The sequence below is a fragment of the Candoia aspera genome, chromosome 8, assembly GCF_035149785.1.
Source record: "Candoia aspera isolate rCanAsp1 chromosome 8, rCanAsp1.hap2, whole genome shotgun sequence".
Taxonomy (NCBI): domain Eukaryota; kingdom Metazoa; phylum Chordata; class Lepidosauria; order Squamata; family Boidae; genus Candoia; species Candoia aspera.
Window position 1 is genome coordinate 58160786 of NC_086160.1, and position 144179 is coordinate 58304964.

General features: G+C 40.2%; 1 protein-coding gene across 1 annotated transcript; it reads left to right on the forward strand.

Annotated features, from left to right (window-relative positions):
• The first annotated feature begins 29898 nt into the window (after positions 1-29898).
• Positions 29899-87598, forward strand: EMCN (endomucin). The gene is made up of 14 exons (XM_063309611.1): positions 29899-30120; positions 55885-55917; positions 58275-58310; positions 59958-59999; positions 70790-70867; positions 72497-72571; positions 74103-74180; positions 77032-77082; positions 79231-79326; positions 80789-80813; positions 83670-83731; positions 85701-85779; positions 86217-86290; positions 87178-87598. The coding sequence occupies exons 1-13, from the start codon at positions 30054-30056 to the stop codon at positions 86242-86244; spliced, it is 750 nt and encodes a 249-aa protein (XP_063165681.1). The 5' UTR covers positions 29899-30053; the 3' UTR covers positions 86245-86290; positions 87178-87598.
• Positions 87599-144179: the final 56581 nt, after the last annotated feature.

Consider the following 144179-nt stretch of genomic DNA (forward strand, 5'->3'; position numbering starts at 1 on the left):
TAGAAGCTCCCATGTTGCAAAACAATTTTATTTATTTTGTTTTTATTTATTTCATTAAATTTATAACAGCCACCCACTCCAAGAGACTCTAGGCAGCTTTTAAAATCAAAGACAGATAGTCCTCATTTAGCAATTGCCTCATTTAGTGACCATTCACAGTTATGACCATGATGAAAAAGTAACTTTGCAACCAATGTCCTATTTATTTATCTATCAGATTTGTATAGCTGCCCATCTCACAGAAAAGCCAACTCTGAACAGTTTACAACAGATTACATAAATGGAGTTACATTTTACAGATTACATAGATGGAGCTTCAAGCCTTTGTCTTCTCCAAACATTTCAGAATTCTGATTACAGTCCCAATACCAGTAGATGTGTTCTACCTACTTTTAGTTTGTGATCTTAAACCATAATGGGAACATCATTTCTAAAGACTAAAGAAGAAACAAATGATCAATCAACAGCCATTCTATAGCCATTCTCCACTATATTTGGACCAGAAAATGACTAGCATTTTCTAAATACAAGAATAATGTAGCTTTCCTAAAGCAGTATAGGATCAGGACTTCTCCTTATTACAAAGCAGAATACTAACAGCTGAGTTGGTCAACATATAACAATTCCATCTAGTAGATGCATAACTCCTGTTCCTCCTAGCCAGCATGATCAGTTGTGAGGGATTATGGGAACTGCAGTCCACCAAAATTAGGATGGCTGTATGATGCCCAACTTATTTTTCTTCACACTCTCAGGTAATATTCTTATTCAGTATTTGATTGACAGTGCCTGTATGGTATACAGAATTCAACAGCAGAACTTTCTATAGGATGCAAAATTCTTTCCTTAGTAATTTTCCTGCACCTTATGCTGATTTTAGAAGTTAGAAACCATGCCAAAAGGACAGTTACTAGTTCCATTCCTGTTACATTTGACTTTCCTACTAAAGACATTGCTTCTCACTCATTAATTTACTGATTCTAGGTCATATTCCAAGTATTTCATTCTCCAGAGTGGTGAGCAATCACAAACTCAAAACACTGGATAAACATATCAATATTTTAATATCCCATTGCTATTAGATGCATGGCTGATCTAAAAATAAATGTCCTTAATATTATAGAGATATAATATCTCTATAATATTAAGGACATTTAAATTGGTTGGCCTATACAACCAATTTAAATGAAACTATTACAATAACCACTATGATTTTTTTTTTAATATTCTCACTTGAGGAACCATTTTTTAAAGCCATTAAACCATTTTGCTCTTTTCAGAATTTCAATTAGGAAAAAAAAATGGGATTCCTGTCTATAGGAAACAAATCACCACTAAAAGCCACTCCTAATCTTCAGCTTTCTGACAAGAATTGAAGTTGAAGCTAGCACTTTTCACAAAACTTTTGAAGGGTTGATAGGTTACTTAAATCTTAAGGAGGCTGACAAAACTCCCCCAGAGAGACTCAGAATCAAACTAAAGCGGCCCTTAGAAACTTGCACTCAAGGGAGTCTCTGTTCTAACAGAGCCAAACATCTTTTTCTACCAGTTCTCTTATTCAAACTAACAAAAAGGATTTTTAAAAAACTTTCAAAGAATTCAAAGGAATTCTTAGAAATTCGCAGAGCGTGGTGTAATTTTCTAAAGCATGAATGAAGTTCCTGACTTTTATACAATTGTCTCTCCAGCTGATTGCGGCCTCCCTGGATTCCGATATATCAATTAAATCTCAAGGGAGCCTCCTAAATAAAATAAATAAAAATTGAGCACAACATAAATTCCCTACTTCCATGCTCTTCCCAAAGTTTAAATTTCTATCAAATTGCAGTAGCATTTGGGGAACAGCTTGCTCTCAGTCACTGAATATGCTATGTAATGTGTGCTTTGCCTTAAAACAGGAAGAAAAATAACTCTGTGATAAATGAAATAAGTCACATTCATCTCTTTGGGGGACCAACTTTAAGTCAACAGAAATGCCACTGTTTATCATTGTCATTCTTTTCTCCATGTTTTGTCTTCAGGTATGTGCAGCTGATTATTTTCTCCTTCCTTAGTCTCATCTTAGTTTTCTGACCATCTACTTGTCTACTCTTGGGTAGTTTTTCCAAGATGGACAATCCTTCTGCTTCTTCTGCTTTTTATTATTTATCTTTTCTCAATTAAATACTCTTGTTCAATTGATTATGATTATCATAATCATAACTGAAGCTATTTAGAATTTTTAAAAATTTACTTCTCTTGCTCATCTTTCATTTGATTATTTTTTCTTTTTGTTGATTATTCTCTGAGTTAAATCTTTCAGACTGGGATTCTTCTATTTTCTCCAGATTTTTCTTCTGTTGCTTAATGGTTTCCTTTGGTTCCATCAGTTAGTATTGTTACTGTTTCCCCCTCTTCTCAAATTCTAGAAATTTGTATTTTCCTTTATGTGAACTTCTCATGTACCTATGGGTACTGCATATGCTGAAAAAATCCCTCTCAGAAAGCAGAAGTATGATTAAGAATGTTATGTATTGTTTTGGAAAAGGTGATGTTTTCTACTAATCAAAGAATGCAGTAACATGCAGTTCTATGGCTGAGATTTGGTGATATTTTACAATAATGTTTTGTGCTGATTATTATTATATATATGTAAACTAGTGACAACTGATAAGTATAAAATATAACCTATCTTTTTTTTCTTTTTTTCTTTCCTGGTTTGTATTTTTAGTTTGTAAGGGGTGGTCTCTTTTCCAATTTTTTATTTTTTTTTCTTTAAGTTTAACGATTGTTTTGTTAATTATGTATGTTAAGAATGTTAAATCAAAAACCAGTAAAAACAAAAAGAATATTATGTCTATTCCTATGTCTTTAGGCTGGAGTCCTCAACATGATTCCTATAGGTGCCTATGTACCTTCACAGTATTTGCCAGGCTGGCTGTCCTACTCTACTTTTTAAAGGTTTTGAAATTTTATCTTAACTTTCAACAAAATTTTAAAGGAAACTGACATGCTGCAAAGGACCAACTTCCATTTCTTGCATTTCTTGTAGGCCACAACACAATACAACATAAGGTGAATTTTTGTAGCCCATTGGGATTTTTTGTAACTGTGCCTATCTGACAAGAAAAAAAAAAGATAAGATGAATTGTTGATAGTAAGTATTTGGGGGATGATTAGAAGCGACCTCACTAATTTACATTTCCTTAAATGGTGTGTGTGATTGGTGACCGCCATTTTCTTTGAGTGCCCACAATATGCTTCAAAGTGTCAGATGTACCCATTGGATCCCAAAAGGTTGGGGACCTTGCTCTAAGGAAATCTGGGTAGCATTCACCTTCCCTCACAAGAACAATGTGACATAATTCAAAGCAAGATATGCTGACTGTCCTAAGGCCCCACAGGAAATGCCGTGGTTGAAGGTCATATTGCATGTTATATTAATCATGAAGGATGCAGCTGATTATGTTGCTGTTAACTTTAACCTTAAATGGGACCTTATTCTTTTGTTTTGCCTTTGAACTGTAGCAATTTATTTTCTCCTAGTTTGCTAGTTTCATTCATTCTCCATATGGCTATTTCATTATCTTATTGCTGTCCAATATTTTGGTAGGAAAGTTGATTTAAAAGGTTTATATTTATATATGTAATCTTATGAAGAAATTCAAATCCTAACTTACTGGGAGAACTCTGACTGAGCTTCCTATAGAACTAACTGGAGACATATAAGCAAAGTTGGGCCAGGCCAAAGGCATGAACCAAATTATAAAACCTACAGAGCTCAGATGTGGGCTAACTGGTTTAGGAAATCATAACTTCCCCAAGGGCAGACAAACCAGAGCAGGGTACTTACTCTCTCACTAAAAGAACCGTTATTATCTTCTTCTCTTACTACTTGTGCTGCAACCGTATTTTCTAAATGGGTGAGAGGAGAGCAGGAGAAAGTTGGCAAAATAGGTAGCCTTCAGTTTGGACTTGAAATAGCCAGTGATTTCGCTCCCCCCACCCCATTTTTCTGTATTCCCATTTGCCCCATTAACGCTTCCATCTCCCTGCCACCCATGCATTAATTAAGGAAGGGAACCCAGAACAGCTCCATGCTTTTTATTCATAGTACTGGATACCTTTTGATTTTGTGCCTTTGAGAATAAACACAGGGCTGCTCTTATATTATCTTGGCTTTCAATAGTTTTAAATAGATTTAAGACACATATGTTTCACAGAATTACTTGAAACAAATCGTTCAGTAAGAATTGCTTAATACCAATATACCCATGGCACTTGTCTTAATATTTAAATGTTGTGAACAGAACTGAAGCTTACAAGGTCAGGCATTCAGATATAGGCAGCAGAGCAGGATTTTAGCTTCAAAAACAGAATTTATCAAACTCCGTCTCTCCAGACCATTTTGAAGCCAGCCAAAATATTGTTTGCATTCCTGCAAGACTTGGAATTCAGAAAAAAAATATGCCCATGAGCTAGTCTCTCTTGCTAACTGATAACAGAGCTCCCAAATTGCTATTTAGTTGGTGCCCCTTACCTGCAGTAGTATAGTTCCCAAAATGTCAAAATATCTCCTAAAGTAGGAAATTCTAAAATTCCCTAAAGTAGGAAATTCTAAAAACTTGGGAAGTTATAGAAAAGTAAGTGTTTTCAAAAGAGAAGAGAAAGAAAAGATAAGAGGAAATGTTCATGATGCTTGATTGTAAGCCTCTGAAGAACACATATTAAAAATGATCCCTGTAATGCAAATTAAGTACAAATTAAAATCATCATCATCATCATCACAATTTTAAAAATTGCTCAATAGGCAATTCTCAGAACCATGTGCTTCAATGGACATCCATATCTTGGTCAATCCTTTCAGGGGCATTTTGTCTATGTTTGTACCATGTTAAGATGTTCACCAGTGACTTGGTGTTAAATGCCCAATTGCATTATCAGGAAATGATCCTTCAGCCAATGTGATCCTTCAGCCAATGGAAACATGTGTTTCCAAGTATAACATTCCTAAGCAAATATGAAAACAAAGATGATTGTTTATGATCCACCTCTTCACACAGCAGAGTGAATATGCCCCATAATGTCCTAAATGTTGGGACATTTCCACATGTTTAGTTACCAAAATGCTCTCTTTCCAGGAAAGGAAAAAAAAAATCAAGTTTTCCCCCAAATCCTACCATGCAGAGAAAGGGGAAAAAATAATATACCATCTAGGACTGAATGCTTGTCATCTCAGGGTTGTTACACAGAGACAGACCAAACACACAGATACACACACACACATTTATGTGTCTAAAAGGAACAAAGAGTTCCCAGTATCTTTCAACTAAACACCCTTATTGACTGTTTCACTGTTATTTCCTGAAAAGGAATTTGTAGGTTAATCTAATGCAGCACCGTGAGTAAAACGTCAGCTTTCAAGCAGCACAAACTCTTTTTTCAGGATTTATAGATTTCACCACCACAAGATGTGCTGTTTTTACATAAGGTGGTGAGAGGCAGACGTGGGCTAGGCTCCTGCAGTTTTTGTAGTTGTGGAGAAGAAAAATTCCAACCGATGCACAAGCCCAGTCCTGTTTCTGTATCCAACCCTCCCACTCTAAATATACAATTTAACCAGACTGAAAATCTTTCTCAATGAATGGCTGGCACCATATTTTGTAAATAAGTTCTGCCTTGTATACTGTCCAAAGGGTGTCCTGAGGAAAAAGAGAGCAGTATTCTTGCACAAAATGGCTGTGTAGAAGAGGAGAATAGTGGGTGCCATACAAAATTACTCACCCCTGCTAAACCATGTGATCAAGAACAGAGCTTCACTTAAGCAGCACACCAAACAAGAACCAGTCGTGGCCACACCTGTCCCTTCGGCAGATAAGACTGAAAGGCTTTAATGCCTATCTCTTCCACAATCAGTGTTTTTAAGTGAGTTATTTCTCTAAATTTAGATAAAATCGTGGCTAGGTTAACAAAGATAGTGTTTAGCTCTTTACTTCCAACTGCAGTTTCATCTTGTTCAACGCAGTTACAAGTGCAGAAGTCCTGCTCTCTTTTGTAGAAGGCTTTTTTGAAAGAAGCCCCCTGTCCATCTGCTTTGTTTTACACTAACAAGCAGAGCTTTGTAAGCCATCCAGTTCTCAATCTGGCCCAAGAAGAAGCCCATCAGACAGCCTAACACACCTGATGAAGATGAAAGGAGAAGTAGAGATAGGTAAAATCTGCATATGAGCTGCATTGGTTGCCAGTTTGCTTCCAGATCCAATTCAAGGTGCTGGTTTTGACCTTTAAAGTCCTACATGGCATGGGGCCAAGTTATTTGAGGGACCTCCTCTTCCTGATTACATCTGTCCATCCCATCAGATCCAGCAGAAGAGGTATATTGCGGTTCTCATCCGCTAAAGTGCTACATCTGGCGGGACCCTGGAGATGGAACTTTTCTGCCATGGTGCCTGCCTTTTGGAACATCATCCCCAACCCCACCCCGCCGGAGGTCAGGCTGACTCCATCCCTGTTAACTATTTGCAAATCCCTCAAGACTTGGCTATGTCATCAGGCTTGAGAGTCCCAAGAGAATGGTGAGTTGTTGAGGTGGCTCTACTGTTGTTAATACTTGTCGCTCTCTCCTTCCTATTTTTAATTGTAATATTAATTTTTAATTGTTGATTGTTTTTTATATTATATTTTTTTATTGTGCGCTGCCCAGAGTTACATTCTGTGAGATGGTCAGCTATATAAATACTATGAATAAATAAATAAATTCAAAATCATGAGGCATCATGTGGCACACTGCAACTCAAAGGCTGCTGAAGGGAGCAGTAGTCCCCCATGATTATCTTCTGGATCCAACCATCCAGATTAGAGCAGAACCATGACAACTATGCCCCCAACATCCAACACCATAAGTCAATCCAAAAGGATACCATGCTAAATGGTATAAAAAGCCACCAATAAATCCAGGAGCACAAGCAGAAACACACCTCTTTATTGTACACTTGCAACAGGTCATCCATCAGGGTGATCAGTGCTGTCTTCATGCCATGTCCTAGACTCCATGCCAATTGGACTGAAATGGACCTCAAAACCAGTTTCATCCATAAGAGCCTTGAGTTGCCTTCCTTACCCAGGAATGGTAAATTGATGGAAAGGATGTATAAGAGGGGAGGAGTTACTGAGAAAAACATTGTGTCCCTAGGCTTTCCAGAAGACTTCTTTAAAGCTATGTATGTCATAATGCGCAATAATGGATGTTGGTTGCATCAACCTATCTCACATGCCATTTCTATGTTGGTTTCATGTGTACCAGAAACATGGCTCTAACACATATCCATAGTTGAAGGAGAACTTTTAGATACATGAAAACCATGGTGGTTTTAGGCTATCCAAATGCATGGAGGAACTTGAAAATGATTTAGGTTTCCAACCTGACAGTATGTATGCAACTGTATGTTCAATGAACTAGGAATGATCTGAGTAGGTGGGAATAAAGGAAACATGTTAATCAGAGGAGGGTCTGTGTCCTGAACATTCCTGTCTGCTTTCATAAATGTTTTACAATCCTTTCTACCTAGTAATTGATGAGCAGAATCAAAAGCTTTGAAAAGCCCTCTAGCATTTTTTGGGTAGACCTGAAGCTCTATTTTTAAACCTCTCACCATGTACAGTGATTGAAAACAAATGCTATTTCACAATTTTTGTGTGACATTTGATTTTGTTTAGCATTTCACCCAAATCTGAGTTTGCTATTCGAAGTCTTCTGAACATGTTTATCCAGTGTTCTCAGATCTTATTTTTCTGCCCAACCTACTTGAGATATCTGAAATCACTGAGGCCTCTCATTTACAAAATAGTGGCATATACCAACAAAGCAACAAAAATTATCACTGAAAGAAACACAACTTGTTTGGTCTATTAATTAGAAAAGGGTTTTTTTTAAAAAATAACCTTTTAATCACTTTCCAAACTTCCTGTTTGCTGAGAAATTGTCTCTCACCATCCAACTGAAAGCAAATGTGGGAATGAGGTTCTGAAGCCCGTTAGGCTGGGTTCCTAGTAGAAATAGATACATATTAGAAAGAGAAATATAATACAGATATAGAACTAGCATGAACATCTGCAAGTGTGATAAATGACAACACATGTGTCATGTCATCATGCAACTGACACAACTTACATACTTACATCAGACGTCTGTATAATTACATCATTTGCAATTACATCAAAATGGCATTTTGACATTTTCTTGGCTTGTTATGGATGCCACTGAGATCTAGTATTTATTACATTTTATTTCCCACATTTCTTCCAAATAAGCTACAGATATATTGGGAACACAAATTCAAGAATTCTAAAGCCATTTGGGAATAGCTACTGCAGATTATTCTCCTTCCTTCCTTTCAACTACACAATGTATGTTTGACAGATAGCAGCTGAAAGATAACTGAGCTTCAAGCCTGTATGAGGATTTGATTCTAGATTTCCCACGCCTAGACCAACACTCCAAAAGCTCATCACTACAAACCTTTCTAGGAGTAAGTCCCATTGAACTTAGTGGGGCTAACTTCTGAATTGACATATACAGGATAAAATTGTGACGCATGCTTCATATGATGGAATGTATAGCTTTTGGGCAAATATTATGTCATTGTTCTTGCATGGGCATGTCAGTTAAGGCCTAAAGTCCCAAGATGATGATGATGACGATGACATTATTATTATTATTATTATTATTATTATTATTATTATTATTATTTCAGGAATTGTTTGCTTTTCTGTAGATGAAGGAGATTTAAAGAAGCAGCAGCTACACATCCTGAAATTATCTTTCTAAAGAAAATGTCACTTGTTTCTCATCTGTAAAGTGTGCTTTCTATTGACAGGAAATTGCTTTATTTCACTGTGGCAGCCCCCACTTTATAGAACTCTTTTCCCTGGAGGTACATGCAGCCCATACCTTGTTAATTTACCATAAGCAAGCCAAGCTGAATTGTTTCAGCAAGTCTTTGGCCCTTCGTGATCCAGTGTGGAGGCACTGATCCCATATATTTAATTTTTAGACGTTATTGTTATGTGCTTTTGTGTCTGGCTGTATGCTGCTTAGAGTCCTCTGGAACTGTGTTTGATTATAAATAATACTACAAAATAAATTGATTGATTGCTTCTATATAGAATCTCCATGTTTAGAGACAGAAATCCATTGAATTCCATTTCTGCAAGAGAGAGAAACAGGATAGTGTTTTCTTTGTTCTCTGTTTGGGAACTTCCTCTGACATTTGAACAGACCTCGTAAAGAACAGAATGCATGAGTATGCAGACTTCTGGATCTTCCATGTTATGAACTAGTAGACATTTTTCAGTTGTTTACTTGGGCCCAGGTCCTAACTATTCATTTGTTTTATCTATTGCCCCATCTATTGGGAAGTGTATTTATTAAGCCTGAAGTTCTGCACCAGGCACTCGTATTTTGAGTGGGCTGTGCATGAAGTTTGCTACTGGCTTGAAAACTGCTTGGCCTTTTTCTAGGAGTGAACAATAGGGGTTTAGAAGAGACAGACTGCATTAGCAGATCATATTTTCACAGCAGCCACAAGTACTGACACTGGCCAGAGATCAAGTTGGAACACAAAGACTCATAATCACTGGGATTCCCACTCCCCCTGCTTTTAAAGGAATGTGTTATTCTTCCTGTTTTTGGTCAGGAGATGGACGGATGACTCACTGGAATACTTTCGTTTCCAAGCTACATAATTCTTGGGGGGGAAAAGCTTCCTCGCAATAGGATCCACAATTCGCAGGGAAATAAATGAAATATTATTTAGAAAGTAAATAATGCATAGGGTAGGGCTGTGGAAATCCTATGAGGAGATGCACTGCAACACATATGAGGTCATAGGAAGCAACTCTCTCTGAATCAGGAAAGCAGCTGCTTCTTTTTTTCAGGCACAGCTGCCCTGGAAGTTCTTCCTGAGTGTCTCCACATATGCTTTGAAGGAGAGTGACTGTGCATGCACACCCATGCAAATATAGCTATGAGCAGCTTATGAAGCAGCTGCGCAAACAGGGGAGAAGAGGAGGCTGTTTTACTGATTCAAAGGGACGTGCTTTGTATATGCTCCTATGTATTGCAAAGCACGTCCTGCAAAGGATTTCCAATGCTCTAGTAGACAGTAGACAGTACTACATTCAATAAAGTACCTTTGACTTCCTTCTAATCCATTGTTTTGCATACTTTATATCTGTAGTCCTATAAAGTATTATTTGCATGCAGAGAAGATATTTAGTCCAAAATGAATCAAAATGTTGATTCATTTTGTCAATACGTTACCTCCCTCTATATAAAATATAACAATGTGATCTGGGACAAAGCCATTCTGCTGAGCTATATCAGAGCTCCAAATAATTTTGCTGAAAACATATAAACTCTACAATAGAACTATCAGAAGAATCTAACCATTCTCCATTGTCCCAGAATAATACCTTTATTATTAGTTATCCATCTGTCCCAAACCCACCTTGATATATGAGCAGTTCTATACTAGATTCAAAGCTTAAAGGTGTTCAGGTTGGGACCACAGGCAGACCTAGAATAAAAACTAAACTTACGTCCAAAAGCCACAAATCAGAAACTTGCAATAGGCATAGCTATTAGAGTAGATAAGAAATTGAATGAGCTAATCATATTTAGTCTTGAGAAGAGAAAAATGAGGGAGGGGTATGATAGCACCCTTCAGATACCTAAGAGGATGTACAGTAATACAGACGAAGTCAAGATCCGTTCCCTATTGTTCCATAGTGCATTCCACCGGCAAACCAATAATTCAGAGAGGCAGTGAGGTTCCTTTCACTGGATGCATCCAAATGGAGGCTGAGTGCCAAATGTTGGGATATTTTCATTTAGACTGAGCAGTGGGGAGGAGTTAATGGTTAAAACAGCCATGTCCAGCATTCACTCACTTTCTCTCCATATAAATACACTGCTAGTCTAATCTAAAAACTTTGATTATTCTTCTGAGTTTGAAAGAAGCAGCTGCTGGTTCTTAGGAAATTTTATCACCAGGAAGTTCTCCAGCATATGACCTTTCTCCCTCAAGACAGAAATACCTTAATTTGTGTACTCACAATTCTTGCAGTAGCAATAGATCTGCATGGGGATGGTTGCTATAGACCACTCCTCCCACACTTGGACTGTTTTAGATTCTTCACCACCTGGATTCTTTATTTTTACCTTTATTTATATTATTTATTATTGTATTTTATTCTGTGTATTTTATGATTATTGTTTTTAATCAATTGTTGTAAACGGCCCAGAGTCCCCCGATGGGAGGAGATGGGCAGGGACAAATCGGATAAATAAATAAATAAATTTCTGTTTATTTTTGTTGTTGTTGTTCAATCATGTCCGATTCTCAGAGACTGCCTGGACAAGTCCCTATAGTTTTCTTGGCAAGGTTTTTCAGAAGTGGTTTGCCATTGCCTCCTTCTTAGGGCTGAGAAAGAGTGACTGGCCCAAGATCACACAGCTGGCTTTGTGCCTAAGGCAGGACTAGAACTCAGGGTCTTCCAGTTTCTAGCCTGATGACTTAACCACTACACCAGACTGGCTCTCTGCTTAGCAGAGTGCAAAAATATCCAGACTTTCTTTTTATGAGAATAATTATATCAGCACTGAAAGCTTTACAGAACCACCAATACAGCAACTGGCAACATTAACTACAAATTTGGACTCCAAAATTAACTACAATTAATGTACATCTTATTTTTTTAAAAATGCTAAAATTGTGTGAAATCATCCAATTTTACAGGATTTTGGTATTTCCACTTGCAAGAATGCCAAAAATGCCCATCGATTACAAGCAAGAATTTGATGATTTGGATCACTTAAAAAATTTGAAATTTGAAATAAAATTACAAAGTGATGGAGGAATAGGACAAATCAAACCTAAGGTTAGAAAAAGAAGAAGCTGAAGAAAGATTTGCTTTATGTATCCCAGAGGAGAGCTTGCCTGGGTCAACCTAAAATATAAAATTGATTTTTTTTTCTTTTTTAGAACTTTGAAGTCAGGTGAACAATCAGGCAACAAACAACAATCATAGATTCAACAAGAGCACTCATGAAATAAAGGAGCATTCTTAAAAATATTTTTTGCATATTATTAGTCTATAATTTAAAGTGAAAACTGCCCTATTAAAATTGATTGTATTTGTTGGCTAAATAAAGTATCTTGCTAGGATCTTTATACACTATTTTATTCCTGTCCATCATTTTTATTAGGAAAAAGACTAAAGACATTTCAGAGTATTTAATATTTTTTTCTCCCGAATAGTTTGTTTATTTGTTTGTTTAATTTTTATCCCACCTTTATTATTTTTATAAATAACTCAAGGTGAACATACCTAATACTCCTTCCTCCAATCAAAGTGAATATTTGTAGCTCAGCCTGGACTGTGGAGTCCTTGGTGCTCTCTGAGCCTTGTTGTTTTCTTGCAGGCATTTCATTGCCAGACTAGGCAACTTCTTCAGTGCAAAGAGGGAGTGGGCCTTGCTCTCAGTGTATATACTGTGGCTTGCCCTGTTTGTGTTGGTGGGGGTGTTGTTCTCTCCTTGGGAGTTCTTTGATTGGGCTGTTGTTTGCTGCTTGGTTGATTGCCTGAGTTAATAGTTCCTTGATTAGGGTGTCTTGTGCTGTTTGATGGTTCATCTGGTGTTAATCCTAAATCCTAGTGTTGATTTTAGCATATCTGGGTGTTGATTGCTGGCAAGGGAGTGTACTGGTCTTCTGGCTTTTCTATTGTCTCTTTTGAATGGTATATAAATGTTGTTTGCCCCTATGTGTCTGTTGATGGCTACTTTGTCTGAGTGCCAGGCTTCCAGGAATTCTCTGGCGTTTTTGGATTTGGCTTGGTTTAGGATGCTTACAATTTCCCAGTTGAAACTAGGAAAGCCTAGTTTCTGCCTGTCTGTCCTACATAGTGGCTGTTACTGTAATGATTGCCTATTCCAATAAAAGGAGTCTCATCAGTAATTACTAGAGAAAACTAATTTATTGAATGAATAGTATGCAAAGTACGAAGAAAGCTGAGAATGAGCAAAAGCGCGCCAATTACAAACTTAAAAAGCCTTGCTCCCATTGCAAACCCTCCCCTCAGGCTAGCATAGCAACCACCCACCCCAGATGCTAGCAACCGTTAGAATCGGCCTGAGAAAGTAACCTTGAACAGCAGAGATAACCCAAACATACATTCCAGAAGATCACAAGTCAGCACAAAGGAAATTTACCAGCGTGGCCAGGCAGGCACGCAACTGCAGATATGACATGTGAAACGTTACGAGGAACCATAAACATCGGAACGGGAACATGACATACCGCCCCCCCACAAAGAAAAAAACTTAATTGTTAAGGCGCAGGTTTATCAGGGTAAGCAGCATGAAACTGAGCAACCAAGTGGGGAGAGCGCACATGTTGTGCAGGGACCCACTCTGGATGAGAGAAATGCTTCCAGCGAATCAGATATTGCAGAGTGGAATGGAAACGTCTAGAGTCTAGTATTTCCTTGACTTCAAAATGTTGTTGACCATCAATCATTATGGGGGGAGGTGCAGGCGGCTCAGGATGCCAATGGGTAGACTCCACGAATGGTTTAAGCAAACTGCAATGAAAAACAGGGTGTAAGCGCTTGAGATTGTGAGGTAAGTCCAACTTAAAGGTAACAGGATTAATCTGAGCAACAATAGGAAATGGACCTATGAACTTGGGCGCCAGTTTTTTGGATGGTTGAGGGGATTTTATGTATTTGGTGGAAAGATATACTCTATCCCCTATTTGAAAAAGAGGTTGTGGTGCCCTTTTTTCGTTGGCATGTCGTTGATAAGTGGCTTGAGCATCGGCTAAAGCTTGCTGTAGTTTTGGCCAGGAATCTGCCAGTTGTGAGGCCCAATCGGTCGGGGAGGTGGGCGAAGTAGACGGTGGAGGCAATTCAGGAATAGGGACAAAGTCATGGCCAAATACAGTACGAAAGGGCACCGCCCCAGTACTTTGATGCACAGCATTATTGTAAGCAACTTCAGCAAATGGCAGGAGGTCTACCCAGTTGTCTTGTTGATAATTAACAAAAGCACGTAAATATTGCTCCAACGTGGCATTAACCGCCTCAGTATTCCCATCTGTTTGGGGATGAAAAGCCGTGGATAGCGCCTGTTTAGTGCCCAATAGTTTCATAAATTCCCGCCAAAAGCGTGAAGTAAATTGTGTTCCTCTGTCGGTCACCAAGCGGGCGGGGCTACCGTGTAATCTGTACACGTGAACTAGAAAGAGGCGTGCCAGCTGTTGTGCAGATGGTAGAGACGCACAAGGGACGAAATGAGCTTGCTTCGAGAAAAAATCCTTAACAACCCAAATGACAGTCTTTCTCTGGCTAGGAGGTAGATCCACAATAAAATCCATAGAGATTTCCTCCCAGGGGTGGGAGGGATTGGCCACTGGCTGCACAAAGCCCTGGGGTTTCCCCCCTTTTCGTTTTGCAGTAGCACAGACAGGGCAAGACTTGACATAGGCTTTTACATCTCGCCGGAGGGTTGGCCACCAGAACTGTCGACGCACTAGATGAATAGTTTTTGTAAAGCCAAAATGCCCAGCTGTTTTATCGTCATGAGACCTGAATAGCACGGTTTTGCGCAAGGTTACAGGCACATAGAGGCGATCATCTTTCCATGCCAAACCTTGCTTCAAAGTAACCGCGCTCTGATTGTTTTGCAACCAAGTATCCGATTTCAACTCTGCCAGAAACCTTTGTTGCAAATCTGCAGGAACGGATACATGTATCGCGCTAGGACCGGCAGGGGTGTCAGGTTGCTGCGCTCGCGTCTGACTGCGAGTGACTGCTGCTAGTGCCATTTGGGAATCTGTCCAGAGGGTTCCCACCACATCTGGTGCTGTTCCTGAATCCTGGGGTTGGCGCGACAGTGCATCAGCTAAAAAGTTTTTCTTTCCCGGAATGAATCTGAGTTTAAAATCAAAGCGGCTGAAGTACTGAGCCCATCGCACTTGCTTAGGGCTGAGCTTACGAGAGGCAGTAAGGGACTCCAAGTTTTTATGATCAGTCCACACTTCAAAAGGGTGTGCCGCCCCCTCCAATAGATGCCTCCAATTCTCCAAAGCGGCTTTCACCGCAAAAGCCTCCTTCTCCCAAACATGCCAGTGTCTCTCTGTCTCAGAGAATTTACGTGACAGATAAGCACAAGGCTTTAATTGTCCTTGCTCATTGCCTTGCAATAAGAGGGCACCAATAGAAAAGTCTGAGGCATCGACTTGCACCACAAATGGTTTGTCAGGATCAGGGTGTTGCAAGATTGGTTCAGAGGTAAACAGTCGCTTGAGTTGGTCAAACGCCTGTTGACAAGCAGGCGTCCATTTTAGGAGTGCCCCTGGATTCTTTGATTTGCGGGTGTCTCCCACACCCTTTGTTTTGAGTAATTCGGTTAGGGGTAAGGCAATCTCAGCAAATTTTTCCAAAAATGAACGATAAAAATTCGCAAATCCGAGAAACGATTGCAGCTGTTTGCGTGTGCGTGGGGGCTCCCATACTAAAATAGCCTCAATTTTGGCAGGATCCATTTCAATGCCTTTATCTGAAATCCTATACCCCAAATAATCAATTTGTGTTTGATGAAATGCACATTTGGATAGCTTGGCATACAAGTCAGCCTTTCTCAATTTGGTTAACACTTGCCTAACCAATTGCACATGTTCCCTCATGGTTTTTGAATATATTAACACATCATCTAAATAAACCAAAACCCCATTGAACAAGTGGTCGTGCAAGACCTCATTTATCAACTGCATAAAAACCCCAGGTGCCCCAGCCAATCCAAACGGTAACACTTTATACTGAAAAGCCCCAAATGCACAATTAAAAGCTGTTTTCCATTCATCCCCCTCCCGAATGCGAATGCGATAATACGCCTCCCTTAAGTCCAATTTAGAGAAGATTTTCCCCCCCGCCAAGTGGGCTAACATTTCCTTGATGACCGGGAGGGGAGATTTGTTTAATAGGGAGACTGCATTTAACCCACGGAAATCCGTGCATAGTCTTAAAGTTCCGTCTAAACATTGGAACGGGAACATGACAGTTACAGTCTTTGCACTGTATATTGTAAATAACTCCTGTTTTTTTTTTGTTGGGTTGTTGGGTCTTTTGGGTTGCTTAATATGTTTTGAAGAGTTTTAGTTGATTTATGTGCTACCACATACCACAAATCAGAAGGAGGTGGAAACAGAACCAACTAGAAGGAGAGGACAGAGCAGCCCTCAAACACCTAAAGATGGACCAAACCATCATCATCCTCCCAGCAGACAAAGGTCGCACCACCATCATTATGGACAGATCACAGTATATACAAAAGGCCAAAGAATTACTTGAGGCCAAAGAAACTTACACCCCAGTGAACACCAATCCCATACAGAAACTGGACAACCAGGTAAAAAGAATTCTCAACAACCTCACCAAGAAAGGTCAAATTACAGAAGAAGAACAGAGGCAGATGAAAAGCAGTGGACCCTTCCTCCCATGTTTCTATGGACACCCCAAGATACACAAGCTGGACATACCACTTTGGCCCATTGTATCATTACCAGGGACTCCCACATATAACAGAGCTAAAGAGCTTACAAAGAAACTCAGACACCTCACAGAGGAGAGTGAACATTCGATCAACTCCCCACTACAGTGCCTCCAGAAAATCAAAAACATAAAAATAGAAGACGATGAGATCATGGTATCATTCGACGTTCTTCACATCCATAGACCCAGCACTAGCAAAAGAATCTATGGCTACAGTTCTGCGCAACACGCCAGACCTAGCCAAATACACCAAAATAGAAATACCCAGGATAATGGACCTCATCAACCTCTGCCTTACAACCTACTTTCAGTTTGATGGAGAAATATACCAACAGATCAAAGGAACACCCATGGGATCACTGATTTCAGGACTTATAGCAGAGATCGTAATGCAGCATCTGGAAAGGATAGCACTCCCACACATACAACCCAAAGTATGGATCCAGTACATAGATGACACTTTTGTCATAATACAAAAGAAACAACTGGAAGAAACCCAAAAAACCATCAATAACATCTTTAATGGAATAAAATTCACAAGGGAGGAAGAAAACAACTCACTACCATTCCTGGACATCCTCATCAGTAGAGGAAATGATGGTAAATTAGAAACACAGAGGCACGCGGTGGCGCTGCGGGTTAAACCGCTGAGCTGCCGATCGGAAGGTCGGCGGTTCGAAACCGCACGGCAGGGTGAGCTCCCGTTGCTAGTCCCAGCTCCTTCACACCTAGCAGTTCGAAAACATGCAAATGTGAGTAGATCAATAGGTACCGCTTCGGCAGGAAGGTAACAGCGTTCCGTGTCGTCATGCTGGCCACATGACCCGGAAGTGTCTACGGACAACGCTGGCTCTAAGGCTTAGAAACGGAGATGAGCACCGCCCCCTAGAGTCGGACACAACTGGACTTTAGGTGAAGGGAAACCTTTACCTTTACCTTAGAAACACAAGTCTACAGGAAAGCTACCCACACCAACCAAGTGCTCCACTACCAAAGTAACAATCCAACCTCCCACAAGAGAAGCTGTGCAAGAACATTATTCAGACGAGCACTTACACACTGCAGCAACCCATAACACCAGAAAAAAAGAAAAAGAACATTTGTACAGCATCTTCCAACAAAATGGATACCCGCTCAACTTTATCAAAAAGTGCCTTACCACCCAACCCACTACAACCCAACCAATGGAAACTATGAAAAGGAAACACTGCCATACATCAGAAACATCTCAGAAACCACCAACAGACTGTTACAACCACATGGCATCACAGTAGCACATAAACCAACTAAAACTCTTCAAAACATATTAAGCAACCCAAAAGATCCAATAGCCCAAGAAGAAAAAACAGGAGTTATTTACAACATACAGTGCAAAGACTGTAACAGCCACTATGTAGGACAGACAGGCAGAAGACTAGCAGAGCGCATCCACAAACACCAACTAGCAGTCAGAAGACATGATGAGAACTCCTTAATCTCACAGCACATGGACAGACTCAACCATAGTTTCAACTGGGAAACTGTAAGTATCCTAAACCAAGCCAAATCCAAAAACGCCAGAGAATTCCTGGAAGCCTGGCACTCAGACAAAGTAGCCATCAACAGACACATAGGGGCAAACAACATTTATATACCATTCAAAAGAGACAATAGAAAAGCCAGAAGACCAGTACACTCCCTTGCCAGCAATCAACACCCAGATATGCTAAAATCAACACTAGGATTTAGGATTAACACCAGATGAACCATCAAACAGCACAAGACACCCTAATCAAGGAACTATTAACTCAGGCAATCAACCAAGCAGCAAACAACAGCCCAATCAAAGAACTCCCAAGGAGAGAACAACACCTCCACCAACACAAGCTGGACAAACTACCGTATATAAACAGAGAGCAAGGCCCACTCCCTCTTTGCACTGAAGATGTTGCCTAGTCTGGCAATGAAATGCCTGCAAGAGAACGACAAGGCTCAGAGAGCACCAGGGACTCCACACTCCTTCCTCCTCCTCCTTTCTTCACAATAATCACCCTGTGAGGTGAGTTGGGCTGAGAGAGAGTGACTGGCCCAAGGTCACCCAGCCATATAGTAGCATTTTTTGAGTTTAGCAAATAATTTATCTATTTGGTCTAGGTATAAAACTTTACTGTGTATGCTAGGAAATTCACAGGAATGTTTTTTTTAAAAAAAAAAAATCACACTAGGCCAATGGAAAATGAATTCATAAATGGTAGCTAGTATCAGATTCAATTATTTTTACTGTACTTCAGTCTCTTTCATATTGATTTATCAATATGACGTACAGTAAGTGAGAAATTTTCCTGCCCTTTTCTGAATTCCAGTTTGTTGCTAGAATTTGTTCTGCAGTTGAAGAAACAACTACTAACTCAGTTTTTTGGGAGACAGTGAGGGTAAAATAGATGATTTATGGACATTTTTTAATTTAAAAAAATACATGTATATGTTTCATATTTAGTGGAGCAGTGCTGAAGAAAATATTGTTTTCTCCTTCTACTCCCACAAACCTTACCTGGTTTAAATTGCCCTCACTAAAAGCAAGTCAGTTGGGATAAAGTGCAAAAAGAAATTATTCAAGTAATATTTTTATCAACTTTGCTTGAAAGTCAATAGCATAGTAGGAGACTAGGAATTTATATTGGGAAAATGGCCCAGGGAAAAAGCACACTTGCCAACATACACACATATATTCACACAGCAACCACCACCCTAAGGTAAAGGTAAAGGTTTCCCTTGACATTAAGTCCAGTCGTGTCCGACTCTAGGGGGTGGTGCTCATCTCCGTTTCAAAGCCGAAGAGCCGGCGTTTGTCCATAGACACTTCCGTGGTCATGTGGCCGGCATGACTACATGGAACGCCATTACCTGCCCACCAAAGTGGTACCTATTAATCTACTCACATTTGCATGTTTTCAAACTGCTAGGTCGGCAGGAGCTGGGACTAGCAACGGGAGCTCACCCTAAACCAGTGCAAAGTTTCAGTGACAAAGTATCTGCCAGTGCTGCTGTAAAATTAAGGAGGGCAAGTACCAGTGAACACTTTATTAATATTATTATTTTGGCTCCCTTCTATTTTGGAAATTTTATTCACTCTGAACAAGAGTGTTTAAATCAGTTAATGTAATACAGAGGAACACAAATGTGGCTCTTAGGCTACATGAACCCCACTGGGTACAGTTTCCAGAGGGCTTCCTAAAGCTGCCACTAAATTGTAACGTGACAGGGAGCAATAATTTTAGGTGCATTTAAACTATTTAATTTTAATTCCATTGAAATTGAACTTTTTTTTGTCCTAGCCACTTTTAGGGAGTTGATTTTTGTCACACCAGAGATGCAGCCCTCAGCTTAGAATGGGTTATACACTCCTGCCATAGTGGAATAACAATTCAGCAGAAAGAAAACTAAATTAAAATCAGAAGGAAGCAAAGTTAATTAAAAAAATATTGAAAATGTCTAGCAGGGAGACATGTGTTCCATGCATAAATAAAATAATAAACAAGTGTAATAAATAAATAACTGAAGGAAAACCAGCAAGAATCCTTCAGTATATGCCAATATGATTGCAGTCTTATAAATGTGGGGATATCCCACAGTTGTATAGCAATGGCGGTGGACCCTGCCATTAATTCAATTCTTTTTAAAATTGATTGCAACAGGAGAAATAGAATAGGTGACTCAGTTAATTCATTTAACATCAAGTCACTTATTTGCCAGCTTAGCCTTTTAGCTGCATTAAAACTCTCTTTGGGGCATTCATCCATCTTTTTTTAACTCATAAGCTTAACATACTCTGTAGAGGAAGCTATTATGGAAACTTCCTCAGCTCTTATAATGACACGTGATAGGCCTAGGTCTATAATGTACTGTTATTAAATTCACCTGAATGGATTAAATTATCTGACTTTCAAAGCAGAAAATACCCAGAGTCTAAAAATGTACTGTAAGAATTGTCACATATTGCAGAGAAAAATGTTGTCTCTTGTTAAAAATAATGGATGCCAAGTTCATGGCAGTTATGGTTATTGCATTTTGATGCGATTAAAGCTTCTGTACCTCCAATTTCCCCATCATAAGGATAAGAGCTCACCCACCACTCATACTGATTTGCCATAAATTGTGCTCTTAGAGTTGGACTACAGGCTCAAACACTGGGTCCACTGCACAGGGAAGTGAGCAAATAACCAATCATCTACCTTGGAAATGATGTGAAAATCTGGTGGGTGTGGCTGCAGTCTCATGCATTCCATCTAAAAATCATTGTATTCCCTAACCTGACAAAGCATAGAACCCATAGAACTCATCAGCAGCTGATGAAGACACTAGGTAACTGGATAGGGCCTCACTGCTAACCTAGAAAATTTTGAATGTAATTTTAATTTGTTACCATCAGAGACAGCTTAAGAGAAAAAAGGCAGGGTCATCTGCAAGATGGATCAAAAAGTCAAGATGGTGGGCAGGGCCATATGACTGAAGTCCCGCCCCTTTTTAACTTGCTTGGATGCATGTGATACTTTTTAAAAAGAGGTAGGGCTTCAATTATGTGCAAGATTGCACCTGCTATCTTGATATGTTTTTTAAATCACTCCTCCCCATGGACACCCTGAAAAAAATCTTCTGAAAATAAAAATATAAACATCTTAAATACAAATAAATAATATTGTTAAATAATACAATAGAGTATAAAGTCTTCCCCAAAAAACTAAGAAAGCATCAAAGCAATTAACAATATCATGAACTTACCCAGGGATCAAGCATGAGAATTAGCTTATGCTAAAAAGCAAAATGACAAATTCACACATGGGCTTCAAGGAAAGCATGTCTTAGATTCCAGGCACAGTGACGCATTAGAGATGCATTAAGAAAGCCAGGACACAACTCTTAGAAATGTTGACTGGATGGCTCCATGCAGTCTGTTATCTTAATAAACAGGGGGGCTTTTCCGCTCAGCAGCCTTAAGCTCTTTGTCTTCCATGTGTGAACCAGCTGCAAATTAAGCCAGTTTGACAATCCCTTCCCATATTTCAACCTCTTCTTCCATTCTGGCCATGGAGATGGTCTGTCTGAATTACATTTTGCACATCCCTAAATGATTGGTTTCCCGGCTTCCTTATCCACCCTGGACTGGTAAAGAAAGCAGAGGGGAGAGGAGGGGAGGGGATGGAATGTGTTCATCAATATTGGGCCAGACTGGAAGATATTACACGCTTTAAAATGGTATACCAACCAGCTGCCTTAGAAAGCATACTTCCTTGCCACTATGTGCCAGCACTCATAGAAAACACACTTTCTAAGAGTACTGGCACCCAGTGGCAGGGAAGAAGAGGGGGGAAAGGATGATGACAAGATAAAAAGAATAGGTGATTGCTGCCACCACACTTTCGTTTTAAAGATGGCCATTGTGGTTCTGTTATAAATGAAGACTCAACAGGAGTCTAATCCACATTTTTCCCTTAACTCAGCATGAGAATTAAAGTCCAACACATTTAGATGGCACCAGGTGAAGGAAGGCTGGACTAGGCCAAAACTAACCTAAACGATTATTTATTTATTTTCCCTCAAAATATGTTCTCACTTCAAAACAGAGTGAAAAACGTGGCATTGATATAAAAATCTCCACTAACATTTTTGGGAATGTAAATGGATTTAATGGAAAACATACATTGGAAAACATACATTGGAAAACATACATTGGAAAACATAACCAGGAACAGATCAATAGTTTATGTATAACCAATTCCCACTTCCAGATGAAATAATTATTTGTTTTTTGGGGGGGGACCTTATATTTTATCCTATAACTCAATTTTAAAAATATTCTTCTAACCCCAGTAGTTACAAATACTTCAAAAAGAGATGAATGATTGCTGGAACCTACTGTTATGATGAAACGCCCAACACTATAATAAATTACTAGAAATGTGCATGTATGAAAAATCATCTATACCTTCAGCCTTTCCAGGGGTAATTTAAAATATTGGCTTTCAGCAAGTCACTCTGAACACTTTTGATTTTCAGCTGGTTATTTTACTGCTACAGTTGATAGCTTTCTTTGTGGTGGAAAGTATTTCATTCCTCTTTATATGTCTGATATAAATTGGAAAGTGGAAATTCTGGCAGGGGGCACTGCCATCTGGAAAGAAATAGACTCAGTTCACCAAGTTGCCACAGTAAGAGCTGGCGGTATATTTTTTAACACTGAAAATATTTTAGCCAATTATTATTATATACCTGGGGTTAAATGGTGTAGCCAGTAATCTGGCACAGAAAACCGCTGGTGATTAGTGGAATCATCTCAAATGTTAATTAGGTGTAATAAATTAAAATTTTTCTCTCTCCAACTCAAGGGTGCCATGGGATGGGGGGGGACAAAAAGTCAAGATAGTACTGGTTGTGACTGTGTGATCAAAGTCCTACTCCTTTTTATACAGTATGCACAAAAAAAGGGTGCAGCTCAGTCACCATCTTGATTTTTTTTTAAAAAAACCCCGCTCCAAGTGCCCTTGCTTTCTCTCCCCCAACTTTCAGGTCATTCTTAGAGATCCAATAAAAATCTTGGTGAACTAATCCATCTTATTAAAGGGTTTTTTCCTGAAAATAAGCTATAGGGAAGAAACAGTAGAAAACATAGGAGCATTAGAAATGGAAAATTATGAATGAACCCCTCCTAAAATTCCATGAAAGAGGCCCCCACCCTTCCTTCTCTGTCTGATGGTGAAAGAGAGATATTTTCAATTCATAAGATTCAAATACTATAAATTTGATGCTGATGTGTCCCTGATGTGTCCCTGCATGTAATAAAAAACTGCAAATAACAGCATTTAGAGGGCCAGCTGACAATAATCTGGCATAGAGAAAAGATTAACATTTATCATCATTACCTGAAGAAAAAACATATTCTGGGACTCCTGGCAGTCCCTTGGAGCCTCTCTGGCTAAGGAGAGAACAGGAGATTGTCCGCATGTACTTTGGACAACTGCTCCTTGTGAAGAGACTGCAGGACAGCAGTTTTCCATGGGTCTGAGTGCCAGGAGATGAAGGGATTAGCCATCTTGCTTGCAACTGTGATAGGGTTTTAAAGGACACTAAGTTTGCAAACCTCACTTTCTAATCAGTTCCGGAAATTGCTCATTAACTACTTCTAAGTAAAGACAAGTTTGAAAAGGCCAGGTGACTTTGCCTTCAATATGGAAAAAAAGAAATTTTGAATCATAAGCTTAAGAATTTAAAGAATCTGAAATAAATAGCAAAAAGCTAAATAAGTTTTTGAGCTTAGAAAGTTATAAATGGACTAGGGTCCAATTAAAATTGGAATATTGAAATGTTTACGATAATATTTTGGAATTAATTATAAAGTACAAACAGCTTTTCATGGGAAATAGATGCTGTTTGGGTTTTTATAAGACACAATATAGATAAGTACTTTCATGATTTCAAAAACTGGACACTAGAGGGGACTAAAGATTTTAGGCAGAGGAAAGATATACAGGCTGGTAAGATGATGCAAAACATTTTGACAATAAAAATACTGAAGGAGACTTTGGAAGAAAAGAATCAGAATCAGAACCACTATATCAACAATGTCAGTAATAATGTCTGCTTCTATGGATAAACCATGTCCAAAAGATGTTATTGAAGAAATGTCAAATGTAGAACAAGTTTTATCTGACAAGATAGAGATGGTATCAAAAGTGGATTTACAACTGACAGGCCAAGAGAATGACTTAGAAAAGGATGTTTCACTGGATCTAAAAAAGAAACTGGCTGTAGTTTTAAAATTTAAAAGGGAAATACAAATGACAAACCAAGAGAGCGACCTGGATAACTTTTTCCTTTTGGATTTACAAAAGAGGCTTGTTAAAGCCTTAAAGAAGTCTGTGATTGGACAAAGAAGAAATGAAGAGAAATCAAATTGTACGACAATATTTAATGAACTAAAGATTACTACTGTTAGAAGGAAAAGGAAAGAGTATGAAGGTGGTTTATTTGATCATGGTTAAAGCAAGGTATGTTGTTACTTCTGGCTACTCTTTATGGACTTCCTGCTGATACGAGGACTGAAAAGTTGTTGTTTTATAGATTTGTTTATAGATAAGAGATGAAGAAATAAATGTTTGTAACTTTAGAGAGGATGAAGAGTTACTAAATTGGTTTATACTTGTGATGAATGTTGGAAGTCACTTTATATATTTCTTTTCTCTTTATTATATTCTTACTTTTCTTTCCTTTTTATCTTTTTCCTTGCACTTTTTACTCCTCCTCCCTATTCTCCCTCCTTTCTTTAAGTTTAGTTTGTATTAGATTTTACTATTATAATCAAAATTCTTAATAAAAATTATGTATGTATGTATGTATGTATGTATGTATGTATGTATAAAACATATTCCAAATCTGGTTGGGGGAAAATTTCTACTTCAAAGGAACTGCCAAACAGCTAGAAAACAGGAACTAACTCTTATTCCATGGCCCTTGTTTATCTAACTGCTTCTTCTGTCAGGCCAGCATTTGCTTGAGCACCTCACAAACAGAATCGTTATTTTTAAACTGCACCATTCAAATTTTGGCAAGCAATGGCTGTCCCACTTGGAATTCAGCATGATACCATGATGGGCCCCTATAGGTATCTTATGGAAAGTAGTCAATAGTTCCAGCTATTTTAAGGGTTTGTGATGCTACCAGAAGGCAAGGTTTTGCCCATTGCTTCTCATTGGTTGGGTTCACATAACTCAATTCCTGGATTCAAATAAGTGTGCTCAAACAAATAAACCATATTATGGCAACATGATGGCTTCACTCACACAGAATATTAAAATAGTGAGTGGTTTCTCACAGACTCTGAACCACAAACTAGCCAAGTTCATTTTAGCCAAGACTAATGCATTATAAGAGCCCAACCATAACATATCAAGATACAAAAGGTAAGAATTAGCATAATTACTATTTTCTTAGATGAAGGGAATGGCAAGTTAAACATGGAAGTGATTTGGTGATATAAAATTATAGCTCTAGAAAGTTAATACAAATCATTATCAATGTAAATTTGGTACATCCATTAAAATAAAGGAAAATGTCAACTGATATGCACAATTAGCAATAGCAAATATGAGGAAGTTGTAACTTCTTTTAAGATACTGATCAGCCATTACTCTATGACAGAAACTTGACCTAGACGTTTTTACAGAATAGCATCATTTCCTGAGAATTTCTGCTCCCTAACATAGAAGTCTACACTCAATTAATTTAATAATTAATTGAATAAATGAGCAGGAGGAATTCTCCCTGTAACACTAAAATATCATTGGCAGAGACACAACTGAATAGTGGAATAATATGATACCACAGAGCCATAGAATTAGGCCAAACAACTGCAAAAAAAGCAGGTGACTTTCTGCCTCAAACAAAGAAAAGCTCACCGCTACTCTCAGATATTAACCCTTATAACAAATTGAAATTACCTTCAAGAAGTTTATAAAACCTCTCTTAAAGCAGAAGAACATGTCTTTGACCAACCTTCAGATATCTGGAGAGTGCTGTGATATTATTTGGGGATCTGCAAACATTCATTATATGAGCCAGTTTAGGATAGTGGTTAAGGCACCAGGTTAGAAACAGGGAGACTGTGAGTTCTAGTCCTGCCTTAGGCACAAAGCCAGCTGGGTGACCTTGGGCCAGTCACTTTCTATCAGCCTGAGGAAGGAGGCAATGGCAAACCACTTCTGAAAAACCTTGCCAAGAAAACTGCAAGGACTTGTCCAGGCAGTTTCCAAGAATTGAACATAATTGAACAGGGGAGAAATAATCATTAATTTTTCTTTCACTTTTAGAAGTTTCTTCTCATTTTCATTGGGCTTATCATACTTCCCAGTTGACTCTTCACCAGAATGTTCCAGCGACCATTTTTGGAGGGCAAGAACAGCATCATCACTCTATATTCACCCCTCATCAAATATGACCTCCAGACATACTTTTGGCTGCGGTTTTTCCTTTTCCCCTTATGTTGCTTGAGTTCTCCTGTCCAATTTGGCTTGTGTATTTTACTTTGTTACAAGCTAACTCCAACGGTTCTTTGGCAACTTCACAGAGGCAGGAATTCCTCCTCAGCTGAGTCAACTGTTACCATGGTTTCTAATGACTTCTAGAGCTACCTTGGCTTGTAGATAAAAGATTGCTGTTAAATACAGAGATTTTCTTTTTTAAAAAATGCTGTTTTTCTTTCTCTGAACTAGCTATTTTCCCTGGGCTTTTTAAAAATAAGTCCAGCAGTGCACCATTTCATCACTGTTCTAGTCACCCCCAGCTCCCACATGCCAGGAACCTTCTATTTTCAAGGCAAGTGTTAAAACCCTTGTGCTATTACAACATTCCTGATAAAGGCAGTTCTAGAAGACATTGAAAGCAGCCTTGTGTGGTGCAGAGTGGTAGGTGGCAGTATTGCAACTGAAGCTGTTCCCACACCCCAAGTTCGATCCCAGCGGAAGCTGGATTCTCGGTAGCTGGCTCAGGTCAACTCAGCCTTCCATCCTTCTGAGCTTGGTAAAATGAGCACCCAGCTTGCTGGGGAAGGAGACGACTGGGGAAGGCAATGGCAAACCACCCCACTATAGTCTGCCAAGAAAATGTCATGAAAGTGGCATCCCCCAAAGGGTCAGACATGACTCGGTGCTTGCACAGGGGACCTTCCACATCACAGAACACATTAGAGACCAACAGGGCAGCATGAAAGAAATTTTAATTTTAAAGGTGTGTTGGACCTTCATGTATGTATGTATGTATTTAGTTTAAGTGTGTAGTGTGTGTGTGTGTCTGTGTGTCCAGTAAGATCCACCATAGGAATAAAAGCAATTGGCAATTGCTGTCTAGGAATAGAAAGATGGGAAGGCAAAGCAGCATCCAAAGGGAGCATCTGGTTACCTGCTCTGTGGGCTGAGTATGTTGTGAGCTGTTGCTAAAGTATCCAGACAGGATTTTCTTAGATGAGTCTAGAGTCAAGCTAGCATGAGCATAGGATAGAAGGAGCTTAAACGTTCAGTGCCCATTGTCTCACTATTAATATCCGCATATAGCTTAGTCCAGCTTTCCACCTCCTGCTGCTCTTCAGAAGGATTGTCCTTACAGTTTCCAGAATAATTCACCACTGATTGGGTAATTTTGTGTGTATCATTATCAGTTGTTATCAGTTTCATTCCTTCCTTTCTATCTCAGAAACCAAAAACATCTCTCTCAACCAAAGTAGGGGTAGAAGTCAGATGTCTCAAAATCTTTCGGACAACATCTCCAGTAATCTTCGTTAGCATAGGCAATAGTCAAGGCTTATGGAAATATAGTCCAAAATATCTGGAAGCCACTTGGTTGTCTATTCCTCCTCCAGTGATTATACTGTGTGTGTTTCATGCTTCGTATTTATTAATTGCTTCCATCCATAAATATTCACCTTGATCCTCTCCGCTTTGATATACCCAAGGGATTTGGCATTAGCAGTCTTTGGATATGATGGTAATAAATAATCCCAGGATACTTGCTTTTCCCAGAAGCTACAATACTGTTACACAGGTCATTGCACAATTACAAGGGCTAAATATATATATTTTGGCAGATACTGAATTACTACTTCTTCCAATCCAACTTCAGCTTCTCTCTTCATTTTCATTTATGTCATTTCACCTGACATAAAATTTGGATCAAGATGTGATTAGTGCTTCAAGAAGTTGAGCTTGCAGTCTTTTTTGGAAAATGAAGCCTTACATATGGCTTCTATTTTGCTTCCAGTCAAAAAAATATAATCAATATTTGCATTTAAAAAACAACAACAGCAACATGTTGAGGATATTGATTCATTGTTTACCTTTTAGGTAGGCTGAAATACAATATGGAGCTCATTGAAAAGTAGTGGGGGACTTTGACAGTTACTCACAAAAGCCTCAATTTCAGCATAACCTTTCCCTAAATTGCCAATATAGTAACATTTTCATCAATGGCTCTAATGCCATAAATGCCTATGGGCAGGGCCTATTTTTGTCATCTAGTGGATACTCTACACCAGGAAATGGGCACAGGAGTTGGCTCCTGTTGAGGCTTTGGTACCACTTGGATCCCACAGACTAGAAGTGTAGAATTTCTGTCAGCTTGATGGTTATACCAGACTTCATGCAACACATTGAACTCCAAAAATGAATAGAACTAGTACCTATTTTGGAAGGGTTTCAGAAGATTTTAGAGGTGAAATAGGTGCCTTAAGTCACTGCAAAGCCAAATACCAACTTACCCATTAAACCTCTCCAAAACTTCAAAAAAGAGATTAAAGTTTTTTAATCTAGCAACCCTGGGCTTCATATCTTACATTCCTACCATACATTATGGTATTATTTTTAACTTACTATCTAGTGGTGGCAATATTTTATGGCAGAGCTGATACCTTTAGAGGAACTGTTTAGAAGGTGATGATTACAACTCAGGCAGGATATCACAACTCAGCAAGATCAGACCAAGGGATTTTGTTGTCTGAGGCAAAGTACAAGAAGTCTTCTCCATTCCATGCCCAAATATTCTAGATACAGAAGTGGACATGGAAACCTAATCTTCAAGATGCAAAGCAAGCAGCGTACTCCATTGTTAGCTTAGGACGCACAGGCATCAATTTTCCCCAAGGTATGCTGCCTGGAGAAACTGACTCACTGTGCCTAATGATAGAACCAGCCCTTAGATTCAGCCTTTCTTGGAAACAGGATGTCTGCCGGTAGAATTAAAAAGATGGTGGCCACAATTGCATAATCCAAGTCTTTCCCCAATTTTACATGTGTCACACACATGATGCATAATAGGTAAACCTTTATTTATTTGTTTGTTTATTTTACACCACCTTTATTGTTATTTTTTTATAAATAACTCAAGGCGGGGAACATACCTAACACTCTTTCCTCCTCCTGTTTTCCCCACAACAACAACCCTGTGAGTTGGGTTGGGCTGAGAGAGAGTGACTGGCCCAAGGTCACTCAGCCAGCTTTCATGCCTGAGGCAGGACTAGAACTCTCAGCCTCCTGGATTCTAGCCCAGCACCCACTGCTTAAAGTTGCCAGGGTTGAGAAACACTGTTCTAGAGAGAGATCTGTTCCCTTAAACAACCTTCCCTGACCTCTGCAGCTAAAGAACAAAATAACGTAGTAACAAAAACACGGACGCCTGCCAAAGAAGAAGGAGTTCCTGTGAACGGCCTGAAACAATAAATCTACTCCATGCTGAATTCCCGGAGGAAGGCTGTCGTGTTTCCTCCTGTTCTTTATCAAGGTCCCCCAAATAAGCAGGATGGGCAGTGGCTCTCCACAGCCAGCCTTATTCCCTCTTTCTCCCTGCTGCCTGCCTTTCCCACTGGCTAATTTTGGCCAGGTCGAGTGAGGGAGCTTTGTGCCTGCTGCTGCCTTCGGAAAGAGAGACCTGGGGGACCCCGAAGGATGGCCATGAAGCTGTGGGGCACAGTCCTCCTCTCCCTGGCTTTGTCCAGCTTCTGCTGTGATGGGGGTAAGGCCACAGACCGCTTTGCCACTCTTTCAGCTTTCTCAGAGCAGTGGAGCTGGTGAAAGGGCTGCCCGTTGCATTGCCATTTTCTCACCGGATTGCAATAACGTTTGCTTGGGTCTCAGAAGCTGTGCATCTACAGCAGAAGAAAAGACATGATTCTTTCTAAAATTAACAAGTAAAAAGAACTACGTATCTTATTGGTAAACTTTTCTAGAGTACTAGCTTCTTGTAAGCTAGCAGTTGAGGGTAGCCAATTATTATAATGAATAATATTCGTATTGTCATAGAGGTACCCAAAGATGATTGTTAGAAGAATTCCCCACCTGTGATAGAACATCATAATCCTGCTAAAAACTAAGTACTGATATCACCTTAGAAATATTGCATTTAAAGAACGAGGCTCTTTTCTAAGCACAGTTGTTGGGAAGAAACCTCCTCTGAACACAAGGATTTACTCTGCAGCAGATGTGCATAGGATTGCATTCGGGCACTCCTTTGGTGCAACCCCCCTTGTACTTAATGAACTCAGTGCCAGAAAGTAAAGATGTTGCTATTGTGTGGCCATTTTCTATCTGTATTTCTAATTTAATTCTAATAAAAAGAATGAGGTGGGGAATAAAGCAATGCCCAGGCAAGAATAGAACATTGTGATCTCTGAGAGTTTGGAGAACAAGATGCAAATGGGACTAGAGAGACTGAGGATTCATTTTTTAATATTTATTCTGGATTCCAGTGTTGATGCACTCTGCAGTAATCTTCAGAGTGCTTCTCATTGATCAAGGAAAAGGTGATTCAAAACAACAATCAGAAAGCAATTAGTACTGTTCCTTTCCAAATGCCCTGAAAGAGCTGGAGGCCAGAAATTTCATTTTGAAAGGAAGGAAAATTGTGCTTTTGTTGTTTATACTAGTCATGTCTTCTATGTAGATGCATAGATTGTATCCTCGTACCTTTTCACAGATATTTGAATAGACCAATTGACTAAATGGCTAGTAACTATCTAGCAGAATCCTTGTGGTTAAATAATTATGCAATCCTAGGTACTGAATTAAAGCCTTCTCCTTGGGTTGCAAAAGAGGAGATGGGAATTAACTGAGTTCTCACTGCAAATTCTGTTTTCAGCTCAAAATTCTGTTGCATCTGTCAGTGCTGAGGTCTAAAAATCCTTGATATATCTTTGTCTCACATACCTACCTGTACATTAACAGACTTAACATGGGGAGACATTACTACTGATAAATACTGAATAATCAACGTGCTTTTAAAGAGCAAACTAAAAAGGTATTGAGCTAGGGACAGTGCAAAAATTGTAGCTCATAAGAGTAAAAGTGTGTGGATACATGTATATTTTGTTCAGGGTTTGAATTGAACAGATGAATCAATACTTTTTTATTCAAGACAACAAACCTTTTTCTTTTCCTGAACTCTGGATTTATCCACATACTCCTTTTATTGGTCATTATCTACTGTTCTGAAGCCTGCCAAAGTACAGGATATGGAATCATGGATTTAAGTTACAGGAAGACAGATTCCTGTTGAATGTTAGGAAACAGTAAGAACAGTTCAGCAGTACATAATGAGGAGATAAGATCTCCTTTGTTGGATATGTTACTGGCTGGATAATCATGCTTTAATCTGGCTTCCTACCTGGAGCAATGAGTTTGCTTTAATGGCCTAATATGTGACAATATATGGACAAAAAAAAAAAGGAGAAAAAATGCCACTGGCATGGGATGAAATGATGGAAGAGGCACAGCTGGATGTTCTGTCCCCAGGAGTCTCACGAATCTTAAAGAGTTCCTAGTATGTGAGTACTGTATATACTAAGGCAGTGGTCACAGGGCAGCTGCAGAAGGAAAAGATGGAGGTGCTTTAAAAAGAGTTGCAGACTGGGGCCATGTTTGCACCCACATACACTCTAAAGCACCTTCTTAGAATGAAATCGAAAACACTGTGCAAACCTAGTAGATTCCCACAAAATAATCATAGAATTCGAATTGGCAACTTAGGCCATTAAATTCAGTGTGTACCCACCACTTTATTTTTAAAAATATCAGCTTAGATCATTGTTTATTCATTTAGTCGCTTCCAACTCTTCGTGACTTCATGGACCAGCCCACGCCAGAGCTTCCTGTCGGTCGTCAACACCCCCAGCTCCCCCAGGGACGAGTCCGTCACCTCTAGAATATCATCCATCCACCTTGCCCTTGGTCGGCCCCTCTTCCTTTTGCCCTCCACTCTCCCTAGCATCAGCATCTTCTCCAGGCTGTCCTGTCTTCTCCTTATGTAGCCAAAGTATTTCAGTTTTGCCTTTAATATCATTCCTTCAAGTGAGCAGTCTGGCTTTATTTCCTGGAGGATGGACTGGTTTGATCTTCTTGCAGTCCAAGGCACTCTCAGAATTTTCTTCCAACACCACAGTTCCAAAGCATCTATCTTCCTTCTCTCAGCCTTCCTTATGGTTCAGCTCTCGCAGCCATATGTTACTATGGGGAACACCATTGCTTTAACTATGCGGACCTTTGTTGTCAGTGTGCTGTCTCTGCTCTTAACTATTTTATCGAGATTTGTCATTGCTCTTCTCCCAAGGATTAAGCGTCTTCTGATTTCCTGACTGCAGTCAGCATCTGCAGTAATCTTCGCACCTAGAAATACAAAGTCTTTCACTGCTTCTACATTTTCTCCCTCTATTTGCCAGTTATCAATCAAGCTGGTTGCCATAATCTTAGTTTTTTTCAGGTTTAGCTGCAAGCCAGCTTTTGCACTTTCTTCTTTCACCTTCATCATAAGGCTCCTCAGTTCCTCTTCGCTTTCAGCCATCAAAGTGGTATCATCTGCATATCTCAGATTGCTAATGTTTCTTCCAGAGATTTTAACTCCAGCCTTGGATTCCTCAAGCCCAGCTTGTCGCATGATGTGTTCTGCGTACAAGTTGAATAGGTAGGGTGAGAGTATACAGCCCTGTCGTACTCCTTTCCCAATCTTAAACCAGTCCGTTGTTCCGTGGTCTGTTCTTACTGTTGCTACTTGGTCGTTATACAGATTCTTCAGGAGGCAGACAAGATGACTTGGTATCCCCATACCACTAAGAACTTGCCACAATTTGTTATGGTCCACACAGTCAAAGGCTTTAGAATAGTCAATAAAACAGAAAGAGATGTTTTTCTGAAACTCCCTGGCTTTTTCCATTATCCATCGGATATTGGCAATTTGGTCCCTAGTTCCTCTGCCTTTTCTAAACCCAGCTTGTACATCTGGCAATTCTCGCTCCATGAATTGCTGAAGTCTACCTTGCAGATCTTGAGCATTACCTTACTGGCATGTGAAATGAGTGCCACTGTTCGATAGTTTGAACATTCTTTTGTGTTTCCCTTTTTTGGTATGGGGATATAAGTTGATTTTTTCCAGTCTGATGGCCATTCTTGTGTTTTCCAAATTTGCTGGCATATAGCATGCATTACCTTGACAGCATCATCTTGCAAGATTTTGAACAGTTCAGCTGGGATGCCGTCGTCTCCTGCTGCCTTGTTATTAGCAATGCTTCTTAAGGCCCAATCAACGTCACTCTTCAGGATGTCTGGCTCTAGCTCACTGACCACACCGTCAAAGCTATCCCCGATATTGTTATCCTTCCTATACAGGTCTTCTGTATATTCTTGCCACGTTTTCTTGATCTCTTCTTCTTCTGTTAGGTCCTTGCCATCTTTGTTTTTGATCGTACCCATTTTGGCCTGAAATTTACCTCCGATGTTTCTAACTTTCTGGAAGAGGTCTCTTGTCCTTCCTATTCTATTGTCTTCTTCCACTTCCACGCATTGCTTGTTTAAAAATAATTCCTTATCTCTTCTGGCTAACCTCTGGAATTTTGCATTTAATTGGGCATATCTCTCCCTATCACTGTTGCCTTTTGCTTTCCTTCTTTCTTGGGCTACTTCTAGTGTCTCAGCAGACAGCCATTTTGCCTTCTTGGTTTTCTCTTTCTTTGGGATGTACTTTGTTGCCGCCTCCTGAACAATGTTGCGGACTTCTGTCCATAGTTCTTCCAGGACCCTATCTACTAAGTCCAGTCCCTTAAATCGATTCTTCACCTCCACTGCATATTCCTTAGGAATATTAGTGAGCTCATATCTAGCTGATCTGTGGGTCTTCCCTAATCTCTTGAGTCTGATCCTAAATTGTGCAAGAAGTTGTTCGTGATCTGAACTACAGTCAGCTCCAGGTCTTGTTTCTACCGACTGTATAGATGTCCACCACCTTTGGCTGCAAAGGATGTAGTCAATCTGATTTCAGTGTTGTCCATCTGGTGAAGTCCATGTATAAAGCCGTCTCTTAGGTTGTTGGAAGAGAGTGTTTGTTATGCAGAGTGAGTTGTCTTGGCAAAATTCTATCAGCCTATGTCCTGCTTCATTTTGTTCTCTCAGGCCATGCTTACCTGTAATTCCAAGTGTCATTTGACTGCCCACCTTAGCATTCCAGTCTCCTGTGATGAAAATAACATCTCTTTTAGGCATGTTGTCCAGTAGGTGCTGCAGATCCTCATAGAACTGCTCTACTTCAGCTTCTTCAGCATTTGTGGTTGGGGCGTATATTTGGATCACTGTGATGTTAGATGGCTTGCCCTGAATTCGAATTGAGATCATTCTGTCGTTTTTTGGATTGTATCCAAGCACTGCTTTAGCCACTTTACTATTAATTATGAAGGCTACTCCATTTCTTCTGTGGTCCTCTTGTCCACAGTAGTAGATCTGGTGGTCATTTGATGTGAAGTGGCCCATTCCAGTCCATTTCAGTTCACTGACGCCCAGAATGTCTATCTTTAATCTTGACATCTCACCAATAACCACATCCAATTTGCCCTGGCTCATAGATCTTACATTCCAGGTTCCAATGGTGTGTTGATCCTTAGAACATCAGATTCGCTGTTCACCACCAGCACCGTCGGCTGCTAGCCGTCCTTTCGGCTTTGAGCTAGCTGCGTCATCACGTCTGGGGCTAGTTGAACTCATCCTCTGTTCCTCCCCAGTAGCATTTTGACCATCTTCTGACCTGGGAGTCTCATCTTCCAATGGTATTCCGACATATCTCTGGTTGTGCTGATCCATTTAGTTTTCACAGCAAGGATACTGGGGTGGGTTGCCATTACCTTCCCCAGGGATCGCATTTAGTCTGACCTCTCTGTCATGACCTTCCCGTCTTGGGTGGCCCTTCATGGTTTAGCTCATGGCATCATTGAGGTGCTCAAGCTCCAGCACCACGACAAGGGAACGATCCTTTGCTGAAGATCAGCTTAGATAGTTCCTTGCAAATCACTGATCCCTAGAGAGAAAGTAGCTTAAAGAGCATTATATGATGAAAAGTCCACTGAAAGCTATGAAGAACACAGGGCTCTTGGTTTCCGTATTTGCTAAATGGAATATACATAGAGTTGGCATCTAGTTTGTGAGTGCGCTGCTAATATATGAATGGACATAGGCCATGACATGATTCACAGCCATTATTTTTGTAAATAATTTCCACTGTCAATGTATTTAGCCGTATAGATACATAGCTGGCACCAAGCTTGCAAATCGATATCCAGATGCGAAATATCACAGAGATATCACAGATAAGTGGCCTATCCTCATTAAGAGGGCTATGCAACACTTCAGATTTGAAGGGGAAAGGATGCTTTGGAGCATATAAGAACACAAAGATAGACCTTTCAGCAATCCCTTAAGCATGTTGTTTCCTAGGATTAAGTGGCAATAGCATCCATGGGGTGATGGGTGGAGGCCATGTCAATGTGATCCTTGACCCACTCCCTTTTACATATATCAGTTATCACATGGTCATAACCACCATCTTTTAACCCATCACTCAAATGTCCCTACTCTATTTCAAAAATCGCAGGATCTCAAAAAATCTGCCCCCCCCCTTCCCAAGGGACTTAACATTTTCCCCTCAAAGGCCTTTCTTTTCTTTCTTTTGTTTTTTAAGTTTTAACCCTGGGCTGAAAAATGTTTCCCACTCTGGTGCAAATTCATAGCATCTGCAATCCCTCAGTCAGGATAGAGGTTTTTCCATTAATTCCTATATATACTCCTGACTTTTAATAAAATTTTAACATCTTAAATGTTATTTGTAGTAAGAATGAATCAATCCCCAGTTGTTGGGAGAACAGTACCCGCTAAGGTCCTCTCCTGACTGAAGTGTTTACACTTCAAGAATGTTGAATACCACATCTAACTGTTCTTTTAATATTTCCTACAATGACCCCAGAAATCTGGGGCGGCAATGGGAAATAACAAAAATTAACCAAATTCTCACACATTCACTCATCTTTTTTAGGTATAAGAACCTGCTGTAGTTTTGGAACCTACACTTGCATTTGTCCAAGAGTACTTGGTCTTGATGTTGACTCTTCTCCTGCTATCTTTTTTGGTAAAAAAAATGGTACTTCAGTTTCAGTTGTGGGGAAGAAAGGAAAGCAAAACCAATCAAGTAAATGGAAGAAGATAGGCATATTTCAATTGAAAAGTGAGGTAGGAACAAACCCGAGGACACACTGCTTTAGTTGATACATTCTGTCTCCCTAATAAGAACCAAGGAAGGCTATTGATTATAGGCAGCAGTGTCTGCAGAGGGTGTCAAAACCTGGCAGATGGTGGGCATGGTGTCATGATCAAAGCCCCAACCCTTTCGCACATGTGGATGTCATCACTGCATGGACAAAAAGGGAAGGGTTTTGATCATGCTGCTGTGCTGGCCATCTTGCAGATGTTGACACTCTCTGGTGGATGATCATGATCATAAGGGATAGAACCTGTCAAATTATAGGATGTACCCATGGTGAAGCTTAGGAAGTAAATTGTTACTAACTGGCCTTATTATAGGATTGCTAGTTCAAGATAGCATAAGGGCATGTTGCACAACCTTTGCCTCTTACAAAATAATCCTATTGGATTAAGGTCTATAGAGTCTCACTTTTGTTCCTGGAGGAATAAATCAAATATCTGTGCAAAACCTCAAGGAGGACATGCATAGAATAACAGTTCCTTACTTATGTTCTACAACAACTGACATCTAGAAGCCAGTTTTCTCTTTAGGGAGACAATGTCCATAGCCTTTATGCATTAATGGGCATTAATAACATTCTCCATGAGTTTGTCTATTCTTCCTTTACTTGGTAACCATTCGTGCAAAGGGTTGGTAATGTTTTCAAGCATGATGGGGGCCATTCAGCAACATCACACAAAGGCACAAGCCCTCAGAGAAAAACTTTAAATGGATGAGGTTTCACCAGTACACTCAGCCTGGTGAAATCACCCTTGATACAAGAACATTATCTCACAAATTGGACAATCATCAGATTTTGAGTATTTATTTCATTTTCTAACAGCATGAGCACCATTTAGAGGGACAAAGGGGCACTACAATGTTCATCCCAGCATTATGAGCTGTATGAAATATTTCTTTTTTCTTTCCTGTCTCTCCTACAATTAAGACCCTTGATTCAGAACTGGGAATGGTGAACAGAAAGCTGAGGTGTTCTCTCTCTCTCTCAAGTTTCAATGCAACCATTCACAATTTTTTTATATTTTTGTCATGTCTTCCAAACGTGCAACCTTAAACTTTGTAACATGACCTCAGCATTTTGACCTGGGTAACTTTACATTGGGAAAGAGTCTTAAGGTTTTCTTCGTGGTTGTTCCTTCCTCACAAAACTTCATAATAATCTTGCATAGAGTGAGCTTCAAGTGAAAAAATCTAACATTTTGGGTTGGGACTGGAAAGCATGATGTTTCATTCCCTTTTTACCTAGTGATTTTCTTAGCCAATGTACTTTCTATATATCAATGGAAATCAGCTGAATAAACTTTTTATTTGATTTTTTAAATCTCCCAGGAGCTGGTAAAAAGCAATATGCTAATTTTTCTGGAGCACTCTCCTTCCTTTGATACAACACTGTCCTGATGTGCAGGCTCCAGCAAGTGATGGAAGCCTTATATATAAGGTTATTTGTCATCTTTGAAGTGTTGAGATGAAGTCTTTGTGAATCTGGTCTCAATTCCAGCTCAGTTTTAATTCTTTTCTTTATTAATCAAATGTCTCTCATGCAAAAAGGAAGATTTGTACAGTACAGTGCAAGAGTGAGATTAAAGAGAGGGGTGCAAGAATGGCAACCCTTGTAGATGTGAAAGTTCTGCTTTGAACCCATTTATCTGGACTCTCTCTTTAATAAATAAAGTAAGTAATCCCTGGCATCTCTTGGTAAATCCATGATGACTCTTGACTAGTATGGCCAGATGAAAAAGAGAAAAAAGAAAAGGGATCCACTCCCTATAATAGCTGCACTGAAGAAGGTATTTCAACAGCTATGAGGCTAAACCGTCTGCAATTCCTTCTTCTCACAGTATTAAAACTGGGAGAGAACTGTCATCATTTTCCATCTCTTGTCTTGGCTCCAAAGCTAAATGTGATTAGGACAGATTAGCATTTAAATGGAGGACCACCAAGGAATTGCAGAGGTATAGGCTAGACTTCAAAGTAAAATATTGTCATGTTCCCATTTCAATGTGTTGTTAACATTGTAACGTTTCACATGTCATCTTCTGTTCCGTGTTCCTTCACCCGGGGTTTTCCATTCCTTCCCCCTCCGTTGTTTTGAGGGCTTGGAATGTATGTTTGGGTTTGCGCTCCTGCTCAAGGTTACTTTCCCAGGCACGTCTAACGGCTTCTAGCACCTGGGAGGGGGAGCGCCCTGACGAGGGATGGGGCGGAACTTGCGTACAGGCAAGGCTTTTAAGTTTGTATTTGGCGCGCTTTTGCTCATTCTCAGCTTTCTCTGTATTTGCATACTATTCCTTTAATAAATCAGTTATCTTTAAGCCCGAGCTTGTGAGACTGAGTATTTGGGATTAGGCAACCGTTACATAAAGCTGAGAATCATTGCATCCATTTTCCGCTAGCCCCATCCAATCGTTGGATAAGAGGGAACGCTAGCGATGACCGAACATCAGCTTCGCGCAAGTGATGGAAGCGAGGAGGAGCAGGAGGCGGCAAGGATCCGGCCAGCTCTAACCTCGAGAGCGCAAAGAGCAGCACGTCGGGAGTTGCGGGATATCCAACTAGATGAGCTGCTGATATCCATGCAGGAGAGCCTCAGGAGTGAACATAAAACTGTTATGGAAAGAGCACCGGGGAGGGGGTCTCCACAATTATCCTGGGAGCCCGAAGTCCCCTTGTCACCGAGGGTGGTGGTAACCAACCAACCCCTGGAAGAGCCGGTCACTCCAGCTTGTATGAGGGCATTAGAGGATAAAATGGATCTAATAGTGACAATCCTTAAGGATCTACCCAGAGATGCAGAGCCCACCCCGGAGGATTGGGAGGAAGAGCCGTCACAGTACCCCAGGCACAGTACCCTACCAACCAGGGGGAGAAGCAAAACTCGATCAGCCCGTCAGGCGGGGGGGCGAGAGGCAAGACCCCCTAGGGATCGGCCACCCATGGGAGCTCGGCGTACGCTGACATTCGCGGAACCGCCACAGCCAGCTGAGCCGGCAAGAAACTTCCCACCATTTGGGGTAAAGTTTGATGGGGATCCCACTACACTCTCCTTCTTTATCACTAATGCCAAGCATTATATGGAAGATTGGGGCCGGAACTTTCGGTCAGAACATGGCAAAATCAATTTCATTGCCAACAAACTGAGAGGAAGGGCAGCTGATTGGTATGTGCAACTGTGCCAGGCTGAGGCAACTGAGTTAGAGGACTTCGAGGACTTTTTGTGGGCACTTAAACAGCATTTCGAAGACCCTCTAGCCCAAGAAACAGCGAAAAATGCCCTGAGGAAACTCTACCAAGGGTCCCTCTCAGTTGCCAATTATGCGTTGGAATTTAAAGCCTTGTCGGGGAAAGTGGAAGACTGGTCTGAGCCAACCTTAATTGAAATGTTTAAGCAGGGGCTAGAACCAGAAATCCTTCGCTGGGCACTAGGAAGAGATGATCCTAAAACGCTGTATGGGTGGATTCAGTTGGCGGGCAGCGCAGAAAATGCCCTGCAAACCTATGCCCATACCAAAGAGCTTAGACAATCGCGTCTTGCTAGAGGAGCGCGCACATCTGGACTTGCCAGCCGCCCCAAACCGAAAACCTGGGAAGAAGAAAGGGAACGACGATTCTCCAAAGGTCAGTGCCTGAGATGTGGGAAAGAAGGGCATCGAGCCACATCGTGCCCGAGACGCCGTCCAGAGGAACGACAGACGAAACCTACAGTAAAGTCGCCTGCTCCTGCCCCACCGCGGAAACTGAAAGCGGCCGTCGCAGAACTGGACCCCCCAGAACTACCCTTCGGAGAAGAGGAAGAAGAGTTGCAATTCGAGCAGCCGGCAGGAAAAGCCTACCACCTGCCCTGAAGGGCGCCCTAGGGCAGGTGGAAGAAACCGGGCGTAACCACGATTCGGTGAGTGGAAATTTCCCCACACTGACTGTTAAAGTTAAACTGAGCTCAAAAACCAAAACTGTGGAAGTTTGGGCCATGCTAGACTCGGGCTGCTCTCGTTCCCTTATGCACCCTGATGTCGTAGCGGCTCTGGAACTGCCCACGTTTCCTTTGCCAAGACCTATGATCTTCACCCAATTGGATGGAACTATGGCGGGAGGGAAAGCAGTCAATCATTCCACGGGACTGGTCGCCTTGCAGATGGGCTCCCATCAGGAAAAGCTGCCATTTGTGGTAGCTCCAGTGGGGGGTCCTCTGGTTATCCTGGGGATGCCTTGGTTTGTGCAACAAAACCCTTTTATCAACTGGCTACATAGAACTGTGACTTTTGCAGATGGATTTTACAAAGTACCCGAAAAAGACCTATTGGAAGACATGGAGGGTGGAGGGGTAGCGTATACTACTGTGCAAACACTTCAACCTCTTGAGGGACTACCCAATCAGTATCAGGATTTTGCTGAGGTATTTGGGGAAAAGGAAGCAGATCGCTTGCCACCCCACCGAAAAACGGACTGTGCCATTGAATTTTTACCAAATGTAAAATTGCCTCACCCAAAAATATACCCCATGTCTCCCAAAGAGCTCACTACGCTAAGGGAGTTCATTGACAAAAACCTGGCTAGGGGTTTCATTGAGCCTGCTAATTCTCCGGTAGGAGCCCCTGTCCTATTCAGGCCAAAAAAGGATGGGTCATTAAGGCTTTGTACCGATTTCCGCGGGCTCAATGCGGTCTCAATATTAAATAAATATCCTTTGCCCCTGATCAAAGATATGTTATCACATCTGGCCAGAGGCAAAATCTTCTCAAAACTGGATTTGAGAGAAGCCTATTTTCGTATTCGCATAAGGGAAGGGGATGAGTGGAAAACAGCCTTTAACTGTCCTCTTGGGGCTTTCCAATACAAAGTCTTACCCTTTGGTTTATCCGGAGCACCTGGGGTCTTTATGCAACTAATCAATGAGGTCTTGCATGACCACCTATTTAAGGGGGTACTGGTATACTTGGATGATGTATTGATTTATACTGAAACCATGTCAGAACATATCCACTTGGTGCGTCAGGTACTGGCTAAATTGAAAAAAGCTGAGTTGTACGCGAAACTGTCAAAATGTGCCTTTCATCAGTCACAAATTGATTACCTCGGCTATCGAATTTCAGCTAAGGGCATTGAAATGGACCCTGCAAAAGTAGAAGCTATTGTGGCATGGGAGCCTCCCCGTACCAGGAGACAATTACAAAGTTTCCTTGGATTCGCTAATTTTTATCGGGCATTCGCCCAAAATTTTGCTGAAATTGCCCTCCCCCTTACTGAACTGTTAAAAACCAAAGGACAGGGGGATACGCGATGTTCAAAGAACCCAGGCGCGCTCCTTAAATGGACTCCTGCCTGTCAGCAAGCGTTCGAAGCGCTCAAACAAATCTTTACCACAGAGCCAATTTTACAGCATCCAGACCCCTCTAAACCCTTCGTTGTACAAGTCGATGCTTCTGATTTCTCCATAGGAGCAATCTTGTTACAATCTGACCACTCTGGCGCCTTGAAACCCTGTGCTTACCTCTCTCGCAAATTCACTGAAACTGAGAGGAGATGGCACGTTTGGGAAAAAGAGGCTTTTGCTGTAAAAACGGCTTTAGAAACATGGCGACACCTATTGGAAGGCACTTCCAACCCTTTTGAAGTCTGGACTGACCATAAAAACCTGGAAGCTCTAAGCACCAGTCGAAAACTCAGTCCCAAACAGCTGCGCTGGGCTGAGTTCTTCAGCCGCTTCGACTTCACCCTTAAGTTCATACCAGGCAAGAAAAACTTTTTAGCTGATGCACTCTCCCGCAGACCCCAAGATGCTGACCCAGGGCCAACGGTCCAAGGCACCGTCTGGACCGACAAACAATTAAGTTTGGCAGCGGTGACTCGCAGCCAAACCCGAGCGCAATCAACGCAACCTCCAGCCGCTCTGCCTTCCAGCCGCTCACCGTGCTTGTCAATTCCATCCGATTTGCAACAACAGTTGCTTTTCCACCTTAAAACAGATACTTGGTTACAAACCAATAGAAACAGTTTAACCTTCACTGACGATCTTGCCTGGCACAACGATCGCCTCTATGTACCCGATGCTATGCGGAAAACCATACTCCAGCGTTGCCACGATGACAAGCTGGCTGGACATTTTGGCTATGTAAAAACTCTGCACCTTGTTCGCCGGCAATTCTGGTGGCCAACTTTACTCAAAGACCTGAAGGCATATGTTACTGCTTGCCCTGTGTGTGCAGCGATAAAGCGCAAAACAGGCAAACCCCAAGGTCTCCTTCAACCAGTTGCCACCCCATCTGTCCCCTGGCAGGACATTTCCATGGACTTTATCGTTGATCTACCCCCTAGTCAACGCAAAACTGTCATTTGGGTGGTCAAAGACTTTTTCTCCAAACAAGCCCACTTCATCCCATGCACTTTTATCCCCACCGCACAACAGCTGGCACGCCTCTTCCTCATCCACGTGTACCGCCTCCACGGTATCCCCGCCCGTTTGGTGAGTGACAGAGGCACACAATTTACGTCACAATTCTGGCGGGCATTTTTAAAACTTTTGGGCACCAAACAGTCACTTTCCACCGCGTGGCATCCGGAAACGGACGGATCTACAGAGGCGGTTAATTCTACACTGGAACAATATCTCAGGGCTTTTGTTAACTACCAACAGGACAATTGGGTCGAGCTACTCCCATTTGCAGAGGTCGCCTACAACAATGCCGTTCATCAAACCACTGGTCAAGTTCCTTTTAAAACAGTTTTTGGACGTGAGTTTGTTCCTATTCCTGAACTTCCTCATCCACAACCGCTGCCAGCTTCCCTTACTGACTGGGCGGACTCTCTCAAGCACTCATGGATTAATATTCAACAAGCTCTCCTCCATGCCCAGGCTACTTATAAATGCCATGCCGATGCAAAGCGTTCCCCAGAACCATCTTTTACTGTCGGAGATAAAGTCTACTTGTCAACTAAGTTTATCAAATCCCCACAACCCTCCAAAAAACTTGGCCCTAAATTTGTCGGACCTTTCCCAATTGTCGCCCAAATTAACCCTGTTACGTTTAAACTTGATTTGCCTCACAACCTTAAACGTTTACATCCTGTTTTCCATTGTAGTTTACTCAAGCCCTACCTGCCGTCGGACCGCTGGCATCCCCAACCCATTCCACCACCTCCGCTCATGATCGACAACCAGCAACACTTCGAGGTGACATCCATCCTCGACTCCCGACGCCAGCGCTCCGCTTTACAGTACCTCGTCCGCTGGAAACATTTCCCTCATCCTGAATGGGTTGCTGCTCCAGACGTGCTTTCCCCTCGTCTGGTAGCCCAATTTCACTCTGCCTATCCTGACAAACCTGCTCCATAGTTTTTTTTTGGGGGGGGGCAATATGTCATGTTCCCATTTCAATGTGTTGTTAACATTGTAACGTTTCACATGTCATCTTCTGTTCCGTGTTCCTTCACCCGGGGTTTTCCATTCCTTCCCCCTCCGTTGTTTTGAGGGCTTGGAATGTATGTTTGGGTTTGCACTCCTGCTCAAGGTTACTTTCCCAGGCGCGTCTAACGGCTTCTAGCACCTGGGAGGGGGAGCGCCCTGACGAGGGATGGGGCGGAACTTGCGTACAGGCAAGGCTTTTAAGTCTGTATTTGGCGCGCTTTTGCTCATTCTCAGCTTTCTCTGTATTTGCATACTATTCCTTTAATAAATCAGTTATCTTTAAGCCCGAGCTTGTGAGACTGAGTATTTGGGATTAGGCAACCGTTACAAATATGTATGTATGTATGTATGTATGTACGTACGTACGTACGTACATGTTCTGGAAAAAGGCAATGGCAAACCATTTTCATACTGCCAAGACAACTTCATGGTTACTTTTGAAAAATATAACCTTATTAAGAATTTTAATTACAACAGTAAAAACTAATACAAAATAAACTTACAGAAAGAGAAGAGAATGGAAAGAATAGAAAGTGCAGGGAAAAAGAAAAACAAAGAGAGAAGAAAAGAGAGAATATAATAAAGAAAAAGAAAAGAAATATATAAAGAAGTGACTTCCAACCTTCATCACAACAAGTATAAACAAATTTAATAACTTTCCACCCCCTATAAGGTTAAATAGATATCTCTTCATCCCATAACTCATCCCTTACCTGTAAGCAAATCCATAAAACAACAACTTTTCAATCCTGGTGTCTGCAAAAGTCCATAAAGGTTCCCAGAACTTTGCAAAAAAAAGTCTTATTTTAACCTTGATCAAATAAACAAACTTTATATTCCTTCCTTTTACTTCTAACAGTCTTAATCTTTAATTTAATCAAATATTGTCGTAGGATTTGATTTCTCTTCAATTCTTCTTTATGCCATCGCACAGATTTCTTCAAGGCTTTAACAAGCATCTTTTGTAGATCCAATAAGAAAACATTTTCCAGGTCATTTTCTTGGTTTATCATTTGTATTTACCTTTTAATTTTTAAAACTTCAGCCAGTTTCTTTTGTATATCCAGTAAAGTATCCTTTTCCAAATCATTCTCTTGGCCTGTCATTTGTAGTTCCACTTTCTGTATTTTCTCTGTCTTGTCACATAAGATTTGCTCCACATCTGTCATTCCTTTATTAACATCTTTTAGACATACTCTATCCTTAAAAGCAGATATAATTACTGACAGTGTTGATATTGTAGTTACTAACTTCTGGCTCTATTCTTCAAAGATCTCCTTTAATATTTCCAGTGTTATAACATTTTGTATCATTCCGTAAGTCCCAGTATTAATTGACATCAGGTTTGTAATTCTTTTCTTCTGCTTAAAATCTTTAGTCCCCTCTAGTGTCCAGTTTCTAATATCATCACTTATCTTTTGCTATGACTTGCAATTGCCAGGATAATCAAAATAAGTCTGTTTCCCATGAAAAGTTGTTTATTTTTTATAGTTAATTCCAAAATCTTATAGTAAAAGTCAATATTCAAAATTTATCTGGACGCTTAACTCATTTATAACTTTCTTAGATCAAAATCTTATTTAGCTTTTTGCTGTTTATTTCAAATACTTTAAGTTCTTAAGTTTGTAATTAATTCTTCTTTTATTCAGAGTTGAAGATAAACTCACCCGATAAAGATTTTCCCAACCTGTCATTCCGAAGGTTTCCAATAGCTTCAGAATAGTTAATAGGCAATTTCTGAAAGTGATTAGAACGTGAAGTTTGCGAACTCAGTGTGCTTTAAAAGACTCCTCTGCAGTTGCAAGCAGGATGGTCAATCCCGTCGTCTCTGGTGCTCAAACCCATGGAAAACCACTGTCCTGTGGTCTCCTCGCAAGGAGCAGCCATTGGAGCACATGTGGGTGATCTCCCATCCTCTCCTTATCTGGAGAGGTTCCACAGAACTGGTCTACTCACCAGTTCCTTGGTCTTTGCAGTGGTCATCAGCTCTGCTTTCTCAGAGCTGTCTTCAGTTCGCCATCCCTCCCCGGAAGCCTCAAAACTGTATGATTGCTTCAAAAGACTAAGCAGGAGTTGAGCTCAGCTTCAGGACAACTATCTTTTTTTTAATTTGTTTTTACTGAAATTTTAAATACATAATTAAAAGTTAGAAATAGAAAAGGCAATAGAAATACAAAATTAAGAAAAAGAAAAGAAAAAGTGTAGTAAAGTAATAGACCAAAAAAAGTATGAAAGATAAATAACTTCCAATCTATCTCTGGTCATAAGAACATAAGAATCTATCCTAGGTACTAGTTTTTCATACAATATATAGAAATAATTCTTTGTCTAATATATCCAATCATATTTACAATCTAATCTTCAAATCCCCATGTAAGCTTTGCCCCTCCTGCATTTCGTAAATAATCCAGTAATGGTTTCCACTCTTTGAGATAATAACAACTTAAGTTTTCTTTCAACAAACAAGTCAATTTGTCATTTTCTGCCATGTCCATCAATTTTAACAACCATTCTTGTATCGGTCAAGTCTGAGTTTTCCAAAATTGTGCATAAAGAAGTCTTGCTGCGGTTATCATATATTGTATAATTCTGACAAGGTGCTTTTCTATTTGTAGATCCAATATCCCCAACAAAAATAATTCTGGCTTCAATGGTACCTCTATCTTTAATATACTCTGCATCAGCATACGTATTTGGGAACAAAATTTCTTTGCAACCTCGCACGTCCACCACATATGGTAAAATGACCCTTCTTGTTTATTACATTTCCAGCAAACATTGGAAACATTCCCATACATTTTAGAGAGTTTTGGGGGGGTCATATACCAATGGAACATCATCTTATAAAAGTTTTCCTTAAGATTATAACAGAGGGTAAATTTCAACCCTTTAGACCACATATGTTCCCATTGCTGCATAGATATATTATGACCAAGGTTTTTCGCCCATTAAATCATGCATTCTTCCACCATTTCCCCTCTCAACAATAATTTATACATTTTAGCAATTAAATGTTCATCCGTTTCACAAAGTTGTACTTCAAATTCCGATTTATTCAAATCCAAAGTCTTTTTTATCTAACTTAAATTTCTCTGTAAGTTGTATATAAGAAAACCATTGAAAGGTATATCCTTCTAAAGCAAGTTGTTCTTTCAATTTGATTTTGTATTCTCCTTGTTCTTTTTCTAATAAATCCTGGTAACTCAACCATTTATCTTTATCTCTTGTTTCCATTCTATAAAATGCTTCTTGTGGAGAGATCCACAAGGGCATCCTAGGACATAGAATTTGTCTATATTTGTTCCAAATCCTTAGCAAAGATAGTCTAACATAGTGGTTTTTAAAGTCCACATTAACTTTGACTTTATCATACCATAAATATCCGTGCCATCCGAATCTTAAATTATGGCTTTCTAAGTTCAATAATTTGTCATTCTTCAAAACTATCCATTCCTTAAGCCATACTAAACAACAAGCAGCATAATACAACCTGAGATCCGGAAGGCCCAGGACAACTATCTTTTAACATAACCAGGCCTCAGCAGCTATCAACAGCCAGCCAAACCTGGTTGACCTTGGAAATCTAAGACAAGACAGGCTTACTTAGTACTAGCATAAGAGACCATCTGAATATTCCATGACTCTTGCCTAGGCTGATAAACAGTGGCAACACTGCCAAGAAAACTGCAGGAGTTTACCTTGATTTAAGGGCATTTTTACCTTTTACCTTAAGCTGAAACCAGGAGAACTTTCTTCTTGTCAAAATAGACCAACCATCTTCAACTTCCCTAGATATTTAGGAGTAAAGCTTTAATCATCCCTGACTCTGTTGGCTATGTAAATACTTGTTGTGATAATAGATCAATATCATGACACAGCCAAAGATGCTTTAAGGCCCCCTTATCTTGCAAAGTAGAGGTGAACAGGTGGAATGGAAAGCAAGCCTCATTTTCAGACCAGTCAAGAATGTATGCATTTGGACTGGATTCAAAGTGGGTTATAAATATTTGAGCAGAGAGGTTTGTATTTTCAAACATCTTCCACTTAGCAGGTGCATATTTGTTCATATATATAATGTCCAGAGCCATTAAAAATTATTGCACCAAGCCTACTTCTTATTTGGATAAGTTATACTGACACTAAAGCTATTTAAATATAAATCCAGTTCTTGAGACTTGCTGCTAGTAATCCAAAGTGCTCCCATAATTACCCTAATCTCATTTGTGTTGACCCAATAGCATCTCTAATATTTTTCATAAATTAGAGATGAGAGTGACCTTATCAACTTAAGCAAATTATCCGGCTATATCCCACAGCTTTGTACAGACTAGGTTTTAATTTAAGTATCTTGAATAACCAGTGATTTAGCTGGTCCTCTTTTTTTTCTTCCGAGCTGATGTAGTAAGTGCCTGCATATTTTTGGTGATATGCAATTTGAATAAGAAGCTTTGCTGTTGTTTACAAAATGTCACTCGCTTTTCTAAACAATAGACTTGATCTTGATACTCCTTATATATTTTCTCCTTCTTGACTTATTTTTCTGATTTTTTGGATGCAAAGGGTTGGAGTCTAACGCTTGCAAATGAATGGCAGTCTTGTCATTCTTGAAAAGAACAAGTCCCATTAGTTAGTTGTAGTTCAGTCATTAAGTTGTGTCTGACTCTTCATGACCATAGCACGCCAGGCCTTCCTGTCCTCCACTGTCTCCCGGAGTTTACTCAAATTCATGTTCATTGCATCGGTGATGCTATCTAACCATCTCATCCTCTGCCATCCCCTTCTCCTTTTGCCTTCAGTCTTTCCTAGCATCAGGGTCTTTTCCAGTGAGTCCTCTCTTCACATTAGGTGGCCAAAGAATTTGAGCTTCAGCTTCAGTATCTGTCCTTCCAATGAACAGTCAGGGTTGATTTCCTGTGGGATTGACTGATTTGACCTCCTTGCAGTCCAAGGGACTCTTAAGATTCTTCTCCAGCACCACAGTTCGAAAGCATCAGTTCTTCAGTGCTCAGCCTTCCTTATGGTCCAACTCTCACAGCCATACTGTACATTACTGCTGGGAAAACCATAGCTTTGATTATACGGACCTTTGTTGGCAAGGTGATGTCTCTGCTTTTTAATATGCTGTCTAGGTTTGCCATAGCTTTCCTCCCAAGGAGCAAGCATCTTTTAATTTCATAACTGCAGTCACTGTCTGCAGTGATCTTGGAGCCCAAGAAAATAAAATCTGTCACTGCTTCCATTTCTTCCCCTTCTATTTGCCAGGAAGTAATGGGACCAGATGCCATGATCTTAGTTTTTTTAATGTTGAGTTTTAAGCCAGCTTTTGCATTCTCCTCTGTCACCCTCATCAAGAGGCTCTTTAGTTCCTCTTCACTTTCTGCTATTAGGGTGGTATCGTCTGCATATCTGAGGTTGTTGATATTTATCCCTGCAATCTTAATTCCAGCTTGTGATTAATCCAGCCCAGCATTTCTCATGATGCCCTCTGCATATAAGTTAAATAAGCAGGGTGACAAAATACAGCTTTGTCATACTCCTTCTCCAATTTTGAACCAATTGGTTGTTCCATGTCCAGTTCTAACTGTTGCTTCCTGACCTGCATACAGGTTTCTCAGGAGACAGGTAAGGTGGTCTGGTACTCCCATCTCTTTAAGAATTTGCCACAGTTTGTTGCGATCCACACAATCAAAGGTTTTAGCATAGTCAATGAAGCAGAAGTAGATGTTTTTCTGGAACTCTCTTGCTTTCTCCATGATCCAGCAAATGTTGGCAACCTGATCTCTAGTTCCTCTGCCTCTTCGAAACCCAGTTTGTACTTCTGGTAGTTCTCAGTTCACATATTGCTGAAGCCTAGCTTGTAGGATTTTGAGCATAACCTTGCTAGCATGTGAATGAGAGCAATTGTGCTGTAGTTTGAACATTCTTTGGTATTGCCCTTCTTTGGAATTGGAACGTAAACTGACCTTTTCCAGTCCTGTGGCCACTGTTGAGTTTTCCAAATTTGTTGGCGTATTGAGTGAAGCACTTTGGCAGCATCATCTTTTAAGATTTTAAATAGCTCAGCTGGAATACTGTCAACTCCGCTAGCTTCATTGTTAGTAATGCTTCCTAAGGCCCACTTGACTTTACTCTCTAGGATGTCTGGCTCAAGGTCAGTGACCACACCATCATGGTTATCATTAGTTAGTATTCACTCAAAATTGAGGCCTTTAGCAATAGTTTATTTCAATCACTGTGGGGGGAAAAAAACATTGCAATGTCTAGTACTATTGCTCTCTCTGTCACCTGTCTGGAAATCAAAGCATCTACCATGAATGAGGGAAGAGGCAGGTGGTCACTTTTGTTCCATTCAAAGACAGGTAATCTCCACAAACTGTAATATAAACCTTAAAATAGAATTAATGTTAAAGGAAAAAAAGAAAAAGAACTCACCCCCCGCCACCACTTGCCCACTCCTTATCCACTACAAAAGCTAAAGGAACCCAGTGTCTTCCAAAAGGCTCTCCACCAGCTATAGAAAGGCTGCTGGATAGCTTGTTCATAGATGCCTTCCCATTTCTGGATGTAGGAAGAATTGCTCCTGATTTAATTTACCCTTCAATGATTCATACTTTTTGAGGGATGATAACCTTTCAGAGCATAGCACCATTGTCTAATGCATCTTGGTCATCAGCCGTTTCATTTTTTTATGTGTTTGGGAAAGGACTCTCTTGGATGTCATTCACTGTGGGTTTCCATTCAGGGTGGAAGTAATTATCAACATTCTCACTGAAAAGCTGCATGTGGGAATCTAATGCTGCTCAGTGATTCTAACACACTAATTTTCTTCCAGGAACATGTCAGGAACAAAGAACCGTGGGTGTGGCAGCAGTGAGCATATAAAAGATAACAGGATATTCTAAAAATAACTGCATTGTGGGAGCATTTGCAATGACCCTCTTTAGGCAATACACAACTTAATCACGTTCTTCTGGTAGAAGTTAGATGTTAAGGCCAAGCCAGTTACACACTAAAGTAGGACTGAAAAACAACCCCAGACCTCATTTGTCATACAGAAGAGCTGTTTGCCTGGAATGATAAATATTCTTTTGATTTTTCTCATCTATACAAGGACTGGATCATACTTGCCAAATTTCTCAACACAGTCAGGTCCACATGATCACAGGCATGGAAATGTATCTCCACTTGGAGATGCATAGGCCACCTTTGGGGCTGAGGGATTGTGTGAAATGCATGAAGCCAAGTCTGAGCTCTGAGCTTGGTGGGTGACTTTGATCAGGCATCGTCTCTCGGCCCATTCTATTGCACAGGGTTCTTGGGGGGATAAAATGATAGGCGACTGTCTTAAGCATTTGGGAAAAGGGCAGAATTTATATGCAATAATTAATGAATATGTAAATGAGGCTAGCTTTTCTGCTGGAAGAATTGATGGAGCGGAGGAAAGAAGAAGAGAGGTAGGAATGAGCCATTCTAGCTATGAGGCGAAAGTCAGGGAAGGGGGCTCCAAACATCCTTTTTTTGGGATGAGGGGGTGCCCGAGAGTCAGTGTTGACTCCTAGCAACTGCCTGGACAAGTCCCTGCAGTTTTCTTGGCAAGATTTTTTGGAAGTGGTTTGCCTTTGCCTCCTTCCTAGTGCTGAGAGAGAGAGACTGACCCAAGGTCCCCCAACTTGTTTTGTGCCCACAGCGGGACTAGAATGCACAGTTTCCTGGTTTCTAGCCGGATGCCTTAACCACTACACCAAACATCTTACAAAGAATATTGCATATTTCATTCCAGAGTAGAATACTGGACTAGATGGACACAAGATGCTTCCAGAAGAAAAATGGGGGGGGCTGTACCAAGGATGGGGTTGTGAACTTCAAATGGGAATGGAGAAAAGATTTAAACTTCTCTTGGTGCATGATAGCTGTGGCTCAACATACTTCCTTGTAGGTGATTAAACAGAGCGGCAGCTACATTCTCCATCTTCAAGAAAGCATAGTTGTTTGCTTAAATTATTGTAGTGAACTCAAACTCCTGACAGCATAATCTCCCCATCTTAAAATCTGGCTGCTTATATTTACTTGATGCACAGTTAGTATCTTCTTTTCTTAATGAAACTCATTGAAATATAAATTGTAATTCCAGAGCAGAAAGATCCTGATAGCCCTGTTGAAGGATTAGAAGTGGCATTTTAATCAGATCTCATTGGGGGGAGGGAAAAAACCTCTAGGGACATTAGGGCTCCCATAAAATAATTAGTATATGAGGGCTATTGTTCTAAGTGAGCAGATGTTGGCTTTCTAAGAGGCTAATGCAAAGCATTTCAAAACTGTAGAGTTCTGTTTTTGTGATTTCACAGAGATACTGTAGGTTGTTGTTAAAAAAGCAAACCTGCCAGATCCCCAAATACAGAATGCAGCATACTAGCATTTTTCAAATACTCAAAAATTGTGTGGTAGCTAATGAATCAGTTTGTTGGCTGCAAGTCTAGTTCTGACTTCAGTGTGTGTGTGTGTGTGTGTGTGTGTGTTCCATACCATCCATTTTTCATGGAGAAATGTATGCCTATAGTAAAAGAATGTTTAGGCAAATGCTGGGCCTTTTATATCGTTTTCCTTCAACTTCATTGAAAATAAAGTCCTTTTGACTCTCCCGACAAAGGAATTCTCGTAGACAGATGCAGGTTTTTTATCCTTACCTTTGTTTTAAGGTGGGTGAGTTCTGTGAATGTCCTGAGTTTTATTTCAGTTACATAAGTTGTCCACAGTCTTCCTGGCTTCCCAGGCTTCAATTAAATCCCCAAGAAATCCCCGTTATACGAGAACAATCCCAAAGGCCTTTTTCACATTAGGATGTGCAGGCAACTAGGGAGGCTGCAAAATGATGCCCTAACCCCTAAAAGATGAAGACTCAACAACATCTTCCACGGCTTGCAACAATAGAGTAAACCAAAAGCACTATCATAAAAAAAAGTTATGAAGAAATTCAGGACTATCTTGAAAAGATACAAAATAAGAAGGAACCAATCTTTCAAGAAATTGGGAGGATGGCTGTTAGGATAGAATGGGTTTAGACATCACCCTGAGTATAGAGAACACATGTAGAATTCTTATTCCATTTCCAACTTGATCATAACTCATTTGGAAGCCAAACTTCAGATGCTGAGGACAGGGAATACATTGCAGCTGTCAGTTCTCCCTCCAGTTGACCAATGGGAGAGCCCAAAATCAGGATTCAGAAAGGGTCTCATTCTCTGACACAGCTCCCGGACTTTCCAGCCCATGTTTTTATAAGATGTATGCATTCATCTTTGCAAAGAGAGACATGGGAGGTTGGTGGGGGACTCCTTTTGTTTCTGCTAAAAAGCCTCAACTAGCTCTGTTGCAGAAAGATAGTACGGCAGCATCTTTGCAAGCAGGCATTTTTCACAATAGCTCTAATCATGGTTGTAGGTTACATTTTAGAGCTATTATATGTGTATAGGGAGGAAGGTAATGGCTCAGTTGAGAACACAGGCTAGGAAGTCTAGAATTCAATCCATAGTGCTTATATAAGCAGAGAAAATTAACTCAGGCTCAGTTCTTTATAAAGAGATTACTAAAATGACTAGAAACTTGAGTGGGAGGCTCAAGATTGGGTTTGCTGATTTGGTTGTCAGTATTCCTTCTCTAGCATAGTTTGTCTGCAACACTCTCTGAGCAAGGACTTACTTGCACCCGGTGTTGGGAAGCACATTAAAGCAAGAGCAAAGCCAGTAGAAAATGACTAGCATAACACTGGGGGGAAAAAACACTCTCTACCTTTGCTTTAATTTCAGAAAAAAACACTGCAGGGGCCTGGGTTAATGCATAGAGATACAAAAAACACTGCTGAGAACTCAAGTGGCTCCTTTGCTCCCTTGCCACTTCTCAACACAATGTGCCACCTAACTGGCTGAAGAAGCAACCAGGCTTTTGAGCACAAACCCCATGTATTGAGAATCTATAGGAAAACAGACAGGAACCTACTGAGATGAATAAGTGAGATGAACTTTAGAAATTGGAGAAGTCCTATGCACTTGAGTGCAGAATGAACCCAGTCTGATTTAGCTCACAGTAAATGTGCATAAGATTGCTGCACAGATTAGTTAATCAGAGTGATTAATCATCTAAAGCTTGAATTGCAAATTAAAATTGCCTCTCAATTTATTGACAATAAACAAAGACTCTGGGATGAGAAACACTTAAAGGGCCTTCCATCACAGCAGGCAGGCAACTTGGCTGCTGAAATCCCATTAATTCCACTTGCTTCTACAGGTATACCCCACCCTTTCTATTCTGTAAGCAGCAAGGCATTTCTGCAGGGACATAATCACTTCTGCCTGCTCTGGATTCTTAAACATCTCCTTTGGTGTCATAATACACATTCTGAAGTAAAGACAGCAATTTACATGGCACTGAAATTTTCCAATCTTTCTTAACTGCCAATAGACTTTTCCTGTGCCTGGGTTCTCTACTATAATTTGCTTTTCACACTACAATATCTGCCATATAATTAAGCTTTTCACAGCAGATTGACCCAGTCAAGATGTCAAGCACAGGGCCATTTAAGTATATTTACTGAAAAGAAATTATGCTAAACTCAAGTATATATCCCAGCTGGTTGCAGTTGTACAGTCATGTTACCTACTGCTACTTACAGATGCAGGTTTAGGAATAAGTACATACTTAGCACAACATCCCTTTTTCTTATTTCTATTTTAAAAGTACTGCGTTTATAATGAGCAAACAAATTATCCCTCTTCTTGGAAACTGAAATCTTTCTACTGTAGGTATAATAGGCTTAAAAAAGGTAAAGGTTTCCCTTGATGTAAAGTCCAGTCGTGTCCGACTCTAGGGGGCGGTGCTCATCTCCGTTTCAAAGCCTTGGAGCCGGCGTTGTCATAGACACTTCCGGGTCATGTGGCCAGTATGACTCACGGAACGCCGTTAATAATAGGCTTAGCCCAAACCAAAAGAATTAATACAATTTTCCCTTTTATATGCAATGGAAGTAAAAATGCCCACAAGTACAGCTCAGTTCCTGGTGATTACCTGGACATAAACTTGCAGTTTTCCTGGCAACACTGTAGAGGTGTTTTGACATTACTTTGTTCTGTTTTTCGGACTTTCTAGTCTAGTATATAGCATTGAATTTCCAAGTATTAACTAGGTCCAACCCTCATTAATGTCGGATGTCAGACAAGAGAGGCAGTTGAAGTCAGTTTTTCTTCACGTTTTAGAGTTGTGTAAAAAAAGTGGGGGGGGGAATATCAGCTGGTCCGGCTTTTCATGATGCTACTCCTGCTGAAATATTTTGAAGTACTAGACTCTAATGAAACAAAATGCCAGAACACTCTGACAGATAAATGGAATGCTTCACATAGCTCATAGTCTGTGCAATTATATAAAGACAGTCATCCACCTGGCTAACTTTACCACAGTTTGAACAAATACATGAAGGAAAAGACTATGAAGGGCTAATATCATATTAGGATCAAGATCAGTCAGGATCAGAAACAGGTGGGTGGGTGGAACAGGAAAGTATAATGAATTTAATAATTATTTCAGTTGTTTTGTTCATGATATAAATGACTAGGAATGCTTCTTCTTGTTTAATTTTACATTACTTTGTTCCATATCTATACCTATGAATCATTAAATCATTAATAGCATTACTGACTATTAAGATACCACTTAGCAGAATGGTTCTGTTTTCATCCTGTGTCTTCTGCTTAATTGCTAAGTCTTTGACAGAAGTAGTTCAGACTTATGATTTACGCTCATATTATTTTTGTCTTCAACAGTTACAATATCCACGAGTACTCAAGAAACTTCTGGTAAGCAACAACATGTAACCACATCATGAAAACAATGGCATCAATTGGGGTGGCTTCGTATTCCTTATTTTGGAATAGTTACCTCTAGTTACTATAATACAGTTACTTGGAGGGGGGAAGGGTCTTTGGGTGAATCTGAATATCACAAGAATGATTTAATTAATAACTGAAGCTGTGGAGCAACAAAACATCAGCAAATAAGGAACATCAAAATAAGGACTACAACAAAAATTTGAAATCTGTAAAATAAACATCACAGGACTTGAATATTGTCCTATTAATCTAGATAATAAAATGGACTAGATCCTCACATCTGAAGCTCTAAGCCTCTATAAGATTTAATAGAGAGAAATGGTACCTTACTTGGATCTCAAAAAGCATAGTATAGCTAATTGTAGAATAAGCAAATATTATTAATATCCATATTATCAGTGTTGCTATCCAACATGCTTGTATGGTTAACTGATGCACTACCATCCACTAGGCTCTGCATTTACATCTTAGTGCCCAGGATTCCCTTTAGTTACCTTCTATTCATAACTAATGTCTTTGCATAGAGGGAGTTCCTACTTAACCATGTGGAAGTTTTCCAAGAGACAAAGCACTTTCAGGACCTTGGAAAGCACATTGCAAAAAGCTACACCTAAAAGGCAGACCCAGCACCTGTTACCAACTGAGAAATTCAGAAGACTGGCAAAGCCAAGAAATCCCTTTTAGCCCCACCCAGCTTGTTGTTGTCTTTAAACCTAAAGAGCCCCCACAGTAACTCTTTCTGAAGCCTTAAACTCCTGTATGGCTGATAAGCTCATTCAGAGTTATGGGAGAATCATCTGAATCTGAATTATCTTCAAGCTGAGATGGCACAAGCAGGGGTGATGTTGGCTTCCCCAAAATTGATATGACCTTGGATTTGTCATATGCAGAGTTCTTTACAGACTTGTATTGAGCTTCTGATTATGTTGACATGACATCCAGAAGTTTTACTATGCCAACCATTTCATTGGCTGGTACTCAGTTACTACATGAAACTAAACAGCTAAGATGGTCAATACAGTCACAAGACTGTTGGACCAGATCCATAGCTTTCTGGTAAAAATTTACCTTCAAACATGCAGGTTTCACACCATCTCTCACATTTATCTTCTCCTACATACAGTAAAGTCTATCCTACATGCTAGAGTTTAATGTCCATGTTCTCCACCCAGCATAGTTAAAATCCAATACATTAGAGAGCACCAAGCTGGGGAAAACTGTCTCATCCCAGTTCACCTCAAATGATCCTTATGAGCTTAAATGGGGTAGTAGTAAGAATGTTTTACATTACAAAATGCAAATAATAAGGCTATGAATGAATCTTTAGATGGCTATTTTGCTGCAACATTAGTTTACACATCAAGATTTTTTAAAATTTTAAATATTTTAACTTAAAACCATACAGTACAAGAGCAGACTGTATACCCAAATAAAATATAAGGCATATACTCATCAATATAAGTCTATAAGGAAATCGGGGTCATATTACATTCTCCAGACTCTTAAATATACTTCTGGATGTTTATTATTATTATTATTATTATTATTATTATTATTATTATTATTATTATTATTATCCATCTGGTTTATAAACACATCCCCAAACTAATGTTAATTGATTTTGTAATGCCTCTATTTTGTGACAATGTAATTTGCAAACCAATTTGCCTAACATAGCAATATTCCATATTTGCTGTACCAATTTCTATTGAACTATTTTCTAATGATTTCACAAATCCAGCAACAACCGCTCTTGCAGCAGATAATAAACAGGGTAATAAAATTACGTGTTTTATTATTTTATCCCTGTTTAAAACAGATGTAATAAGCCAATGCGAGGATTTGAAGATATTTTTGTTATAACATTTCTATAAATACTTCATCCAAAATGTTGCTGCCTGTATAAATATGCAATACTAGAGTTTTTATAAATTCAAGAGAGCAACTTGGGGACAGTTCTAGTTGTGGATCAAAGTTAAGGTAATTTGAACAGAAATAGTTCTAAGTTATTTAGTTACACATATTTGATTCCTGTCATGTTCCCCTATATTTATTCCATAATCTTTTTCCTAGAAAACTCTGTCATCTTTATTGAAATCTGCATCTAGCAATAGTGTGCATACATTATATTAATGTTTTCCTGAGATTCCATGTATATTATTATTTGTTCAAACTGTGTCATAGTTTGGATTCCTAACATAACCATATTGCTATTATTAAGGAAGTAAGTCAGCCAAAAAAAAGCATGCTATATTTCAAACTATTTATTCAGTTTGGTTGGTAGTTTAAAACCAAAATTGTAATATTGAATATACTTTCTATAGGGACTCCCATGATTCATGCCACTTCAGCAACAAAAAGTAAGTTCTTGAATGAACAACTACTTGAAATTCTACAGTAACTATATATGTTGCATAAATGAAGATATTTTTAAAAGATTTTATTGGTGTCTTGATCACTCACTGATTGCATTAAAGGCTTCTCTACTATGTTTGTATAATATTCTGTTGCATGGATACTGTTTCAAGTATAAATTAATCTTCTACTTAAAAGAGAGATGCAATCATTTGCAGCTGGGGAAAGCTTCTTTTAAAATTAATATTATTTTGTCATTTTGTGGCGATGATGTTATCAGAATGGGCAGACCCCATGCTGTTGTTGTTGGCTGTTCCCTTTTATGAAAAGATTGGAAATCATTGCTAAAATCCTTAAACTCTGCCCTCCCACATCCGATTCCAGTGTCCTATTTTGGGGAGGAGGACCATGTTTTTATAGCTCATTCACAACTATAGATGTCTGCAGGGGAGCAAGGAGGACAAATGTCCAAACATGAATTGTGACATCACAACTCAAACCCTATGACTTACATACTCAAGCCTGACATAGGGATGCAAGCATGAATGCGAATTATGATATTAGACACCCATTTTGTAATTTTTTTTCTTGATCACATTTAGTAGAAGATGCCTATGTTTACAAGGCATTTTTTATAGCAGCCCCATGCAATTAGTGGTTGTCATAATGAATGAAAGAGGCGGGAAATACAGCAGTAGGCTGAATGGGAGTGCTGCCTCAGACAGCAGAAATTTGAGTTGCCGTGGGATGTGGGAGTACAGGATTGTGTGTTATATTCCCCCTCAAATATGATGAAAGATGCTGAAAGGTGAAAGATCAGGGATGTCTGTGGGGAGCTGGTGTAAAGAAAAAGTCAAGATGGCCACAACACCTGATCAAAGCCCTGCCCTTTTGACATGCATCACAAGAAGGCTTTAATTTTTTTAAGCCTTCCACACTGCAGACATCCCTGCTAGGATTGGAATGAGACTCATCTGGCAGTCTGGCTGAAATCTGTAAATGGAGTTTGCTGTGTTTCAGAAACAAGAAATAGATGGAGTACATAAACTCTCTCACGCTGCCTGTATATTATGGGTACTCCTTTCAGCTCACCATTTTTCTATTCGAAATTATGCACCCAATGCATATGAACAGGCAATGTTTAATGTCATTTCTCAGATGCAAAACCCACTGGATTCAATGGAAATTACTGGGTTGCTGCCTAACTTTTGTCAATTCCCATCTGGAATTTTATCAGGCAGGGGAACTGGCATAAAGCAATGGGGAATATGTGATGTCTTCAGTCCTGCTTCTCCCTCCTCTGCTCAGAACTGCAGCCTGCTAAGGCTGCTTTGCACTGAACAGAACTGTAACTCAAACGAGCAATAAAAGAATCCTTTTGAAGGAAAAGGGGACAGTTTGTTTTGCAGAGGGGAGAAAAGGGTGCATGTTAAAATAATAAAGCTAGAGAAGTTTCATGTACTGGTGCAACAACACAAGAAGGAACAGTCAGCATGGCAAGATGGAAACGCAGAATAATAAATCTAAAATTTGCTTTCAGGTATGCTTAATTTAAAATACGTAATTTATTGCCATATTTCAAAAAGATATGATCATTTTATCTAGCAAGCATAAAACTCACGGTGTGCTTTTTCTGACTTACCCTTTCAAAGCTACTACTTCGTTGAACATGGTTGCAACTACTACCATTAAAGGTAATGTCTTAGATATAAGAATTATTTAGACATGTTGTGATGAATGATCTACTTCTCCCTTAATTCATATCTAAACATTTTCTGGACAGGCAAAGGCCCAGTTAAAAAAGGAACTTGTGCTCTTGAGTTACAAAGAAGGGAATGCTGTATGTAACACCCAAATCTCATGCATGACTACGCAAAAATAATGCTGCTTTCTTGAATCGGATTTACTTCTAGCAAAATGTCTGAAGGAAAGGTGCATAACTTTTTGGACCGAGAGCTACATTTTCCCTTCAAGTGGCAGATTGAGACCACTCTCTAAAATAGGGGGACCAAAAGAAAAACTAAACTGATTGAACGAATAAATGCAATAAGTTCAGTTAATATGATTACTCCCAAATATGTAATAATTTTTCCCTTGTATTAATTAAAAATTACTTTGGGAAGTGCTCTGGGGACAGAGACAGGGCTACAGATATCTACAGTATATGCTGCTTGGAGGCTGCAGAAGCTCTCTGGTCTATAAAATGAGATTGCAGTCTTAAACTGCTAGTAGCCAGTGCTTGGGCATATAAAATGCCAATGCTATAAGAAAAAGAAAATGATTTGGTGCTAGAAGTATCAAAGAATGGATAGGTGCTTCATGTCAAATTAGCCCCATTATGTTGTATGGGGAAGAGAGAGAAAGAGTTCCAGGAGCATTAATGCCTTTCTTAAATTGAGTTACAGACTGCAGCCATTTGCTTTTCCCCTTGGAATTCCTTGGGAGCCCCTGAGAAGAATCTCATCTGATAGCACATAATAATACGGTTTTGTATTCATCTAAGGATGGATGAGTCTGTTTCGTTTTCTACAACATTTTCATTTTTAAGAACAACTTTTCTACTTTGGCCCGTACGGTGAGATTGCACCCAACAGTAATTGTTTTTGCTTGGTCTGTAAGTGCTTTTTAAGACTCTGAAAACCCTTTGTATAAATTCTCATATACCTCAAAACTTTATATATATACTTTGGAATGTGATAAACAATTGAAAGCTATTTCCTTAACAGATGACTTCTATATTACTTTTTTGTCATGTGCACACTTTTCTATGCCATTTTTCCCATTTTTTGTAGCCATTGTTTAAGCCAGGGATTTCCATTTGGTTATAATTCTAAAGAATAATTAAGCTACAATTCATCTATTACTTTGTGAAGTAAAAATTAGGTTGCATTATTTTAAAATTACAAATCAAATTATTTCTCTTCCATATTTCACTATAGCTGACAGTCAGGATATAAATGAAATCTATGAAATGAAATATTTACTTAGTTAAGATAATTTTTGTACCACTCTTTATAGTATCAGATTTCAGGATATAACATAAAACAAAGTCAAAAACAAGAAAACACCATATATTATTTTAAAACCAGACAAAACCTGCACAATCAAGGCTCCAATCCTATTCACATATCTGGGGAAAAGACCCATTAAATGAACAGGGTTGAACTGTGAATCAGGAAAATCCATGAAATGTCTACATGTCTATTTTTTACCTTTATGCACGCTATCTTTTACCTAAATGATGGCAAAGTTAGTAATGTGTTTTTCTAAAGGAAGGCATCCTATAATGGGGTATAAGATGAAAACCAATCTATTGAGAAACCCTTCTATCTTGTGGCTAATACTGTAAATCATCCCTATCATTTTAATTCTTATTTTCTTTAGAGCAATAATTCTCAAACTTTCTAGGGATCTGAAAAATACTAAACCAGCCATTCACAAAATGGCAGCAAATGCAAGTAAAACCAGAGTACAGAACAATTACAGCTGAAAAATCATCATCTTCATCATCATTTTTTTTCTCAACGAGAAAAATGCTTAACCTTTTTGTTAAACAAAAAACCCTTTCTATTCCTCTGTTACCCTTTCACATCTTCTGTATTCTGCATACAATTCTTTTCTCAAATCCAAAGGGAGCGACGGGGTTCTGAAAGACACCTGTCACAATGCTGAGAAGTTCATCAGTCCTCTGGAGTTAACTTGAGTTGCATTTTCCTATGTTTTTAAAAAAGTATCTTCTCTTAACAAAAAGAAGGTAATGGTAACAGAGCAAACTATGTTTGCAATTATTTCCTTTGAGTGCTATTTACTTTTCTCAGAGTGATGCATGATGTGTTCCTGCCTACAATTGAAGTTGGATTATCCCTAGGAAATTCCTGACTCTAATGAAGGAAACAGTTTTTCATTTCTGAATATGATACAGGCGCACTTGCTAATTCATTTTTACAATACTTCTGAAATGGAAGTAGATAATAATACCAAGATTCCTGCTTTCTACAGAGTTAGAGAAGTCTGAAGCTGTTACAAGAGCCATTGACGGAGAAATCAGTATAGGGTTGATAGCTCTGACCTCAAAAATTTGGGCGGCAACTAAGCTCACTTTTTTATTAGAGAAAAATCAGTATGGTGATGTTCACATGATTGATTCAGACAGGTCTTCAAGTAACCCTGGGTAAGTATTTACACTGATGTGCCGGAGGCAGAAAACTGATGAAAAGCAGGATACGCTAATCACCACCCCATCTTCTTTGTGCTAAATCAAAAGAAAGAGTTAATCCAGTGTTAATGCTCTATTCCTTATTCACTTAATATAAAATAACTCCAGGGTTAAATTTCTAATTCAAATGCTGTCTGGGTCAGTTCGTGTATCCAACAAGCTAACTCCCTTCTTAGTCTACTTAAACCTACTGAGCAAACACAGCCTATGAGCTGGAGCCTGAAATACTTATTTTAGAGCAAGATAACATCATGTTCCAAAATAGACACATGGATTGCAATAACACAGAGAGTCCACTTTGTATCCGTTATTCTTAAACTCAGCAACTGCACAGAATAAAGTATGTGCAGGAAGTTCATGCCCAAAGCATCTAAAATTAGTAGTTATATTAAAAACAACCAAAAGAATATGGAAAGCTGCGTACAAATATACATACATACATATATACATATACATATACATATATTAGGGATAGTCGAGTTTTTAAAAAAGGATATATTTGGAGGAAGCTGATCATCAAATTGAACTTAGAAAAAATTGCATGTGACAATACATGCAGATTTTTTGTAATTTAAGTAAGTTTTTTGTAATTTTTGTAGTATTTTGTAATAAAAGGCCTTTATATAATCAATGAAGTACATATTGATTTTGTTGTTGTTGTTGCTGTATTTTTTGCCTTTCTCAATTATCCAGCATGCATCAGCAATAATGTCTGTTATTCCTCAGCCTTTTCTAAAGCCATCTGGCATGTTCCTTTCCATGTGGGATTTTAGTTTGTGTTGGATGATTCTAAGCATTATTTTGGTAACATGTGAAGTTAAGGATATTGTAAAATAATTTTGTGCAATCTATTAAGACTCCTTTGTTTGGCATTGGTATTTGGACTGATCTCTTCCAATATGTTGGTAGCCACTGTGTCCTTATCTAGATTTCTTAGATAGTTTGATCAGAACTTTTTCAGATCCTTCTCCTGTTGCTTGCCACCTTTTTAGAATATGGTAAATCACCTGGTGGTAAATTCATCAAGCACTTGCAGATGCAAAAATAACTTGGAAATGTATAACAGTCAGATCAAAGGTCAACATTGCATATTTGAATGTCTCTATATGAAAATGAACTTTTGTTGTGGACTAACTTATTAAACTGTAGGGTTGTACTACAGATATTGTTCAGAATTAGTACTTTTTGGACTGTCTCTTCCATGGCCATCTATATCCTGAACATATGGACTATTCATATATTATTTTATCTAACAATTCCAACCTGTTTCTGCAATGTTGACAGTGACTCACATTACACTACTGAATATCTAGAAGAATTGTCCACAAGTTAAGTTTCCAACAGGATATGTCTAAGGTGAGTTTCTGTCATGCGCTGCCTACCTCTGAATAACGTTCAGACACTGGGTTGCAAAGCAGGCTCTGGTTTATTTCAGGATAGGTACAACGTTGTTAGAAAAAAGCTGAGAGTGACAGGAGCGCGCCGGTGCGGGGTTTAAATACCCCGCGCCGGTCAGCGCCCCCTCGCTCTCGGTCACGTCACCCCCCTTTGTCCCATGCGTTGCCCTGCCATTGGTTGAGGGTTTCCAGGATCGCCCATCCTCAGGTTTTCATTCTTCTGCTGATTGCTTTCAGCTGGGCGATCCCCGTGGTATTGCTGCTGATGGCTTGGGTGGCTCCGTGATCCGTTTATCTATTGTTTGTTAGCCGTTAGTCGTTGTGGGTTGATGGCTACTTAACTTGTACCCCTTCACCTATTTCCTTGTCATTGTCATGAGTGCCATTGCGCTGATTACTTTAGCTCAACGGCACTCATGACATACTGCCCCCTTTCCGAATAGTGTTCTCCCCCGGGTTTCTGGGTTTTCCCCATGGAGCTGTCAAAACGCCATTTTTTTTTTTTTTTTTTTTTTTTTCAAAGTTCCCGCCGGAGTAGTTGTCGCCCCTCCCTTTGCTCCTCCCTCTACCACGTGCCTTCCCAGGGTGTGTCCATGGTGCGCATGCTCGGGTTCTGACCTGGCGTGCGCATGCTCCAACCACACCCTGTTTGTTTGGCTCAGTTCGGCGAGGCGAGAGGCGTGGCTGGTCGGGTGCTGCTCAGCTCCAGGTAGGGCCCTTTTTTGCTTATTTGGAGTGCGTCGCCTTTGTTGTGTCTCCTGGGCGTTGCCCCCAGGTTGCCCTGTTGACTTGCTTGCCACTCCCCCGCGGCCAGGGGGCGGGGGGAGGGTGCTGGCGATCGTTTGTCACCACCCCGTGGGCCCGGGGCGGGGGGAGTGAGTCCCGGGGGGGGGGAGGTCCACCCAAGTCGCGGGCTTGGGGGGGGCCCCTTCCCTTGGGGCACGGGAGGCGGGGGGAGGCCTGCGGGGGGGGGGGTTGGTTTTGCTGACCTTGATTGCGGTTTGTCGGGGTATGCCCGGTGGAATGCTCTGGTCAGGTCAGGCGCTTTAACGTTGTGCGCCGCCACCCATTCCGGGTGGGGGAAGTGTTTCCACCTGACCAGATAGTGTAGGGTTCCTCGTTGCTTGCGTGAGTCGAGGATGTCCCTTATCTCGAAGTGTTGTTGCCCGTCGATCATAAGCGGTGCGGGCTGAGGCGTGCTTGGGTGCCATCGGGAGGTGGTTGCCGGTTTTAGGAGGCTGGTGTGGAACACCGGGTGGAGCCTCCGGAGGTTGTGTGGCAGGTCCAGGCGTATTGCTACCGGGTTCACTATTTGCGTGACTCGGAACGGCCCGATGTACTTAGGCCCCAGTTTTTTCGAGGGTTGGGTTGACTTTAGGAACTTGGTGGAGAGATAGGCCATATCCCCCGCCTGGAACGTCGGTTGTTGGCGCCGGTGCTTGTCGGCCTGCTCTTTGTAAGCAGCCTGTGCCTCCTTCAGCGCCGCCGTGATTACTGGCCACGCTTCCGCGATCTTCCGTCCCCAGTCGCTGGCGTCCACCTGGGGTTCCGGGGGTTGAGGTAGCTCCGGTATGGGGACGAAGTCGCGCCCCGAGACTACTTCGAACGGGGTTTTTCCCGTGCTCGTGTGGACGGCGTTGTTGTATGCGACTTCGGCGAACGGGAGCAGTTCAGCCCAGTCGTCCTGGTGGTAGTTCGTATAGGATCGTATAAATTGCTCTAAGGTGGCATTAAGAACCTCAGTGGCTCCGTCCGTCTGCGGATGCCAAGCCGTAGACAGGGCCTGTTGGGTCCCCGTCAGCTTCAAGAAGGCCCGCCAGAATTTGGAGGTGAACTGTGTGCCCCTGTCGGTCACCACACGTGCGGGACATCCGTGTAGCCTGTACACGTGGATGAGGAAGAGTTTGGCTAGTTGTTGTGAGGATGGGACTGACGTGCAGGGGATGAAGTGGGCCTGCTTTGAGAAGTAGTCCTTCACCACCCAAATGGCCGTTTTCTTCTGGCTGGGTGGGAGGTCCACTATAAAATCCATAGAGATTTCCTCCCATGGGCGGGAGGGTTCTGCCACCCGTTGCAATAGCCCCGCGGGTTTGCCTGGTGCCCGTTTGGCCCTAGCGCACGTTGGGCAGGACGCCACGTAGGTTTTTACGTCTCGCCTGAGCGCGGGCCACCAGAATTGCCGCCGTGTTAGGTGTAGGGTCTTGAGGAACCCAAAGTGTCCCGCTTGCTTGGCGTCGTGTGACCTATGCAAGATCGCCTGGCGTTGCGAGTCCGGGACGTAGATTCTGCCTTCCCCCCATGCTAGGTCTTGCGCCATCGTTACCTTGTTGGGGTTTGCCAGGAACCAGGGGTCGGTTTTGAGGGCGGCGGCGAGGTCCGTGCGCATTCCCCCTGGTAGTTGCGGTTGCCTTCTTTCCGTCGCCGGTTGTCCCGCCGTCGGCTGCGCCGTAGCGTCGAGCTGCCTTCGTGCGCCGCTTCGGGTGGTCACGGCCATCCCCAGTTGCGAGGCGGATAGGACCGTCCCAATGGTGTCTGGGGCGGGCTCTTCGTCTTGGGGCAGTCGGGAGAGGGCGTCGGCCAGGAAGTTCTTCTTGCCCGGCATGAACTTCAACTGGAAATCAAAGCGGCTGAAGAATTGTGCCCATCGGACCTGTTTTGGGCTAAGGCGTCTAGGCGTTCGTAGGGCCTCGAGGTTCCGGTGGTCCGTCCAGACCTCGAATGGTTGGGTGGCTCCCTCGAGTAGGTGACGCCATGTTTCTAGTGCCGATTTCACCGCAAAGGCTTCTTTCTCCCAGACGTGCCATCGCCTCTCTGTCTCGGAGAACTTCCTTGACAGGTAGGCGCATGGTTTCAGGAGCCCCGTGGAGTCTTTTTGTAGGAGGATGGCTCCCAGGGAGAAGTCTGAGGCGTCGGCTTGGACCACGAACGGCCGTTCTGGGTCCGGGTGCGCGAGGATTGGCTCCGTCGTGAACAGCGCTTTCAGCTTGTCGAATGCGGTCTGGCACGCGGGAGTCCAATTCAGCACTGTGCCTGGGTTCTTGGCGCGTCTGGTGTCCCCCACCCCTTTGGTTTTGAGGAGGTCCGTTAAGGGGAGGGCTATCTCAGCGAACCCCCGGGCGAAGGACCTGTAGAAATTCGCGAATCCCAGGAAGCTCTGTAGTTGCCGTCTGTTGTGGGGCCGCTCCCAGTTTAGTACCGCTTCGACTTTTGCGGGGTCCATTTCGATGCCGTCCCCGGAGATTCGATACCCCAAATAGTCTAGGCGGTCTTTGTGAAACTCGCACTTTGCGGGCTTTGCATAGAGCTGCGCCCTTCTGAGCTTGTCGAGGACTTGCCTGACTAAGGTTACGTGTTCCTCGTATGTTTTTGTGTAAATAAGGACGTCGTCGATGTAGACCAGGACCCCTTTAAACAGATGTTCATGCAGTACCTCATTGATGAGCTGCATGAACACCCCAGGGGCCCCCGCGAGTCCGAAGGGCAGTACCTTGTACTGGAAAGCGCCTAGGGGGCAGTTGAACGCCGTCTTCCATTCGTCCCCCTCCCTGATTCGGATGCGATAGTACGCCTCGCGCAGGTCCAATTTGGAAAAGACTTTGCCCGTGGACAGGTGGGCGAGCATGTCCTTCACCAGGGGTAAGGGGTATTTGTTGGACAGGGAAGCCGCGTTTAGGCCCCGGTAGTCGGTACAGAGCCGTAGGGTCCCGTCTTTCTTCTCCCGGAATAGGACGGGGGCTCCGACCGGAGAGCATGCTGGCTCTATAAATCCCCTGTCTAGGTTTTTATCGATGAACTCCCGGAGGGTTGCCATCTCCTTCGGGGTCATCGAATAGATCTTTGGTCTAGGTAGGGGGACGTCGGGCAGTAGGTCGATTCGGCAATCCGTCTTGCGGTGGGGGGGTAGTTGGTCTGCCTCTGCTTCTCCGAAGACCTCGGAGAAGTCGGCGTATTGTTCCGGTAGGTCTGCAGTGGTAGCGGCGTTGTCTTGTGTGGTCGCCTCCGCTCGTCCTACCGTGGGGTTGCTTTTGCCAGCTGGTACTGGTGCTCGATACTCGCCGTCGCCGAATGTGAAGGTGCGGGTCGCCCAGTTGATCCGCGGGTTGTTTTTCGCGAGCCATGGCATCCCCAGGACTGCAATGGGCCGTCCGATGGGCGTGACTACGAACGATGTGCGCTCGGTGTGAGTGCCCATTTGCAGGGTGACCGGCTCGGTTTGTAGCGTGGCTGGTTTCCCCCCCGCTGTGGAGCCGTCCAGCTGGTGGAATGCCAGCGGCGTGGGGAGGGGGAAGCAGCGGAGTTCGAGTTTGGCGACTAGGTCGGGGTGGATAAGGTTTTTTGAGCACCCCGAGTCCACTAGTGCCGCGGCCGTGGTGGCTCCGTTGCCGGCAGAGAGTTGAATTGCTGCCAATATTACGGAGCTTTTGTCGTTTTGTTGAGGTGGTTCGCGTTGCTGTCCCGCCGCCTGCCTCGCCACGCGTTTCAGGGCAAGCGGGGAGCATTTCCCGCCGGCTGGTCGGGGTCGGTATTGTCCTCTTCTCCCCAGTAAGCGTCCCAGCCCTCTTCCGGTGTCGCTGTGGCCACGGTCATTCGGCGGTGAGGGGGCGGCCCCGGGTTGGGTGGTTTGGGGCTAATTTTCGGGGCGGGCTTGGGCGCGCTGGTCGGCGGTCGGTTGGCGAAGCAGTCCGCCGTCTTGTGCCCTAATTTGCCACACCTCCCGCAGGGCTCCCGGTTGAACTTCTTTTTTGGGTATATGGGGCCGGCCATCCCCCCGTGTGGTGCGGGTACCTTTTTCCCGACGTAGTTTGTGTCTTCCGTGGTTGTCATAAGGAAGGTGCGGTGCGCGTGTTCGGCTTTCCCCGCGAGGTGGATCCACCCGTGTAACGTTTCTGGGTCGTCGCGGTAGAGGGCCCATTGGAGAACGTCGCGGTTGAGCCCCTTTTTGAAGATTTCCAGCAGGGTGGTCTCAGACCAGTCGCAGACCTTTCCCGCGAGGGCTTTGAACTCCAGGGCGTAGTCAGGGACCGTGCGTGCGCCCTGTTTAAGTCTCTGGAGTGCGCTTTTCGCCCGTACTTTAGCTAGGGGGTCTTCGAAATAGTTTTTCATCTCGTTGATGAAAGCAGGGAAGGTGGCGAGGGCGGGGGAGCTGGACTCGTACAGTTGGACGTACCAGTCCGCCGCCCTGTCTTGGAGTTTGATCGCCACGGCGCCGATCTTGTCGGCCTCGGAGTCATAGGAGTGTCCGTGCCTCCCCATGAACTCCCTAGCGTTGGTGACGAAAAACGAGAGTTTTGAGGGGGTCCCATCGAAGAAGATGGGGAAGTCCTTTGGGGCCCGGGCGTTTTGCGCGGCCCCGCCTCTCGCTTCCCGGGATGTGGTGTCGGCCGCCTGTGCCGTCTGCTGGCTCTCCGCTGGCTCGTGTGGGTTCGGTGCTTCGCTCGGGGTGTAGGCTTGTGCGGGGACGTCATTGGGTGGCGCGGGGGGCATAAGCGCCTGGAGCATGGTCCGGAGTTCCGTCAGCTGAGCCCGCATGGCCGCGAGTTCAGCTCGTGCCTCCTCGTCCACAGCCCGCACCGCCGCTGGGGCCGGTTCCGTTGGCGCGTCCTCGGGGGGGGGGGGTTCATCGTCCCTCCGCCGCGGGTCCGCTTCCTCCTCCGTCTGATGGGTGTCTCCGTCGTCCTCCTCCGTGTCGAGCACCGTGGGGCTGTCGCTCCACGCCCGTTGCTGGGGTGCGATGTGGGGCGCGGGGTCCTCCGCTGGTTTCGGAAGTCGTGCTGCTCCCTCCCGCGGTCGGGTTGCCTCCGTCGCCATCTCCCCTTGGGGTTGGAGCTGAGGCTCGGGTCGGGTGGGGTGGGCGTCCATGGCTCCGGGAGTCCGCGGTGCCTCTGGCCTCGGTCGGTCCTCCTCTGTCTCTTGCCGCGCGGCTCGCCCTCCTTGCCCGCGCCGTTCCGGCCTCATCTTGCTGGTCTTCTCGCCGTCTACTCCTCCCGCGGCTCGTTGTCGTCCGGTGGGGCTCGGCGAGGCTGAGTTTATGACTCTCAGCTTTATGTCATGCGCTGCCTACCTCTGAATAACGTTCAGACACTGGGTTGCAAAGCAGGCTCTGGTTTATTTCAGGATAGGTACAACGTTGTTAGAAAAAAGCTGAGAGTGACAGGAGCGCGCCGGTGCGGGGTTTAAATACCCCGCGCCGGTCAGCGCCCCCTCGCTCTCGGTCACGTCACCCCCCTTTGTCCCATGCGTTGCCCTGCCATTGGTTGAGGGTTTCCAGGATCGCCCATCCTCAGGTTTTCATTCTTCTGCTGATTGCTTTCAGCTGGGCGATCCCCGTGGTATTGCTGCTGATGGCTTGGGTGGCTCCGTGATCCGTTTATCTATTGTTTGTTAGCCGTTAGTCGTTGTGGGTTGATGGCTACTTAACTTGTACCCCTTCACCTATTTCCTTGTCATTGTCATGAGTGCCATTGCGCTGATTACTTTAGCTCAACGGCACTCATGACAGTTTCAATGGTAGTGCTAACACCTGTTATTGACATGGACTTTCTAGTTGGAATTTGGAGAATCCAGTCTTTACAAGCTAGTGAAAATAACAATAACCAATCATGCAGTTAGATGACTTTATTTTCAGCAGTCATCATTTATATAAACTCCACGCCTTCTTTGCAAGAATGGTAAGACTGGTTACTTTGTTAACTTCAAAATGAGGGCTCTCCTGCCATTTTGCAAGGTGGTATTCTGGACTAACTGTAAAGATATGATCTTGTGTGCATGGGCACATTCCTTAATTTATCCAGCCTACCTCAGTTTTAAGATGCTGCTTGTTTTGAGACGCTGCTTGTCTAGAACATGCATTCATTGGGCTTCTTCATTACAGACCAGAGTTCTCAGAGCCCTGATACCAAGGCAAATAAAACAGGCAGATTAGAAAAGGCCATGGAAGCTGGACCTAAAAGTAAGTGAAAACTGATTTACATATCAATACATCCTTTAAAAAGCTGCAATATCATCTGTACTAATTTCCAGATTTTTACAGCCCAGGTCTGGTAGCATTAAGTCCAATAAATCTAACATTTCTAGTTGCAGAAAGATGCTGTGGAGACTTTCTTTGCCATACAAGAGACCACACCTGCCCCAGAAATTAAAAAAAAATATGAAAAAAGATCACAGAATGAACTCATCCTAAGAATAATGATTTAACAGCTTTTCCTCTTTTTGTTCCATTTACAATAGTTGTTGTCAGTTCTTGTTATACTTAAAAAAAAAAAAACCTCACAAGCTCTGATAGAATGCCACTGCCCTTCCCTTTACTGGCAGGATCATCCAGATGGGAGAGTTTGTTCATATGTAGAGAATCCAAGTGATTCTACTTCATTGGAGGAGCTGATGTTGGAGCAGCCCATAAGCAAAATCTAAAGTTTAACATGTATGTTTATTTTCAAACATGTTCATCTACCTTTACACATTATTTTTTTAAAAAACTCAAAGCAAATTGTAAAATTACAGTAGCAGCTAAGAAGAAAATATGAGGGTGATGTTATGGGCATGAACCAATAGGAACTTCAATTAGTCCTTGTTTCAACTAATCCAAGTTGAAGCTTTTCCAAAGGAAAAAAAGAAAAAGAAAAAAAAGCACAGAAATCATTTATCCTGCCATAATTCAACTCAAGACAGAAACATTGATTGTGGAGTTGCATAATGCTTTCGGTCAGTTTTAATTTCTCTTAAAATATTACATCTGTCTTCATTCATTCATGAAGAAATTCTGAAAAAACACAACTGCATCATCTATTCCATTGAAAATGTCAAAAGGTCCTTTGACACAAGCTTTTCTTAATATTGTGAATGAGTTGTTGTGATACCTACTAAAACAGCCTTCCTTAAGCTGGTGCTCCTTGTGTATGTTGAACTTCACTTCCCATAATTCTCAGCCAACATGAGAGTCAATGTTCAACACTTCTGAAGGGCATCAACTTGGGGAAAGCAGCTTCAAATGTTTCAAAGGGATTTGGCCCTTCTGGGAGCATGCCAGACAATATTCAGATTCTGTTCAAAATGATTGAATTTTACAGTGATTCAAGGCAATAAGACAATTTTAAAGGCTGGGGCCATACATATATGCATGCATACCCTTCATGTTATTCCCTTTCACATTAAGCAAATGATATTTGAAGCACAGAAAGGGAGTAAGAAAAAGCAAGCCAAAAAAATTAAAGGTGTCAGATAAAAGTCAGTATACCTAAGCCTACTTTACCATTCACTATACCCCTCTGTAGTTTTCAACTTGCAAAAGATCTTTGCTATCACCAAATCCATATACTGCTTCATACACTGCCATTATTATTATTATTATTATTTCTCAATTCTTTTTTTTTTTTTAGGATCTCACCAACTCAGTCCAATCACAGCTTTCTATTTTCTCCTGCCTCTCAACCTGTTTATTCTTCCTTCATATATTTGTTTTGCTGGGACCTGAGGATGTTGAGAAAAGAGCTTTGATTTCCTGTACTTGCATACTGATTATTCCTTTGACAAATATGTTTTGAGAACAGCAGTTAACACACTGTCATTTATCTTATCAAAGTAACAGCAGGCACAACTGAATCATCTACAAAGATTCTTATGACTTCAGCATCCAGCTTGACTCTAGCAATTTCAGGTAAGACATTTCGTTTATAATCTCATTCATAATCAAGTGTCAAAAACTGACCTATTAAACAATTATATGACTGCTGCATTGGCAGATTTCCCTCTTCTGTGATAACTTATTACAGTTTCAACTCCCCTGCAGTTGACTTGAGCACAGGTATTCTCATTGTTATTTTTCATTTTAGTTGATCAAAAGGGAAACCAGGATAGCTGTGGGGATTCATCACAGAAAAATCGTATTATTGTTATTGTTCTCTGCCTTCTGAAGGAGCTGAGAATAGTGCACATAAAAAGAACAACATGCAGGGGAACCAACAGAAGGTTTTGTTATAGCAGCTATACTTGTGGGAAATAATGGGAGCTGTAGTCCAAATATATCTGAAAGTACCAGACTGGGGAAGACTTTATTAAAGTGGGTACCAATATTTTCAGAGAGTGGTTGCCATCACATGATGTTAAGTGGTGACCTGGGTGTCCCCTCCCCATTTTATTCTAAAAGTAAAGTCTTTTAATTTTTCAGTAATGTAAGAACTAGAAGTTTTATTGCATAACCTAGAATGGGAATATGTCCCTTGAAGGATCAGTCCCATCCTCCCTAATTCAAGGATGGGCAACCTTTCTTCTAATGAGGGCCCTTTGAAGTCACCTTTTGGTTGGTGGGACAGAGCTAAAAGTGGGCTCAGCTACCCATTCTCTTTTTTCTACCTTAAATATAGTATATCTCTTTTTCTCACACTCCTTTTCTCTTTCTCTTCTTTATCCCTCCCATATAAAAAGATTTTGGGATGAATGGATTGCTTTTGACAGAGATCTTAATTGATTGATTGTGGAAGATATTTGAAAATAGATGGTTCTACTGATTGTATCAATCCAGACTAAAGAGAACATTGCCTATTTGAATGTCCTCCATATGAAAACTACTATCTGCATTTTAGAAAGAAGGGTTGTGCTAAAGACACTGTTCAGCATCAGAACTTTGATAGACATCTATAGCCTGAGCTTATTTTATTTATTTTATTTAACCCTAACTTGTTTTATCTAACAATTCCAAGACTTTTTACAATAACTCACCTCAGCCTATTGAACTTCTAGACTAATTGCCACATGAAATGTGTGTAAGCTGCTGAATTTCTATGGTAGTAATAGCACCTGTTACTGACATGGAAACTTTCCATGTGTACCTGGAAACTGTAGAATCCATGGAATAATGTGAGAATGTGAATGCAGTGAAGATACCGATAACCAAACATGCAGTTAGGTCACTCATTCAGCACTTAATTATCTCATAGAAACTCTCCTCTCTCTGCTTTTTTCAAGGATGATAAAAATTGTTGAGTTGTTAGCTCTAAAATGGGGATTATCCTACCATTCTGCTGAGGCAACCCAAACAGCACCACCAGTGGTTTCCTGTAGGGATATGATAATGTACAGATGGCCACTCTGCTGAATTCTTCCAGTCTACTTCAATTTGAAAGAAACACAAAATGATCCTGAGGTGTTGCTTGTGATTAGCATGCATTCACTGGGCTTCTTCATTACAGACCAGAGTTCTCCGAGCCCTGATACCCAGCCAAATACAACAAACAGATTAGAAAAAGCAACTGATGCTGGATCTAAAAGTAAGTGAAGACAGACTTATATATAAATCAACGCAATTTTATGTAAACTCATAACCACATCTGTCAAGTTTTCTAAGAGGCATTTCCCAAGGCCATCACAAGATTACCACATCTGGGTTTCAGAAATCTGGATGGCCACTAGATATATAGAAAATTCTAACTCCATTTTTTTTTTTTGCAGCCCAGATATGGTAACCATAGCATTTCCCCACTTGGGGTGATGGATCTGCACATGTCCATACTACTGTCACCTTTTCATAGGCCTTGACATAAATATGAAAGTGTTTATACATTTCTCATGATGAAAAACTAGGACTTCCAACATAGGAAAGAATCAAAGGGGGCACCACTTTTCTCTGATGCTTCAGAGAAAAAGGTGCAGCTGAAAATAGGGTCATGTATGCATATTTTCAGCAGGCTCATTCTATTATTTGGAGAATATAAAATCAGATATCAAAGAATAGTGTGGATTTCATTTGCATCATAGCAGAGGTGCCCTATCTTTTAAAAGCTAATGCATATATTGAGAATTTTAAGAGCATATCATGTGCAAAAAAAAGACTCCATGATAGCCATGGCTAAAAAACAGCTACTCACCGGAAGCCAGATTTGTAGGATTGCTCCTTGACATTCCCTCTGTCCCCTCAGAATTCTCCCCACCACCCCCTGGGCAGATAGGCACATTCCTTTAAAGAAAGCACTGGGCTGCAGACATTATGTTTCTATGACTTTCTAAGAATGCCTTGGATTATGGAGTCTAGAAATATTTCTGTAAATAAAGATGATACTAGAGACTGATGTTTTGCTTTGTGGTATGTCCACTTTTCTTTTTTAAAATAAAAATAAACATCTATTAAAAATTAAAGTTGGGTAAGGCATGTACACTGATGTCATGTGCTGCATTGGGAATACAAGTAAAATAGCTTCCTTGTGAGTAACCAGAGATGATAAGATTTCTTCCTTCCTTTGGAGCAGTGTTTTTCCACCTTGGGAACTTTAAGATGTGTGGACTCCAAGCTGGCTGGAGAATTGTGGAAGTTGAAGTCTACACATCTTAAAGTTCCCAAGGTGGAGAAAAACTGCTTTAGAGCATGATTCATTTGGTTGCCATTCAGAAAGAGAGGAACAGGGGACAACAAATGATAGCCAATCATGGTTTATTTGGTCAAAGAGAATATGATGGAGAAAGCATAATTTATGGTCGCTTTTTCCCACACTACTTTTGGCCTATTATCTTCCTGTAAAAATGAAGCAATTTGAAATAATCAAAGCAACTATGCCAAAAAAAGTGTTGTCTCTCCTGTTTGTATAGTTCATTGTCTCAAGCCAACTGGTTTTGGACAACATTGTTGTCCTTGTTTTCAGGTATGAGTCTGGAAGTCTTCTCAAATCCACTTTAAGGCAGCTATCCTTCTAATGTACTACCCCAAAGGATAACATGGTTGACTAGGAAGAATCATAAAGATCATATGAAAAATGCAATAAATCTACCAGTCATTGTCCATTCTTTGGTTTTTCAAAAATCTTGTTCACTGACACACCCACCTTCATGGTAGGGGCATAACAAAAGTCAAGATGCAATCATAACTCCAAGATCGAAGCCCAACATGAAACAGAATGAATGTCATATTCCCTCTGGCAATATAATATAATAAACAAGGGAATATTGCTAACCAGGATACCATCACCATTGACTCAACAAACTTGTATCATGAAAGAATAATAACTACAGGTAGTCCTTGGCTTATGCCCATTCATTCAGTGACTGTTCAAAGTTACGGTGACACTGAAAAAATGGATTAACAACAGGTCCTCGAAGTTCTAGCTGTTGCAGCACCCCCATGGTCACATGATTGTGATCTGGGGGCTCAGGTGCCTGGTTGTCATTACAACATCACCGCAAGCCGTGGTCATGTGATTGCCATTTGCAACCTACCCTGCCAGCTTCCCACAAACAAAGTCAATGGGGAAGCTACAGGGTAGGTCGCAAGTCGCTCCAGTAAGTCATTCCCACCAGTTTTTCTCCTGAGGAACCCACTACGGAGTATGAGAGCCAAGGGATCTCATACTTCCGTACTATCCCCCTCATGCTCACACTCCATACTGTACATATGCACACAGGACCCGCCACCCATGGCCTCTGCTGGCCCTCCAACACCCACACACAGCCTATGCCAACCTGCCCGCACTCTATAGTGCTTGCCCACGCCCCCCCCACTCCTTGCCTGGGACTCCCATCTTTCCTTGCTTAACGACCTGCATGGTCCTGGAGTTATGACTGCATCACTTAGCAATGGTAATCCCTGTCCCAATAGCAATCATAACCTGAGGACTAACTAGTTTTAATGAGACTACCAGTGTCATGATATGGACTACAGCAAAAGCCCAACAAAGCATTAGACAAACCATTATTTAAACAATTAGATTTCTCAAAAAGAGTAGATAAGGAGAGCTGAGCCTGACAGGCAACCTGTGAAATTGAGAAATCTGTGTTCCTCAACCTATACCTGTGCATTTAATTTTTGTTACCTAAATGAAGAACTTTGCAAATTAGTTTTTACCCATTCCCACATTACAATATGAATGTATGGCTGAAACCTTTACACTTAAATGGCAAATTCATACTATCTTCTCCTATTAAATTGCACATGCACACAATTCTGAGGATGATATGTGAAATAATCTCCATGTGGTTCAGAATGGGGGGTGAAATATAGAGTAAAGAAGCATGTTTTGAAGTGGGTAGCAAGAAAGCTGCAATTGGTTCAACCAATAGTCAATCACTGAAAGCAAAAAAACATACAGTGGACAATGGACATAACTATACATATTTTAATTTCTTCTCTCATAGACAATTCAGCATTAACTAATCAGGAAACACAAGAGGACGTTTCTTACAGTGGTAAATAAATGTGGTGCATGCTGTCTCGTCTCAAGTTTTTATGAGAAATTTTTACAAACTGTTGCTTGAAATGAAATTGTTATGCTTGCTGGACTGTGAACCTTAGTGCAAAACCTACCTGCCCATCTACCTGAGAGTCTCTTTAGTCTCTCCAAAAGGGAGATAGAATGTGATGAGCACAATATTAACACAGCTTTCACCTCTGAGCTCTACCATTTTCCCTAAATATGGAGGTCAACATCATATAAAGGAAAAGCTGAACCATGCCAACTTTTGCAGACAGCAAGCATAAGAATGTGCTTGCCCAAGAACTATAAAGATATCATTCAGGGCAAAGACTCTGGCTGAGATTTTATTTATAAGGTATTTGATGCAATGTGATTAATAATAAACACATCCCCACAATAATATATACCTTATTGTTTAATTTATGGAATAGACATCTTGGTAGTTGATACTTGATACTCACTTCAGTATCCTCTACATCTACTCCATCTAAGCCCAGCTAGTCCAGCAATCTGTTCTTACAGTGGCCAACCAATTGCCCAAGGAAGCCCACTAGTCTCCCAGCAGGTGGCCTTCAGAGGCAGTCACACAGCCATCAAGGTTAACAGCCAGTGATCCTCATGACTTCCATGTATTGGTCCAACCTTTTTTGAAGCCAGCCAAACTGGTAGCAAATTCCAAAGTGTAATTTGGTGTTGTATTTAAAAAAAAAATCCTTTTGCCTGTCCTGATTTTTCCAAGATTCAGTTTCACTGGGTGATCTATGCTTCCACTATTTTGGGAAAGGTAAAATAGCTCCTCCTTGTCCCCTTTATCCACACCATAGATAAATTTGTACTCCTCAATCATGTCCCCTCTAATTCACCTCCTTTCTAGAGTAAAAAAAACCCAAATATCACAACTCTTTGTCATAGGGAAGCTGCTCCAGCCTCTTGATCATCTGAGTTGCCCTTCTCTGAACCTTCTCTAGCTGCACTATGTCCTTTTTGAAGTGCAGCAGCCAGAATGAAGAGAATACGTTCAAATGACTTAGAAAACCTGTATTACTGTAATTCTTTTCCTTAAAAGGGAGTCATAAGGAAACCAAAAAAATTCAAATGCTTCCATACTGATTAAAAAGCTGAAATGGAATTAAAGATTTATAACCCAATTTTCAGCAATGTTTTTTTTAAGATGGAGTAAAAAATATATGTTTTGCATGACCAAAAAGGCATATGAAAGGAGTTCTTGCTTGATATAAAATGTGGATATGCTAAATTACATGGAAAAACACACACACACACACACACAAATTTCCTGGATGGACAAAATCTATGCAAAAGGGGTGTAAACAGTTACCCCCACACTCTGCCTGTAAAGAGCAAAGTCAGACAGATGGGTGAGGTTTCAAGGAGAACAAGGCCCACTGCTCTGGTCAATGGCTAAATGCAGTGGTCTAGTATCTTGGTGGACCAAAACATATTGGCTGCTGGAAAAAAAACAGGGCATTTAAAATCCATATTCAGCAACATATGAGAGGCATGAAAGAGAGAGAAAGAGAGAGAAAGAGAGATCTTATATCCACTCTCTTGAACATATTTGCAGAAACTAGTATTATGCTGGGGAAGAGGTATATACATTTGTAATGTGTTCTTCTAATTCACATGGGGGAAGCATCATAATCTCCTTAAATTCTGGCAGAAAGTGGTTCTGTCTGCATACATGCAGCCAAGATACTGTTGTTTACTGCAGAGACTTTTGTGTAGGGGAGAAAAACAGATTTTTTTCCCCTTTCATTAAGGATGTTTGCCTGCCATCTAGTGGTCGTGCTGAAATATAGAAAGCCTAACAAATTACCTTTGGGTGTGGGGTGCCTTCAAGTAAGTGTTGACTCCTGGCAATTGCCTGGGCAAGTCCCTGCAGTTTTCTTGGCAAGATTTCAGAAGTGGTTTGCCATTGCCTCCTTCCTAGGGCTGAGAAAAGTGACTGGCCTAAGGTCACCCAACCGACTTTGTGTCCAAGGTGGGACTAGAACTGGGTTTTTCAAGAATTCTCAAAGAATGCATCAGGGGTGGTGGGAGAGGGTGTTGTATTTTAGATGTTTAAAGATGCACAGGTATTGTAAAGTGTGTGAAATAAAATAACTACCTTCATTACATACAGGTATTATTTTGCCAGTTGTCATTGCCCTAATAGTAATAAGTGTCATCGTATTCCTTTTAATGGCTTTGTACCGAATGTGCCTGAAGACAACACCAGGTATGTAGGTATTCTTTAAGAAAAAAAATTAAATGTATATAACATAATGAAATACACAGACATAGGATGCAGGTATCTGGCTTTGTAATACAGTACTTGAGAAAATATATTGAACGTCAACTGAATGTGAGTTGGCAATGTTAGGTGACTACTTTAACTAGTTTCCAAATCAGATGAAATATGATTCTTTCTACTTGATTCTACTTTGGTGGGATTCCACCTCAAGTATGACAGGCAGTTCTAGGTGTCCCACTTTAAGATAGGATTTGGAGAACCTGGAACAGGTCCAAAGATGGTAAGAAGGATGATCAAGAAACCACAAACTAAAAGCTATGATGAGAAGTTGAAGAAGCTGACAATATTTATCAGTGAGAAGAGAAGATCAAGGGAGAATATTATAGCACTCTTTAAATACCTGAGAGGATGTCCCATGGAAGATCAAAAACTCTTCTTATTTACTGCAGAGTATAGGACATAGAGGGACACGGTAGCACTGCGGGTTAAACCGCTGAGCTGCCGATCGGAAGGTCGGCGGTTCGAAACCACACGGCGGGGTGAGCTCCCGTTGCTCATCCCAGCTCCTGCTCACCTAGCAGTTCGAAAACATGCAAATGTGAGTAGATCAATAGGTACCGCTTTGGCGGGAAGGTAACGGCGTTCCGTGTCGTCATGCTGGCCACATGACCCGGAAGTGTCTATGACAACGCCGGCTCTAAGGCTTAGAAACAGAGATGAGCACCACCCCCTAGAGTCGGACACGACTGGACTTTACGTCAAGGGAAACCTATAGGACATAGAACAATGTGTTCAGTGACATACGGGACAACCATCTGCTGGGGATCCTTTACTTTGGATTCCTGCATAAAGCAGGAGGTTGGATTTAATAGTGTAAAAGTCCCCTTTTACGATAATAGTTGTCTCTGCTTCTGTTTGCTAGAAACCTAACTGATCTCTCTCAAACTGCTTCTGAGATTAGGTGAAGGAAGATGTAGAACCCTAAAGCTAGAGATTGCCCATCCTACCCACTCTTAAGAAATCTGCTAGAAAAACTTTCTTATAAAGATAGGGAAATTGAACTGTAGCAACCATGACTAAAGACTGCTAAATGCCTCACAGGCTTCACAGATTAGATTTCAGTGACTGATACCATTCACAAGAACAACTTTTAAAAATGGACCATAAATAAAACAATTAGAATCAGTTCTAAATCTTCTTAAAAGAAATTATAATTAGAGTCATATTGCTCCAGAAAGTTAATCTATAAAACCTGGAAAAATTACTGCTGATTTTAGACCACACTCACATTTCATATTTCATAGAGTTCTCTATATAAGAATGGCAAAAATCCCAGTACATAAAAGAAAATTATCTCTGACATATCATGTTGGACTAGAAATATAGAAAGATAATGTGACATATCATGGTGGACTAGAATGATAATGTGAATTTAAATTCCTTCCAGAGAGGCAAGAGAATGGAACTGAACAGTAAGTTATTTCCCTTTTCTTCCATCCATTCTGCTCATTTATGTTAAAACATGTTAAGCATGTTAGGTCGCAGTTTCTCTAACAACCCAATTTTGAAAAAAATGATGTTAGTCACCTGACCTTCCAGCACTCTACATTTATCTTTCAACAGTCTAGTCCCATTTCTTCCAGATGAATGTAATTTTGAGAGTGCAAAGGCAGGGTGTGGGAGTTCATATAACTTGCATGCAGTTACTCCATGGAGTTTCAAGCGAGCTACATGCTCTCTCATGTGTGCTTGACTCCCAGTGTGTGACCAAGCTGCAACTGCTCTGCCCTCATAGTCATTGTTCTACTTGGTGCAGCAATTACGTTTCTTAAAAAAAAATCCCTGCTACACACACACATACTCCCTCAGAAAATGTAACTTTGTAGAATTTCATCCAAATATTTTCTTCTGTGTGTGCATATGATAGATGACAATTACCATTTTCGGGGTACAGATTACTGCTATCACTTGCAGCTAAGGAAGAGAGGGCAACAGTTTTACCACCCCCATTGTTAGTATTCAGCCCCATCTCAGAGAAAATATTGGAGAATTTGTCTCCAACCTTGTCACTGAAAGAATTCAGAAAAACTATCCCATTTTTCAACCCACAAATACATAGATTTTCAAGGAATTCCTTCTCCACAACTTTAGTTATAGCAGTAAACTGCCTAAATCATAGTTACTGGCTTAGCACTTACCAGCATAGGCTTGTTTGGCCTCTAAAAATTCAGGATGAGAGAAGGTGAGACAATTGACTTCTTAACTGTCTTACAAACAGTCTGTCATTCAGGCCATGACTCTTTGGTAATTCACTGAACAGGTTTAATGCTTGTAAAGTTGTTTGCAGACCATCTGAACTAATTTATCATGCCAATTCATCCTGAAGTTCTGGAACACCAGAGAGCATTTTCAGTTCTGTAACAGTCCCTCTCCTGCCTAGACTTGGGTTTACTCTTTCTTTGTTTGGATTCTGTTCCAAAGCTTCAAGTTTGCATAGACCTAAATGTAATCTTTTTAATTAAACTGTTGATTTACTAGTCCAGGTGGATGTCTCTGAAAGTTTCAGCATGTCCTTTACTGGTGACCCACATACCAGACTGACATCTGTAAAAACAATAACACCATTTTTGAAATCCTCTTTGAGCTCATTTATTTACTTCTGGAAAATCTTCAAGGCAATATCTTAAAACAGTATTCTCCAAATGGGGTTATGAATATATTTTGCTTGGCTTGACTTTCAGTAGGCTTGGGTTTTACCTCACTCCCCAGCTCTGCCAACTTAGAGAATGTAGAACTGCAGTTTTATGTTTATTGACAAAAAAAGTGCACTGATTATGGCCATGTTTTGTTACTGTCATTATTTGTATGTGGGAAGGTGAGCCTGTATGGCGTAGTGGTTAGGGCTCCAGGCTAGGAACCAGGAGGCTGTGAGTTCTAGTCCCGCCTTAGGCATGAAAGCCAGCTGGGTGACCTTGGGCCAGTCACTCTCTCTCAGCCCACAACGTCAGGCTCCAGCAACAAGCCAGTTGGTCAATTCCTGTCACAACCAATGGATCAACATTTGGTTATTCTGAAAAAAGTGGACCCTGCACCCGCTAGAAAGGAAAAAAAATGTATGTGGGAAAGTCAAATGCAAGTTGCTAAGGCTTTCTAAAACACCTCAGGTTGCAATCTAGTGCTTTCCAAATTAATTCAGTGACATCCCCCTGAATTAAATGGTTCTTCTCAATAAATTTGCATTGGAGCAGTCCGTGAAGGAACAGATCACTGTTCCTGTCCTACTGCCCATTGGGAGCAGGATATAATCCACTGCCTTTATATACTGGCCATGGAAACAGGATTTTTTAAAAAAATCTTCCTTGCATAGAAGCCAAGCTTAGGATTCTTCACTGGATAGAGGGAAACAGGCTATTCTTTTTTCCAGTCCAGCACAGAAATGCAGTTGCCCATAAAGAAAAAGAAATCTCATTACACATTCACACCATGGAGGACAAGCAGGGTGACAGAGAGGACAAAACATTTCTCTAGTTAGCAGGAAAGGGGAGAAATTAATATATATTTGAATGTAAATATATCTATTTTCACTTTTTTTATCAACATGCACAATCAAATTTTATAAAACTATTTCTCGTTCTTAGAAGAAAATCTCCAATAAAATGTATATATTCGTGAAAGCAGTGTACAACATGCCTTATATTGTGGAAATTATTTATTTTAGAGAAAAGTGCACATGTTTATAGAAATGTGCATCAAAATACATAAGAAATCCCAAGTTCAACGAACTGAACTTGAACTGAATCTGAGAAGGACCAAACTAAACATATTCGCAAAAATGTGAATCTAAAAGAAACATTGATGGGATTGCCCCTTCCTATGGCATCTTGCCTATGTTCTAGCCAGCACCAAATTTTAGACAGAATGAGGCAATAGTCTGAAGTGGCAGTTACTCAGTGGCAGTGGTTTTGTTGTTTCTTCTGAGTTGCCAAGCCATTTGCTTCTGTGATAGGACAGCTCAGTGTCCACATGGCTCATTTCAATCCTTTAAATTGGCCTGTTGCCATTAGACATGGTAAAGGATACTAGTCCATCACCAAGGTTGAAGTAAATCAGCCTTGGTAGTTCAGTCTCCTTCTATATGAGGAACGGGAGTAGAAGAATGTGAGGACAAGGTGTCAGAGGAGAAGCAAAGCCAGGCAGGAAAAGCTACAAGTTAGATCCAGCCAACAGTCTATCAATACTCCTATCCTGTACCACCCTATATCCACTTCCATATCATGTATCCTTTGCCTTCATGAGACCTTTGTCAATCCTACAACACCTCCCAACAGAGCCCCATCGGATAAAGAGAATGTGAAACTCATTTCTGTTAAGACAACTTCTCCAGACTCAGGTAAGTCATGCTTCTTTGTCACTGGTTAGGCTGGGAAGTAAGACCAGCCTTTTAAACATTCAGTCAGAGTTAAACAAAATATCAGGCCTATATTTAGAACAGATAATAGACCTCTGCTTGCTTGAAAAAGATCGGAACCTTGCATGAGCCCAGCACATGTCTGTTATTTATTAAATCAACCCAACTGGTTTCAGACTTCTGCATGAGTGTGGAATAAAAGATGCCACTGTTTTGATAAGCCACATCCTTAATGTTAATGGGAAGGAGCCATTTCTTGAAACCTGAAGCAAGTTGAGCTGCTTTAATAAATAGCGGAGAGGTGCTCTGCTCACACAAAGCCTGACACACTTCTTCCAATTCTTTAGATAATGCACAGCCCTAACAGACAATCTGTTGAGACCAATCTCAGCCACACTGAAGAGGAAGGCTTTTCTGAATGAAAAATGCATAAACAAAATGTTAGGAAAAGAACGTTGCTTTGGCTGCTTGTTCAAAATACCTGGGGTTTTTTTTCCCCCTTTGAATATGATTATGCCTCTCACATAGCTTTAGCCATTTGCGGCATATCTGTGGACCAAAAGGAATGGTTGGAACCTTTTCCTAAACCATTTATGTCATATATTGTTTGTCATTAGAGATCTTCCATTTATATATAAGTCCTGATTTTTTTAAAAAAGCAGGGCTTGAGAAAACACAGTTTGAAAACCACACCTATATAATTATCAGATTGTTCCTACTAGTTTCTACTCCTTTCAGACTTGGAACAACAGAAGAATAACATTGATAGTTTTTTTTTTAAATTAATAAGTGGAAAAGAGAGCTTCCAGTGTCTCAGAAGGCTTCTAAATCTTCCAATCTGACTATAAGTTTTTCTTCTACTGAGCAAATGCTCAATAAATTCATTACTGAACCGTGTTGTATGCATGCTATATTTGGAAGACATCTGAGTCATTGGCATTTCAGGAGCGTTATTTTTTCTCTTCCCTCTCACACCAGTTAATTTGATTCATATTTAATATACTTCTTGCAGTTGGCTTTTCAAAATTTTAATGCATTTTCAGTTCACACATTTCCATAAGCATAAAATCCATTTTGCCCTTTCTGGTCTTGTGAAATATTCAATTTTTCTATAAAGGGGCCTAAAAGTAAAAATTCTCCGGTCTCCAGATCTCCCCTGAGATATTTCTTTCTTATACATGTTATCACATTTACCTTCATCCAAGTTTTCTGAAAAAAAATGAGACTCCCTCCTTCAGATAACAAAATGAGCATCCAGGGAAACAGAAAATAATATGGCTTTTATAAAACAGAAATGTATTTATCTATTTATTTATTATTAAACTTGTCACTGCCCATCTCCTCCCATCAGAAATGCAAGAAAGACAGGCAACAAAATTATAGTTCCATGTGATCAGATGTGACATATAACAGTAAAATAAGACTATTTAACCATAGCTAAGGAGTATTTCTGCACTGATTAAAATAGTTGCTGTTTGGTACAGAAGAACTTGGATTTAATTGGCAAAATCTTCTTCAGGAGGAAGAGCAACTCTTTTACGTGTTAACTTTGGTTCCCAGCATGTCATAGATAGAATGGCCATTGCTGAGAATTCCAGGAGTTGAAGTCTATACACCTGGGGAAGACTACTGTATATACTTAAATTGTGCAGTGGCCCTTTAAGTGCAATCCATTCTCCCTTTTATTTTCCTTTGATTGCTATTACAAGCCCATATTAAGAGCTTGCAAAAGAACTGCCACCCCCTCCACCCCCACCCCATCCCCTGTTAATAAACCAGTTTATTACGAAGTGTAGATTCTGTATTCTCTAATTATGATTGCTAACTAGTTTTTGAAGGCTTTGTCTTACATAATTATATTTTAGTGTGATGTTTGTATTCTGTTTTTCATCTCCTGCGTATATTAAACCACTGCTGTTCCCCATTAATCTTTATTTTCCTTCTGGGCTAGGCATGTTCAGTTTCTTGACCCTTTCCTCCTATGACTTGCCTTTAGGCATGTCGTTACCTTTGGAATCCTTCAAACCAATGTGAGTACTCCCATTGGTGATCAGACAGCGGCCTAAAGACTGCATTACTTCCCAATGTGCTTAGAAGAATGATTTCAGTCTCTGCCCTTCAAATTGGGATTAAGATGCTTCCAGGGTGGGAGTCGTCAGATTGGTGTAATATATCCCAGCCTCTTGCTGTGTAGTAATATGGAATATTTCTATATTTAGGCAAAAGGGCTTAGAGTTGTTGTTGTTTTTTTACAGTCTTAAATGAGTACCTGTTCTTAGTACTCAGTTGTGCATTAATGTGCATTGCGGATCTGCTAGATTAATATGTAAGCCATCTTTTTTTTTTAATAGATTTAATTTATTTAGCTCTCCTTCACCAACTGCAATGGCCTGTGGCTAAGACAGAAAACTTCAGTGTGATTATATCTGGACATTTACTGAAACAGTGCATATTTTCATTTTCTTAGCAGAGCAGACTTCTCAAGGAAGGAATAAAACTCGGCAGCATAACGATTCCTCCTCATGCCAGGGCAACAAATGCGTACGCTCAAGATTTTATTTCTATCTGCTAAACACCGAATGAATATTTCTCGTTTTCATTGGCAATCAGTAGTTTTTTGTTGAAAAAGGCAGATAACCTTTTCGTTATGTAGCTTAAGGGTTTGGAGCAAATATTGTTATGGGTTCCCAAAGTAATGAAGGCAAGTGGATAAATACCTTAGAGGACTCTGCTTGCAGTTCAGAATATCAAAACCAGAGCAGACTCCCGGCGTCAGCTATGGATAGCAGCTGGGCTGCCTTGGAAATGGACTACTGTAATTGTGTAAAGGTCATTGAAGAAAAGAAATATAATGTGAAAATCTGATGTCACCCTGCATGGAGGATGCACCTGCCAAAGAGCAGTGATGTACAAGGGAGTTTCCCATGTAACTCCATAACATAGATGTCTGTGGGGGGTGCTATAATTCAGAGATGGGTAATCTATTACTTGGAGGGGGTGGGTCATTTCTAAAGACCTCAGTAAAGAATCAGAAAGATGCATCATTTCCCTTTTTCTAAGAAGGAAAAAAAAAGAGGGGGGGAACGACAACTGAGAAAAAGAGATACCTCTACATCCCTTTTTGTCTCTGGAAGCCATTGGCCTTCTTTTGCAGACACATGATCTCCGCTAAATTTGCCTGAGGGAATCTGGTCTTTGAGACAAATAAGGGTCCCGAATGTTCTGTAATCCAATCGGAAATAGTATCACATTTCCAAACAATTAACTGTGTAGCCAGTAATTAAGCTTCTCAAACATCGTGCTTTGAAATTATAGACCAATAATGCAAATTATTTTAGTTTTTGCACCCTAAAGATCAGGCTAGTTGATATAATAAAGCCAAAATAATTTTCCAATATAAACTATCTTGAAACTTTCCTCCATTTCAGATGTGAAGAATTCCTGTTTCATTCTTGAAACCAGTGACTCCAGTTGGATTTTCTTGATGTGAATCAAGAGCATCTATGCATCAATGAAAAGAATGTGCCCACTTTATTTCTCTGTAATTTTGCCATGTTGCTATGTTTTTCTGTATATGCCTGCTGTTTACCTCTGAAAATGCTTTTGTAGTTTTTTTTCTCTCTCTCTCTCTCAGTTTCCAATGCTCTGTAGGACCTATTTATTGCTTTCCAAATACATAAGGCGGATAAAAATCACATATTATGAAACTATGTAAAAACGCATTTGACTTTTGCGGTTTCTGATACCTCTGTATATAAAAATAATTTCTGCCTGTTAATACATTTCTTTGTGTGCTTTCAATAATTAAATAATACCACAATATTAAATATTGTGGCCATATGCAGGTCTAATATTAACGTGAGTCTTTCCTTCTGTACATACAGTAGAATCCCTCCTCCCATTTTTATGTGAAGCGAAGGTTCAAGTTATTATATTCATAAGTTACCAATCCCTTTATTACGACTAACCAAACTGGTGCAAAAGAGTCAACCACTTTTAGGTATTCCAGAATTCTTCCTTGGGCAAGATGTTATGAAAACCAAGGAAGAAGCAAGACACTCCAAAACATCTTGGGGCAAGAAGACCAGAAGTTTTTTCCATGAGGTCTGCAGCTCAGACTTGGTCCTGAGATCGGAGCTGTAGACAGAACCTGTTTGTTAGTGGTAGACGCAATAGATTCAGAGTTTCAGCTACTATTATTCAGGGACAAACAAAATGGCCACATTTCAGTTGGTACTGCATACTTGTGGCAGCAGTGCATGGCTTCTTTAGGGGGCTTTCTTACTTGTTTTCTGCTTTTTGTAACATCTTGCCTTGATGAAGACCTCTGCAACTTCTTCTGCATCGTTTGATAGTAACAAAAGTGTTACCTTACTGTGGATTCCTGATTTTTTTCCCCAATAGACCAACATGACTATGATTGTTTTTTAAACTATTATATATAGCTCTGTGAGTTTTTTTGTGGAATGGTGGGGAGAACATTTTCACAAAGCAAAAATCATTGCAATGCAGTCTGAACTTAGGGAAAGGAGGAATGTTGTCATGAGTAAGGATGGCGAGCAGGGGGCTCCCTTCCAGACTGTTAAGCGCATGCGTAGCACTGAGGAATTGGTGAGCCATTCCAAGAGGCACAGATTGGGACCGCCTTAACCTGCGGGGTTTATATGGCTGGGTTTTCCCACACTTGTTCAGTTTGTTAGGATTGTTATGTATTAGCAATAAAACATTAGAGACCAGTTCCCTGTCTCAGAGTGTTTCCTGGGAGTCAGGACATCAATCCTAACAAACTGAACAAGCGTGGGAAAAACCCAGCCATATAAACCCCGCAGGTTAAGGCGGTCCCAATCTGTGCCTCTTGGAATGGCTTACCAATTCCTCAGCGCTACGCATGCGCTTAACAGTCTGGAAGGGAGCCCCCTGCTCGCCATCCTTACTCATGACAAATGTATAGTATTTATGTATTAACACTCTTTAATATAATCCATGGGAATCTCTTGCACCAGATTTCTACTTCAAATGGCAACTCTGAGGACTAAATTTTCCTAAGAATTTCTAACATTCCTTAATTCCAAACATTCCAAAAGGGGGGAAAGGACTACAGAATAATAAAATTCAGGATACTGCCTTCTGCTACCATGACTACATTGCACAAGCACAAAATTCAGAAACTATTCTAGACACCATCACCCTGGCAATCTTTATCCAGCTTTTTTCCCTGGAGAATTGTCCTCTACTTAAAAAACAAAACAAAACAAAATAGAATACTCAGTTAGAAGCTGTGGTTGCTGGAGCAGTTCATAAATGTAATAAACAAACAAATGGTTGTTTCAAAATTCCTTTTCTGGGTGCTTTTACTAAGTATGTAGAAGTGTATCTGTTTGGCAGTAAGAAAAAGATATATATATTTTTTGCAACGTTTTATCAAAGCAGAAATTTGTACATAATTATCACAGGGATGAGTAAGACACAAATAAACAAGTTGCTGAAAGCTGTGGCAGACTTTACAGAATTGGGAGGTCATCTCATCCAACCTAGTGATGCAAGAAATTCAGCACTGAGCTAGATAGATGGCAATTCAGCCTTTGCTTTAAAGCTCTAATGAAGACGAGACAACACCCTCCCCATTTCAGTGGCTATAGTCAAACAGCTTGTACTGCCAGAGAGCTCTAATGTTTAACCAAAATCCATTTTTGTGTAATTTGAACCTGTTGTAACAGGCCTCTGGATGGAGCAAAAGAATATGTATTTACTCAATCATCTACTTGACAGCCTTTCAAATATTTTAAGATAGCTATCATATTTCCTCTTAATTGCCTCTTTTATGAGCAAACCATACCAAAATCCTTAATTTTTCCTCATGTTCTCTAGGCTTCTCACAATTTCCATCTCCCTTCTCTGGACATGTTCCAGTATATATTAATTTCTGAAATCCTCAGATCACAATCCGCTCAGAGGAGCAGTGAATGAAGGAAATGGAGAGAATTGTTTCATCCCTAAACTGGGTGAGAAGTTAAGAGGGGGATTGTATCATATTGTTAAAAATTGTTTTTAAAAATGAAAATGTAAATGAAATTGGAGTAGGGAATCTTTGCCCCTTTTGACAGCAGAATCTTAGTCAATGGTGTCAGCTACATAAATATTAGCTATAAAATAGAACAAAACCTTGTATAACAACTTAGCTTGGATTTCCTTGGCATCAAATCCAGCTGCTACAGTTTTTATCCAGGATTAATCCCTCTAATAATTTCAGAAAAATATTTCCACTATTACAAGCAGTTCCAGGTTCTTCAGTGGAGCAACATCCTGAAAATAGTGTCAAACTTGATGACTTGAAATAATATAGGAAATAAAAGGAAGAGGCCATGGATCTCTTTCTAAAAGAGAGATTGTAAACTTCTATACCACAACTACTTCCACTTCCCAATCTTTCTAGAGCAAGACATTCTACTCTGTGTATGCCGCTTTCTTACTATCTTCAGAAGCTTCAGGTGAAGGATCTATTTTATCACCATTATTAAACAAGAGCCACCTACCAGTCTAGTTAGCTTCTCTGTGTAGAATGCAAGAGAAGCAGCATCTTGTTCTTCAGCTAAGACAACAGACCATTCTGCTACTTGGAAAGCCCTCTTTATTCTTATTTATCCATGCTACATAGATATACTGTATGATACATTGAACCTAAACTGTGGGTTCTGCCTTCATTGCTGGTCATAGTTGTAAGTGGTAAGCATAGTTTTGAAAAGCTTGCACTCTTGAAAACATCATCTATCAGCAAAACCTGAATAGACATTGACATCCCTTATTATCTTATCTGCTATATTACTGGGCCAGCAATACAACATACAGTTTTTGGATTTTTATGGATCTCTGCTTCATATTGTCAAGGAAAAGGAGGAAAAATAATTTTTCAGACTACAGCTGTCTTCTCCAGCATAGAACCCTCTGATGTTTAGATTTCTATTTATAATCTAATCATCAGAAAGCATACAATGGTCATTAGATGAGGATTATAGGAAATAAACCCAACACATTTGGAGGACACCAAGAAGAAGAAAGTTGAACTAAGTACATTAGTAAACTTGTATGAAAGGAAATAAATCATGCCAATAAAATGTGCATCTAAGCCATGAAGCAGGCCAAAATAAAGTAAAAACATATTCTTCTGTTCAGTTGACACCTTTGGCCATGAGGCCTATAACAGTAATAGTTGTTATCTAATACATCTGGATTGAATGTGTTTGGAAACACTGACATAAAATGTTCAATAGCTGAACTATCATGGAGCCATGGAAGACTGTTTGTTAGGGCTTGCTTTATGTTCATGAAAGTTGAGAGAGAAAATTGGAAGGAAAAAGCAAGCAATGTGAACAATTTCTTATAACATGACTACTTTATAACATAGCAACTATTACTCATGTGTGCATTTATGTATACTTTATTTATTGATAATATTTATAAGCTGCCCAATCCACATGTACTCTGGGCATCATACAGTAGTTCAAAATGTAATCAGTTAAAATAATAACTTCCAACTGACCAAGATGGTCACCTGAGCAAAGCTACAGGCCAAAAGCTTATGGGAACAGGACCAGTTTAACTTGCTTTCTAAAGGCAAGGAGGGTTGGAGCCTCTGCACTTCTAGTCCAATGTCTAGTCCAGTGTTTTTTAACCTTGGCAATTTTAAGATGTGTGGACTTCAACTCCCAGAATTCCCCAGCCAGCCTGCTGGCTGGGGAATTCTGAGAGTTGAAGTCCACACATCTTAAAATTGCCAAGGTTGAGAAACACTGCTCTAGTCAGATATGATACCTTCAGTCCTGGTGTTCTTGAAAAACTTTCTTGCAAAATCTTCCCTTTCTTTCTATTAAGAAACTGCTGTACTTAAAAAAAAATCCTTTCTTACTTTTCTGGTATTGTCCTATTCATGATTATGTATTTATTTAGTTTTGTTTGCAGTTATCACAGGCAAGGGGGGGGGGGAAATCTGGTTAAAATCAAATACAGGGGAAAAAAAACCTGAGTGGGCTAATGTTTATAGTAAAGGAATGTAAGATAAACATTACAGGGACCAATGAAATGTGTATGAAATAGCTTTTTATTTTTAATTTATCATGGATTAAGGATCAGCTCTCAAGATCTTTACATTTTTTACTTATTCAAAATATTTGTTTCTTCCTTTTTTAACATCCTTCACTCTCTCTCTCTCTCCCCCCCCCCCCAACCCTTTTTGGGGTAGCCCTTTTTTTTAATCTGCATTTTCTAACTGGGAAAAAAGATGACTTTTTGAAAACTGATGGGGAGAGTGCTTTTCATCATACATTAGCTTTTACACTGTGGGAGAGTTGATAAATGCTGCAGGCAGGTAATTTTAGTCTGTGGACTTAATGGTCTTAGAAAGGCCCCAGGGCCCTTTTAATACTTTGAGAAGCCTGGAGCCAGAAATTTCATTTGATTCCCTACTCATACCCTTTGCCTCCTATTTCTTCCATTATTCTGAAATCAATGGCCCAATAAATGGAAGTAAGGGGAAACCCAAACCAATGTAATACCATGTGGGATTCTCTTTAACTGTTTAGTTTCTCAATCTTGAATGAACAGCTTCATTCCCCTTGAAGATTTTGAATAAGGGCCCAGACTGTCCTATTAATTTCCTTATGAAGTCCACAGCCAGCATTTATTTATTACTAGTTTAGATATGAAGGAAAAACTTAAAAAAAACAAAGTAAAAAACAGTTTGCCAATTCTGCTTTTAAAAGAGAAGAAAAGAAATACAATTTTACATTTGAAACTCATCGCCACAATTACAAGAACATAAAGGAGCCTGTTTCAGATGCTTTTCTGTTAGCCTGGAAGTAAAAATATATTTTTGTTTTATACAGATACCACTATGCTCATGCTCATTTAGGTGCTCCTGACTAAAAATGCTTCTAAAAATTAAAATTAAAATTAATGTTGAGCTCTGGTTGCAATATCATCACTACATCTCCTTTTTCCCATCACCTTCCTTTCACTGTGTAATCACTGCCTGCCACCTCCTGTTGAACCCCCAGTCTGTCCTCTTTTATCTCTTTAAGTCCTTGATACCCTTGGTTACAGAACATGTGAAGTGATATTAAGAATGCTCAGGTTATAGAGAATAATGATGTGCCAGGCACACATCTCGGCTGACATTGTATCAGCACCAGTATTAAGGGGGGACTACATTAATACAATTTAAAGAGCTCATTCCGTGGTCCAAGAACCTTGCAGAGAAAGGCATATTTTCTCTGTTTTATTGTAAGCCGCCCAGACTCCCCCTGTTGGGGAGAGATGGGTGGTGAATAAATTTATAAATACATAAAAATAAAATATGGCTTTTTTCAAATGCATCAGCCTGGATAGGATTGCTTTAGGACAGACTCTTGGTCCGCATTTTAATATAATAATGCAGTAATATATCATATATTTATACAATAAATAATTTATATTTATATATGTATTATTAATAATACATATTATTAATAATAGGGACGCGGTGGCGCTGCGGGTTAAACCGCTGAGCTGTTGATCGGAAGGTCGGCGGTTCGAAACCGCGTGGCGGGGTGAGCTCCCGTTGCTAGTCCCAGCTCCTGCCCACCTAGCAGTTCGAAAACATGCAAATGTGAGTAGATTAATAGGTACCGCTTCGGCGGGAAGGTAACGGCGTTCCGAGTCGTCATGCTGGCCACATGACCCGGAAGTGTCTATGACAACGCCGGCTCCAAGGCTTAGAAACGGAGATGAGCACCGCCCCCTAGAGTCGGACTCGACTGGACTTTACGTCAAGGGAAACCTTTACCTTTACCTATTATTAATAAATATGTTCAATAATGTATTTAATATAAGCCTTGGAACCTAGTGTCATGCAGTAAGGTTAGAGTTAAGGCACAAAGCTTAGGGTGGGGGCAGTAGCAAGCATCAAGGATACTAGAACACTCCAGTATTCAGGACCATGTTCTTCAGTCAGGGTTCAACTAGAATGATAAATAAGTTTATACTCCTTCCTAACCAGGAGCAGCCAACATGGCTAAATAGAATCAGTTCAGAAATTGAGAGTTCTTCATTGGCTCAATCACCATAAAGGGCAGCTTGCATATAAGAGATAAGTGGGGCTGGCTCACAGATTCTCAATTGCATCTTCATGTGTTTGTTACCCAACAGCACTGGAAATCTGATTAGAAGCCTACAATGGTATTTGAATTGTTGCTTTGGTCAGACAGGCAAGCAATGCCTGTTTGATCAAAGCAATTATGGGACAAAAGCAGTTTGATGAACAATGTTTCTCCAAAACCATTTTTAATTCTCTTAAATGCAACATTATACATCTTTAATGGCACCATGTATTATTTGTTTCTAATTACAGCCTTAGTGCTCCAAATACTTTTTCTAGAATTAATAATTGAATGTTTCATTATTAATGTTTTTGAAAGCAATTCAGTACCTTCTTCTGCTATAGTTCATTTATCTGAAAAAAAATGGTCCCTCTAGAGAGTCAGGTCCTAAGCCATTTCAAACTCTAAGATGAGTACCCTACATTGTGCCTGATAAACGGCTGGCAACCAGTGTGAATCCTTCAGTATAGAGATTGCAGTCCATTTCAGAACAGATTGAAAGCCTCACACTGCACATAGCATAGTAGGACCCACCCTCAGGGGACCCTAGTTTAGATATGCTTCCAAGTAAAAGCATATCTAATATATTATTTGGATGCTAAGTCCAATGTCCCAAACTACTGCTTTTAGAAGGATACTCAGTCACTATTTCTTTAGTTCTTTTACAAGTTAGCTCAGGTCTGGGCAAACCTGAAGTCTAGCAAACGATAGCAGATTGATTTTTTGGAATGAAATAATTGAAGACACCAACAGCTTCTTCCTGGCATTTTGAAAACATCTCATATTGGCCAACTCAGGAGTGGAATCGACTTTCTACATCAGCTGTCTCCCAAAAGTCATTAAAGTGTTTTAAACCAGCCTGCCCTGTCCTCTAATCAAGCAAATATATCTCTGAGCCGCAGAGCAACAGCGCAACAACTACAAGGTTATTTTGGTTAGTGGCACATACTATCACAACACAGCCTGCAGCTGCAAGCATTCAGGGTTGCCATAAGGAAGAAAAATGCAACTTCTTTCAGGGTCAAGAAGCACACTTGACCTTTAAAGGCTATGTAGGGCTATCACACTGCAACTAGTAGTAGACGGAGCCAAGATAAAAAATCCCTAAATTTTATTTCAATTCCTTTACATTTAAATATATTTAAACTTATATTTATTTATTTGTCAAATTTGTCACTGCCGATCTCCTCCGAACTGAGGGACTCTGGGCAGTTTACAACATAGAACAATAACTATATAATAAAATTCCAATATAAAATATAGACTAAAACAATTTTAAAAACTACCAAATATAATAAAATCCCAATGGCTATGGTCTCATTCAGTCCTTGCGTAGGAGGGGCACTTCAAGGCACTAGCCAATCCCAAGTATGACTATTCTCCTCCCTGCCCCAAGCCCAATGGCAGAGCCAGGTCTTCAGTTCCCTCCGGAAGGCTAGGAACGATGGGGCTAATCTCACCTCCGGGGGCAAGATGTTCCAAAGGGCGGGCACCACTGCAGAGAAGATCCGCCTCCTGGACCCTGCCAGATGGAATTATCTTGCAGACGAGGTCCGCAGCATGACTGGGTAGGACGGGCTGATGAAGCGGGGAAGAGGCGGTCCCTCAGGTAACCCGGTCCCATGCCACGTAGGGCTTTAAAGGTGATAAGCAACACCTTGAATTGGGCTTGGAAGCAAACTGGTATCCAGTGCAGCTCGCAAAGCAAAGGTGTTATACGCGCCCTTCTAGGGGCACCAAAAATAGCCCACGCAGCCGCATTCTGGACCAGCTGAAGTTTCCGGATACTCTTCAAGGGCAGCCCCATGTAGAGCCATTGCAATAGTCTATATGGGAGATAACAAGGGCATGAGTGACTGTCCGAAGGGCATCCCAATCCAGGAAAGGCCTAGCCTGATTATTTAGCATGAATTTCACCTTCTATCACCTTAAAATTACAATTTACTAAGAACATTGGGAGATCTATGGGAAGCAATGCATAAAGGACATTCCAGTGATCATTCGGACTCCAGTTCTGACTCACCATATGGTGTGCTTGGCCAATTTCTACCCATATTCTTGTTATTACTTGCAGTGCCTAAGTTGATTATTTGCTGTCTTAGATTCCTAGCTTTCATTAAAATAAGCAGGCTGGAGTGGTGGAGCCATCAGAAAAAAATGTATGGAACAATGTTATGTATGTTGGCAGGGGCATTTTTCTTTTTTTCCTGGGTTGGAGCTGGATTTCATTGTTTACATAGATTAAGCATAATTTAATGTTTCCCGGGTCATTTTTGGGTTTCTTTCTTTGTTTCCTGTTGCAAAATGTTGGAAACTGCAACCCAATTTCAGCAATCATATCAGAAGAAACTCCGGGGTCACAAAAAGGCATTCAGGGCCACATACGGCCCTGAGGTCTAAGTAACTAATGCTCTTTACATTCTAGAACCAGATATAAGAAATAATGTGTGCAGTCACTAACTTGTCAGTTGTTTAATGAGAAATGAACCATTTCCTACTTTTCATTTATCTTAATCAATAGATGAAGTTTCAATTACTTTCTTTGAGACAGGAGACAAGTTGTTCTTTGTAGGGTAAAAATAATAGCTAACTGTTGATATCAATGGAGGAATCTTAAGTTTTAAGTTAGTATGAACAGCACTGTTACAAAAAAATCTGGTTGTAACTAGCACATGGCACATGAATAAAGTGGCTCTACCAGCAAAAGGCATTATTATTACTATCCTCTTTATGTAAAACCTATGATGCAGAGAATGCGATTTGTCCAGTCATTTCTGCAAAGAAACCTATCCTTGGGGGTAGGACTGAGAACATAGAGCACAATAATAATTGATTATAGTTTTCTAGGTTCCTGACATCTTAGATCTTTTAAAAAAAACTGCTGAAGGTTCAAGTTGATTGCATCCCACTCACTGAGTAATTGTGGTGGGAAACACCTTGAAGGAAAATTATTGGGTAGTTATAGAAGGTTTGCCTCACATTAAATGAACCCTTTGGGTGATCCAACTCAATACTGTCTACACTGTGGCTAGGTTTCATGCAGTTTATCCCAATGGCTTCCCTGAAAGGTAGGAATTGACCTGGAACCATGATCCCTGCATTATCTCCCTTTCCAGAGGGAGGAACTTCTATTTGAGGTAGCTAAAATTGTTCTCCCTGTAAGTATAAACACCTATCACAGATACTGATGAATTGATAGGCTTTTTGATTGGGCATTTGAGATTGCACAGAAATGATCTTTATTTTGTTTAAATATTGAAACATTGCTGAAAGTTATTTATTTTGTTACTTTTTATATTCTACCTTATACACAAGGCATATACACAAGAATCATCACTAACACCACCATTCCATTTTGGCCTTGCAACAACCCTTTCAGGGCTGAGTGGCTTGTAAAAGTCACCCAATGTGTTCTAGGGCCAAGTAGGTCTTGAAGATGCATCAGTGTGATCACAGTCCAATGCTCTAACTCATCCTGGACTTCCTGTCAATTTCAGGTGATTCCAGGGGTTAAATATGGTTGAAGGACCAGTCTAGAGTTTACAGGTTTTTCTGCTTTCAGGGAACCCAGGAGCTATTCAAAGCCTTTCCAGCCTCTTTGTTCTTCTTTCAGTTGGAATATAATGATGTGAATAATGGCCTTTTTCAGAGAAGAGAAGATGGTGGTATTGAACTTTTAATTACCTGTATACCTATATGGTGTAACACCCAGACAAGAAACCTGCTATCCATTCAACACATGGATACTTTGACTCTATGCTCACAGCAGTGTGGAGACACTAGAATTTCTAGGACAGTTAATGTCATGTTTGTTTGAGAAATTCCATTCTGGAATCCACAAAGATCTTAAACTAATTGTCCCAGAAAGTACTTCTATACATGCTCAGAAATGTTTTGATCATTATTACATATTTTCCAGGATGATATGTAACAAGAAGTACCAGAACAGAATCTTGAGTTCAAATTAATTCCTGGCATATGAAAATGACACAATCTCTACTTTTAAAAAATAACCCTCCAGGAAATACGTTTTAGCTCTCCAGTTCAGCATATTGTATATGTCCTTTCATTCCCTCCAAAAATATTGAATATTTTCCTAACTGACAAAATATCAGTTCTCTTTACCTGTCTACCCACCCTGCTCCCTGATCTATAGAAATATTAATTCACTTTCCTCAAGACGATTGCTCCATACTAGAGAGTAGAGTTTTCAAATCCTTCACCCTGAGCAAGATAGGGAGATATAAATTAACTTGTTAAAATCTACATTATTGCTGTTGGAATAAAAAAGTAGTGGGATATTACTGTAAATGTTTGCTTAGATAAACTCACTTTGCAGCCCATTTTTAAAACATATTTGTCCCAAAGTACCAGGCATTTCACAGATAATACAAAACGTTAAGGAAGAGGAGGAGGAGGAGGAGGAGAGGGGGAGACAAAGGGAAAGAAAATAATCCTAACATTAAAAATAAAATAATAATAAAACTGAAATAAACTAACAGCTAAATGTCTGGTGAAAAAGGTACAAGTAGTATTACAAGCAGTATACACTATAGCTACTGATACATCTTCACATATTTTTCTAAATACTGAGAGTAGGGACCAAATTCAGCTTCTGTGGAACCATCGTCCACAATCCAGAGCAATGCAGGTTAAGGCTTTCTACAATGTGCCAGAGAAATAAGCCTCTGACAGCTAGGACATCTTCAAAAGGGCCATTTCTGCAGAACTTAAACCAGAAATGTTTGCAGTGAGAGAACAGATGCTCAGAAAGTAGGTCCAAGCCATACGGAGCTTTGAAGGTTAATAAATGTACAAACATCCTCAGTTCAAGCCTGACTCTTATGACTGCATCCATCCAGTTTTATTGGCAGCGTTATAGAAGTGATGTGTCATTACCTTTGTCTGGGACTTTTTTTAACCCCCTATCTAGCCTACAGCTGTGGAATTCCAAGCAATGCCCATCTAAGTACTCATAAGGGCCAATCCTGCTTAGCTTCTGAGATCAGCCAAGGTCAACTATTGTCTCATCTGCTTTAACATTTCCAACACCTTGAATTGTGCCTTATAAACAATTGGCAGCCAGTGCAGCTCTTTTAGTACAGGCATGATATGATTCGTGTACGTTTTGACACTTAGCTGTCTTGTTTTGCACCAATGCCAGTTTCCAGATCCTTTCCAAGAGTAATCCACTGTAGAGTGCACCACTGAGGTGGTCTGGTTCCCTCCCTCCAACATCCTGGTGGAGGAGATACTGCAAAGTATGAAAAGCAATGTCTACATGGATATTTGGAAGGTAGTAAACAATGTACTCTACTTGTCTTCACTACTGCATAGTAGGACTTTACATGGGTCTTCAGATAGGCTTTATTCTGCACATGATCTAATCTATTCCAAGAGTTCATTCACTTATGCTGCAGCTGACATCCCGTTTGATTCATCAAGCTCATATCCCTAGTAAATTGAGATAACGATTCAGATCCATGAGAAGGATACGTAGGACCATTAGTGTCAACTATCCCAGCATCTCCATATTCCACAGAACAGCTAAGGCATCAAAAAACATTGCTGACAAATAACGTAGGAAATTGCTCAAGCACATTCAGGAAACCATCTGGATCCATCAGACAACTGATCTATTCTAATGTTCATAACAGATGAATTGCATATTGTTTCATTGTCTTGTAAAATAATTTGTAACAGCACCAAACTTTGTTTCCCCCTCTTGCCTCTAAATTTATAAAATTCAGAGCCACCTCAATCCTGTATTTTCAAATAAATACAATGTAAGACTAATATTACTATCGGTTAATCTTCCAGTGGATGAAGATTGTAAACTTCTATACAATTTGAAGATACTGTTGTTAAACACTAGATGGTGCAATAGGCAGGTTTTGACCTCTACTTTTGCAAAAACATTTCACTCTTCCCCTTTAGTTGGGTCCTGTCATTATTAAGAAATTCTACCTTTGTTGTGAAACAGATAGTATCTTGGTTTGTGAGACATTTTTTACATGCTTGCACAAATTAAATTGTCTATACCAGAGGTGGACTCATTATTTTCAGATGAAAGTCACTGCATCAGTGACCTGACTGCATCAGTGAAATAAATGAGATGCATTATGATGATGGGTGACTCATTGCCGAGAGGAATGGAGGTGGCAGTTTGCAGAGCAGACATATCAAGGGAATTGTGTTGTCTTCCAAGTGTGAAGATCCAGGATATGACAGAAAGGCTGATCTGACTAATCAAACTTACTGATCACTATCCCTTTCTTCTGTTTTATGTTGGAACAAAGGATATTACCAGAAAGGGCCTGGAAAAAATACAGAGACTACAATGAGCTAGGCAGGAAGGTGAAATAATTCAGAGCGCCAATGGTGGTTTTTGTTCATATTTCCAACCAAAAATCATGGCTCAAGAAGGGAATGGAGGATTCTGGAGCTTAACCAGGCTAGTGATGCTGAAAAAACTTTGGACCTTAGCCCATGACCTATGCCACCTTTAGAATAGTTTCTGGTGAGATATGGACTGCACCTCACAAAGACTGGTAAGAATGTGTTTGGAAGATGTTTTATTCAGGTCATCTGCTGGGCTTTAACCTAAATCTGGAGAGGGAGAGGGTCTAATAGTTAGAACCATATTCAGATTATAAGCCCAAAGGCATCTTACAACAAGAAGGGAAGTGGTAAGAAGAAAGGCATGCTCAGGAATTCAGCAGGAGAAGCAGCAGGCAAACTTAAGAAGGGCAATACTGAAGGGCATAGCATGGGGAACAAATAGGGAGAACTTGGAGTTCTAGTACAGGGTGACAAATAGGACATTGTTGGTATTAGAGAAACCTGGTGAGGTGGGATTCATGATTTGAAGATTGTATTGAAAGGATATAATTTGTTCCAAAGAAACAGACCCAACAAACAGGGAGAGGTATCACATTGTACATGTATAAAGAATGATTGCCCCAGAATGGAAATTTATGACACCAACGGGGAAAATCTTGCTGAAAGGATCTGGGTGAAAATCAAAGGACAGTGTTGTGGGTATGTACTGCAGGCCACCAACCCAAGCAGAAAATATAGATCAAATCTTCACAAATGAGATGGCTAAGGTGTTCAAGAAAAACACAATTGTGGTAATGGGGGATTTAAACTACCTGACATCAACTGGGAATCAAACTTTGTAGAAGTGGGACAACCAATAGCTTCTTGACATATCTTGCAGATAACTTCATCATCCAAAACTAGGCAAAACTAGGGGATCAGCTGTAGTGGGCTTAATTCATACCTACATGAAGAAATGGTTCTCTTAGCAGCACTTGCAACAATGGCCAAGATTGCAGCAGATACATTTATTTCCATTTCTGCAGCTGTTAATCTTCTGAATCAGTTATTCACCCACTTTCTGCATCATCTTTGCATGTATACTAGCAAAATGTCTGCATCAGAATGCATATGCATTTCTCAAATTATGTTTTTTTCTTGTTTTTTCCTGAGATATGCATGATTCCTGCAGTACATATTTTTATCCCTAGTATACACTTTCCAGCGTATGCATTTTTAGATTCCATTCTTCTTAATATGTACATACATTACTATACTATATTATGTATGTTTAATCTACACAATTTTGTGCACAGTTTTTTAATATAATTTATGCTTTTATTTTTTTATTTATTTTCTATCCCGCCTTTATTGTTTCTATAGATAACTCAAGGTGGCAAACATACTCCTTCCTCCTCCTATTTTCCTCACAATAATGCCCTTTCCTGGACCGAGAAGCCCTTCGAATGGTCACTCATGCCCTGGTCATCTCCCATATAGACTACTGTAATGCGCTCTACATGGGGCTACCCTTGAAGAATATCCAGAAGCTACAGCTGGTCCAGAATGCAGCTGTGCGGACAATCTTGGATGTTCCAAGATTTGCACATGTAATACCTTTGTTGCGTGAGCTGCACTGGGTCCCAGTTTGCTTCTGGGTCCAATTCAAGGTGTTGGTCATTACCTTTAAAGCCCTACATGGCATGGGACCAGGATATCTGAGGGACCGTCTCATCCCTATTACATCGACCTGCCCCATCTGATCACGCAGAGAGGACATGTTACGGGCCCCATCTATAAAAGAATTTCATCTAGCAGGGTCTTGGAAGCGAGGCTTCTCTGCTGTAGCTCCCGCCCTTTGGAACATCCTCCCCCCAGAGGTGAGACATGCCCCCTCGCTCCTGGACTTCCGAAAAAGATAAAAGACCTGGTTTTGTCAACAGGCTTGGAATGGGAGGGGGAACAGTTATACCTGGGGATGGCTAGTGCCCTAAAATGATTTTGAGGTGCCTATTACACTCACGGACTGATTAAAATCTTTTAGCCATTTAGATTCTATTATATTTTTATTGTATTACCATATTTGGAATGGTTTTGAATTTTAATCCTGTTTTATTGTAAACCGCCCTGAGTCCCCCCCTATTAAACAAACAAACAAACAACCCTGTGAGGTGGGTTGGGCTGACTGAGAGTGACTGGCTCAAGGTCACCCAGCCAGCTTGCACCATGAAATTTGGAGAAGAGTGAAAACTATGCAATTATTTTGTTCTGATTTGCCAATGAGCTTAGGAAGTGCTATTCAGGTTACTCCATATTAAAGTGTTATAAATATTAAATTAATAGCAATGTCTATATAATATGTTAATATCCTTAGGAGAATTTCTATGTAATAACTATTTCCAATGTAAGCGGCGCGTGCACCTTTGACTAGGTTTCATTGTTATTGAGTGCTGGCATTATTCAATATCTGTATAAGACAGGGAAATTCTATCCTAGGAGTTGTGAGGTTGATTGCCAGAGCCGCAGCTGTTATAAAGCTTTGAAAACCCACCTGTTTCAAATGGCTTTTAATCCATGTATTTATTAACCACGCTGCTTTTTTACCGATATTCTACAGCTGTAGCATTTTGGATATTTTCTTTAGTGGTCAGCTTAACATTTCCTGCTTGTTTGTATTTTTTAAAGTTGCAAGCCTTGTTATACTATTATATTTCTGTATTTCTATTTTTATATTTGTATTTTGTTTGCTGTCCTTGGTGGACAAAGGCAACTAAAGGTACAGGCTGAGCAGAGAAATACAGCCTCACAACTTGATTGCTAACCTTAAAGCAGCATCATTTCCCAAAAGTAACAATATCCAGCTCTCCCAAAGCTATTCCTCACCAACTAACGAAGCTAAACAATGACTTACTGTAATTGGTTAACTGTTTCCTTCATTCCCTCGTTTAAGAAAGAACAAGTTACCCTGAAGCAGGATAGTTAATAACCAGGAACGATACCTTATTAGGTAGGCGAAGCTGTTTTCCATTCAAGCTAGATGGCACACTGTATGAGTCCTTTCATTTTGTTCTTACAGTATACTTCTGTTTAAAAAGCAGTCAGAATCCGTAATAAAAAAACCCACTATTGTAAAGATGGTATTAAGCTTATTCTAATTTCCGCTAATGCTTCAAAAAGCCGGCAAATTGGAAATTAAGTGCTTAATAGCCACGCAACATAAACTGAAAAGACTTTGCTGAGCTTTGTATGCTGTAATGAATTTAGAAGTAATACTCCCACTAGCCACAGTTTGCTTTGGCATCTAAGGTCAAGCTTGGGCTGCGGAAATACATGTGGAAGCCAAAGCTGAAGTGCCAGTGACAAAATGTATGTCCTATGCATGTGTGACAAGGCAAATTCCACCTCACACTGTAAAGGTTGCAGAATTGTCAATATACGATAGAATTTCCATAACTCTTGAAGAAAGTGGAACCAGTGGCTGTTGTTCCAGATAGTGGCATGGTTACAGGAAGCAGAGAGTCAGTGTGGTAGCCAGGCACCGCTATTTTCTTGCTTGCTTGTTACGGTGAAACACGTTACCGAGACCATTCCACATAGCACTATTTTTATTTCCTAATTTCTCCAGTGGTAATGTGGAAGTCAGCAGTGCAATGAGTTTCCATTCCTGCTGACACTGGAACAGGCAGAGAACCACTTAAGTCAATCAGTACTTCCACCACCCAACCAAGAGGAGTGCAAAACTCTGAACCAGAGTTCCACCTCTGGTGGCATTGGACAGGGGGCAAGGTGGGAATGAGAGTGACCAAAGCAATATTGTAATATTGAGAGGCAAGCCCTGCCCCTTTTCTGCATATGTCCCAACATCACGTGTATGGTCCAAAGAACGGAGCTTGTGGCACATGGTGGCAATGTTGCTTTTGTCTAATAAAAGTTGAAGGACTCTGCGATGCCCCTGCTCATCTCTTGAACCATAGCTGCACACAAGAAAGGGGGAATGAACTGCTTGCTTCTCACACTGATGTTATTCCAGTGCATTCTGGATGGCTTTTTTTGTGGGGAGTATGGGGGATACAGAGGAAGTTCTGCTTAGATATGTATCCCTGCATATACATTCCTGCACATTTCCTACCGCAAGTTGTGATGATGACACTGTCATTTTACAGCCAAGTGATTTTTCCCAATAGCTGAAACTGAGATTGGGGGTTGCAGTATGGAGCCTCTATGCATGTGGTGGGGCAGGGTAATTGCTTGCTTGAGCCCAAAGGCTGGGAGGTGTTATGAGGCAACAGTATGATGTGTATTGCTGATGTAAGTAAGACAAGCAAAATTAGGCAGTTTTTACAGAGACTCTGTAACTGATCAGAAGGATTAAAGTCACCAAAGAAGTTTTTTTTTATTTTTTTAATTATTTATTTTTTATCCCACCTTTATTATTTTTATAAATAACTCAAGGCGGTGAACATACCTAATACTCCTTCCTCCTCCTATTTTCCCCACAACAACCACCCTGTGAGGTGAGTTGGGCTGAGAGAGAGTGACTGGCCCAAGGTCAGCTCGCTGGCTTTCAAGTTGCCTGTGAAATCAGCTAGATGAGCTTCTCGCAAATGGGACAGTGGATCCTCCGAAACCAGCTAAGTTCCAATACTGCAACTTCTAAAGTGGCATTTTGTGATTTGTGTTGAGCCTGAGGGTTATTATTCAGTCTCAGTCGCACAGCTGTTCAGAATCAGAAGGTACTGCAATGTTACAAAGTATGAGGGGAGGCATGTTGCCCAGTAAACTGTAAAAAATTAAAACAAAAAAATGAAATGTGAAATAGTCAAATTCTTATTTTTATAATAGCACTTGGCTGGAAGCTGTCTTGAATTAAAGTGGATCAAACTGTAAGTAAATGTCTGTTTCCCCTTTCATAAATTTGGTTGCCAATCAAACTTTCTGTTCTTCCCCAAGATCCCAGGATGTATCATATTTTAAATTTCCCTAACTATGCCAGATTTCATCCAGTCTTCACCAAACTTATATTTCTTAATCATCTTTCTTTTAGTTTATGACAAGGGTGTCAACAGGATATGGTAAAAAAAGTCAAGATGATGCATATTTAAAAAATGTGGAAAGAGGTGGAGGGGACCCAAATGGAAGTATATTGCTCATATACCCCTAATGTAAAGGGTTTAATTGCATCTTGATAGTTATAAAAAGTGGAGTCAGAGCAGAGGATGGTTTATCTCTGCAGCAACTTCAGCGATGTGGAACTATTGATTGTTTGTGTGAAGCAAAATTTCAATTACATTTCTTGTGTTCTAGCCTCGGCTGCTGATTTAGAAGTAATGGTTTGTTGTTATGTTGATGATACAGCTGTTTTTTTTTTTCACCAGCTGGAAGCCTGACATAGCTGGCAAGAGAAAGGAAAGATTGCAGTTCCAAGGCAGGAAGCTAGGACAATGTAGCAAAAAAGTGTATGACTGGGATCCTAACTTTCTACCAATATATTAAAATTGATGTTTTCAGAATGAATATTTTCTGTGTTATCCTTTCCTTTGCAGCCTCCTACACCCTTCCCTGAATCCCTTCCAGAGAACACATAAGTTCCTTGGGGAAGAAATGTGGCCATCTCTGTTTGTATGTTCTGATATATTTATAGAATTCAGTATGTCTGCCATATGATAAACAGAGTTACGCCTTTCTCCCCAACCCAAGGTAGGAATGTGTATGTTCTAATTAATTTTTTAAAAAAATCATAGAATTGGAGTTAGAAGATATCTTGGAGATTTAGTCTGCCTGGTGCTGGAATACACTTCTAAAGCACGCCTAACACTTGACTATCCAATCTCAGTTTCAGTGACTCCAGGGAAGAAGAGTCTACCACCTTCAAAAGCCTTGTTGAAGAGCTCTTACCATTTTTACTGATGTCCAACTGAAATCTATTTCTCCTTGTATTGTAATCTCATTGTTTTTTGTCCTGTCTTCTGGAACAACTTTGAACAATTTTGTCCCCAGTTTTCTGTAGGATGACCTTTCAGATACTTGAAAGCAGCTATCATGTCTCCTTGCAGTATTCTCTTCTCCAGGCTGAACATACCTATCACCTCCTACCATTCTTCATAAGCTGTTCCTTCTGGACCTTTTATGATCTTGGTTGTTCCCCCTGAGACTCCCTCCAGTTTGTGTACATCCTTCCTAAATTGCAGTGGCTAGAATACAATAATACAGTGAAGACTGGCATCCTATCCATATGTTGTTGGAATCTGATGCCAATAAAACCCCTGAGAACTATATAACTTTGGAATGCAGTGGAAACATATAAATAAGCAGTACAATACAGCAGAAACTCAGGAGTGAAACGTTTGAAGCATATGTGCCAAACTATTTGCAGTTGATCTGAGATTCTTTCGTCATGCCTAAGTAACATTAACAACCACCACAAAATCCTAATGATACCATTATTTTTATTAGTTACTTCATGGCAGAACTACTTTCCAACTATGTGTTGGTTTTTTGCCTGTGTAAAGGTTGGGGGAATGCCAAAGAATCTGTTGGAGCAATCACTTTCAGAGAGTGTTCCAAATTCCTTCAGTCACAAGGATAGTGCCCTGAGTGGCCTGATGAGAGGGAATACAATGTAATTACTATGCTGCAGATTTTTCTAGTTCATATCCATCCCTCTAAATGCAAAGAAGGGGAATTCTCCTATTCACTGGTAAGAATGATGCATTATTATAATTCCCATTCTTGAGATGTCTGAACTATTCTAGGCCTGCAGTTGGTCAGCCTTCTGAAGGCTGGGAAAAAATTGTTCATGTTCCCCACTGTTATGGGAAATTGGAAAATGTCTTTAAATGTGAAGACAATGTGTTTATGAAGAGTAAGGATTCAGATAGAAAATGGTGTTCCCCAGCTATCTCCTACTCTGTTTTTTCTGAAACCTTTTTGCCCTATATAGGATTGGTCCTTCTTTCTCCTATTCACTGGTAACAATGATATATTATTATACCACCATTCTTGAGATGTCTGAACTATTCTAGGCTTGCAGGTTGGCCAACCTTCTGAAGGCTGGGAAAAATTGTTCATGTTCCCCACTGTTATGGGAAATTGGAAAGTTTTTCAACTTCTTTGGAGTAAAACAAAAGGACATATATATTACATTCATCATAGTCTTGAGTACAAAGGAAGTAGAAGGGAAGTGGAGACCCAGAATGGCCCATGAAGCTCAAGGCAGCTAGCTGTCAGTTTTGGACAACTGCAGGAAAGGAAAAACTACATGGTACCTGCTGACAATTTATAAATGAGTTCCAGAACAACAGTCAAGCTGAAGCAAGTAGATGATGGAGAAAATGACAGCATGAACTACCAACTCAAATCTTCAACCAAGATGAAATCATTAGAAGGAATTCCAGCCCCCAATTTTTCTAGAGTTGGATTCTGAATAGAATGCTGAAATTCACATTGCGTTTGTGGTTAGATGTGGCATAATGGGCCACAGTATGAGATAATAACTAGCCCATATAAACAAACAAACAAACAAATAAATAAATCTAGCTAGCTAGCTAGCTAGCTAGCTCTGGTGATCTGATTGATGGCATTGCTCTCATTCACCATTAGATACTTAAAAGCATTACTAACAAGGCAATAAGCCAACATGTGTTGGGTGATCCATCACAGTTTCTGTGTCCACTATTCAGGCCCCTAATTTTAGCTGCAATGGTTTTAGAATGACCATGAATCCAGTGTCATATTTTGATATGTCCTCCTTGTAAGTTTAACAGCTCATTTTCAGTAATGCTGCTGGTTTGCAGAATGGACAGTGTATGCTTTAAAGTCATTATTTAGTATTTTTAATATTTTTAAAACCATTTTGTGTCCAATTGAAATGTTAGACTCCCACAGAAGAGAGAATGCCACTGCTCAAACATCTTGACAGGCAGTGCACATTAGATGCCATCCATATTAAATTTAAGGAGTTCTGAAACACAAATCTATAATTTGAAAATTAACATCCATGGAGATATCAAAACCTGAATACAGCTCACAATGTTAAATTTTAGTCTAGCGTTAAAGGCTGTGCTTGCTTTATGAATGCAGCAAGAAGTTGACCAAATATGTCTCCAAATATGTCTATTACAATTTTTATCTCTGGTTCCTTATTCTGAAAAGCCTGCTTAAACTAACTGTATTGCTGTTCTCTCCCCTCTCACCTTACAAGTTATATTTTCTTATTAAAATGTGTAAATATCTTTTATAAATGAACAAATTCTCCTAGCATGAGATCTTTTTACAAATTATTTGTTCTGTCATGTTATGAAAAGTAGCAGACTCCCTTCTTCTATGTCATGCTGCTCTCCTGATGGGTCAGACTACAATTCCCATCACCCCCTGTTCATATCACCCCATTGTTTGACAGTAAGACACTTTCCTCTGGCCAAGCCTCAAGAAGATAATAATAGCACCATGAATTTTGGCAATAAAACACATATACACACATCACAACAGGTGGGCTAAGGGCTTATTTTTAAACCCCCACCCCCCAGTAACTTTGGTATTGCTCATGAAAATGTAATTGACACTCCAACATAATGAAAGTATATTTTGGACAAAAAATACCAAAATAGTGCAGCTCCCACCCTATATCTCTATAGGAAAATTCAAATACTGTTACATATATCTGGAATCCAATACGGCAGCTTAGATTTACTACAAAATGTCACTCCTTTCTCCTTAGGATCACATTTCTAACTTTTGGGAGAAGAGACATGGGAAAACGTAAGCCTTCCTTTTAACCTTTGCAATCAGTTGCAAAGGGGAGAGAATACAGTAGGACCAGCAACCCTTAGCCTGGGGCCCTGCACGTGTGTCACCATCATCCCTATGCTGGCAGGGGTTTATAAGAGCTGGGCTAGAGAAATCTCTCACAGATGATAAAGAAATTGTTCCAAGCCAAGTACAGGACAGGGAGCATCACTTTCCAACATTATGATCATATTTTTATATGTATCAATACAGATGTAAGGGTTATGGAAATGTGGTAGAAGCAGGAAAAAAATAATTTTCTGAAGAAAGGAAAGATAGACATTAGGCCGGATGTGGGTATCACCTAGCAAATTTCAGGTAAATAATTACCTGGGCCTCCTAAGCAAATTTCACATAAACAATCCTAAGCCTCCTACCAGCAATAGGGCCCTATATTAATTTATGGATTATAAAAGCTAAATGATTCTGATTGGCATATGGTTATAGTGCCCTTTCCCTGTCATATAACTTCCAGGTTTGTTGAACTACAATGTGTAGCATTCCTGACCAGCACGACCGTGCTGGTGGGGTTGTAATTCCTCAGATGTGGAAGCCACCAGGTTGAGGAAAATTTAGTATTGCTTAGGCTAATCGTGTTTCCCTCTGTCAACACAGTCCACTGTACAATAGTAAAGGTAAAGGTTTCCCTTGACGTAAAGTCCAGTCGTGTCCGACTCTAGGGGGCGGTGTTCATCTCCGTTTCTAAGCCTTGGAGCTGGCATTGTCATAGACACTTCCGGGTCATGTGGCCAGCATGACAACTCGGAACACCGTTACCTTCCCACCGAAGCAGTACCTATTGATCTACTCACATTTGCATGTTTTCGAGCTGCTAGGTGAGCAGGAGCTGGGATTAACAACGGGAGCTCACCCCGCTGCGCGGTTTCAAACCGCCAACCTTCCGATCAACAGCTCAGCGGTTTAACCCGCAGTGCCACCACGTCCCACTGTACAATACTGTATACCAAATTGTGTGAATCAAATAGATTGGAAAATAATGTAGGGCCTTGAGATCCTGAATGAAAGATATAAATGTCACCATATTTTCATATATTTTAGACTTTTTTTCTTTTTCTTTTTCTTTTTGTCTCCCTGACCACCAAGGCAACTCACAAAAAAGGAACAGAAAAAAAGGGAAACTACTCTGATAGTTATATTAAGGAAAAGTCCCTTTGCAACTATATTGAACAAGATTGTCCAGTTACAGTACCAGATTGCTTTGAAAAACATTCATTGCCAAATAGCACCTGATTACTGACAAGTACAGCTTCCCGTAAAAAATTAACTGCACCTGCTTTCCTTGCATCATTATATACCAGATTTGTTTTAATGTCTTTTAAATGATTCACAGTGAAGCTAATTAAAGCATACAGTCAGCAAGGACTTATTTGCATATCATCTTGTCCAGAGTAGTTGGTATCAGAGAGTCTTGGAAGCTTGAAAAATTGCTCTATTAAATCTTTATTATTGTTATTTTTCAAACACAAGAGGAAGCTATGGAATAGAAGCTTCCACAATTCTGCTGTAATATATAAATGACTGAGACAATGTGGAGCCATGTTATAGTGTTTGGTCTAAGACTAGGAAGATCCTGGGAGGTAATTATACATAGTCTGACCAATTGTAGAGGCCCATTATGACAATAAAATATGAAGAACTATGGAAGAAAGATGGGATAAAAATGTAATAGAATAAGTCCCCTTGAGCATACTCTAATTTATCCTGATAAGCTTATAAAGGAGTTTACATTAGATTAATGATGGAGCCCAGACATATTTCATAACTTGAGTTCTGAAACGCAGTGTTTACCTCCATATTTGGAAAATATAATGATTTATTCCAAACCTATGTAAAAAGCATCAGAAGTGTGAAGGGTATGAAATTTCCCTGCCCCCTTCCCCACTTTCACTAAAGTTGGAATGCATCCAGTGTGAATGATGTAAAAAGGAGACTAGAGGATCATAGAGGGGTTTTCATTAAGTTGTAAAAACCTGGCTCTACATCCAACCAGGCCCAGAGGTTGGATGTAAGTGATTTTCTCCCCAGTGGTCGTTTTGACTGCTGGGAACATATCTATGTTAGTTATCTGTCCCCAATACACAGTAATTTTATGCTTGTTGTCATTGTTGATTTCATGCTTGTTGTCATTTTTACTTGTGATTTTTAACCCCATTACATAAGCCACATAGAGGTGGCACACAAACTGAAAAATAAACAACAAATACAAAGCTTGGAAGAGGCCTGGGAGTGGATTTGGGTGGTGGGAGACAATTTTTTTCTTTCGCTTATATTAAAACATGAACATAGAAGGCTATGAACATTTTGAACTTTGGATTCTACTTGAGACTCATTATTATTCCCAAGGGTCATCAAGTAAGAGGTACATAGCATGCAGACCTACCAAACCTGAGCTAATCTTACAAAAGCGAACTTGGACCTACAGTAGGTACAGTAGTTCTTGGATGGAGGACACTCAGGGAATCCCAAAGAAGTTAAAAAAAAAAACCTTCGCAGAAGATAGCAATGGCATAAAGGACGGTGCATCTGCATTTAATGGGTTGACTCATTACAACTACATTCTTTTTTTCAAGCTCATGTGGAGCCTTGAAAAAAAATATGACTCCTTTAAATATGTGCTCTACTTGTGCTTTAGGTATGCCACTAATTAGGATTCTGTTAGATATGTTTGGAGCACCAGATGTTTTCCCATGGCTTTACTATAAGTATGGTTTGGGTTGATTTCTATAGGGGAGAATCTTCTGATTGCTGCAAAAATATCTCTCACTCTAATATCTCATTGATTAACTGCCCACTCCTGCTGCTGCTGACTCAGACTGCCAAGGCTAGGGATGAAAATGTTGAGGTTGCAAATTAAAACAAGGCGTTCCAGGTGTGTTTGGGGATGTGTATGTTTAAGTACACAAGTTAACATAATGTTCTGAAAACCTGATCCTCCAAAGGTTTGTTGGCAAAGCAGTCTATGTGGTAGATCACTTTGGTTATGGGAGATGTTACAGAACTATACTTACTGTCCAGGATAGTATCTAAATGGCTGCCTTTTTATTTGAATTTTGATTCTTTGGACATTTGTTGCAGAATCAGCTTACTTCCTTTGAATTCTTAATGGAGAAACATTTTAGTTTTGAGGGATGCCCTGGAATCAGGTATTCTACATTTGACAATGATCACTTACAACCTCTTTGATGATTACTGTAAATATAGCATTTTGGTTTGGTCTAAAAGTGAGGCTGGATTAGAGCTGCAGTGCTCAGGTTGAAGGTGAAGGCTTCATGCAGTTTAAAAATGCCAGTATTGAGTTTTCATATGATAAGGGATTCTCTCTTATTCACTAGCAACATGCAGTAAGTTAGGCTGCCTGGCACCCTAAACTGATTCGCTGTGGCAGATATACAGCTGGTGGTAATTTTAGAATGCTGCTTTCATGGGCCTGAGAGTTGAGGGCCATCTTTCATTGCAGCTAAAATTACAGAGGGGAATTGGTTCAAACAGAATAACACTTGCTTAGCAAGTAAAAGGTTCTATGATTAATAATTGCTTTCTCTGAAACAGTCTTCCCCAACTGCCTTCAAGAACTGTTGGAATACAATTTCCTTTATCTTGTGTCTCTTGGCCACTCTGGGTGATCAATTCCCCACCTCACTGTAAGGAGCATTACAAGACCATCCATGTGATGAAAATATATGCAGATCAGTCAAAGGTTGTCTCTTGTATGCAAGAACAAATTCACATCTTGAATATAATTGGTTGTAACAAGAGGTGTTTTGGTTCAGGCCCTGTATTTGTTTATTTTTGTTTATTTCACTTTAATTGCTTTTTAAATAGCTATTTATATCTGACTTCATACTTATTTTTATTAAATTTATTTCCGCATTTCTGCCGAAACATAGCTAAAGAACAAGTTCTATTTAAAGCACAACAATTTGAATAGTGTCATCCAGCAAATTAAAACTGAACCCAGAGACAAATTAGTTTCAGTATCAAAACATCTCTACTCCTAGCAGAAGGACAATTGAGAAACTTAAACAGGCCTCTTTCAAAAATCTTATGACTCAAATAGACTCACAAATTATTAAATGGTTTTTCAAAAACCTTGGTCCCTAGTCCTATCAGGTTTTTATGGCTTACTCAGCTGAGGAATTGTACCCAGAAACAAGTCAGAAGACATGCTCCATGTAGCCCTGGTCTAAACATTTTTGAAAGGGAACCCAATGTTCTGTGAACATCATAGCCCCCAAAATGAGAAACTAAATTAGGTTCCCCCCCCCCCCATGGCAAAATCTGGTGTCTCTAGAATGAGTGAACTTGGCACACATGCATCAGCTGCACAGATGCAGTTCTGGCTGCCACCACCATCACCACCCTGGTATTCATACCCATGACTAAATTTAAGAATGCATCCAAATTGTGACCCCAAACCTTCAAAAGGAGCATTTCACATGTAACACAGTCTTGTCTTTCAACTGATAAGTACATTTTTGCTACTGGAACTGAGTTTCAACAGTTTGCCTTTGTCCACTTTATCCACATCAGGGGATGATTACTAAATTAAACCCGTCCTTGGATGTAGATGGAAATAAGGGAGAATTGAGTGTCATGACCATATTTGTGACACCATACCCCAAATTCCAAAACATCTTCCAGAAATTTCATATATCTGTACAGCAATAGAGGCAGGGGGTGGAGACAAGAATCCTAAAAGACACTATGAATCAGCTTTCCCCTGGGAAAGAACTCTGGAAAAGCTCTATTCCCAGAATTCCCAACCAGCATTGCACAAAATTGGGAAAGTCTGCAGTAGGCCAAGATTCTCTGGTCACACCTTATATGGTATTTCCAAGTCCTTTCCCTATTGTGTGGTTCAGAAAGATGTTATGGTTAATGATATTGAAACCCCCTGAGATATCCAGGAGAACTATCAGAACCATCAGGAATACCAACCCTTATCCAGTTCCAAGCACAGATTCCCTGCAAAAGCAACTCAGTGCCACTTGGTTCCCTTTACCCAGGCCTGCAGCCAAACTAAATGGATTTCATCCAAAAAAATCTGTTTCTAAGAATAGAAAGAATATCCTCCAACCCATTTGCTCCTACTGTGTAGAAAAGCTTATGAGTTTTCTTGGCAATTCATTAGGTTGAACCCCTGCTCCCTCCAAATCCAGAATGACTGAAGGTTCTGTTTCTTTTTACTAGTCCATTGGGCTTGGAACATGCTGTTCTGCTCCTCAGAATGGTGCCAAGAAGAGATTTGTTGAAGGTCATTGTGAACTGCAGTCTCAAAAGATGAAGATCTGATTTCCAGGTTCATTAAAATAGAGCTCTTATTCCAAATGGCGTTGGCTTACTTCCAATATTGGCAATTAAACATATTATTTTTTCTACTTAAAATCAGCTACACACATCTGATGGGACTGTGTTCTTTCCCACTGCCCTCCTACTAAAGCCAAGTCTGCAGGGTGGCTGCCAGTTGCTTAAGACCTGCCATAGATTGCAGATATGAAACGAGAGGCAGTGTATCCCCTGATCAGAAGGCCAATCTGAAAAAAACAAGGACACCTTTGAGTGACATAGAGGTAGCAGGCAACATGCAGTGTCTGTTGCCTGTATATTTTTGTAGACTCCAAATAAAAGTCTACACAATTGTTTAGACCAGTGTTTTTCAGCCTTGGAGGCTTTAAGGTGTGTGGACTTCAACTCCCAGAATTCTTGGCGATGCAGCAAAAGAAGTGTTTATTCTTCATGAGATTTGTTTACTGCCTGAAACCTGACCAGATTCTAAGCAGTTCATAGAACTTAATTATAAAATTTGAAATCAATATAATAATAAATTAAAATAACAATACCAATCCAATCTAGAAGTCATTTTTCTTAGCATTTGTCCCACATAATGGCAGGGTCTGCTTGTTTTTGCATTGCACTTGCCGAGTTCTTACAGTGAAGCAGTCAAAGCATGTTGTGACAAAGGGCTTTATATGGAAGCACCAAATAGAGGAAGTTCACATGGAGGCAAGTGTAGCAGCCATGGGCAAGATTGCTGGAGGAGGGAAGCTTTGCTGAGAGAGAGAGGGGGGTGTGTGTAATGTATATGACCACATATGTATAGGTGCACACATGGTGCAGACGTGGCAGGAGATGAAGCCCCCAGGGCAAAAACGGTTGTCTACCCTTGATGTACTGCAAACTTTTGTATTCATAGAATTTCCATTCCCTTCTATAGAAACCTGATTGCTTTCAACAATATATTGTTTATTTCTTTCTCTAATATACTAAATTTCCATTTACAGTATGTTGTCTACCTTTTCTATCTCCTGGATGTAATCCCTTTTTCTCAGCCCTTTCCCTTTTCCATATAATGCTTGATTTTGATTCCTGTAGAAAAATCATGACTTTAGGTTTCTTTTCTTGTTTTAGATTTTTTTTTTATCCTGTCTTTATTATTTTTATAAATAACTCAAGGCAGGGAAGATACCTAATTCTCCTTCCTCCTCCTATTTGTTACCTTTCCATATGTATTTATATCAATGGTTATTCCTAAAACCTAAAATCTTTAGAAACTGTTGAGATGAATAAGACATTTCTATATGTGTATATTTTCTATACATTTTCTGAAATTGAGCATTTATTAATAAATATTAATATTTATTAAATCAGAATGCAATATCTAATATGTTCTGGTTTAGTCTGTTCAGGAAAATAATAATCTGAAATATTGATATCAGAACCAGAGCAAGCTATAGTTTGTGGGCCAGGATGATAATGGAGCACATGTACTGAAGCTGATGAATTGCTCCAATATTATCTGGTATGTAAAAATAGCTCAATTTTATTAAATTATGAAAACTTACCTATTGGAGAGAATGGAAGTTTTCTATGAAACTTAGATATTGATTAATATGTACTTATTGCATTTATATCTCTTTTTCAGAAACTGAAGGAAGGGCACAGGTTACTCATTTTATTCTTTAACAACAATCTGTACATTTGGCTAGACTTAGAAATATTGTTGGGACGTGGAGGCACTGCAGGTTAAACTGCTGAGCTGCTTAGCTTGCCAATTGGAAGGTTGGCGGTTCAAATCTGCGTGACGGGGTGTGCTCCCATTGCTAGACCCAGCTCCTGCCAACCTAGCAGTTCGAAAACATGCAAATGTGAGTAGATTAATAGGTACCGCTTCGGCGGGCAGGTAACAGCGTTCTGTGTAGTCATGCCGGCCACATGACCATGGAAGTGTCTACGGACAAATGCCGGCTCTTTGGCTTTGAAACAGAGATGAGCACCGCCCCCTAGAGTCGGACACGACTGGACTTAATGTCAAGGAAAACCTTTACCTTTACCTAGAAATATTGTTAAACATTATTTTTATGAAACTTCCATGGATACTTAGAAGATTCAGCTTTAAAACATTTAACAATGAATATCAAGATTCAGTCTGAAATACCCCCAATAATAAGTAGGAAAATAACTAAAAATGGAGAAAAGCAAACATTAGAATCAATCCCTGAAACCTGTCCACTACAAAACTCAAAGAATAAAAACATCTTAATTGGGGGGGGGGGGGAGGAAATAGTAACAGTAACAGCACTTGCCAAGTATTTGGAGAAAAAGCATCCCACAATTGTGGTGCCACCACTGAGAAGACTTTCTGATTAACACTGATTGTTATTCTGATAGTCATAGCACCAGAAGCAAGGTCTTGTTAATCTGCTGCCTAGCTAATTCCAGCTGCTGCCCAACTAACTCCAGAATATGATTTCATCTTATGTCTTTTTCATTTCTGAGATGCTTCTAAGCCTGTTACACATGACCCAACTCATTATATTTAATAGAATCTCAGGCAACCAGGCCTCAGTACAGATCATAGTTCTCTCACCACCATCCCATGTTCAATCAGTGTAATCAGTTAAGAAAAAATTCAGTTCACTATCCTTTATGTTGATTCAGGTAGATTCAGGTAGTTCTTTTGTGGGATTCTATAAATGAGATGGGAACCTTTGTACCATGAGATAATGTTGAATCTATCAGCTTCATTAATTACACTCAGTAGTCAGTCACTGATAGGAGTTGCAGCTATCTCAATGGTATTGATCCTATGCAACTCAATCTCTCTGTCATTCCTCCTTTTTCCAAAAAAACATTTATTGGTATAGATGAAGTACACCAAAATCTGAAGTTTTGGAAAAGTCACTTGTTTTCATCTATTTTATATATTTTATATAATAGATAATAGATATATTTTATATATTTCCCCAAATTTTAGTGCTTGGTAATGGCTTTGTCAATGGCAATATCAAGAGAACGTAAGGTTGCTGTCAAGTAAATGTAACTTGCCAATTTTTACAAAGGAGATGCTTCTGGCCCATTTCATAGATATCTTGTGCTGGCTGTCACTTCATATGAATTGCATTTCATGTCAGCCACTAGTGCTCAGCTGTAAAGGTAACCTGAGATGTCACCATCAAAATTCTTAACTATAGAAACTTTGCATCAAGAATAACATTCAGCCACCAAGAATCACTTTTCCACATTTCATGAACTTGACCATTTCCTCTACCTAGATGACTCGTCAGCTTGAAAAAAATTGCCTAATTTATACCATATTGGTACCCCTCTTAATTTTCCTTTTTTAGGGACTCTTTCTAGAGAAATCCTACAAAAATTAGACACTCAAATGTGGGTCCCTTTTCCCAGACTGTAGCAATTCTTCTAGCAGACTAACTGAAATAAGGGTTCTTTCCTATGGAGATGTTAAAAGACATCTGATCGGCTGTTGTACTTTTGAAAGCAGCTTGAGAAAAGTTGCCAATGAGGGCATTTGCAGCATGATCACCCACTACTATCTATTAATCACTCAAGCTGCTAAAGACACAACAGAGGCTGGATGAAGTCAAGCCTAACTCTTCCTTTTGACTTGATTGCTCTTCAAGTCAAGGAATCAGGAAAGGGGCACTGTATTTTTTATGTAAGGATTATTCCCACCTCTTGTCCTTGTGCTCAGGCATGAAGATATTTCTGAGAAAACATGACCCAGCCAGCAGAGAGTTCTTCTAAAGCCCTACCCTAACCATCCTAAGTATAACTTTGCCAGTAGCTATTGTTTCAGTTACCTCCAATCTGCTATGGACAGACTGATCCACAGACAGTGATACCAGCCATGCTCTGCCATGTCTTATACTGCAGAATTTCCAGAAAAAGAGTTGCAGTGGAAGGAAATACATGACTTTTAAATGCATTCTCTATAGAGTGGAGAACTCCTCCCCACTTTCCCTCTGCCTCAGCTTCTCCCTAGGAACCTAGGATGCTATTTTGGATTGAATGAAAGAAGGTTAAATGTCATTCATTGGACACAGCTGATTAGAATTCCCATATTTATTTATAGGCACTTGTATCCAAGAAGGGCAAAGGAAACAAAGGTAGAAACCTTATGCAGGTTTAGTATATCATGTTTGTTAAAGGGTGGCAACAGCAGAAAAAGGCATCTGTGTGATTCTGATAAGTGATAGGCATGAACCCCTGAGCATTTGGAGACTGAGCATGAAATAGATATGGATAACTCTTTCCTGCTAGCAGTGCTAGGCAGCATTTCAAGGCATATTTTTTTTAATGTACAGTAACAGATGATAACAAGAATATGATACCAACCAATCCAGGCTGTGCAGAGAAGCTGACAGATTTTGCAGAGACCTGGAGCAGTTGCTGGGTGACTTCCAGATGTGTTGCAAATATAACTTCTAAGACTCCCAGCCTAGAATATAAACTCTTTGAGGTCATTTGGTTCATTCTTTAAGGTGCCTTCTGAGGTTAAGTCAGCTTCTAGCAGCTTGGTGCCCTCGAATTCAGTTCTGGGAATTGAAAACCCAACACATCTAGAAAGGCAATTAATGGGAAATACAACCAGAGTTAATGTATATATTGTGTTAGTATTAACAGAGTAGTTATATGATCACCTATCCTGATGTAATCTAGCATTAAAACAGTTCTGCAGTTATTCTTTTTAAACAAGGTAACCTGAAAAAATTGAAACAAATCACAGCTCCTCTATGTTTTGTTGCAGTTGGGGGGGGGCATTAACTGACTGATATCTATGATGTGTAACAGTTTCCACCTCTCATAATGACTGGAAAACATTTATAATGTATTTCTTTAATGTTTGTTTAGGATGAGTGCTTCTATTTATTTATTAGATTTATATCCACCTTTCATTCAGGAGCTCACAATTGCATACGTAGCATTCCCACCCTCTATTTTTCCCATAACATCCCCCCCCCATATACTCTCGTTCAGTGTTGCTCAACCGTGGCAATTTTCTGGGAATTGAAGTCCACATATCTTAAAGTTGCCAAAATTGAGCAATACTGCTCAAGATCTTCATAAAAAACGGGGGGTGGGGGAGGCTTGATTTTAGAAGTAAATTATCTAGACCAGATTATTTTATCTTGGCAATTTCACTACTCTGTTTATTTACATGGAACTAGGACTTGGATGTGGAAACTAGCAGTCAAAACCCCAAAAGGAGGATGTAGTAGAAACTCTACAAATGGAAGTAAATTACGGAAAGTATGTACAGTCTGTTTCTCCTTGGGGAGATCACTTAACTTTCACACTCCATTCTCGCACACAAACAGCTCTTGCCTCATTTTCACCATCAAATAAGCAACTGGGAGAAATTGGACTGATTGTAGGGAGGAGACATTAAGACTACTGTATGGTGTGCTGACATTTACGAGGACTGTGCATCCTTCAAAAATTATATGGAAGAAGTGCTTTGGTAAGGGAATGTCCCACCTCTCTGCTATTCATCAAGGCAGCACTTTCCTCTTCATAAGTCTGAAAGAAAGATGCCAGTGATTTTAAGAGTCGCATTCACTTTAATAAGTAGATTAAATCAATGGCATCTTTGGGGGCACTTGCATGGAAGCCTGAAAAAAAAATCAAAGAAATAGCAAAGAGATGCCATGTTAATGCCAGGTCTGAAGTACCAAATCATTTTTGAAGTAGGCGCAGCCCTAACACTTACTTTGCAATTTCTCAGAAGTGTTGTTCCTCAGCAAAAGAAGCTTCAGTTTATCTTATTAACAGAGCACTTGAAATTAATTTTGGATTTCTCTCAGGCAGATTTTGTTTCAAAGCTTACTTTATTGTTGGAGATGAGGCTGCTGCTGGTGATATTGTTTTATGTTGTACACTTTCCCATCACTCTGAAGTGTCCCCAGCTGTCCAAACTTCCCAGTCTGAAAAAGGCTGATGGGAAGAATGCTTTTATGATGTCCTTCCTTGGGATTTAAAGGAAGCCTAAAGTTCCTGACAGCTGGGAACATGACTGTATGATGAAAACAGAACTTCAACATTTGCTCCTCAGCCATGTCATCACTAAATCGGTACAAAAACACCTCATTTCTCCCAAGAGAAATTCACCAAAATTCTTGTCTTCCTGGAAAGCTATTTCAAAATCAATTTCTTTTTAATCAAATTGAATGAGGATTGGTAGAAGAAAATGCAGGTTGATGTTTCTGCTGTACACTAAACTGCCCCTCTTTGTACTCTTCACTTTGCCCAATTCATCTCCCTTTGCAACAATTTGGCATGGAAAAATGGAGATCAAAGACAAGTGGACCAGGCTTGGTGAAGTCTGGGACAAATGAGAAAATCCCATAGTCTGTATTTGGCCCACAGTCCCTAACCATGTCCAGGCAAAAATGGGTATGATCAAAAAAAAAAAAAACAAGATGGCAAGGACCTAACAGAAGAAGAAGAGATCAAGAAAAGGTGGCAAGAATATACGGAAGACCTGTATAGGAAGATAACAATATCGGGGATAGCTTTGACGGTGTGGTCAGTGAGCTAGAGCCAGACATCCTGAAGAGTGAGGTTGAATGGGCCATAAGAAGCATTGCTAATAACAAGGCAGCAGGAGACGACAGCATCCCAGATGAACTGTTCAAAATCTTACAAGATGATGCTGTCAAGGTAATGCATGCTATATGCCAGCAAATTTGGAAAACACAGGAATGGCTATCAGATTGGAAAAAATCAACTTATATCCCCATACCAAAAAAGGGAAACACTAAAGAATGTTCAAACTATCGAACAGTGGCACTCATTTCACATGCCAGTAAGGTAATGCTCAAGATCCTGCAAGGTAGACTTCAGCAATTCATGGAGCGAGAATTGCCAGATGTACAAGCTGGGTTTAGAAAAGGCAGAGGAACTAGGGACCAAATTGCCAATATCCGCTAGATAATGGAAAAAGCCAGGGAGTTTCAGAAAAACATCTCTTTCTGTTTTATTGACTATTCTAAAGCCTTTGACTGTGTGGACCATAACAAATTGTGGCAAGTTCTTAGTGGTATGGGGATAACAAGTCATCTTGTCTGCCTCCTGAAGAATCTGTATAACGACCAAGTAGCAACAGTAAGAACAGACCACGGAACAATGGACTGGTTTAAGATTGGGAAAGGAGTACAGCAGGGCTGTATACTCTCACCCTACCTATTCAACTTGTACGCAGAACACATCATGCGACAAGCTGGGCTTGAGGAATCCAAGGCTGGAGTTAAAATCTCTGGAAGAAACATTAGCAATCTCAGATATGCAGATGATACCACTTTGATGGCTGAAAGTGAAGAGGAACTGAGGAGCTTTATGATGAAGGTGAAAGAAGAAAGTGCAAAAGCTGGCTTGCAGCTAAACCTCAAAAAAAACCCAAGATTATGGCAACCAGCTTGATTGATAACTGGCAGATAGAGGGAGAAAACATAGAGGCAGTGAAAGACTTTGTATTGCTAGGTGCAAAGATTACTGCAGATGCTGACTGCATTCAGGAAATCAGAAGAAGTTTAATCCTTGGGAGAAGAGCAATGACAAATCTCGATAAAATAGTTAAGAGCAGAGACATCACACTGACAACAAATGTCCGCATAGTTAAAGCAATGGTGTTCCCCATAGTAACATATGGCTGCGAGAGCTGGACCATAAGGAAGGCTGAGAGAAGGAAGATAGATGCTTTGGAACTGTGGTGTTGGAGGAAAATTCTGAGAGTGCCTTGGACTGCAAGAAGATCAAACCAGTCCATCCTCCAGGAAATCAAGCCAGACTGCTCACTTGAGGGAATGGTATTAAAGGCAAAACTGAAATACTTTGGCCACATAATAAGAAGACAGGAGACCCTGGAGAAGATGCTGATGCTAGGGAGAGTGGAGGGCAAAAGGAAGAGGGGCCGACCAAGGGCAAGGTGGATGGATGATATTCTAGAGGTGACGGACTCGTCCCTGGGGGAGCTGGGGGTGTTGACGACCGACAGGAAGCTCTGGCGTGGGCTGGTCCATGAAGTCATGAAGAGTCAGAAGCGACTGAACAAATAAACAACAACAACCCTAACCATGAAGCAAATTCACACCAAATGAGGTTTCCTTGATTCCAAGAAGCACCAAGCTTCTTCCCTAGTGAAGAAACACTATTTCTGAGGCACAAGACTTGGGCTATGTTATCAGGAAGACTTAGTCTGAATATCAATTATCTGAAAAATATGAAGATTTATACTATAAAAATAAAATGTAAATATTTGCAATACATACTTGTGTCTATGACCTGAACACTTTTGCTTCTGCTTGTCCATATCTTTCTATTGGTAGTTTTTTTGCTGACCCGTTGCTTTTTTATTTTACAACTCAGGTGCAAATGCATTCAGATCTGTGTGTGTAATACTTGCATCTGATGCTTAGCTCCAGGGTCTTGTGCAGGGCCTCCAGATCAGGGTGGCAGAAATGGCCAGTAGTTGGCAGCAAAGAGACAGCGATTTCTGTACCTCTTGGCTGCCATCTAATGGTCATCTGCATTTCAGCAGCCCAGTTCTGGCAATTCTCTACTTTGGAGTCCTTGGTGCTCTCTGAGTTTGGTTGTTTGCTTGCACACATTTCATTACCTAACTAGGTAACATCAGTGCTGTTACCTAGTTAGGTAATAAAACATCTGCAAGCAAACAACCAAGCTCAGAGAGCACCAAGGACTCCCCAGTTCAACCCTAAGCTGCATATATTCTCCTCTACTTGTCTGCTTCCCCCCACTCCCCATTTCTGCTCTTGTTCCCAGCACTTTTTCATAGGAATGCCATCTGCAGCAGGTTTCCCTTCTTCCCTAAGATAGCTGGAAAATGTATATCAGGAAGAACAGAAACATTTTAATCCAATGTGGGAGGACTGAATTATGCCAGCAAAATGCTCTTGGGGCCCATGCATTGATTTAGCATCTGCAAAAGCACTAAGCCCCTTCATTTCACATGAAATTTTGACCCCAGGAATTCTGGTATCCTTCTGTTTGGGGACTGTGTTGCAAAATGAATGACACCGCAGGGAAAGCAAATGGAGAATAAATTTCTTCTTTGTCCCATTGCTTTTTCTAGCCTGTCACAAACAAAGCAGCATGAGTAACCTCCAATGCAAGGTTGCCCAGGCAACAGGTTAGTTCTGTCTATATTGAGCAATGGGCATTAATCTTTCTCTTTCTTTTTTTCACTCCCAAAACTCTGTTTTGAAGGCAAAAGGCAAGGTAGCCAGGGTGGCCATAAGAAAAATCCCCAACTCCTTATTAAGGCAGTTTTGTTGTTTGCTTATTTCTTCATCTCAGCAGACCTGAGGAGGGTCCTGGGTGCAACCTGACATTATTTTGTAAGTGACAGAATCAAATCTGTGTGTCAGCATGAAGTGCTCCCTCCCACCATTAAAAACTGCAATAAATGCAGGCATGGATTGAATATCAGACCCTTTTCCTCCCTATCTCCCCTGCCCATCCTTTTTTCTCATTAAAAAAAAAGTGAATCTTACCATCTTGTGTCATGAAGCATTCTTGAGCGCTAAAAAGCTTGCAGACTTTCTCTGACTTTAGATAGTTAGTAAGCCTAATCAAAGTATTGCTTTAATCTGAACATTGGAACATTTCAGCAGTTTCATGGCATGATTCAGATTGTATTTAAGATCCCGAAAGAGACGTGTGTTGCCCAGGTGCAACATCTTGGGTTAAGGTAAGATTTAGCTACCAGTTGAATCAGCTTCTATGTGCAGAAAAAAGACAGAGCACCATTGTGTCTTTTGTTGCAAACAGCAAAGTATGTTGCTTTGGGCATGACAATATGTCTTACTTTTGGACAGGTATGTACCAATGGGTCTCAGCCCACCCAACAAATATGTCCCGGGAAAACTTTCTATTGCTCCTCCCCTTTCATGAGGTGAGAGGGGCAGAGGTTCACAGGTACTGTTTTTTGGTTGATGCACCTGTACTTTGGAACAGCCTCCCTCAAGGAATGTGAACTGTCTCTGTTCCCTCAGCTTTTATAAGCTATTAAAAACAGAACTTGGAGATATGATTTCTACCATCAGTGAAAGCTCTATGTGTGTTAGAATTCATTCATCTTGTTATTTTGTTTGTTTTATTTTTACGGCAGTTGTTTTATTCTTTACCATGTTAAGTGTTATAAATTGCCAAGAGTCTCTTTGATTGCAGCAGGGATAAATCCAAGGAAGCAAAGAATGAGTTTTTTAGTTTGCAGCCCAATTCTATTCATGTTTATCTGAAGAAAATCCTACTGATTCCAATGAAAAACACGAAAGAGTTTAAAAAAACTGGCAGGCAGTTTTGCTGCTGCCTATACAGTGGTCTATCAGCTCCCCCAAAATGTAAATATGGGAGAAGAATTAAGGGGAGTGGGACACCAGCTGGCTTTTTTTCTTTTTTCCTTTGCACTCTCCCCCAGCCAGCTGGAAGGAGCGTTGGTTGGCTCATTAGAAAATAGAACAAAGCAATACTCTAGCAAGGCGAGATTAGTAGCTATATGGAAGCATCCAAAATTCCAGTTGGTAAGGACATTTGACATTCTCATTTCAGAAATGAATGACTGGTTAGGAATTAATACTTTTATACTAAGTGATATTTTAATCATATTTTTTCTTACATAAATGAACTCTCTCCTGACACAGGAAATGTTTAGGGATAGGATCATCCAAGAGTCAAAAGCCATCCAAAAGCTGCTTCATTAACCCTGCTCCGTAACTTATTGGAAGAGAGTGGAGACCATCTGTCTAATAATTTGATATGTGCCTACCTATTAATGTGTATTTCTTTCTATAATAAAGGTGTTGCTGAACCTAATGCCCTTTGCAAAGAACATCTAAAAATACATTAGTTTGAAGGTTCCAGCAAATGTTAGTACCACAGAAATTCTTAGTGAGATTTCTCAATCTCTGTGTATATTAAATTGCACCCAGTGGATTACATTTTCTTCTGAAATACAGAACATATCAGTACGATTGCTGAGTTGCCTTTGGGAGAAAAAAAAGTGCTCCCAATCCACTGAGAAATATTCCACAGTGCTAGGAAGCTGGACTGCCACAGGCCACTTCTATAAAACTCCTGCTAATGTCTGCATCCAGGGACAATGTTTGCAATATACTATACATGGGATTACTCTTGAAGATCATCCAGAAGTCACTAGTGGTTCAAAATGCAGCAGCATGGGCAACAATGGGCCCACCTTGATATGTCCATGTGTCATCAATGCTCTGCAAGATGCATTAGTTGCCATTTTCTTTCCAGGTGCAATTCAAGGTGCTGGTTGTCACCTAAAAAGCCCTTCATGGCATACAGCCTGGTTATTTGAAGGAACACTGGTTTCTGCCTGTCCAGTAAGGTTGGGCAGAATGGAGGGGCTCTGGTTCCACTTTATCAAGCAATGCCATCTAGTGGAACTCCAGAAGTGTGTCTTCTCCATCTTTGCACCCGCCATCTTTGCACAGCATCCTCCCAGAAATTCATACAGCTCCCATCCTCCAAGAAAGTTGTTGAAAACATGGCTGTGCTCCCAGGCCTGGGGTTAAGTTGATTGTTGAACCCCTGGTGAACTTTTTGTAATGCAATGTGTGTTTTATCTGAGCACACATGTCTTTTTTAATTGTTTTCCTCTCTTTTAAATGTATAAGTTGCCCAGAGTCTTTTGGGATTGGGGCAGCCTTCTAAATTTAATAAAATAAATAAAATACATGCATATTGGAAAAAAAGAAAGAAATATAGGCCAGTAATCCAGCTTCCATCAAGTATATCCTTAAAGTCTGGAATAAGGCAGATCCAAGAAGTCTTAACAGAACAGCAAAGTCACCAGTGTTGATCTTACAGATACCTATATGACTTGAAACAGATGATGATGATGATGATGATGATGGTGATGATGATGATGATGATTTCGCACCTTTGTTTTGTATAACTCAAAGTGGTATACATAATACTCCTGCCTCCTGTTTTCCCAACAACAACAACAACAACCCTGTGAGATTGGTTGGGTGAGAGAAAGTGACTGGCTCAAGTCTCTTTGGCACCAGCTTTCATGCCTATGGGACGACTAGAATTCATGGTCTCTGGGATTTTAGTCTAAAACCTTAACCACGACACCAAACTACACCAAATCTGCTTCTCTGTTTAAAATGAATAAAATTCAATCCCCAGGTAAATGTAAATGAGATTGCGATTTTAGGGTTTAAACAATTAGTAACATGAACCTTGGATTGGATTGGCCCTGAAAATGGATTGGCTAACCAGTGCAGACAGTACAGCAGTGAAGCAATATACTCTGCCAACAGTATCACGCCAAATGGAAACTTTTGAGATCCTTGCAAAGAAACTTCTACAAATCACTGCTTTCAAACATGTAGGCAGCGTTTTCTGGATCCTACAGGCTCCAGCAGCCTTTTCCAGCCTGGTGTCTTCCTGGAAGAAGCCAATTTGACTGTTTAATAGAAATCCTTGCAGAGTTAGTTACAATATGTACAGCCACTTAAAAGGTAGAGTCATTGAGGCAAACTAAATGAATTGTGTCGCTCTGCCTAACTGAGACATGTTATAAAGGAAGACAAGAGGCTGAGAGGAGGCAAAGAGCTAAAACAGAAAATATCAAACCAAGTCCTGGCCTAAACAAGAAGCTTTTCTTTTGCATGGCTAACTACTGAGAAACCCAACAGCTAGCCTGGATTAATATAGTCACATTCCTACCTGAGAAAAGAGTTTCTATTTCATAACTTTAACGATTCATCAGTAAGAGGCACTTGTATGAAACAGTAATTTCCTAGCTTGAGCTCCATACGTATAGCTCTTAAAATAATTATTGAGGCTTATTTATTAGTATGATTATTTATTATACTCAACCTAACGTATACCCCAGCTCAGTTCAGATGATTGCTTAAGGCAACTAACAAAATTTTAAAATAAACCCACAATGTAAAACATGTAAAGCTAACTATTACTACTAGTAAATTGTCCCACCTTTATACACATTTTGCTTATCCCCATATTTTGTTCTACTGGCAAGGAAAATAGCTTTGATTCTCTATAAATAAATGACAAGTTAAAAGAGGCTAGGTGATCCCTTTATCCACTTGTGGCAATTGGAAGACTGATTAGGGGAGCTTTGACCCACTAATGCTTATGTCACACTTAATAAATGTATCTTTAAAGTGTCAATAGATTAACAGCTTATGGAACCTTGTGCTTTTATAATGCAGAAATAAGCAATCTGTGGCCTTCCAAGTCTTGCTGAACTCTCGCCTGCCCAAAGACCAATACAGAAGGATGCTCAAAGGCCACAGTTTTCCTCCTCCAGTCTATTAAGTATTGACAGTCTGCAGCAGGCTTTTTTCTCTTCCTTCACATCACAAACTACTTTGGAAACTCTTTGGAAACTCACCCTGTTCAGGAAGGGTGGAAGCAAGCGACAATGGTCACAGCTCTGCATGCATTTCTCTTGATGGAAGACTTTATCTCTAGTAGGGATTGAAATTCCAGTACATTTAATGCAAGGACACAGAGGTTGCTTGGCTTGGAAAAATCTATGCTTGCAACACAAGTGTACACTGAAATGTAAAGATGGGGCTATGTTTGAAGTGCAAACAGTCTTGAGTGCCCCACTGATTAAAGAAGTCATATCCTTAGCTCCATCGACCTCCAGCTATCAAAAGTTGTGCAAATCTGATTATGTAATCTTGTGAACAGCTGATTAAAGCAAATGCTGATTATGCAAGTGTAATAGCTAGGATCAGGCAAAGGCAGTGGGCTATGTGCAGAAAAGCAGATGCATGCTATGATCCACTGAACAAGTCTTGGAGTCATCCAAAAAAGTATTAAAATTCATTCACCATGATAGAGGTTTCCACTAAGCCCAGCAAAAGTTACAACTGTTTTACATATGACTACTGAAAGCTGCTCTGCAGTCTGGAAAGACCCTTCCTAGGTAATACATATCTAGATTATTTTAAGTAACCCTTGTACTTGCTTTAAAATGGTTCTGAGCCTTTTGAGTAGCATCATCTTGCAAAAAAAGGAATGAGCAGATCTGTGGCATTGTGGCTGACAGCAAGTCATTTTTAGAAAAGTGAAATATTAGGCTTTTATTCACCAGCTGTCATTCCTGTCTCAAGTGGACCTCCAAAAAAGTTGCTTGCTAACAAGACTTATTCCATCTCTTATCCACAGAGACCTGTCCAGGAATTATTTAGGCACCAGAAGTAGTCACTAAGGTCATCTAATTCCAACTGGGTGCAGATGTGCTGGAAAATTGAAGATAAATGACACATATTACACCATGACATACCAACATCACGGTATGCTATCTAGTTTATAGGCCCCTTTGGAGGACTTGATTACAAGTCTATAGATTTGACAAAGAGGAGTACAGAAGCAACCACACCACTGGGAAGACCTACTCTTAAAGCATTATAAGGTCCTCAGCTACAATTTCTGGAATTCTCATTGCCCTAGGACTATGGAGAACCAGCACCTTTTCTGCATCTGCATCAATGGGTGGGGTGAAGTTAAATCATCAGTGACCCTGAGAACGAGTTGTGGCCCCCTATCAATTTGCCCAGACAGTCTGGACTTCCCAAATTGCAAAGGAATGAATGCATTAGATGATCAGATCTGGACTGCAAAAATCCAGATGACCACTAGATGGGAGGAAAGAAATACAGAATATTTGCTACCATCTAATGGCCAATGACCATCCAGATTTTTGCCTCAGATCTGTAGCTCTACACTGTGGCATCCAAATCAAAAAGGTTTGTTACACTTTTGTAAAGCAATATCAGCAATTTCCAAGAATCAAACTCAATATGGACAGTTTACCTTGCATTGTTAAGCAACTAATTTCTGCTATCGTCATGCAGTAAAGATAAATCTGGTTTTAATGCAGGTCCTGGCATGTGAGTTCAAGCTGCATGTCTCTTTAATGTCCATTGGTTTTCATGAATGGTGAAACAGAGGTGAAGAAATTGATTTTTAAAAAAAATATGTCTAACTTAACATAGACCAGTTCCTTGCTTTTTAGGACTTAGGACAAACTTATAGTAAAGTGATACTGAAAAATGTTTCCATGCACTTACAGTATGGAACTCATCAGAGCTGTGAGTTCCTCACAAATTAATTTGTCTACAACTTTCTACTTGACTGCTTCCTAGAAAAGAGTTTTGCAATTTGCCAACATTTTGCCATTAATCAGAAAAACATGGAACATGTACTGCTATCAGTAAAAATAACCATTCTCCTATATTTAAAAATATTTAAATATATTACTAATCCTGCATTGATTGATTGATTATTCAATTTCTAAGGACATCGAATCTCAAGCATTCTACAACTTGGTTCAGTCTGACTTGTTAAAAGCGTGAATGAAACCTGAGAATTTACCTTTCATGTGTAACTGTTACACACATATGAATGAAAACTGACCAATTTTGCTTGGGCGAGGTTTTCGTGTGATCCTGATTTCAGTTATTACAAAAATTACAAACACATCAGAAAAAAAATGCTGTTCACTAAGGCTATATCTCAGTAACAGAGAAAACATACAGCTGGATTGGTTATGATGACCACGCATGAACGTGTGACTTCACAGATTTGAGGGGTCTTTTTTTTTTACTTCAAGATGTTTTCCTAAATTATCAGCGATCCAGATATTTGTCCAAATATGGGCAGCATTTAAATAACTATCAGTTGGTTGAAGTACACTTATCTGAAAACAGACTATTTAAATGAGTGCCAAAGCACTGAAAGGAATCCAAAGCCTCAAAATGTTTGCTCATCAGATTATTCAAATTCCTCTAATTTACACCAGTTTGTATTCCATGCCCTATCCCCAAGTCCTCATTTGTAATCATTGGCCTCTCTTCCAACCTCATCTTATCTGGGGCACATAAATTGAAAACTATAGAATACAGGTGTATTCTTTTCAGGACCAAGCTGATCACATAAAAAATGGTATCAGTACAGTTTGCAGATACAGCTCAAGGCACTTGCACAAAAATATGGCACAAACATGTCCTGGTGAGATTTCATCCCCAACCCATAATTGATCCTTACCTGTACCTGTGTTATTTTCTTACCTATTCTGATACCTCCTCAAACTGAATAAAATCTTTTAGGCTTTAACACCCATTAACTTGGACAAAGCATACTGTATGTCTAGAAATAGAAGCAGTAGAAGCAAGATAGGGTTCAGGAATAGGGTAAGAATTTTTCATGCCAGTATAATTTCTGATGATTCAATGATGGGTTGAAGCACTTTAGTTAAGCAAAGGAGAAAGATCCTTAAATTCAGTGTCTATTTCTTATTCCAAAGAATGATTTCTTATATAGGATACTTAAATTTTATATTAAATGCAGAGAGTTTTCTTGAAACAAAAAACAGATGGTCAGCCCAGCTCACTTTCTACTACTATAAGCCTGCATCAAATTTGACATTTTTTTGTTGGCTCTGCCACCTTTAGAAGTTAGGCAGGCAGTGCCTACAGAAAGGGTCTTTTTAGAGTGACACCTAAGTTTGAAATGCCTTCTCCAGACACCTTCCCCAATTCTAGTTTTGTCATTATTTATGGTGATGATGATTGCCTTCTGCTTTTATAATCTGCTTTCTCTTTTAATCTTTATTTATTTATGGGATATTATATATTGATAATATAATAAATATGTTTATGTAATACTATTATTAAATAATAGTAATAGTAGTAATAGTACTCACATCTTAGCATTAAGCTCTAACACATTATGAAAGATCCTTGGTCTGAATGCAACAATTTTATCTTTTGGCATTTCAGCTGGGTCAATGAATAATATGAATGGAGACTATGAATGGAATCTAAGCACAATTGGAGATCAGATCTGTTAGAAAAGGTAGTAAATTGGAAAGAACAGCACTGAAGTCATCATACCATCAAATGATGTCAGCATATAGATAATAATGAGAAGATCCAGTAAATATTGGAAAAGCACAACTATGAAGCAAGTGTCATTCAGTAACACTTTATGATGAATGACTGAGCTATTACCAGCTGAAAAATAATGGCTTTAATATATTAATACATGAATGACTTGTCATATGGATGAATTATCATGATTACTTCACCTTTGCTGAGTCATCCCTTAACATTCCTTAACTGTGTGGACGAACATTCCATTGATTCGGCCCTTGCCTCTGGTGGACCAACAATGGGAGCAACACTTTTTAAAATTATTATTTCTTATTTTTATTTAGAGTGTGCTTTTCTATCCATACGACACTCAAGGATTCATGAGGATGTAATGAAAATTATAGAGAGGGTTGAATCTCTCTGGATTTCTAAAAGACGTTACAAAACCTGCATGTGTTTTATTCCTTTCGACAAAGCTTGACCTGGCTATCAAAGCTTGGCTAGAGCCACCTTGCCACTTATCTTATACCTCCTGGTACTTTCTCTCTAGAGTGCCATTGTCTCATCAGTTCACATGGTAACTATCTGTTGTTCGGGGAACATCTTTTGTTGATCATCTTTGAATTTGTCATTGTTCTAGTCTTCCACATGCTGTATAAGCTGATACCTTTCTCAGCAAAACTTTTTGCCTTTTTGGTCTGATTTCAGTTATCTGCTTTTGGTCTATTTTGATTCTCATGACCTACTTTGATTCTCATGACTTTCATACATGACCATAAACACAAATAAAGCTACAAGTTATCAGTATACCATGGGATTATATAATGTATGGTATTATTTGCTAGCAAGAATAAACTGGCATTAATATGATGTACAGCTCATTAATTAATGTGCTTATGCATTGTGAATACAGTATCACAGTGTGATCATTCTGCAACACATATTATAGATATGGCATAGCTCCTGATTCAGGGCCCAGCTATCATCATCATCATCACCAACATCATCTTCTTCTTCCTTTAAATTTGCATGCTTCTAAAGCCTTCTGTCATGATAGCTTACAACAATATAAAATATCATAAAATGTCCTCAGTAGGGATGAAATGTAACTCCACAAGAATGAAGTGTTACTGCAAACAGATCAGCAGTCAGTTAGGATCACTGGACAGCATTGATTGATACAGACCTTTTAATATATAAATAGTTTCAAATTATTTTACCCTGCTTCCCATATCTCTTGTATCCAATGAAAATCTGGCTTTTCATTTTTCACTCTTTTAGAGGCTGCAATGTCTCTGCATTGTTGCCCACAACAATAGACAAAGATTTGAGAAATCTCCTCCTTTCCACATGCTCTGATAACAAAGATAGTGGGTGGCCTTTTGAGAATTGTGGTTCAAAGGGCTAATTTCAATAGTCCAGGTTTCACAATTATGTCAAGTGCAGATCTTCCAGACTTAGGCACAGGTCTTTCAATGGCCAGCTGCTATGTAAGATACAAAGTACAGAGTGAGCTACTAACACTACCATTAACAGCAGGGTCTACTGTTTCTACTCTAAAAAAGGTAGCACACTTGTCTATTCCTATTCATCTAGGACTTTGAGCATAGAACCGAAGGGGCAGAGGTCAGGCGGTGCTATGCTTGTTCAAAAACCAATATAATTATTTTATCTTTTAAGTTACTATTTTTTGTTAGCTTGATCATATCTTCTTACAGTTTGGGACCAAGGTTTTCGTAGCACTGTGCAAATGTGCTCAAGCATTAAGATAATCTATTCTGTACATTCTAAACCAGGAGTGTACAAATTCTGTTAGCTTTAGGGAGTTGCATCAAGCTAAGTCAAAGTTGTTCAGGGAAGAGTTTTAAGGCGCTACAGGGGTGTCTCGAATATTTGCATCCATTTTGCTCCTTAAATCATACTCTAACCCCCACAAAAGCAATTAAAAAAAAACTCAAAACAATTTTTGGCTCCAGCCACTCTGGGGGTCTAGCTTTATGAGAGGAAGATTAATGGGTCACATGTGCCCCCTGATCCTCACTTTTTTGGATACTGCAGTATGTTGTAGAAGTGTCAAGTCTACATAGACTCAACCCACATGCCAACCAGTGGGAAGAGTTGGAATGACAAGCCCAGGAAATAATCTTCTTGGCAGTTACCCTACATAAAAGCTTCAGGAGGAGGGATGATGACAACAGCATCATGCCATTACACTGTAAGCTTTTCTCCTTTTGTACTCATGCTGTGATATCTCAAGCACATACAAAGGGGCAGAACTTGCACTGCAATAGGACAACACTACTTTCATCCTTTTGATGAAAGGATTAGATCCTGCAGATACCTCTGGTTTCTATACCTGTGGAACATCCTCCCTCAATATTGATAACAAGCTTTTTTCCTCCTTTCTTTTACTTGGGGCATGAATACATCTTTAATTTCAGTCTGTTCTTAACCAAGAGGGTAGTTGACATTTCTCTTGTTTTCAGAGGCCATGAATTAGAAAATATGTTATTCTGCTCTTTCTAGTTTTTTTAATGTGGGTTTTGATGGTTGTTATAACAAAAATATTGTATTCTGTGTAAAGTTATTTTTATTTTGCATGGTCTTTTGAATACATTATTAATGCAGATTCTGGATTTACATTTACTCTGAATTTGGACTGATTTTTCTTATGGCTTCTAGGTTTTAAAGCAATCTCTCTCTTTTCCATCCATCTCCCAAATCCTTTCAACATTTGTTTCAAAAGCAAAGAGGTAAAGAAGAATATCTGTATGATTTTTTTCCTATTTTGTTAAAAAGACTGTTTTTGGCTTTTAAAGCTGAGCTACAGAGGAGAAGGAGAGATAGGAAATCAATAATGCATTGTTGTCTATAGTGAAAAGTTGACTTCACTTGTACTGGATGTTATTAAAGTTTAGCATTCTGCTGAGTTCCAGCTTGTTCAGAGCTTCAGAAGAGGAAAGAAAAACAGTGATATATTCCACCTGGATGAGACTGGAAAAAGAACATTGGTATGTTAACCTTAGAAGCCTTTTCTTTTGAATCCATACCACTGATACTTGATTGCATACTGCTACCTGGCTTGATATTCTTAGATATTAGTTATCTCACACTAAAGCATTATTGTTAAAGAGATCTGCCAGAGAATACCATTAATCAGACAAGTGCTCTGTTCTACATTAACCTATCCATTCTAGAATTTAAAAATCAGTTTTTGTATTACTGTACCACAGTCTAAATTTTTTGTATATAAATATAAGGGCTACGTTTGGAGGAAAATGAGGCTATTTTTCAGTTTATCCAGGAACATATTAAGGAACCTAGTCAAGGCTTTAACATATGTTAAAAATACATTACGAAAGTTATAAACAAGCACACATGGCCATATTTATGCAAAGAAAGTATTGGCGTTGCAGCCTTAAATACATTCTTTGTATACAGTAGCTATATTTTTGTACATGGTGCCATATTTTAAGTGTAGGAATTTCTATTAATGGAGTTGGAGTACAAGTATATGCATTTATGGGTTCAGAATGATTCAACAGGTTGTAGGGCCCAAGCTTCATATTCCATAATAAATAATTATATTTCTATTATGGTTCTTTGAGAACAACCAATTTCTGTAACTACAGGTAAATAGAAACAATCATTTTTATGATATACATATAACTTACTAAGACTGTGATAGATAATCTAGCACTCAGCCATGTCCATATGGGACAAAGGGGGTCAGACAGATGAAAGCAACATCACAGCATTGTGATATGAGCCCCATCCCGTTTTTATACATATTGTGAAGTCACACACATGCCCCAAAGGTTTCTGAACAGTGTAGAAGTTATATCCAAAATATAATCTGAAGAAAAAACCATAGCAGAGTTTTCCAACCTTCATGTCCTCTAAATATATGAATTTCAACTCACCAAACTGCCCAGCAAGCATAGGCATTATAAGCATTCTGGAGTTGAAATCCACACATCTGGAACTAGCAAGCTTGATGATAACTACCCAGTGTAGTGTAGTGGTGTGGTTGAGGTGTTGGACCAGCACCAGGATAAGCAAGGTTCAAATCTATGCTCAGCCATAGAAGCTCACTGGCTGACTTTTGGCCAACCTGCATCTCTTGGCTGTAAAAATCCAGGTGACCACTTGATGGCACTAAAGAGGAATAGAAACATTTTTGCTGTCATCTATGGCCCACCTGAATTTCTGCATTTCTACACTAAATGGATGGGGGAGACACACTCTTCCCCGCTGCATGTGTGGTAACTCCAACCCTGATTGAACCACTGGGTTCTTGACTTTTAAATTATGTTATTTAAATTATGTTATTTTTAGAAAAAAAAAGCATTGGACAGCCAATCACTTTTAAAAGGGCTGGGACACTAATCAACATGGAGAATGACCAGCAAACTGGTTGCCCTTGATTTGCTCTATCATTTAGTGTTGCAACCCATGAGGAAAACAATATAGACTTATAATGTCAGGTAAACGTGCTTTTACTGGAAACTGTTGAGACTTGCCAGTAGAATCATGTCAGTGTCTTCCCCTTCCAAGGTCCTGCAGCTTCTTCTTGAGATTGCTGTGCTAAGTGTGAGAGGAGTCACCTGTTCCAAGTTACTTTCCGTAGGAACTCACGTCATAGGATGGTGCTGACTTCAGTAAATACATTTCACAGAATAGAATCACTATGGAAACCATTGCTCAGTTCAGAACCAAAATGCAGCTGAGGTTATGATCAAAGGCATGTTTTCTAACTAGACTGGCAACAGAAACTAATTCATTGAGCGTCTCTCAATTCAACACTGCAATGAGATCAAAATGAAAAAATCCTAACCATGTTTTCAGGCCCAATGTCAGCCAATACAGCATCCAAAGCAAATCATGCCCTCTGAGATAAAGCCTTCAGTGTTTTCTTTTTTCTACAAAATGGTATTTAAAACTATAAATCAAAACAACTTGAGTTAATATTTCATCTAATGAATTTTTAAGAAGGTGCTTAAAACCTGAAACAATAGGTGTGGGTCAGTTTGTGTCTCGGAAAAGAGCAGCTGTGGTACATAGCTTAAAACAAAAATGTTGGTGCAGTGCATTGTTGCTGTGAAAATGGCACATTCCCTGTTGAAAAGATATCTGAAGTAAAGCTGCCAATATCATGATTTATTTATACAAATACGATGCAACCAGTGCATATTTTTCTATTCTCTGCATTTCAAAAAAAAGGATCTTATTGAGTTGGGAAGATACTATATATATATATATATATATGTATATATGTATATATATGTGTGTATGTGTGTATATATGTGTATATACATACATACATACACACACATACACACACACACACAACTGAGATGACCAAGAGCACCAGCAAAACCTACACAATTAAAGATTTGGAGTTTGTTTTTTAAGCTTAAAGGGGACATGAAGTACATAAAATGACTAATTTAGGCTTGAGGTTGTAATGATTGGGTAGTGGGACCAGGAGCAAAGGACTTGGGAGGTGCAGGTCTGAGGTCAGGTCTGAGGAGATCTCCCCTGTCAGGGAGACAGGGTTAGGAATAATTTTAGGCCTGGGGTAGGCTAGTATTAACAGGATACAGACCATATTTTCCCAGTTATTTCTCCCCGTCCAATCCAGTCCAGCAGGATGGGCATGCTCAGGGTCCCATCAGCCAAGGAATGTTGGCTGGTAGGGACCAGGAGACATGCCTTTTCTGCTGTGGTGCCTGCCCTCTGGAACATCCTCGCTCCTGAGATTAGGATGGCCCTGACCCTTTTGGCTTTTCGGAAGTCCTTGAAGACCTGGCTTTGTGCCCAGGCCTGGAGACCCGAGTGTGTGGGAAAGGCCTCGTTTCCTGGTTATGTTGGCATCAATGTCTTTTAAGATCTCTTGGCTGCATTTATATTTATATTTAATTTTTTGGTATTGTTTTTATTGTTGATTGTTTTTATTATCGTTAGCCTCCCAGAGTCACTGGTTTGAGATGGGAGGCTATATAAATTGAATGAATGAATGAATGAATGAATGAATGAATGAATGAATGAATGAATGAATAAATAAATTGTATAATTAAGCAAACCTATTTTAAAAACCTTTTGTTATTTAATAAAGTATCTTTTGTTCTTTATTAATAAGGAAATAACATTTGTTCTTTTGTTCCTATGTTAATTAGGTGTCTCTGGTATTCTTTATCTTCCCCAGGTTCCACTTAGTAATGTAAAGTTAGGAACTTGCAGAATTTCTAACTGCTTGAAAGGGTTAAAATGTGGCAGCAAAACAAAGGGATAATAAAGGAAAAGACTACCATAAACCTCACAAGGAGCACATGCAACGGATGTACAGGGAGTAAATAGGAAGAAAACCTTTTCCTTCACTTGTAATGTTGGAAGCCAGTGACATTTGATGAAACTGAGTAATGACAGATGCAGGGCAGGAAAACTAAGGTGACTCCTTGATACAGCGTGGTTGAACTATGGAATCTGCTTTCACAAAATGCACTGATGGTCACTGACTTTGGATGGCTATGAAAACATGATCAGATGAATCCATGGAGGATACAATCTACAAGAGCTTTTCTTGAAATTTAATCTAACATCTGGGAAGAGAAGGTGGACTAGAATCACAGTATCATGGGCTATGTTCATATTATATGGTTAATCCTAAATTAGCTGAACATACTAGAGTTTAGTGTGTTGTGCAAACTCAGCCCTGGGAAGTGTCACAGGAAACTAAAAATTATAATTCAGTAACAACTGTTAACTATGGGTAAGCTTGCCATGAAAAGACAGGGATCTTGAACTGGTCTACGACCGAAATAAATAAATAAATTGAAATTGAAAAGACAGCATTAATGTTGGAAAAGCTTCATTTTGTCAATGAATCTTCCCTGTCTGCTTAACATCAGAATCCAAATTAAAGCTTTTCTAACAACTCACTATCTAGCTTCTGCTTGAAAACAGATCATGAAGAGGAGCCAATCACCTATCTGGGTAATTGGTTTCACTGTCAAACTGGTCTTCTGGTAGGAAGGTTTTCTTCATATTGAATCAGAATTTCCCTTCCTATAATTTAAATCCATTTTTCCAAATCTTACATTGTGGAATGTCAGAAAGCAGGTTTTGACCCCCTATTTAAAGAACTCCTTCAAGCACCTGAATAGGGCTGCCATGTCCCCTACTCAGTCTTTTCTTCTCAAGGCTAAATATACCAGTTCTCTTAATATTTTTTCATAGCACTTTATTTTCCCATTCTCTGAGCATAGTTGTCGTTTCTCTGAAGATGTTCCAATTTCTGGTTTCCAGATTTGGATACCATACTCACAACAATTGAGCCAATACAGAACAGAATAGAACTATTACCATCCATGATTTGAAAACTGTACTTCTGTTTATACAACCTAAAACTAGGTAAACTGTGCTCATCTAACATAACTTTTCAAGTGGTCTTATGAGGCAATTTCTGAGCCCATACAATGTTTAATCATGGCTGGATGAATAAACCAGAATTGATTAGGTTCATATATTGTGCTAAATCTTAAACTCTGAGTAACAAGGCACAGTTCTGAGTTATGCTAAGCCAGAACCAAACAGAGCACATCAAGATTTAGTGCAACATGTAAACACACCTGTTTGTTTTACTGCAGGACACCTCTTTCCAAGATCAGCACCCTTAAAATGACCATTCCTTGGTTCTAGCCCTGCTCCATGGAGCAACAGCAAACAAATCTGTTACATCTTTTGTGTAACAACTGCTCATCTCCCTTTCTTCTGCAGACTAAACATATCCAGCTCTTTAAATCCTACGATTTGATTGGTAACCTGTTCTTCTCTGGACATACTCAGCTTACCAATTTCTTTCATAAAATGAGACCTGATCATCTGCACTTAGTCCGACAGTTTTAATCTGTCTCACAACAGGGTGGAAGTACTCATTATACTGATCTGCTTACTATGTTCCCCCCAATCTTTAGCTCTGGCTGAGCCCTGCAGCAAAACAAGTATATGTCAAGAATTGCATGATTGCAGCATTTAAAAAAAATTCCATAATTAATTATAAAAACATCCTTTGAAGAAGGATGTTCATTCTCTGGAATTTAATTCCAGCATTATCAACACATATGTATTTGAGTTTTCACTAGAGACACATTTCTCCCATGATAGGAACCCTATGCCAATCCAGTTGAACATAATGAAGTCAGTGGTGTGGATTGCAAGGCCAGTGGCATGGGTGGTCACTGTTTCAGCTTTGTGCAGGACTAGCTGAAAGGTACAGTAAATGTTAATCCATCAGGCTAAGAAGCCATACAACATCAATTCCATTCTCCTGGAGTTGTTCCAGTCAGAAGCATAGGGAAAAGTTTAATTCATGAACCACGGAAGGAACCAGCCAACAGGATTTTTCTGAGGGGAGAAAAAGGATCCCAAACACCAAGCCTTGTTTTGGTACTTGCTATTAAACAAAACCAATCATAATAGCACCTCATTTCAGCCTGTCATGAGAAATGGATTGGATTACGAGAATGACCAGGCAATCCCCCAGGTGGGAGGCAGATGTTTTGAGTTCTGCTCACTGCAAGCCATTATTATTATCATCATTATTATTATATACAACAATGTGAAATCACAGCTGCCAGTTCTTCAGCTGATGTTGGCCTTCATTCACATCAAGTTCTTCCCAATAACCTAGGATGTTGTAACGTATCGATGTAGTATATGTGTGGATCCAAGCAGTGTGGCCTTTCGTAGTTGACAGGTGGAAATTTTGTCAATGTGCAGATTTTCTAAGTGCCGTCCAAGGCTTTTTGGTATGGCACCTGGTCTGCCGATAACCACTGGGACCACCACTGCCTGTTTATGCCATAATCTTTCAACTTTGATTTTCAAATCTTGACAGTCCATGTTCTCCAGTTCTTTGTCTTCTATTCTATTATCCCTGGTACTGCCACATCACTTATCCACAGTGTCTTCTTTTCAAACATAGTTAAATATGAATAATAATTATTACAGAAAAATGCGCTTATGGTTTTGGTTTTGATAATTAGAAAAAAATCTGGATAACAGAAAAAAGTGAGCTTTGTTATAACCATAGAGTAAGAGATAACTTTGTAATTGTACTTATATTTGCTGCAAAGGAAATTGGAAGCAGTTTTTCTATTTTTTTCTTTTTTTATTCTTTTTGCACTTTTGCTTTCTTTTTCTTTCTTTCTTTACTGCTTCTACTCTTTATTAGTTTGTGTTAGTTTTTATGTGTTTTGTAAAACTTCTAATAAAAAATTATAAAAATATTAATTATTATTGTTAATTATTATTGTTAATTATTATTATTTAAATTTGTATGCCACCTGACTCTCAACAACTCTTAATTGGAGCACTTGCCTGTTGGTGACTGCACACTACTCAGCCTTCTACAATCCAGCACTCTTAAGGGGAGCCCTTTTGAAAAGGCATGCCTTCATGGCCCCTGTTGATGGTTCCCCTGAATGAATAGACTCAAAGAAGCCCGTTCTTCCCAATCTTGGCAGTGGGCTTCATGGCTCAGGTCCTGAGCCATGAAGGGTTTTTAAGGTGACAACCAGCACCTTGAATTGCACCTGGGAACAGACTGATATCCAGTGCAGATGTCAGAACAGAGGTGTTATATGGGCAAACAAAGATATGTCCATATTTTTGAGCTGTAGCTTCCAAATGGTGTTCAAGGACAGCCCCACATAGGAATTGGAAGTTGAGATATGCTAAATCAGAGTATACATGCACATAGACATACACACAAAAGAAAATCCATAGTTACAAATGTTGAGGTTTTCCTACTAATAGATTAAGACTGCTATTGTATCAAAGCATTTTGGCCAGGTGAAGGGGTTGTATTAGATTGTCTCCTCTCACGTGCTTCATGCAAATAGCCTGGGGGGAGGGGAGGAGCTGCCCGGACTTGTCTTCTCACTTCTTCTTTTTCTCACTGCTGGAAATGTAGCTCAGCAAGGCTTGCTCCAAAGGGAGCTACGTACTTTAAATGTTTTGCTTTTGTTTTTGCTTTCTGTAAATAAATTATTTTTATAGAAATGCTTGGTGTGTGACTTTTTTGACCTCTCCTGGGCTAAAGGCTTTCCCAGCATCTGCCAACAACAAAGGAGCAAATAATCTGTTAAAAACGGTGATTTACAAGCAACCAAGGAAATCTCATTACTGTATTAAACAAGTACAACTGCCTGGAGCTAAGCTCCATTGAATTTGTGAATTTTCTTCCATAGGTGCAGCTTTTTAAAAAACTGGCTGACATACTGGGCAGAACATCTTTGGCTAGACTGAAATGGATTGGATAATTTATGATTCAGCATGTTTATTTATTTGTTTTTATTTATTTATCAAATTTGTCACCGCCCATCTCCTCTCACCAGACTCTATGTGAACATAAGAACTGTAATGATTGCCCTAGTCCAAATACTCAGACTCACAAGAGGCTGCTATATGAAATCTGATTTATTAAGGAACTAAAAGCAAATACAGAGAAAGCTGAGAATGAGCAAAAGCGCGCCAAATACAAACTTAAACCCTTGGTACAAACGTATCCCGCCTCCCTCGTAACAGCCCCGCCCGGCACAGGTGCAAGCAATCGTCAGAGTTGCTAGCCTGGGAAAGTAACCTTGAGCGCAGTAGATAACGCAAATACATTCCAGAGCGAAGCCAAAACATAAGTACTCCCATCCTCCGGAGAAAGATGAAACACGCAACCTGCTAATGACATGCGAAACGTTAAGATGTATCAAAGACATTGAAACGGCGAACATGACATACCGCCCCCCTAAAAACACTCCTAGGGACCCGGCTTAGTGGGATAAGCAGAGTGGAAACGGGCCACTAGGACAGGGGAAGCCACATCTGGTGCAGCGACCCACTCCGGATGAGGGAAATGTTTCCAACGAACTAGGTATTGCAACGTATTGCGAAGGCATCTAGAGTCCAAATTTTTATGATCAGTCCACACCTCAAAGGGGTGATTCGCCCCTTCTAACAGATGCCGCCAAGCTTCCAACGCGGCTTTTACTGCGAATGCCTCCTTTTCCCATACATGCCAACGTCGCTCAGTCTCAGAGAACTTGCGGGACAAGTAAGCACATGGCTTGAGGCACCCTTTCCCGTCGTGTTGCATCAACAACGCCCCAATGGAAAAATCGGAGGCATCCGCCTGCACCACAAACGGTTTGGAAGGATCAGGATGTTGCAAAATGGGCTCTTTGATAAAAGCTGCTTTCAGCCGCTCGAACGCCGTTTGACAAGCAGGCGTCCAGCGCAACAACGCCCCTTGATTCTTTACTCTCCGAGTATCTCCCACACCCTTGGTTCGGAGCAGTTCTGTTAATGGCAAGGCAATTTCAGCAAATCCCCTTATGAACAATCTGTAGTAATTGCTGAACCCCAGGAAACTTTGAAGTTGCCTGCGGGTGCGGGGGCTTTCCCAATCCATGATAGCCTGCACCTTGGCAGGGTCCATTTCTATGCCCTTATCTGAAATTCTATACCCCAAATAGTCAATTTGCGTCTGGTGAAATGCACATTTAGACAGTTTGGCATACAATTCTGCTGATCTGAGTTTACTCAGCACTTTTTTGACCAGAGACACATGCTCTTCCATGGTTTCAGTATAAATCAATACATCATCCAAATACACCAATACCCCTTTAAACAGATGTTCATGCAGTACTTCATTGATCAATTGCATAAATACCCCAGGGGCCCCAGCCAAACCAAAAGGTAAAACCTTATACTGGAAAGCTCCCAACGGGCAATTGAAGGCGGTTTTCCACTCATCGCCCTCCTTGATGCGCACACGATAGTAGGCTTCTCTTAAATCAAGTTTAGAGAAGATCTTTCCCTTGGCCAGATGTGACAACATGTCCTTGATCAATGGCAAGGGATATTTATTGGAAATTGAGACGGCGTTTAATCCGCGGAAATCGGTACAAAGTCTCAATGTCCCATCCTTTTTTGGGCGAAAGAGAACCGGCGCCCCCACCGGTTAATTCGCCGGCTCGATGAATCCGCGCGCCAAATTTTTGTCCACAAAGTCTCGTAACAGAGTTAGTTCCTTTTGGGTCATGGAATAAATCTTTGGCTTGGGCAATTGGGTGTTGGGCAGCAGTTCAATGGCACAGTCCGTTTTTCGATGGGGGGGTAATTGGTCGGCTTCCTTTTCGCCAAACACATCAGCAAACGTCCTGTACTCTGCCGGCAAGCCTTCCAGAGAAGGGGCTGGGACATGCGGAGTCGCAGCTGCCGCAATCCCCACCATCTCCTCTGGGACACCCTTCCCCTCAGTCGCTTGGTAGAACCCATCCCTAAACGTGATAGTCCGGTAAACCCAGTTTATTTGGGGATTTTGCTGAACCAACCAAGGCACCCCCAACACCACCAAGGGACCCCCTACTGGAGCCACGACAAAAGACAAACCTTCCTGATGGCTGCCCAGCTGCAAGGATACCCGCCCGGTGAAGTGGGTGACCGGTTTGCCCCCTGCCATGGACCCATCTAGCTGTGTAAAGGCGATGGGTCGCTGTAAAGGGAAAGTGGGTAGTTCCAGAGCCGCTACCACATCAGGGTGCATTAGACACCGGGAACACCCCGAATCAATCATGGCCCATACTTCTACAGTCTTGGATTGGGAGCCCAACTTCAACTTCACCGTGAGAATGCGGTAACTGCCACTCACCGATGAAGGCTCGTGCCCTTCTTCCACCACCTGCCCTGCGGCGCCCGTTAAAGCAGGTGGCTGGCGTTTCCCGCCGGCTGCAGGATTTCGGGCTCACCCTCCTCCTCGTAGAACATCACATCGTCTCCCACGGTTTCAGCCACCGCAGCTTTCTGCTTCCTCGGCAGGGCAGGGGACTTCGTCGGCGGCTTGCCGAGCCGTTCCTCTCCCTTTGCCTTCGGGCACGCCGCCACTCGATGCCCTTCTTTACCACATCT

Coding starts and splice junctions, on each gene's coding strand:
- EMCN (XM_063309611.1), top strand. CDS start 30,054: ATGGCCATGAAGCTGTGGGGCACAGTCCTCCTCTCCCTGGCTTTGTCC. Junction 70,868..72,496: donor CATGGAAGCTGGACCTAAAA/GTAAGTGAAAAC, acceptor ATCTTATCAAAG/TAACAGCAGGCACAACTGAA. Junction 77,083..79,230: donor AGAGGACGTTTCTTACAGTG/GTAAATAAATGT, acceptor CATTACATACAG/GTATTATTTTGCCAGTTGTC.